We start from the raw sequence: 135,814 nt of genomic DNA on the forward strand, positions 1-135,814 counted from the left end.
TATATAAATAGGCCTAACCCCAACTCTATCCATCTGGGCCCCATTTTATCCAGAATGGGCTGTGCTTTTCAGCCTGTGGGCTACCAGCCTATACCATAGTTTCAGGAAAACCAATCTCGTGGTTGGCCTAGGCTAGGGCTGGCCTTAAGAGTTGAGGCCGGTTCATCCTGGCCCAGCCTCAATTCAGCTTATATACGTACAAAAATGTGTATTTCTGTTTGGTGGACCAAGCCAGCGTCGAGGTTGCATAATGGTATGGGCTTCTCAGCCCAAACTAAGCCCAAGTTACACATTTAACAATTGGTATGTTTGTTCTCATTGTTCTCAATAGTATGGGTAGTTATTCCATTAGCTCATGGGCTAACCTTAACCTGAAAAGCTAGGATGGACAGGTTGAACGTCCTAAGGGCTCTGATGTCTCTAAATATTGGGGAGTGGTTCTCTGTCTGGGAGCGCAATCTATGGCAACGCTCCTTGTGTCTATCTAGGCAGGATCCTATTCTCGTACGAGAACGGCTCACAGGTGGCGTACAGATGAAATCGACTCCATGTGGGTCTCACATAGTGGATTCCATCTATATGAATGTACGATAATGGGATCCCAACTCGTGTCTATCTCACTCCACCCAAAAAAAGGGCATAGCTGTCTTTTGGTAGAGAGCAGATAGGGATAGACACATGGGAGTGTTGGCGTAGGCCATGCTCCCGGGCAAAGTTCTTTTTCTCATATTTTTTGAGTAGGGTATAGCTTCCAAGCTGCGTGGCCAATGAGAGCACACATAAAGGCATCAACAAGGTGGGATTTTCCCATTTCACGGGGGTGAGGTGGTCATTTTGCCTCTTCTTGTCACGCTTCTTGGTATGAATCTTTTTCCTATATTTTTTTAGGAGAGGGTCTCCTAAGGTATTAGTATAAGGGAGCACACAAATGAGAAGCGATGAAACGGTTTGCATACATAGGGGCAGAGAAATCATTTCAAGAGAGAGAGAGTTATCCTCCACGGGAATCTTTTTCCCATATTTTTTGAGGATTGATGATAATTTAGTCTTTTATTTTTTATAATAATATAAGAAAAAATAAGTGGCGATGGATAGGGTACGTTTGGGTAATGAACTAATGACCTTATCATCCAAAAGCGGTTAAACAGGTTCCATTACCAGCCCTATCTTGAAGTCGACGGACATTCATGGAAGGACAGATGGGTTGGAAAGAATTTTCAACATCTCAACCTTACACCAAGCTTGCTTGGTTAATCGTTTATTTTGGTGACATGAAGGACTGATTTGGCTCTTTGACAATTGGACTATATAGACATATAGAAGAACATATAAATTCACACAGGAAATGTTTCTGTAGATAATGATGCTATCCATTCATATGTAAGGGTGTTAAACGGTGTAGTTCTGTTTAATTCAGCATGTTTAGAGGTAGAAATCAAAACCAAATTGTTTCACAAAACATAACTTGAATCGTTTAGAGCCTGTTTGGTAACGTTTCTGTTCTAGAACCGGTATTTTTTACCTTTATCATTTTTTTATGTTTTTGTGCTAGAAACATGTTTCTGGGCTCAAAATGGTGTTTGGTAAACTTGTTTCAGAAATGTTTTTAGAACAGAAAAACAACACAAATCCGTTTGATAAATCTGTTCTGAAACATCTTTTACCAAATTAATGAATTATTATAGAAATGCCATTACTTGACTAAACTTACTTAAAATTAAGATTAAAAAATTCACCATGATCATGTATGACTATCCAAAAAGGATATTGGTGGATTCGAACCACTATCCCCGTAAAACATGCTTGAGACATGCTCATGTTCCAAGTGCTCTACCAATTTGAGCTAAAGACCCAACAAGTAGAGTTTGAAATTTACAAGTAACTCAATTCTTGTTATTCATTGCATTCAACTTACTTCAAATAGAGTTTGAAATTTACAAATAACCCAATTTTGAAGAGAAAAAACAAAATCAATTGTTTCGTCAATGAAATGAATTTGATTAATAATCATTAGAAAACAAGTCACCAATAAAGGGAGTAGGTGTTTGGCATTAAGAGTGTAAATGCCCAGGTTGGATGATAAATAACATGAAAGAGTAAGCACAAAAAAGTGGGGGAGAGGTGTCATGGTCAATTTTATAATCTCTCTTTCAAGAAAGACAAACCTAAGATGCCTCTTCTTTCCTTCTCCAAATGCTCTTCTAAAACCTTCCACTTCCTCAAATCTGGCTAAAAGTGTTGCACGTATTCTGGAGTTTTAGCTTACCAATCAGTAGAGGCTTGTGTATTGTATTTATAACTTGTTTACAAGATAAGTATTAGAGTTCTGTACATTGGGAACTCTTATCCTTAACAGTTAGTGATTACAAAGGTGAGTTGGATAGTCTTATCTTAAGAGTTAGAGATTAATCCAATGAGTGATTCTCTTGAGTCACGTACTTAGTCTTTCATCCCGCTCACAAACTATTGGGCGGTAGCCACAGTAGTTTGGCACAATGTTGCTTGAAGAGTGGTGTTGGAAGGCCTTTTGTGAAGATGTCAGCCAATTGCTCTTGAGAGCGCACAAAGTGAACTTTCAGTTTGTTGTTGATCACTAAGTCCCCCACAAAGTGGTAATCAACTTCAATGTGCTTTGTTCTAGCGTGAAGGATTGGATTTGCAGCCATTTAAGTGGCAGAGAGACTATCACAATAGACTAGTATTGGTGTTTGGACATCCCTATGAAGATCTCGCAAGAGATAAGATAACCACAGTAGTTCAGACACAGTGACCGCCAATGCCTTGTACTCAGCCTCTGCACTTGATCGTGAGACAGTTGGTTGTTTCTTAGAACCCCATGAAAGGAGATTGGTTCCCAAGAATGTGCAAAAACCAGTTGTCGAAAAACGTGTATTGGGACATCCAACCCAATCTGCATCAGTGTAGGCACCCAATAGGTTCAGGGAACTTGATTTGACAGTAATTCCAACCCCCAGTGTTAACTTAAGGTAACGTAAGATATGCTTAATAGCCACTAGATGATCTGATGTCGGTGCATATATTAGCACACTTGGTTGACAGCATATGAGATATCAGGACGGGTCATCGTCAAGTATTGTAGAGCACCAACAATCTGACGATACTCGTGAGGATCTGATAATGGTTCACCTTGGTAAGATGATAGTTTGTTGCCAGTGGCAACAGGACTATTGATCGGCCGGCAAGTTGTCATTCCGGTGCGCTTCAATAGGTCTAGCGCATACTTGGTTTGAGGGAGGAGCATGCCTTGTGAATTGCGCTTGGCCTCTATACCTAAGAAATAATGGAGATCTCCAAGATCAGACATAGCAAAGTTGTTACTCATTGGATTAATCTGTAACTCTTGAGATAAGACTATCCAACTCACCTTTGTAATCACTAACTGTTAAGGATAAGAGTTCCCAATGTACAGAACTCTTATACTTATCTTGTAAACAAGTTATAAATACAATAAACAAGCCTCTACCAATTGGTAAGCTAAAACTCCAGAATACTTGCACCACTTTTATGGTATTCGAGCCTTTGATTTCAAAATGTCAAACACGGCTACCTCCTCCCCTTTCCCCATTACCAACCTATCAAACCCAGTTGCCATCAAACTCGATGGAAACAACTACCTCCTTTGGAAGGAACAGCTCGAGTCCATCTTCATCTCCTGTGACCTTCTGGGTCATGTCGATGGCTCTACACCAGCACCAAATCAACACCTACAACCTACTGATGGATCATCAACCAACAATACACCTTCTACAAATCCAGAATTCCTTGCCTGGGGGAAAATGGATCACTTTGTGCGTGCTTGCATCAACGCCACACTTAGTGAATTCCTATCTTCTCATATACTCGGCCTTCACTCTGCCAAGCAAGTATGGGATGCTCTTGCAGAGCTATTCTATCAGCAATCTACAGCCCGAAAATCTTATCTTCGAAGTGAACTTCACAGCATTAACAAAGGGTCTTCAACAATCACAGAATATCTACACAAAGTGAAGTCTCTTGCTGACTCTTTAGCTGCCATTGATGAAAGAGTCAAAGACTCAGATCTTGTTACTCATACATTGAATGGTCTTGGTCCTGACTACCTCAACTTCGTTATCACTATTGAGAACTTGAATCCACCTATTGCATTCACGGAGCTGCGAGCGAAGTTACTCACTCATGAGCAATGCCTCCATAAGGGCTGCGGTAATCCCACAACCTCACTTCTTGATTCCTAGACTGTACTTTACACCACTGAGCAAAAACAGCCACGAAACCGTGGCAATGGCTTCCCTAAGCGACCACCATCACCCACCACTTATACAACCCGTGGCCATCAACCCACCCACCAAAACTTAAACTCTTATACTCAATCATCATATCCATCACAACAGGCTCCACGACCTCCATCTAACCATAATGTAAATTCTCAATTGAAGTGTCAAATATGTGCTAAGTTTGGACATGCTGCGAGTAAATGCTATTTTCGATACTCAGCCAGTCGTAACAGTGCAGTTCCACCTCCTCTAAACACATATGCTGGTCTCCATATGGCACCACCATTGCAGCCACAAGCACATAATCCACCTCGCCCTCCATTCGGACATGATGAACAGTGGATACAGACTCAGGTGCAACATCACATATGACATTTGATCCATCACTGCTTCAACAGTCGGTTCCCTACAATGGTGAAGATCAGGTTCTAGTTGGTGATGGTAAGAGAATTTCAATCTCTCATACTGGTAGTACAACTTTACCCACCCAATTTACAGCTTTGAAACTTCACAATGTCTTAGTAGTTCCTCATATTACAAAGAATCTACTTTCAATTTCACAACTTACAAAGGATAATAACTGTTCTGTTGAATTCTTTCCATGGGCGTTGTGTGTAAAGGATGTGCTAACAGGAAAACTTCTGCTGAAGGGTCCTCTCAAGGGTAATCTGTACACTTGGCCACTCACTGCAAAAGCATCTATGGCCTACTTCAGTACTCAAGAACCAACTGCAGTGTGGCATCAACGTCTAGGACACCCATCCACCACCATTCTTCACCAAGTACGTGCTGCTGCTCCATTTCTTGCCATTCCCAAGCTGAAGAATAACTATGTTTGTGCTCCTTGTCAAATGGGCAAACATCACAAGCTTCCTTTTTCTTTGTCCAATCGGCAAACATCGACACCATTAGAACTTGTTCATTGTGACATTTGGGGGCCTACTGCCCATTTATCTATTAGTGGATTCAATTCTTATATCATTTTTATTGATGATTTTAGTCTTTCAATGGCAAACCTTACTTCTTCAAATATGGCAAAAAAAAAAAAAAAAAAAGCAACTATTTTGTCCAACATCATTAATTTCAGACAAAAGCAATACTCCTGTTACAGGCTTATGTACAAATAAATATTGTAAGACTTCTGAACATGAAAAACATAGATCAAGCTAGGATAAGTTGAATTGGCAAAACGGAAAAGCAAATGGTGACCCCATATTATGGGATAAACCTCATACAATGAGGCAGTTTTCCAAGTAATTTATCAGCCACTACAAGAGACAGTGAACCAGAAACTGAGAAATCACTGCTGCAACTTCTTGAATCCAAGCAAACAGAGATATAAACCTCCAAATAGGATAACCCATCTCTGGTAACAAAATCCTAACTACAGAAATATAATTTTATTGGATCTTTGGATAGTACGTACGATTGGTTTCAGAGAATTATAGAAACATGGCAGGTTAGTCAACTTAGTGATGAATAAACTGGTAATCAAGATAACATTCTAATAGAAAATAGTAACAGAAGCCTATATATCAAGTCTCAGGACAAACTCCGAGCTGATAGCAAAGATATGACCTGAGCAAGAAATCTAAAACAGGTGAAAAAATAACAGAATATCAGCCTTGAGTAGAAAGAAGGAGAAATAAGAACAAAGAAAAGGAATAGAAGAGGGGGGAGGGAAAGATCCACCTCTGATTAGATGCTGAAAACTGAATCAAACCAAAAGGGAGAGAGAAATCAATCAAACCAGTAACACCAGTACTCATAGAAAGACTTTTTAACTCAAAACTGAATTGATGGGGGGGCGTTATTACATATTTTTCTTTCTCCCCAGCATCATATATCAGTCTTTATAAGTACTTTAATTCTCATAAACATTCACTCCAACTACAGACTTCACCTCTCAATATACTGCACTTCTCTTTCTGTCACCAATTACTATGACATTCCCTTCTCTTCCTTCTGTCCTTCTACAATGTCCATGGTCCCATGACTAGGTTGTCTATAACAATCTTCCTCTCCTTCTGCAACTGCCCATGAGTAGATTGTCTATAACAACAAAAGTACAGTACAATACCTACCATGCAAGTATTACAAAGGGTCAACTAATGGAGACCTTATGTAGCCATTGGATTTTATCTTTACATTGAGGGAAGGGAATGGAACGATCTTCCTAACCAACACTAGGAACTAAATTTGAACTAATAGGGGAAGCAAAGCACCATAGAAATAAAAATGTAGTAATTTAAAGGCTCATCAAAAAAGAAAAAGGAAAAATATATGTGGTTTCAAATCTGTATGTGAAAGAGCTGAACAATATAAGCAAAACAAAAGAATTCCTCGCCTTTTCTCTGCAACGCAAAACAAAGATGGACAAATTTAAAAAAAAAAATCGGTATGGAAGATGAGAAACTACCCTAGGGTTTACAAAATTGGTATGGAAGATGAGAAACTACCCTAGGGTTTTCAGTTTAAAAAAATCAACAAGAAGAGGGAGGAGGACCTTAGATTTTCGAAATTAGTTAGGCACACAGAGAGAAGAGAGAGAGAAGATGAGGAAACCTAGATGGATTTGCGCACAGAGAGTCAGAGAGAGAAAAAGCTCAGATTATTTCATTACCTGTTCCCGAACTCAGTCTGCACACAGAGCTTCAATGGCATCTGTCTTCACCTCTGGCGACAAGATTTCTTCAGGTTCACCAACGTCCTCTGTCGAGCCTAGAAGATGAGATCAGGTGCATTTCATTGGAGCAAAAGGTGAAGCGAGAGGCGCAGACCGTTCGAACAAGGTGAAGCGAGATGCAGAAGACCTCAGGAGTTCCTCTCTTCTTCCTCATTTTTCCACTGAGTGAAGCTTACTTCTCTCTTTTCTCATTGATCGCCTAGCAGAGGAAACAGAAGTAGCATCAATGGAGGTTCAATGGACCTTGGAGATGGCTTCACTGGGTTTCGTTGGGAAGACGATGGCTGTGAGCTTTTGGAGAGGAGCAAATTATCGGGCACAAGTTTTGGATTTGTCCCTCTTTTGTTTCAATGCAAATGTTTTAAAAATGAAGAAAAAAGATTTTTGTTATGCCCACTTGATAACCTTACGTGTGTTTCTATTCTGGTTATGTGCTGAGAAACAGCAGAACAGTTTTTTCATTTTCTGTGCTGAGAAACCGTTTTTGACCTGCTTGGTAAGCCTGTTCTGAAAACGTTTCCAGAAGACAATTGGAACACCATTGGTGCTTGATAAAATCTATTTCTGGGAACATGTAATGTGACCAATTTTAATAATATTTGTCTTTATGGGCTGAATCTGAATAATAGATCAACCTACAGTTACAGATGGTTGGTTTGCTTTATCTCAAAAAAAGGGTTGCATATGAACTTCTAATAGAGCCACAACAGCAGGTTTTTGGAAAGCAACTGGAAGAATGAATATTTGCAATATTTGAATACAATGCTGAGTATTGAAAAGTTCTAAAAATGAATTTCGAACAAAAAAACCTCCAGTATTTACATCATCCTCTTTACTAAAGTCATACTATATGTTGCACTTCGACTTAAAGATTGTTCTTTTTAGTCTAGTAACTCACAAAATGTGTCAACATATCTTAAATTAAGTAACTTACAGAAAATATAATAGGATCACAAGAAGAAAGAAAAAGCTGGATTGCTCATGTGGCTTGTACATTGTTGTACCATCGAGAACTTGGCCAAAAAAAAAAAAGACTACAGAACATAAGAAGATGACATGATAAGGAAAATGAAAATGCCAATTACAGAAGTAGCTTCCATCATATTCCAGTCATTAGGGATTCACCAACTCATGCCAAGAATACTTGGCAAAAAAATTAGTTCGTCACAACTAAATCAAGAGAAATAAACTTCTGATGGTATATCATACAAAACATAAGAAGATGAAGCTAAGAGGAATCAGACATTCTATGATAAATAACATCAAACAAATTTCACCCAAAAGTCTACATCAAATGAGACTTTTACCCAAACATTAAATCAAATGAGACAAGCAAACATGGTTTAGATGTATTTGGTTGAAATATTGTTATTTTTTTAAAGAAGGAAAAAAAAAAAAAAAGACCTGTCATAATGCCTAAGTACTACTATATATCCAAATAACTAAATAAGTTGGCATGAGAATTGCTTCCTACCTGCATACTTGCAACACTTTTTGATGGACTATATAACCTAAGCTAAAAACTTCTCTGAAGCTGATGCAGAAAACTAAGGGCTATAACTCTTTATCATGGGAAATCATTACCAAATTTAGTTTTCATCATTATCTAGGAGATGCTCATCCAGAACAAATCTCTCTAACCTTCTCAAGTTTCAATGCACAAAACTGATAAAAAATAAATATAAAAACTAACCAAAAGATATGCCAACACAAAGCTATGAAATGTCAAAGTCAGAATCTCTTTCAAGTAAAGGTTACTTACTGCATCTGTAGAAAAAGGGGTAGGTTTGCTTCGGATTCTACAACATCGATCACTATGCGTAGGAGTGAGCACACACCTAATGAGGGTGTCCAAACCTTTTGACTGACTAGTACCCACTACCTTGTGCATATGCATATGCCCCTATACATGCGCACGAGGTCATCACTAGATCTAATGAGAACCTTAGAAGCAATAGGGCTGGTGGTACCAAGGGGGTAAGGGGAATTGAGCTAAGGACGCATGTAGCTTACTGGGAAAAAAAAAACTAAAGATGCATGTTGATTTAGGCATGCTACCTTACATCCTTGGGGTTATCAAGGGAGTCAATATCTCTAACCTAGGCCAAATATGTCTGGGGATGGGTCAAATCTTTGAAGCTCGCAAAGTCTATTGAACCATAGATCCTCCATAATAGAAAAACTTACCAAGTGCATCGACAAAGGCCAGAAATTTTTTGAGACATATTCTCTGCCAAAAAATGATGCCCATTTTTATCAGAGAAAATAATAAAATTCAGGCTTAGAAAACCTAGCTGCTTGAAAGTTAAAAATTTTATTTTTAGAAGGAATAATAAGTAATGTATCTAACAAGATTAGATAATGATCTGAACCAATACATGGTAAAACATTAATGAAAGATGAAGAGCAATAGAGCAAAGACACTTTAATTAGATTTTGAGTACTTTTCTTATTTAATTAAGTAAACAATGGTCATGGTGAAGGAATTTTAGAGAAACAAAGGTTTTCAAGTAAAAAACTCAAATTAAAAACAGAAGTAGGAAGAACTACTTTGTAACCCTCAAAATTTTCAAAGTCAAAGAGGATTTTATTTAAATTATTAATAAAAGTGACACCAAAGTCCAATTAAAATAAAAACAATGATCATGAATATTTAATAGAATAAACCTATCATAAGCATAGTTCAATATCTCACGATATATGGGTATCTCAGGCCTACCGAGATATCCGAAATATTCGAAATATGGCGAAATTTTGCCGAAATATTGCATTTTTTTTAATAATATTTCGGGAGTCCATCTCGGTGGATATTTGGCCATATCTAGGCCTGATACTTTATGGACACCCTTATTTAAGATAAATAAACACATTTAAACCATAAACTTGCAAAAAAAATGAACTCAAAGTGGTGTTTTGGGCTTGCACCCTTGATTGATAGTATACGGTCATCGACCCTAATGTATAAATAGTTAAATACACATTGATTAGGCAGTTAAAGACAAAAGAAATTTAAACAAACTAATTAAAATTTTAAAAGTTAAAACTCATAAGACATAATACATAAATCATATTCTCATAAACTCCATAATAGTCAATGACTCGATAGTCAATAATTCAATACTCAATAGCTCAATAGTCAATTAATAGGCAATACACAAAGTGTCAAAGTCACAAACTCACAACTCACAAGTTCACAAATCAGTGAAATCACAACTTACAATTTACAAGTTACAAGTGCTAATAGTTGATGTGCCTTCCTGGATCAACCCCACTCATGGTCCGCTAGAGTCGATGTCCATTGTTCTTTATTTGAAGGACATATGTGGACCACGGTATAGTTTCGGAGAAGAAACGAGTGTAGTCATCAACAAGTGTCATGTAAATGGAGTCATCAACATACTGTAAGTAACCTATCCTAGGATATGGGCTAGGGTTACCAATCGATCCAGTCTGTGAAGAAGATCATCCAGCATGATATGATGTCGGCGAAAGCGGCGTTGGCACTGGCTGCATGTATGGCTGGTGAGGTTGGTAGCTAGGGTATGCAAAGATGTCATCTACAAAAGATGATCCAGTATGTCCTTGGACTCCCTGGGACTGGGACTGGTAGTAATAGTCCCCTACCCCACTAAACTGTTCATATGATCCATATCCATATCCACCGTGAGGTTGTGATGCACTATAATCCGATAACAATGGAGTGGTATGTGCGTCAAAAGATGGGGCACGCTAATGCCTAGTCGGTCCTCCCTCCCTATCACCCATACTCAAAACGCTAACAGAGCTAGATAAGTCATCAATGTCCATATAATCAGCTTGTAACTGTGTTTGTCGACCCCTACGCTTCCTGTTGTATGGTTGTATGGGGGGTCTTGAGGGTGGGGGTGCAGGGTCACGTGCACCGTGGTCCATATCCTGTGTGGCATGATCAAATTGTGTCTCTCCAGTGAATCAGACTGGCTCTACAGGCGCCGTATCCTCGCCTACCACATAACGCTCTCACATTCCATCAAAATCTTCACCACCACCACCACCATCACCATCACCACCATCATCATCATCTGAGGACCTAGACCAGTCATCATCATCAGCAACATTGCCACTAGTGGGCTAGAATGGTATGGGTGAGGCTTCCCGTGCATGTATCTGACCCTCGTCAGCCATATAATCATCCACATCAGCACCAATCTAGGAAGCTATCACGGGGTCGGGCCTCCTCCCTCCTGATCCAACACTGGCTCACCTCTATCCCTCACCCAATCCACAATAGGGTCCTCATTGTCTGAGTCAACTTGAAAGATGTCGGTGAGGTCAATAGTGCCCCTCTGTCCCTCATGTCCCATGCATATGTGTTGTAGTTTCAGCCTCAAGTTGTAATGCACATACACCATGTCAGATAGACGTTCAGACCCCAATCTATTGCGCCTCTTGGAGTGGATGAGCGCAAAGGTACTTCAGTTCCGCTCACAGTCAGATGCGAAACATGTTTGGGCAAGGACTTTGATTACTATTCTTCTTAAATTCTAGCCGATTCCCCATGCAATACCCACCATTCAGTTGCATTACAAGTTTACAACAAAAAAAGACATGTGTGAAAAGTGGTTTCAACTTTTAACTTTCAACTTTCAAATTTCAATATATAAGTAATTTGAAACTTAAAAGAATTACCAGCATCACCACGTGCTCTGCCTTGTATTTCAGTATCAGTTCCAAAACTTTCCAATGCATCCCTAAATATCTTCATCTACACCTATGTGGAAAATTAATAAGTACTTATTAGTAATTAGTAATTACTACTTGCTAATTATATTCCAAATGAATTCAAAGACTCACCTCATTGTTGCAAATAGCTTGTAGTTAACCATCTGGCTCCAACTTCTTCTACTTATTTCACAGCATCAATAATTGAGTTTCCAACCCAAGCCTATTATTATATTGATACTTGGGGTTTAAGTAGTATGCTGAAATTTGACATATAGAAATGAGATATTGTCAAATGCATAGGTAATTAGTAAATACTAATATTATGAATTAGTTACATAAAACAAATTTACTCACCAGCCATATGCAGTAGATGCATAAGTTGATTCTCCCAGCGAGCATTGATGATATCTAAGAAGTGTTTGCTACTGCGAGGAGCCACATTGTAGACACTATCTTTCATCAAGTCCATTGCAGCATATAGGACTGGCATGGTTGGGCCCTTGAGAGCAGAGTCAACAATATATAGAACTTTAACTACTGGCTCTAAACTTTCACCACTTTGCTTAGTTTTGTCCAGAAGTCCTCAGATGACATGGTTGTTTGTGCTTCCCTCCTACTTGCAGTATTGGAACCCTTCCATCCAAACCATTCCTCAGAAGCAAACATATTTCTCAGCCCGGCCTTCTTTGTCTTAATGCTTTTTAAGGTAATATAGTTAGTGGCAAATCTTGTGATGCCCGGCCTAACCAAGTCACCCCCACATTTTTCCCTCAATAGATTGAGTGCAAAGGAGTGGTTGTATACAAAGTTGGTGACTTATCTTGCACTTTCAACCACAGTCTTCACCAACTTTAACTTTCCCATATCCTTTAGCATTAAATCAATGCAATAGGCTGCACAAGGAGTCCAGAAGAGCTGGTACTTAGTGTTGTTCATCATCTTCTCACCGGCCAGCTTGAAGTTGCTTCCATTGTCCGTTATAATCTGGACAACATTCTCAATTCCCATATATTTTTCAACTACTTCCTTTAACAATCTGTAAATATATTTCGCATCCTTTATCTCTTTGGATGCATCCATAGATTTGAGAAAAACTGTCCTTCCATCACAATAAATTATAAAATTGATGATGGACTTTCTTGTAGGCCCAGTCAATCCATCTACCATTACAGTCACCCCATATGTCTCCGACATACTCCTCATCTCCCTAATGTACTCATCAATCTCAGACTTTTGTTGAGATAGATAAACATTCATTACCTCATATGGGGTGGGGCCCTTGAACCCTGGGCCAGCCACTACAATTGTATCTATCATGGTATCATAATGAAAGCCTTGTGCAATGTTTGCTGGGATGGTATGGTATGGCATCCACTTAACTATTGACTCTTTAACTATCCCCTTCATCCCCCTCCATGTTCCTTTGATTCTTGGTTGACTGCTTCCTTTCTTCCTATGCAATTTAGGATCTGATGTTGATGGTGGTACTGGTACTGATAGAGGTGTTGGGGTTGTCCTCACACTTTGTGATCTTTTAAAAGGATTGAAAGATCTAGAACCTCCAGATGTGTCAGCTCCTCCACTACCCCCTATTCTCTGTCTCTGCTGATCATCTTGAAAACTAATTCTACTCCTTGAAACAATCCGTCGAAAGTCCCTAGCCTCCTTTGCTGTTTGTATATCATCAGGTACTACAATGTCCTCATCATCATCATCATCAGAGGAGTCATCATCATCATGGTATTGTCATCCTCCTCTCATTGAACTCCTCACTGTATCCTCAAGTTGTTCTCTTATTCTCTGCTTGTCAGCCTTCCTCTTCTTCTCTCCCCTCAAACTCTCACCAATCTTCCTAGCTACTTGCACAGGTACCATATAACAACCTACAACATCTTTAGATCCTCCAGTCAGATGTTGTTTAAAAGTCTACTAGACCCACCTCCCAAAAACTGCATGTGACAATAGTTACATTGAGATTTTCTCTTATCTCCATCAATTGGAGTGCCATATAACCATGCAATGTCACCCCTATGCTGGCTGGCTGGCCTCTGTTCTCTTTGTTCTCTCCGTTCTCTTTGCTCCCTCTGCCCCCTCTGTTGACTACTTTCCCCTACCTTTTGCTTGCCCTTCGTACGTTGTCTTTCACGATCCGTCATAATAATACTTGTTTACTGCAATGTTAGTAAAACAAATAATTAAAAACTTAACGTAGAAGCCCTTTAATTGAGACTTTTATAATACTAAAACAATTGTATAGCTATTTAATATTTTTCTCCTAACCCTTATATTTTTCTCATAATTAAAAATAATTTTTTATATATAATTTTAATGGAAAAAAATTCTCTGTCCGGAAGTATGGCCTACGCCAGCACCCCCATGAGTCTATCTCTCTCATCTTCATGTGAAAAGACACCTCTATCCCCTTGACTTAAGGAGGAGAGAGATAGACACATGGGAGTGCTGGCGTAGGCCACACTCCCGTACAGAAAACTGCTTCCCAATTTTAATATAAATATTGACCTAACACAACAAAACCAAAAATTATTAAACATAATATATATCTAATGCATTTCAAAACATGTAGAAATTACTTTCATATTTTTTCATTATTTCAAACCTAAAACTCATATTTTTCTTATTTATTTATTTTTTTTTTAAATATTTTTCTTAATTTTTAAAAATTAAAATAATTACTTATTAGCAGAAAAATAAGTTCGACACCGTGAAGCCGTAGGTCGGCCATTGGTGTCTAACATATATTTAATTCATCCCCATCTAAGTTATATTATCCCTAATTTTTTCCTATTTTAGTTGTAGGAAATTCAATTTTTAAAACCAAAAAATTAAAAAAAAAATACATATGGAAAAAAAATTTCAACACCGTGAGATTGTAGATCGGCCTCCGGTGTCTAACATATATTAATATCATCACCATACAACATGTATTGAACATACTATTTTCAAAAAAAATTAGTTTTAGAGAAAAAAGAATTACCTTAAATAATGAAAAATGCTTGGAGAATGTGCTTGGATGAGGCTCCGACGTGTTTCCGGCGATAATGCGTCGAAAACTATGAAGAACAATGCTTGGAGAGTGGAAGAAAACCAAAGAGAAGAGAAGAAATGAGGAAAGAAGAAGAAGAAATAAGAGCTTTGGAGGTCTCGGTCGATATAAGAAATATGGTATATATGCCCAGGGTCACTTGACCTTTAAGTGGGAAAACTAGTTTTTTGCAATATTTCGCCAATATATCGGCTTATGACCGAAATATGCCGATATATCCGAAATTTGGTAATTTTTCATTTCGGATGTGCATTTCATCTCGGCCTTGGCGAAAATTTCAAAATATGGCAAACGCGATGTATCGCAAAATTTAGTTCCATAAGTGAGTAGTATGCTTGCAGAAACAGACTTAGATGGAGCAAATAGAGAACAACGAATTGTCCCGGTGTAGCAACTACAAAAATAGGTTTATAGTACTTGAATTTATGAATAAGAAGATGAAACTTTACAAATAGCACGTCTAGAATCACATAGGAAGATGACATCAAGATTATAGGAAAATTGATACATGATAGTAGTAATTAACAACAACAGTAAAGATATTTAAGCTGAACTCTCTTGATTCATTAAGATCACTCTCTCTTACAAAGCTGCCAAAACCTATGGAGATGACCCCATGTCCATTTAATCTTCATCTGTTCCGTCCATGCCCACACCCATGTCCTTAGCACTCATTTGGGCATGCCAATCACAGTAGTTGGAATCCGGTATGACAGGCTGGACATCATAATAGAAGTTAGAACCCTGCATAATCAGCCTAGAGCATTTCTCATTAAGTAACTTATCATTGAGTTTCAGATGGAAGCAACCTCTAACATCAAACGATTTGAGTTTCTGGCAGCCAGAGACGATGTCAAGAAACCCTTTGGTTGTGATGGCCATGTAAGCTATATTTAGGTGCTTGAGCTCAGGCATTGTGGTTGCAATGGCATGGGCTTCATCATCTCGGTAGACACTAAATGCTGAGTGAATATTCCTTCTCAAGCCTGTAAGCAATTTACAATTACGGCTAAATGCTTCCAGAGCACAGACACCAATGCCATAACAATAGCTTAGGTCTAAGAATGTGATGGTACACATTCTCCCTGCAACCTCTTCCACTATTGAATCACTTATTTTGCTTCTCTATATTTGCAAGGTCTGAAGGGAAGCCGCACTAGCAAAACAAACATGTTTAGTTTGCACCATGACTTACAATTAAAGATACAAAAAAGACTGAAATTGAGTAAATAGGTTCAAACTAAACCTGTTAAGAATGAAAAAGTAGCTATTAAGGTCATTTCTACTTACTGGTTTGCAATGAAGGAGAATATGGCATCGTTGGGTACACCAACGACACAGAGCTTACGAGGAGAACCAGAGATTCTGATCAGCATTTGAAGCATTCGATCCAGCAGCTCCTGCTGGCGAATGCGGCGGCAGCTCCATACCTCAATGTCGATCTCTTGCCAACTGTAAGGCCCCCATCACTGCTTTTCTCCATGATTTGCAAATCCTTGGAATCGCAGTCAATTTCTCCTTGAGAGATAATTTGCTGAAGATTAACCCAAGCGCATCTGGGACTAGTTCCTCCTAACCTCCTCCCTCCATCTAATCTTTCTTCAAACCTTGCAACAGATGCAGAATAGGAAAAAAATGAAAACCAAAATGAAAGAAACTGAAGGTGTCTGCCTTTGTTCAAAATTCTAAGTGCCCGCTTGATAACCTTACGGGTGTTTCTGTTCTGGTTATGTGCTGAGAAATAGCAAAACAGTTTTTTCATTTTCTATGCTGAGAAATCATTTTTGACCCGCTTGGTAAACCTGTTCTGAAAACGTTTCCAGAAGACAATTGGAACACCATTGGTGCTTGATAAAATCTATTTCTGGGAACATGTAATGTGACTAATTTTAATAATATTTGTCTTGAATAATGTACTTTAGATAATAAAAGCTAAAATAAACATTGTATGCAGGTTACATCCTTTATAACTAACACACAAGTGCAGCCACATTCTCATTGAATCTTTATATGAAAAGGAAATTGACAAGTAATGAGATTCATTAAAACAAAAAAACATAATCCAAAGCACAAGTAGCCTATTAAAGGCCATATATTTACAAAAGAGATTTTTAAGTAGCAACACAATCAGATCTCAGAATGGACCCAAACTTGGGTCGAGTTCTTCTCCTGGGTTACTCTCCTAAACCCCAAAAGATGGACTGAATTTTTAATATAATAGGATCATAGCAAGAAAGAAAAAGTTGGATTCCTCATGTGGCTCATACATTGTTGTACCATCGAGAACTTAGCCAAAAAAAAAAAAAAAAAGACTACAAAACATAAGAAGATGGCATGATAAGAAAAATGAAAATGCCAATTACAGAAGTAGCTTCCATCATATTCTAGTCATTATGGATTCACCATCTCATGCTTCCATACTAAAAATCTAATTCATGATATATTTTTTTGCTAGGAAGTGGGGCTATTATTTCATGGAGGAGTGCAAAGCAATCACTGATTGCAACCTCCACTATGCCAGCTATGATGCCATGACATAGACTATTTTAACACATCAATAGTCACATAAGCCCAAAGGTCGATAAATATATAAGGATGAATGATCAGCATGTTGGCCAAACAACGGTCCAGGGATCAAACCATGGTTCCCTAGGGAGACCAAGATATTTATCCTTAGGATTTTGCACGCCCTGGGTTAGCCCATGGTGTCCCATGGGTGCCCCATTTTAATTTTTAGGGCTTCCCATGGTTGCCCATGGGAACCCTGGTGCATCCCTGTTAGGGTTTCTCCTTCCCTCATGTGTCCCATAAAATTTATTATCACAGTAGGGACGAAGAAACTCATCCCTAGTCCATCACATGGCAAGGGGGATCCATCCCTAACTCGAATGCGCAACGGAAAAGGTTGATTCGAGTTTCTTTCGCATCCCATAAATATTAATAATCAATGAACAGAAGGAATTAATAAAGAACCGCTAACCTGGTGAGCCTCAAGTGTTGCTCCTCCAATAGACAGTGGTTCTTCCTCGCGAGCGCTCCAAGCAAACAGATCTCGAACCTCCAATGGTGCTACCAAGGTTCTACACGCCTGATCCCGATGCCCTCAAACTCCTTAGACAGATCTAGGGTTTCACAAACCCTAACTCTCAAACACAGCTGAGAGAAGCAAGAAGAAGAAGAGAGATCACAAGAGGGAGAGAGAGTGTCTGCTCCAAAAACGTGGAGAGCTTCCTCTTCTACGTTTTTTGGTCCCCTATTTAAAATAATAGGGTTTAATTAAATCCTAGATAGATTTAATAGAGCCCTAGTGAGAGTCTGACTCTCTCTCTCTCTCTCAGTCTGGCAGTTCTGTTTAAACTCAAAGTGCTACACAGGTGAAGAAGCAGAATCTAATAGGGAAAGTATTAATTAGATTCTTTATTTAATTATTAATGGATAATTACAATTAGCACCAAATCCATTAATTAAAAAAAGAGCCAATTAAATTAGCAAATTCCAAATAACTCCCTATATGATAATAATTTATCATATACAACCCCCCCGCTAATCAACACCATCATTATGGAATCTAGGGCATGTACACATGTACTGTCAAACCCCAATCCATAGTACATGTCCATATAAGAGCGTATGTGCATCTGATCGGGTCCCGTAAAACTCGATAAAACACTTTATTTGAAATAACTATAAATAATGTATCATTTTATGTAAAATAAATTTTGCAAAACCATTTCCAAAACAGTACTGGATCCAGATTCTGATCCGACCATGCACAGACAGTCTCTATCTTGGTGTTCCCCAATCGGGCAGTGGTGACCGTGTTGGATAACTCCTTCACTCACAAAGTGTTCACGCATTCCCAGAACACCGACTTTGACTCGCTTGAGTCTCAGTCATTGATGAACCAAAGAATGCGATCACACTTTGCAGTGACAGGGTTCCCTCAGGTACAGAGTGTCGGTGACACATGTCTATCCCTTCCTACATCTGGCAGTAATACATGAGGGAATCGACAAAGTAGATTCTTTGCCAATGCACACATCAAACATGTGAGCACTCGCATTCATACCCTGACATCACATGTCTAGGCATACCCAATGCGACGACCATATGATAAGGGTGCCCAGCCCAAACCCTAGTCGTGACTACCATTTTAAGTATAACTTACGGACACATAATGCTCAAAAAGTTTATATCGCATGTGACAATATTAAACTAAAATGTATAAATGTTCAATACAAAGGTGAACCAGGTTGAACCGGACTGAACCGGGTTTGATGGATACACACTTGTCCAACACAGCAGTAGTTCCAACATTAATCACTTCAACTCGGATCAGATATAGAATCTCAATTGAATAAACAGTTAACTCCTTGGATAGGGCTACAATTTTGCTTGGAGACTGTAGGTCAATAAAATACCCAAACCCCACAATCTAATAATGGTCCAACAGCAAGATGAGAAATCAGAAACAAAAAACCAGAATCCGAAAACATAAACCCAGTTTTTGGGAGAATTTTAATCACAACAAATTAGAGGCTAAGATTAGCCTCAAACCTAGGTTGAAGGACCTGACTAGAGGGCCTTCAGTGCCCCACAATATCAGGAAAATCTAATGGACAAATCTTCAGTAATTGCAGATTTGATTCTGCCCAGAAAACCCAAAAAATTGGTTACCGCCAGTTTGTGTGATCAACATTAATCTGCAGAAAAAAATCAAACCTATTCAAGAGGAAACACCAAGGACATACTGTTGCAAGTAATAGTCTTGATGTGGTTGGTTAATTTGATTTAGATCCATCTTCCATGGTGATCCATAGAATAGATATGGCAGCATATAGCACAGAAAGCTAGAAAACAAAAAAAAAAAAAAAAGATCAAATGAATGAAAGAAGCGTTTTACCTGAATCGTGGTCTGCTGAACCCGACTCTCTCCAACGGCGATCGCATTGGCGGCAGCATTTATAGTCTCCATACTATTTTTTTTTTTGATAAGTTCCATACTGTTATTTACACCTCTCATCGCTCCTTCTCTTGATCGAATAGACCTAATTCTCAAAAATTATTTCTTTCTTCAATCTCCACGGCCATCTCCATTCAAAAACTCATCAAAAAAATGTGAGAAATACAAGTCAGAACGAAAGAGAGGCAAGAAAGACCAGAGGAGAAGAAAGTAAGAAATTGGTGACATATAAAAGGTCCAAAAAATCTAAACACCGGCTTTCTCTTTCTCTCTCACAGTTATTTTGTAATGATCGACCCCGAGGTCAACTCACCTCTTTTGTTTGATTAAGAGCGAGAGAGAAAGACAGAGAGCGAGCGAGAGAGCAAGACAGAAAACCAGAGACAGCGAGAGAGAAAGTAAGGAGAGATTGAGGGTACCTGAGGTGGTTGGTCGATCGACCAAGCTTGCCGCTGTTAGGGTTTTCTTCTCAGACCATGTGAAGAGGAGTGAAGAGGACGACCTTCTTGTGAGAGCTGCGTAAGTGTGTAGGTTTGGATTTTGAGACTTTTATCGGGAACAAGTTTGCAAATTTGTGCTGAGAAACGACTCCAGAACATGTTGGACATGTTCTGTCAAAAGTCTTCTAGGGAGAGGGTTTTCTTCTCAGACCATGTGAAGAGGAGTGAAGAGGACGACCTTCTTGTGAGAGCTGCGTAAGTGTGTAGGTTTGGATTTTGAGACTTTTATCGGGAACAAGTTTGCAAATTTGTGCTGAGAAATGACTCCAGAACATGTTGGACATGTTCTGTCAAAAGTCTTCTAGGGAGCATAAATTTTGATTTATGTTTCAAAAAACAGTCACAGAAAAGACTTCGTTATCAAGCGATTTTTGGGTGTTTTTCCGTTTCTCAGAATGGAAAAACACCAGAAACTGTTTCTGGTAAGGTTATCAAGCGAGCACGTTGTTTCTCAAAATGATGTTTTAGGTGTTTTTTTTACTTGGTTTGTTTTTATAAAATGGAAAAACAGATCGGTGCATCCAAACGGTAGATACTAGCACAGAAAAACACCCGAAACATGAAACAAAAGTGTTACCAAACAAGCTCTTACTAAAATTGTTTTATTAAGTTTTTTCTTTTTTATTCAAACAACTACTTTGAAATGTATGTAAACTTAACATTGTGTCTCTACCAAAAAACCAAAAACTTAACATTGTGTTATAAAAGTAATGGGCAGAAAGATAAGACTAGTAATATGGACAACAATATATAAGACTAGTAATATGGACAGTAAGATATAAGACTTATCTTATGTAGCAATATTAACCAAAACTTAGAGTAACTTACTTGTATGTTAGATTGACAATCTTGTGCTCTTTGTGTATTGAATATGAGAAGATGAATCTCACTTTGTTGACGTAGAATCTTGTTGATAGTTGGGTTGAGCCATATCAATGTAATATTCTCCTTAAGGTTTTTAATAGCCTCCTAATTGTACATTTCATGTTGACTTGCGATTATACCTCCAAGATGAAAAAAATCCACTAATCACAGAAAATAACACTCCTATTGTTGACGTAGAATCTTGTTGATAGAAGGGGTCCAAAAGTTATATTAAAAAAATCCTTGAACACATATACAAACAGAGAAAACAAAACCAGAACATAAACCAAGAACATGGAAAGAACAGTCTCTAGTTTGAGAGAACAATGCATGGAGCATACTCTGTTATGGGGTAACAAAATACGAGATACGCTAGAGCACTCTCTGTTGTGTTGTAAAATACTAAAAAAAAAAAACAAAATTGTTTAACTTTTGCCGGTTCTATAGTACATATAGATATGTAGGGGTGGGTTTGTATACACGAAGTGATGTGTCTATATGTATGCAATAGTCATTGTTCGTCTACAGGCATCCTTGTATACATATAGGTACATATTTGAATTCACAAGTGCTTTGGTGGATGTACAATACATTGAAGTTTGAATTTGAATTTCAAAATGAAAATTTGAAACTTGGTACCAAACTAATATCAATGTCGGCTTTAACTTCAGCCTTGACTTGTGATTTAAAAGCACTTCTGACCAACCCCCACAAAAGTGTTTAACTTTTGTCGGTTCTATAATACATATAGATATGTAGGGATGGGTTTGTATACACAAAGTGATGTGTCTATATGTATACAACAGTCATTGTTCGTATACAGGGAGGTATATAGACATCCCTATATACGTATAGGTATATACTTGAATTCAGAGGAGCTTTGGTGGATGTATAATACGTTGGAGTTTGAAGTTTGAATTTGAATTTCAAAATGAAAAAAAAAAACTTTTCAACACTTAATAGAAATATTCCAATCCAATGGTTCTCACAGGAAATCTGACTGTACATTTGGGCCTATATTTTAATAGGCCCACAACATTGCGTTGCGGTTCAATCCGAGTCCACTCCTAAAAAATTCCGGGGTTTTCAGTTTTGGCCAAGGGCACACGAGTCACGAGTCGAGTGTCGCGACCGTGCATGTGTGAGCAATTGCTAGTTGCGACAAACGTAAAGAGGCCAAATCACCTTTCGGAAGTTCCATTTTATGTTTCGTCTTGCTCTTCTCCTCTCCCCTTCCACAAGAGGAGAAGAGAAAGGAGGGCTAGGCATAAGGTTTTATGGTTTATTCAATTCACTTGAAGTTTTCAATCCTGCTGAGTTCCTCAAACTCTCCATCTCAAGAATTTTATCGATTAGTTCAGTTTTGGATCTGACTTTCTTAGCTGGCGCATTACAAGTAGGTTTTATATCCCCTGCTTCGATTTTGCATTTTATTTGTTACGCCCGATTCCGGGTTCTTCTTAGTTTCAATTACTATTGTTTGTTGTATTCGGTGCATGCACTTTCCTATTTGCATACTTTAGTCGAAAATTCCTGATTTAGTGGCATTTGCGTGGTTGATTTTGAAAATGTTTATGGATCGGGGTTGGAAGCTTATCTCACATAGCACTATTCCACTGCATTACCTTCTAGGATTTGGATGTTCAATTTTTTGTTAGCTTCACCACAGATCCTCACATTTTGAAGAAGTGAAAGTACCATTAACAGATTATAGGATTTGGTTTCATATGAAATATTTTTCCAAGGAGAAAACTGTTCGAATAGGATAGGAAAGTCCAAAAACATTGTTGGGCAACTTTGAGGTATGTAAAATAAGATTTTGAATATAATTATGACGAGGCTAGGAAGAGAAAATATTGTGGGAGACATCAGAAATTTAGACAGAAATAGGACAAAGAGGGGTGATGCTTGCAAGATAATCTGAGAATAAAATAAAAATAACAGTAAATTATTCTCCCCTCCCCTTGATTATGTTCGAATGACAAATCCTTCTCCTGGGATTGAATAATGACTCTCCCCTCCCCTTCATTAACAAGATTCTATCAACCGTACCCATTCCGTTAAAAATGGCCGTAAAGTTAAATGTTAGAAAAAAACTATATTACCCTCTAACTCTTCTTCTTCTTCCTCTTGCAACTCCGCCACCAATCTGCCGATTCAAACGACGTGCTGCTATAATAGGCGGTGGTGGCCCTCATCTCTCTATACCTTTAACTCTTTAAGGCTTCAAGGGATTAACCCTAACCAGGATGCCATAACTTCTCCAGCGGAAGAGAGGAACCTAAGGGTAAAGTCAGTGCTGAACCACAAACCCTAAATTTGAAACCGTAATTGCTACTTTGAAACTGTAATTGCTACTCACCAGAACAGAGGAGAACAAAATAGCTAAAAGTGATTCTCCTTCCTCCCTTAAAAACCCTAAATCCCAAGAAACCAAATGCAAATTATGAAACAAAGTTACTTTCAAAATGCAAATCCAGAAACATAGCTACTCTCACAACAATCCAACCATGACAAACATATAAAAACCAGAGAGATAGAGAAAATAAAACCCTTAAAAAGGAAAAACATATAATAGCATTTTCCAATGGTGGTGAAACTTACAAAAATTATGATCTGCAAAGCTTAAAATGAAATTCCTCATAACCGAATTATCCCTATAGTCTCAAAATCAAGAACAAAAATACCCATCTTTCACTAAAGTAACAACCGCAATAGTAAACGAACCAAAGTCACTACTTGGGCTAAAACTACGAATCAATACTTCTGTGCAGGTCCACCTCCGCAGCCACCGCCCCTACTTTAACCTATTTGAGGAGCAGTAGCTGGACCGGCTTGCTTGATAACGCCAAGAAGGTCAGCCATACCGAGGGCAGTAAGCATCTGTATGGTTTCCTTGTCGACCTCAATGGCATCGGTCTTAATGGCGGACTCGTCGGGTACGAAGTCACGATTTAGTGATTGGCTGCTCTTCGATTTCAATTTCTGAGAGCATCTGTGCGAATTGCCGAAGGGAAGATTACCATCAAACTCTTTCAACTCCAAAGGAGATTTTGAATCTCCTTAAACCGATTTTGTCCAAAGCCCAGCAGGAGATATCTTAAACCAAGAATTGCAGAAATTGACGGCGACAACAATTGGAATCCAAAAATGAAGAAAGAAGAGGACATGTGGGAAATCCTGAATCGCAGATCCCAAAACCTTTCTTGCTTTTGAAAACCAGAGAAACCGATCTCTCTCTCTCTCTCTCTCTGTTTTTTGGAAGAAAACTGAACGAAGAAGATGGAGGAAGAATCGAGAAATGGGGAAGATAGTGCTGTAAAGCTTGGCGGTAATTATTGGAATATCATATTAAATAAGGGCATTTTGGGGTTTAACTGAGTATATTTAGGGTGATGTCATCATTTAACAGCCATTTTTAACGGAATGGATACGATTGATAGAATCTTATTAATGGAAGGGAGGGGAGAGTCATTACTCAATACTCAGGGGAGGGGTTTGTCATTCGAACATAATCGAGGGGAGGGAGGAGTAATTTACTCTAAAAATTATAAGGAGAGAAAGAGAAGAAAGAGATAAATTTGGGGCTTTACGGACGAAGTTGCCGGACGTCCTGGCGCAATTGAGAGGCTGTTAATCCTCTTCTCAAGATAATTCTTAAAAGATAATTTAGGGGATAATAATTTGATCCTCTTTTTATTCACAATCACTATTAAATAGAGCTGTATAGCCGTTACATAACTTACCACTCATGACTCCTTCCACATCTAAATAACCTACCCACTAATATTAATAGTTATCCTAAATAACTCACACACAAAACAACATAGTAATTAATACATGTAAATAATTGCATAATTATGTATATAACAACTCATTCTTCTTTGAAATTGTCCTTGTCCTCAAGAAAAATAAGGGAGAAATAAAATTAAGGGAAATTTACACATACCACCCCTGAGGTTTGATGAAAAGGATAATTTCACCCCCCAGTTTTGAAAAATTCTGCGTACCGCCCTGAGGTTTGCAAACAATAACAAATAAGCCCATTTCGTCAGTTCATGGCTAAGTGTGTTAAAAATAAGAGGTGAACTGACAAAATTACCCTTGCAAAAAAAGAATAAAAAAAAAAAACCTGCAACTCATCTTCCCCAAATCGATTGGGGAAGATGAGTTGTAGGTTTTAATACCTTTAAGGGTAACATCCCAAATTACAACCATTCTCTTCATTGTCTCCGTTGGTTTGCTGGCGGAAGAAACAAGAACAGAGGAGAAGATTGATCTGCAGGCGCCATTTTGCTTCCTCTCTCTTAGAGGGTGTAACCAGCTGATTGGAAGACTTGTTCGATTCTTTCTCTATATGAACCTCTGCAGGTTCATCGCTAGAGGCCCCTTTTGAGCAAAGGCAGCCCATAGTCCCACCTCACCTTCTTCTCATGTCACACAACTAACTACTGAGCTCCTGCAATTCCCTGCCAAATCTCATTGCCTGTAACCTCTTATGCATAAAGAGCAGAGGTTCACAAGCATTCCTACCCTTCTGAACATCCAATTCTTTTGTCAAACCTAACAATCCCAATCAGCTGATCCTTGCTCTTACAATATCCAAAATCCAAAACCCTTGATCCTAGCCAACCATTGAGCATTCTTGGTTACCATTGGAACTCCCGAATTCCCTTCCAACATCCAAACCTGGCAAGTACAGATTATAGAAAATCGGCTGCTCTCTCTCTCTATTCCAATTCCAAACCCCTAACCCCACCTCAAGAAAGAACATGCAAACCCTGTTCCTCCAAAACCACCAACAAGACTCAATTCTCTCTCCAAAACCCAGACCTAAATTCTTGAGAACTATAAAAAAGAAGGGAAAAAATCAAAAATGAAAAATGGGAGAAAAATCAAAATCTTAAAAGTGGAAGGAGGGGAAAGGAACACACACAGAGGGGGAAGAAGGAAGGGAGGAAACGATCCCAAGTTAGACGAATTCGATTAAAACCCACTTAAATAAATCAAAATTTTAGATTAAGAAACTGAGAAGAAAAAGAGGAAAATGTATAATATTAGAAGGAAAGAAGAAAACCCAACCGAAGAGCGTCACCGAGGCCAGAATCCAGCGTTAAGGAAATGAAAGATATCAAAATTAGAACTCTGAAGCAGGAAATTCTGGCCAAGATGGATTTTTAATGGCGTCCTCCCTTGCGTTGAAGCTCTGGTGATGGATTGTACCCTTTCTTTAGTTATACGAGTTTAAACTAGAATCAAGACCTAACATAACCGATTCAGGGGAGTTTGAAAATCAGATCAAATAGTCATCAATCGCACTGAAAGAATTTTGATTTGGGATTTTTTCCCAATTTGAAACCCTAAATTCCTTAAGGGTTGAAAGGATTTTGAAACTTGCAATTCATCTTCCCCAATCAATTTGGGGAAGATGAGTTGCAATTTTTTATTTTTTTTATTTTTTCTTTTTTTGTAAGGGTAATTTTGTCAGTTTACCTCTTATTTTTAACACTATCAGTCATGAACTGATGAAATGGGCTTATTTGTTACTGTTTGCAAACCTCAGGGGGGTACACAGAATTTTTCAAAACTGGGGGGTAAAATTATCCTTTCGTCAAACCTCAGGGGTGGTATGTGTAAATTTCCCTAAAATTAAAATAATCCACCCGAATCCCAAATCTTGGTAGAGCAATTTCTGAAAATGATCCAACACAATTTGTGGTTTTGGATGCAGAGCCTCTTCTTCATCTTGCACAGTTGGAAGGTCACCTTGTTTTTGCGGTTAAATAAAGGAGGATATTCCTATATAGACCCGGGATGTCCTGGCGCAATTGCGAAGCCGCCAATCCTCTTCTCAAGATAACTCTTAAGAGATAATTTAGGGGATAATAATCTGTTCCTCTTTTCATTCACAATCACTATTAAATAGGGTTGTATAGCCGTTACATAACTTACCAGTCATGACTTCCTTCCACATCTGAATAACTAACCCACTAACACTGATAGTTATCCTAGCTAACTCACGCACCACACAACATAATAATTAATACATATAAATAACCGCATAATTAGGTTTGTAACAAGGTGTATATAAACTCAACCCAACCCCCTCTTGTTTACTGTAGTCTTGATTTGGGACTGCAGTTAGTGGACCATTGTCTATAGGTAAGGTGGGGATGGGCTAGATATTGATTATAAATTGATATTAAGAGGGACTTGAGATCTCATTCCGGCTATCTTGAACAACAACAACAACAACAACAACAAACTCAACCTTATCCCAACTTAATGGGGTTGGCTACATGGATCCAATCAAACAATGTAGGTAAAAACCGCGAAGTGAAAGAGAAGAATGGGAAAATGAGGTGAGAAGTGAAAATGAAAAATGACAAATGAACAAAGGAAATACAAGAAAAGTGAAAGAGGAAAGAGAGGTAGTTCAGCAAGTCAGGAGAATCTCAGCTAAATAGGGCAACATGGATCCTTTCCTTCCAATAGGCTCTATCCAAGGTCATACACGGCACGAGACCTAGACTAAGCATGTCCTTTCTCACAACTTCTCCTATGGCCATTTTAGGTTTACTCCTCGCTCTTTTGCTGATAAGACTGATTGGCATGGAAGGTGGCTTGAGCAAGAAGAGATGTTAAGACATCCATTTTGGATTTGAGATGGACAAGGCACATGATGTAATGGGTGTTACAAAATCTTCTTTGGACTCGGGGTTTATGAGTTTTTTAAGGGAGGGTGAGGTAGAGCAAGTCATATCATATCCATCCTGAATCGTCTTTCTTATGTTTTCCTATCTCTTGTGATGACGTGAATTAGGTCCCTTGAGGGTCCTTGGAGCCTAATGGTTAGTTATCTTTAAAATCCTTTTCAATTACATTAGATGGTCCATATAAAAGGAATATGTTGGGAAAGAAAAAAAAGTTCCTGTAGAAAGTCCTTAGGAAGAAATGCAAAGGGTACCATGAGAAATCAGTCACATAAAAATAACAATTGTGTCTTTTTTTTCTTTCCTTCTAAAGGTCAGGAAAAGAATATACTAGAATAGAGGACGTTCATGATTAACGTCTAGGCATACCTAGATGAAACAAAAAATGAAAAAGAAAAAAAAAAAAGAAATCGACTTGCACCCGCCACCTTCGGCATGGCCATTAGCAGAGCACTAGACAACCGATTTGACCAAAGGATCCACCTTCGACAATGCCATCAGCCGAGAACCTCTAGCCAAATAAGCTAAGAAAGAAGACCAAAATAAATATTAAATAACTGTGACAAGCTACATGGATGCAATAGAATATATCTTCCACATGCTTCATGCTTCCCTACAATGTTTTGCATTGGGGCTCTACCAACTATTTTTTATGCAGATACACTATCTTGGACCGACCCAAACCCAGTTGGGTATCCAGACGAATATGAACCGGGGCTAGTATGAGATTTTGGATCTCCTAGGATTTTTGGAATTTATGTTATTTGGAGAAATAATGTCTTTTAGTTTATTTTATTCTCTTTATTTTAGAAGTTAGCTACATAGGATATTTGGTTTCCCAATTGTTCTTAGTTTCCTAGTTAGAAAGTCAATCTTTATTTTTAGGAGTCTTTTATTTCTCTTTATATATGGTGTAACACCCCATCGTTGAATAGATTTGAAGAATGAATTGAGTTTATGGTTTGAGTAGCCTGAGGGCTGTGTGTGTGCACTCTTCTCCCCCCCCCCCCTCTTCTTATATGATTTCTACTCTCTCCCCCTTCAACTCTGATTTTTAATAGCTTCCTCTCTTCACCTAACTGGCCCTCCACCAATTTGGTATCAAAGCCAAAGGATCCATCTCCTTCCCTGTCCATCTCTCTCATCCCATTCTTCTTCTTCTCTATCCCATTATTCCATTACTGCTCTGTGACCAGCAACCGTGAAAAAAATAAATAAAAAAAGACCTTTGAACCACTGAAACCTTCCTGCAGCAACCCTCTCCTATCCTACCCTTACTGCTTCAACCGTTCCAACAACCTTTAGGGTTGAGTCTCCCTCTCTTCGACTCCCATTCCCACCCCAATCTCTTCAATCCCCAGCTGCACCCCTTCCCACTGCCTCCTTTGTTTTCCTTTTCGCTTAACATCCCTGCCCTAGTCTAACCCAAACCACTTCCTTCTTGGTTCCACCAGAACCGAACAAAAAAAAAAGTGCAGAAGAAGAGAGAAATCGAGAAGCAGAGAAAAGAGAGAGAGAGAGAGAGAGAGAGCACAAAAAAATAAAAAGGTACATACCTGTTTCAGAAGTTTCTCGCGATTAAACTCCTCGCCCAACTCCCTCGCATTGTTGCTGCCCATCAAAGTCGTGAAGCCCCTCCTTTGTCGCAGCGCCTTCCTCCATTATTCCTCTCTGGTTTGACAGAATCAGACTCCAAGTAGGAGACGGTAATCCCCCCTACCCACGATCTCACTTTTTTTTTTTTATTCCTAAACTGCCCCTTAGTTTTTATTAATTAAGTTTTATCCCCTTTTTTTACCCACTTCCCAGTTTGCCCTTTACCCTATATGTGATACTCCATCCCCTTGTGTGTTAGCTGCACTTCCCATAAATACAGTTTTGATATTAGTGTCATAAACTTCATCTATTCACTATTTTGCCATTAACTATTACTTTGCAATTTGCACATTCTCTTATCTGTTTGGACCCATACCAATTCCGAATACAACCCTGGCCATGGATTATTTTGTTTTCAAGTTGAGAGTTCGGTTGCCTGATGGAAAGCTTGCCATGTTGTTTATTGATGAATGACAAAGCAACAATTTCATGTCACGATTTGTGGTAGAGATGTTATCCAAGAACGACCAAATCACTATTCACTTTAAGGATTATGTATTCGTCGAATTCTCCGTTTCTTATTATTGTGATGGAGCTCACTGTGAAGTGTTTGATTCTCCTCGACGTGTTATTAAATTGGGTTGTGAATGGTTGGAAGAACAAAAAGGCATTGTTGATTGTGACAGAAACTTGTGCACTCTACATCCTTTTCAAATTCCCCATAAATTCATTCTTCATGGGTTAGTTGATGATGTTTGTTCCAAGCCAAAAGAGGCAACACCAGTGATATAGCCTCAACCAGAACAACCAATAGTGGCAACAGAAGATGAGCAAATCATGGATCAAGTAACGACGGATTCCAGTGTAGTGAAGGCTATTCCACATCATGAGTTCGTTCATCCCCACGATTTTCCAGCCATGGATGCACCCCCAAAGCTCTTCATATTTTGGATTTTCTTCAAGTTGCAGACATGGAACCTATAACCCCCGCTTGTGAGCTTTTATTTCTACCATTCTACAAAATTTCTCAGCACCGGGGGAATTGATGCAGACACACTACCTTGGACCAATTGGGTTGACCAATCCAAACCCAATTGGTCCAAATGAATATGAACCGGGTCCAGTTTGAGATTTTTGGATTTCCTAGGATTTTAAGAATTTATGTTATTTGGGGAAATAATGGTCTTTTAGTTTATTTTATTCTCTTTATTTTAGAAGTTAGCTATGTAAGATAATTGGTTTCCCAATTGTTCTTAGTTTCTTTATTTGAATTATTTTCCTAGTTAGAAAGTTAGTCTTTATTTTTAGGAGTCTTTTGTTTCTCTTTATACATGGTGCAACTCCCCATCGTTGAATAGATTTGAAGAATGAATTGAGTTTATGGTTCGAGTAGCCTGAGTAATGCGGGACAGAAATCGAGAAGAGGATTGAAGGAGGTAGAAGAAGAAACTAGAGGGGGAGGGGAGAAATCACACAGAAGAAAGGGGAAGAAGAAGAAGGAGCCGTGAGAAGAAGAAGAAGAAAGGGGGGGGGGTGGTGTGTGCACACGCACAAACTCACTTTGTTTTCAATTCATTCTTGCATTCATTAATTCAAATCTCTCCTGTATTACATGCTTATAAAGACGAAAACTTCCTTACATGAAAATAGAAACCCAACTAAAAATGGAAAACTAAATATCCTAGGAAATATATCAAATCTAAAATTACCCAAAAGAGATCCACCCAATCTCCTAAAATAAGATAAAATAAAATAAAAGATATTATCTTGCTAAAAAAAATATATTCCTAAAATACTACTAAATCTTAAAGACCCAAATCTGGTCCAGTTCATCTTGGTCTGGGTTCACAAATAGGTTCGGGTTAATCCATCGAAATTGTCCTGCATCAACTCTCCCGATGTTGAGAAAAACTCGTCCACGAGTTTTAAAAAAGGAGAGGATCAACACCACTCGATCAACAGCTTGGATGGGGTGAACATACGGATGTAATCGTAAAGACAAGGACGACACTCCTCAAAGTACTTCAAGGTGATGATGAATTCCACGTGCCCACCCTTAACGTCGTCGAACGTATCCATAGGGCCATATGTGTCGCATTGTGTTCTTGACCTCCATAGTTTCAATCTTAAGCTCCTTAGGATCCTCTTGGTTGGTCACGCTCATTACAGTTGTTAAAGAGCTAAGTTCCTTGGTCTCGACCTCATTGTCCATTAATGCGACCATATGGCTTTCGACGTCTTCCATATGAGTCTCGGTAGCAGGAACTTCACGGGCTGGGTCTTCCTTGAAGACAAAAATTACTAAAACTTCTTCATTCTCAATAAGCGTTGCTTCAACGTTAGGCTCTTCAGGGACTGTCCTATTAGGAGTTGGGGCAGCCATTTGCATTTCATGGATAGCTGGAAGGTTTTTCAAGACCTCTCCAATCCGTTGAAACAAACGATCCAATCGTTCAAGTCTCGAGAGTTCTTCATCCTGTGTTGATTTGTTCATGAAATCCCATGACCATTTAGTATTGTAGTTCACTTGTAACTCACTTAGACATGAAAATCGAATACCCATCGTACAACATTCATCATAAATATTACGGCCTTGAAGCATAATCCTTGTTGAAACGGCACTTAGGAGTGACTGATACTGGATAAAGGCTTGAGAACGACTAGCAGACCGATGAAATATCTTGATCTTTTCAACAAATCTATGAGGAGAAAACACTTGATGCAATACTTCCACTGTTATAGGATATAGTGGGTGACGGATTGTAACTACGAGAATTCGGTTGGGTTGTGGTTCGGAGAACATTGATAGCACAAGTGTAAATACCAATTTAATGCAGACCGGGTTGGAATAACCCTTATTGGGTTGCTTAAGGGTCCACCCAAGAAAAGGAGCACTCAAAGAACAATGGCAGAATGGTAATTAATGGATAGCAGAATGGTAATTATGAAGATTTAACTAAAACTCTGAATGACACGTGAGGGAATGGGGCGCAAACTTGAAAGAGCAGGAATAAAAGGTTGGAGCAGGGGCAATGTGGGAAATAATGAAAAGAACCCAAAAATAAGACACGGCTTGGTGGAGTGATGGGAAGGGGAATTAAATCGATCGAACAAAGAGAAAGGGGAGGGTTGTAACTGAACACTGAGAGAAGCTGTGCTGTGAGCTGTGCAACGGAGGAAGGGGGAGGAAATCCAGGAGCAACCAGGTCCGTCTTCCACCACTTTTTCTTTTTCTTGGCTTCTTGATTTCTCTCTGCTATTCTTCTTTCTCTGTCTCGCACTCTCTTTCTCTTTTGCACTGTTTTTGTTTTGGCTCTGGCGGAACCCTGGGCGAGAGGAATGATGTTGATCGAAGTTACAGAAAAAGAAAAACCAAGGAGAACAGTGGGAAGAATTAGCACTAGGGAATCAGATAGAGGGGACTTGTGGGGATCGAAGGGATGGGGTTTGCTGCTTTTTTTTATTTATAATTTTTGTCGGTCTCAGATGGGAAAAACAAAGGGAAAGGGTTACGATGAGCTGTTGGGGAGATGAGTTGCTGCACATTACTGCAGCTTTGACGAAACCTCTATTAACCTTTTGTTGCCAGAACAGAAACTGGGAAACATATGAACCGTAATACCAGGGGAGATAATAATGTAACAGGGTAGAATCAAAAACGAAGAAGAAGAGAATAGGGAAAAGAAATCACAAGCGAAGGAAGAAGATGGGATCCTTCGGCTCTGATACCAGATAATGCGGGACAGAAATCGAGAAGAAGATTGAAGGAGGTAGAAGAAGAAACCAGAGGGGGAGGGGAGAAATCACCGAGAAGAAAGGGGAAGAAGAAGAAGGAGCCGTGAGAAGAAGAAGAAAGGGGGGGGGGTTTGCACACGCCCAAAATCGCTTTGTTTTCAATTCATCTTGCATTCATTAATTCAAATCTCTCCTGTATTACATGTTAATAGAGAAGAAAACTTCCTTACATGAAAATAGAAAACCAACTAAAAATGGAAAACTAAATATCCTAGGAAATATATCAAATCTAAAATTACCCAAAAGATATAATACGTTATCCACCCAATCTCCTAAAATAAGATAAAATAAAATAAAAGATATTATCTTGCTAAAAAAAAATATTCCTAAAATACTACTAAATCTTAAAGACCCAAATCTGGTCCAGTTCATCTTGGTCTGGGTTCACAAATAGGTTCGGGTTAATCCATTGAAATTGTCCTGCATCATTGAGGGCTATGCGCGTGTGCACTCTTCTCCCCCCCCCTCTTCTTATGTGTTTTCTCCTCTCTCCCCCTTCAACTCTGATTTTTACCAGCTTCCTCTCTTCTCCTAACTGGCCCTCCACCAATTTTTCACCTACATGTTGGTCTCTCTGTTGGAGTAAGTTGGATAGTTTGGCATTATGTCCTTGACGTTTCTGTTGGTTGGTTTTGGGTTCCTTTTGAGAAAAAGGGGGTGATCTTGTTGGGTCTCTGATGCAGATTTATCACCAAACTGGGCTTCTTTGCTTAGGAATAAGTCTAGGGTTGGGTTGTATATTTTGGGTGTAGAGCAGCAATGGTAGTACGAATTCAAGAGCTATTGCTTAAAGGTGAGTCGGCTGAAGTAATTTGTTGCCTCTCTTTGGGTGGAGGTTGTCCATGGAGACTTACCTATCTTATTGGAGGGGCTCAATGCCTCACATCTTCAAAGTTAACCTCTCCTTCTCTGCGATGCTTTGATTGGTCAATTCAGTTTTATGTTTTGAAGAGCTACATTAAGAACTTTATTAACTATCAGTTTTTTAAACATTTTTGTATTTATGAGTGTATATGTTGAAAAATATATCAGGATCACGCACACAAAGTAGATTTGAAATCATCACCCATAACCTCGTATGTTATTGTTCAACTTGGTCAGCGAATCTCATTCGCTTGTGGAAGCTAGCTTAGCAAAACGTTTGAAGACCATCTAAGCATGTGGATATCTACCTTGCAGAGCTATCTCACTCGCTTTTATTCTTTTTCCTTTTTGGCACATGGTTCCTCCTTGTTCTGTCAGCCTATGGCCTAGTACTTGGAATGTGCCATTCCCCTCTTTCTCTCTCCTTTTCTCCCCCATATGAAATCTGCTTATGTATTATGTAACTGAAATGCAGGCTTTTCTGTGGTGGTATCATCTTCTTTTCTCTTCAGGCAAAAGCCATCGACATGTAGCCCTGAAATTTACCTTTGCCAGGTCAGAATGGCACATTTCAGTATCTTGTGGTCTTTGAAGGTGGAGTTTCTACCTGTTTTATGACTGGCTTTGTTTAGTGTTCCATTGCCTATTCATTGTTTTTTTTTAAAAAAAAAGTATAATTCATGCCTTGTGAGTTTTTTTGTTGTAGAATGACAACCTTATTGGCTTTTGGGAAATGGCAGGATTTTTATGCTAGAATATGGTCGCAGCTGTTCACTTGTCACAGCACATCTAGAATCTACTGCAGGAACTAGAGGTGTCCATTTACCCACTTTATTTTATTCCTCAGTTGCATGTAACTTTTCTCTTTAGCTCTATACAAGATCTGGGTCAATGAGATTCTTGAAGTGCCTGTTCTTGTGTTAAGTTTGCATAGGTGCTTTTGGATAATCTTTTAATGACAAGCTTATTTTTCTTCATTTTGTTTCGTAAAGTAAGTTAATCTGATAATAGGAACAATTATTTGCTATTATCTGATAAACCACCATTAATTTTTGTGATCTTTAGTGATTTAAGATGTTCAGTGTGATACTTCTTGTTATTTGGGTAGTATCTTGATGCAAATATGAATCTATCCCTGAAAAAATAATGATGCATACATGGGGTGAAGGGTTATTCATCTCATCTAGTATGTGGGCTACCCTGTTAATTAGTAATAACCCCTCCTGCGTCAAAAAAAGGTCCTAATTGTTTAATGGGCTGTGTCAACCTTGCTATCCTTCCACTCCTTCCCTTTTCCCTTAAAGTTGCGCTTGTCAAGCTTTGACACTTCAAGTTATTGGTCCATACAGATACATGGTTACTTGTGCTTGAGAGATGGTGGTGCCCATATTGTCAATAGGGGTGTCAAATGTCAATCAATGGATACCCAGTTACGCACTTACACATGGGTATTTGTCCAAATTGGATATCCAATCAATAATTGAGTTGGCTTTGTATCCATGTTTACGATGTCTCATTTAGGTTAAAATCCAACCATTTGGTGCCCATCAGGTAGCAAGTACCAGGTTCCCATTTACTGCTAGGTGAATAATCAATAATGGCTTTAACAAGTTTGTATTAAAGGTGAGAGGAAATCTTTATGTCACAAGACCTAATAACATGACAATAAATATCCCCTACAACCAATATAGAAGCTTTTAAATATAAGGGTAAAGTAGTAACTTGGGAATATCCATTCCCTCTTTTTCTTTCTTTTCGAATTTTCCCCCTTACTCAGCATCCAGACTTGTGCAGTGGCAGGTGCAGGCACAAAGCTACAATCATGGCGGCCTACAATCTCCAACCCTGTCAGCAACATCTCTCATTCCATGGAGGGCTTTTTCCTTTATTTCTAAAGGCGTCTCTCTCCATCTTTACCTCAACTGATTTTCCTCCTGCTCTCTGTCCATGAGATTTTTCTCCCTCTCTATATCTGGTGACCTATGCCATTCTGACATCTTATTTATGGAAGGCTTTTCACAATAGGTTTCAATGGATCCCCAATTTCAGGTTTATATCTCATTGTTTAAGGTTTAGGGTTTCATGCTGTATGATTTTTAAGATTTAAGGTTTTAAAATTTCATGGTTCATGGAGTTTATTGGCATCTGGCGAAGTTCTCCAACCATTTCAGACCATTTCAATGGAGAAAAATAGTAGCACACTTTTGCAAAATGGACTGTCTAGATAGAAAACTGTGAAAGATGGATCGTCGACATCTGATGATCTCAGTATCTCACGAAGTGGTTGCACATTAATAACGTCCCTGAAGGCAAACTATTGTTTTATATCATTGAATAAACTAAATTAAAATCAGAAATTGTAGTATTACAATATTAGAATATAATCCATAGTTACTTTTTAATCATTAATCTTTCTATGGATGCTAAGGAAGAGCAATGAGCTAGCTGATGGGTTGACTAAGCAAGGTGGTCTATCCTAGATTATGTTTTGGTGGGCCTTTATATGAATAGCTTCCTTTCTTTTCCACTTTTTTGTTGTAGTGGGTTTATGCTGGGTTGTTTCCTAGCTGTTGTTGTACTCTTAGCATTCTATATTTTTTTCCTAATAAAACTTGGGGAGAAAGAATGCTACCTGGGCGCATGCGGTATGCTGCCCCTGTAACCAGACACAGGGGCAGGCAAAATGACCACTGCGCCCCCATGGAATGGCGGAATTTCCCGGGGGTGCGGCGGTCATTTTGCCCGCCCGTGTCTGAGCACAGGGGCAGCGTACCGCATGCGCCCAGATAGCGTTCTCTTTCCCTAAAACTTGTTATCCATAAGAAAAAAAAGCAGCCCCTTTATTTGTATGTGAAAAAACCCCATAGTTGTCACGGCATCTAGGCGACCCAAGGCATTGAAGAGGGTCCAATATCAAGGCGACACCAACCAGGAGACCAAGGTGTTCAAGGTGCCTGGACTCCTAGGCAATGCCTTAACAACTATGAAAAACCCGTAGTGGTTAATTATTGTTGCACATGATTCTTTTTTTTTTTGGGGGAGGGGGGGGGAGATACTGAGATAGATTGTTGCACCGGTTTGTTTAATGGGTGTCTTTGTGATGCAGATTCATCACCAAAATAGGATTGTTTTATTAGGAATAAGTCTAGGGTTGGGTTATATACATGTTGGACCTTTGATCCCATGAGTTTTCTATGTAATAGGCCACTTTTATGGGCCTAAAGTATGGGTAATAGGGTTGCATACAGGATTAGTTGTTTTAGTTCCATACTTAGTTCTATTTTGGAAATTTAGTTTATAAATTGAACTGGTTCAACCAATGGTTCAATTTAAGTGATTTTAGGTTCTCTTTTAAGGGAAAATTTCTATCACTCCCTTGAACTTATACCTTATTTACTCAAAGTCCCCTGTCAGAAGTTTTACTTTGACTCCCCCAAAAAATGAACTCTTACTTCTTCTTCTCCCTTGTTATTTTTAAATGACCAAATTACCCTTAATATTAATCGGTTCTCATGGTTGTCATCACCTACGAGCTTCCATCATCCTTTTATTAATTTTTGTTGCTTTCTGATTTTATTATTCTTATTAATATTCTTTTAATTTCTTTGTTTCTTCTTCTTCCTGCTCGTCCTCCCCTGCTGCAACCCTGCGAGTCCGCGACCATCCCCACCCACCCTGCAAATCCCACAACCCTGCCTCCCCTTCCCCTACCCCCCATCTGTGAACTATCCCCTACCTCTCCCGCTATCACTCTCAGCTCCCCTGCCCATCCCTCCCCTGCAACCCCGCCCCACCATGCTCCCTTGGACCCTCTCACCCAAGCCACCCCTGTTACACACTCTGCCTCACCCCTGCTACACATCCCGCCCCTGCAATCTCTCGTCTCTCTCCCCCAAGTCCCCTCTCCTCTTCCTGTGATAGATCTCGCAAATTGGTATGGCAGTGCTGTACGGGTTGCCTGTCGAGACCTTGCATTAAAGATGGCGAAATCACTGCCACCGGCCCACCGCTCTTGAAATCTACATCAGTGGCCCCTTTTTTTTATATTTGCGATCTTCTCTGCTACGAAATTCTTTACCCTTCCATAAACTGCAATATTTTTGCGAAAAATTTCTTCCTTTTCCTTGAAACACAAGCTTGGTTAAGCCTTCAACCATGATCGATTTCTCTCAGTTGAAACTTGAGAGACTAGTTAAGATAAATTCATAAATGATAATCCTTCGCTTCCGATATCTAATCTTATCAAATTTATATATAGGTGATCTGATAAAGAAAAAAATAAGGTAGCAATGGAACCGGGGGAAAAGAAAAACCTAATGCACAACAGGTTTATGGCGGTGGTGCAAAGAAAATATTTTCTTAGACAACAAAACAAATGAATATTTTACCAACCTTTTGTTTTTTAGCAATGTTTAACCATATTAAGATTTATGAATTTTTTAGATTTGAGAAAAATCCCAGCATTAGAAAGTTGAAAATTTCACCTACCCCCGAAAATCCAGTTTTGTTCTTGAACTGGGGAGTTAACTTTTTATCCAAATTTGATTTTGTAACTATTTTTATTGGATTCAAATAGGGGGGTATTTGTTTATTTATGAATAATATATTAAGTAAATGAATCATTTACTTAAATGATATTAGGCATAAGTAAGGCCTTGTTTGTTTGACGGAGAAAAGTGCAAAAGGTAAAAAGGGGGTGGGAAACTTATACTTGTTTCCCACAAACTCTCACAAATGTGATTGTTTGGTTAGATGGGGTGGGAAACTTCTAGACAAGCTCATTAAATGCATTTATTCTTGTTTGGTGAGGTGGCACCCCTCTTTTTCCCAACCATTCACTTTCAAATTCTACCAAATTGGTAGGACTTTGGCACTATTCATGGAAATGTTACTTTTAAGTCTATCTCTCTCCTCTTCCTATTTCCTTTCTTTCCCATAGAATCCCACCCCATGTCCATTTCCTCTCTTTCCCACTAAATCCCACCCCACTACAAAATGTATATTCCATTCCTTTCCTTTCCTTTCCTTGTCAACCCAACCCACAACATGTGGGACCCACCCTCACAAGTTTCTCACCCCTTTTTATCCATCAAACAAACAAGGCCTAAGTATCTGTCCTGGTTTCCTCAAGTTTCAATGGGGATAAGTGACACTTATAGGTGTTTAGGTCGAAATATGGTCGAAACATGTTGAAACAGGTCGAAACTAGTTGAGTTGGGTCAAAACATGGGACTTTTTAAAGTCGATGATCATCTCGTCTCGGTTTCTTGCAAAACCAAGATCTCTCAGTCGAAACTGCAAGTTTCAATCGAGATTTAGTTCCATGGTCTTTATACATAGAGAATTAGACATTCCACTTGCAGTATATATAGTCATACCCCCTGAAGTGTAGTTTCTTGAACTGATTTCCCACCAATTTCATCCTTCCTGAGACTAGATGCATCAGTTTTTCCTGTAGAGCCATTGTGTTCTCCACTATCCCATTTATGCTAGGTCCTGGGTTCCAATACCACACTTAACACTTCTGTTAACAAATTATTGACTTCTAGTCCCACGATTTGGTTTAATAATATCTATGAGTCGTTGTCATTGGTGTCTAATGATCTGCGCCCTGGGTTGTCCTTTCCCCTCCTCCCTGGTACAAAGAGTTTGCAGTGCTCAAGCAGCAATGCCTATTGGAATCCCCCGCCGCCCCTCCCCCCGGGAACACAATTCTTAGAGACTGCCTGGTGCCTTCTTGCAATTAGCTCTGCAATTAAATTAGCTATCACCTGGTGCCTCTGACCCTTACATATCCTATCAAGCCTCCTGAGCCACCCTTTTTAAGTAGTTAAAAAAGAATTAGCCGTACACAAGCTCTCCTTATCTTTAAATTGTCTTTTAAAAAAAAGGACTAGTTTAGTTGTTGTGGACCCTAGGTGATGTCCGTGTTTCAAGACTGTTAGCAAGTATTTGTTGATCAAATTACATGTCTCCATTATTTTAGGGTTGGGTCAAAGTCATCATCCACATAATTATATATTATCGATCACAAATGATTCAAGATGATCTAATCTAGGTCAGTTTTCTAGTTTAGATGTGATACTTGACAAAACCATGGAAGAAAAGCCAATATTCAAGCTAGAAAATGAAAATTTTTAACATACTTCAACCTGTGGCTTTGCTGTTCGATCTCCACTTTGATGAGCTTCAAAGCAAATTTTTGCTTGTTTACTCACTCGTCCTAGGTTGCTTTTGAGTATTGATGGGAAAAATGGGTTTTGGCCAAAAAAAATAAAGTAGGAGGAAGTCTTCTTTCAAAAACTGGGTTTCGGCAGCCTGTTTATTGAGTGTATCTGTACCATATCCGTTCTGTGCATACATTTTTCTTATGTATCAGTTTTGTATCCTATTGACATGGCTAATCGTGATATGTATCAGATTGATACGGATGATATGTATGGATGCTTGATACCATGGCTTCCTCAGCTTAAGACTTCAACCACCTCCTCGCAATCTAAAATGGGAAGGAAGAGCCATCCTCCCATGCAGCATTGCAACAGTGGATGCGAGATTCCATCCTATCAATAAACCAGTGCTCAACAGCCCTTTTTTGAAAAAGCTCATAGTTAATCTTCCAAAAGGGGGATGTCTGAGAAAGATCCCCTTTTTAACTCTTTCTCAGAGATTTTAGTAAAAACGATTGCTGAAATTTTCAATGACTGAGCAACCATCTTTGCAAACGCCTAGCATGACCATGAAAAAGGCAGCAATCGTTTTTTATTGGTGTTGTGTAAATTTCTCAATAACCCAAATGGCAGCAAACTTAGAACCTGCCTATCTGTCAAAATAATATTTACACTTGTGTTTGGATGTAGGGTTTGTAGTTTACCGTTTATAGTTCTTCTTCCCTGTTTCACAACTGCATGTTTTCTATTGTGCAATATGTTTTTGTACTTCAGATGCATTTTAGCATGTGTAGTTTGCCTTTTTATCAAGTCATGCTACAATTTCACTAAATAGTTTCTGAACTAGATTGCTTATATACTTTGGAGCACTGCTCAGTTATGGGATTAAAGATCATGTGCAAACTGATGTAGACTATCAATCCATAGGTTGCCTTGGTCTCGATGGTATGTGCACTTGGAAAGTGGAGAATGGCAGCTATGGTGAGGCTTCTGGAAACTGGAAATTTCTCAGAAATCACAGCAGGTACTCCTAAGATTTATTGTTGCCTTTGATATCCATGGTTTGAGGACTACAGTAAATGTATGTGCATTTTAGAACATCAAATTATCAATGCACCGACTTGCTAGTTCATGAGCTGGAAGCAACTGGGAATGCATTGTAATTACTCATAAGCAAGGTTCTAAGACTCGGGTCTCGGTGGCATCTCGGCCAAGCCAGAAACCGAGTCGAGCCGAGATCTCGGCGAGTTGCTGCATTTTTTTTTTTTTGACTCGGACCCCCAACTCGGTGGGTTTTACACATATTTTGGGTCTGAAACTTGGTATCCAGCCTATTTCAGGCCATTTAAACACAATGGCATGCCCAGATTTGCCAAAAATAAGTCCAAATATGAGTTTTACTTTGGAATCCTACAAATAGGTGATGATTCTTGGATTGTTGGAGTTGAATCTTCACTTTAGCACTTGAATCTCACTTCAAACAATGCAATCCACCCAAGATTTGAAAGAAAGAGGAAGAAATTTGAGGGAGAGAGCTGTTTGAGTGTTTTCCCCTTTGTTTAGAGAGCTATGGACAGAACTATTGACATTTCCGAGTTCTGTCCATTGCCCTCTTTTAATAAAATAGGCACATGGGTCAAATGGGCAATTAAAATGGGTAAAAAACCATGTTCTAACCCGATACCGAGATCTCGAGATCTCGCCGAGATCTTGGCGAGATATTGAACTTTTAAAACTAAAAAAAAAACTGGAAAAAATGTGTACCGAGATCCGAGATCTCGAGATCTCGCCGAGAAAGTGTAATTTTAGAATGCGTATGGCATCTCATCTCGGGATCTCACGAAACCGAGAAACTCGGCGAGATCTCGCGAGTTCTCGAACCATGCTCATAAGCATTTAAATTGATGGTAATAAGTATACGGAATCATTTTAATATCTACAACATATTGTGAAATCACATAAATGTATAATGCATGTGATAATTTATTGGTGTTGTGGATAAGTTTAAGCCAATGCAAATATTAGTCACAATGACTTCTTTACCTGCTTTCTGTATGGGGCTTGCTCCTTTCTTGGATGAAATCTATATGTTACTTGCCAAGAAAAAGGGGAATGGTTTTATTTTTGTTTGGTTGCTGGCATAGTTTTACATTGTACTGAAAGTAAGTGTTCGAATTATGGTTTCTTTCATGGTGAAGGAATACAAAATCATATCGTATTGTTTGCTTAGAAATATTTTAGCCTGACTTAATACCGAATTTGGTGTATTCTCATAATTTTGGTGAAAATAGTGAACTTGGAGTGGAATGTACAATAGAAATTTAGAATTCATGTATCAGCACCAAGTAGTTGGGACTTTAGTCCTAGAACTTTACAAATTACAACATATCAGGGTCTACAATAACGTTCAAGATTTCCTGATTTTGGAGTGAAATTGATCATGAATCACAATTCCTAGAAGAGAGGTCAAAATTCATGAATAATGATTTACAATCTATTGTTCCTCAATAAGAAGGCCATTTCTTTAACTGTAAATGTCTCTGCTCCTAGATAGTGTTTTAGGATGGCAGCAAGACAGCTCAGTGCGTCTAATGTTTTTTCAATGATCAAATGGAGGATGGTGTAATTAGATGGAGCTGGCTAAGGTGGCATCAGTTTCTGGGACTAAAATCAGATCTGAAATTTGTAAAAAAGCAGAGAAGGGGAGAATATATTATATATATAGGGGGACGGTTGTCTGAGCAAGCGGCATAGAGGAGTGCACCAATGAGGTGCAATAAAATGGCATCGTACATGGAGGGCAACAAGGTCATTTCATGTGAAGAGGGGAGAGAAAGACACAGAAGTGCGGCTCAGAGAATATATATCGCTGACCAGGCTGTGTGGCCCCTGCACTAGCGTTGGGGGGGGGGAGGGCCAATGAGAGCGGGGTGGGATTTCTCATTTCACATGGAGCGGGGTGGTCATTTTGCCCGTCCTGTGTCTGGGTGCAGGCGCCACGCAGCCTGGCATGTGTGTGTGTGTGTATGTATATATATATATATATATATATATATATGTATGTATGTATGTATGTATGTTGATGTAGATACACTGCCTTGGATCAACCCAAACCTAGTTGGGTATCCAAATGGAGATAAACTGGGTCCAGTTTGAGTCTTGGGTCCAGTAGGATATTAGGGATTTATTTTATTTAGGTGGATAATATTTTATTCAGTCAATTTTAGAAAGTGGGATACATTTACAAGTGTTAGAGTTGGTTAGGAATCTTAGGAGATTGTTTCCTTGTTAAAGTTTGTTTCCAAGTTTGATAGGTTTCCTTTGTTAGTTGGATTTTCTTCTTTTAAATAGCTTGTATTAGGATGAAATTTCAGATTGAAAAAATGAATTAAGTTTGTGTTTGTGAAGACCCTGCGTGGCTGGTATTGTGTGTTCCTTTCCCCCCTCCCCTTCTTCTTCTTACATGTTCTTCTCTCCCCTGCAACTCTGATTTCTTCCAGGCTTCCCTCTTCTCCTAACTGGCCCTCCACCAATTTGGTATCAGAGCCAAAGGATTCCATCTTCCTCCTTCCCTTGTGATCCTTCTCCCCATTCTATTCTTTTTCCTTCTTCACAGCAGTTGTGATCGAATAGCACCAGCAGCAACCTCCCTTCGTTCCCATACTCCCCCTCCCCCCCCCAAAAAAAAAAAAAAAAAAAAAAAAAAAAAATTGTCTCTGTTGCAAAATAGAGATATCGACTCAAAAAACCCTAACCCATCCCCTTCCCGCAGCAACCCTCTCTCTCCCATCTCCCACTGAAACCCTAGACCACCCATTATATCAATTTCCACTGAAACTCCCTCCACTTCAGCCATACTCCTTTGAAAAATCATCCCATCCACTCGACCTAAAACAAAAAAAAATCACTGTTGATTCCAGTGACAGCCCTCCCCCCCCCTGTGAATCAATTGACCCCTTCCCCTGCTTTCGGTTCCGCCAGCAACAACCAGAACCGAAAAAAAAGAAGAAAAAAAGTAAAGAAAAAAAAAGAGATATAAGAAGAGAAGAGAGAAAGTGAGAGGCAAAGAACAAAAAAATAAGCATACCTGATTCGAAGCCCTCACCGCAAGTCGAACTCCACTGATCTCCCTTTATCAGCATCATCCGCTTCAAAGTCGCATAGATCATTCACACTGCTCTTCTCCAGAACTCACAGTGTCTCTTTCGCTGCTTTCCTCTGGTTCTACTGCGTAACAGATTCCACTTCGAAGTGGAACTCCAACCGCTGGTTGTCCATTGGAAGAAGACAGCCTCAACACGTTTTCCACTCCAAGATTCCAATGATAAGTTCCTCTTTTACAACCCAGTCTTCCCATATTATTCCCCTCTTACGTCATACTTTATTTTAAGTCTTCTTTTCCAGAATTACCCCACCCTTTTCACCTCTCACTTTTACTTTTTAACTTTTATTCTCTATTTTTTCCCATAGTACCCCCGCCCCACTTTATTTCTTTTCAAATTTTATTGTTCTTCCATGTATATCCCCTTCTTATGATTTTGTTTTAAGTGTTATTTTTTTCTTTCCAGAATTGTCCCTCCCTTCTATTCATATTCTACGTTTTTTTTTTACTTTCCAAGTTTACCCCTTCTCACCGATACGTTACATTAGCCTTCTTTTCTTCTATTTAGTTTGCAGTCCAATAAATTACAATTCTGCCATTGTTATCATAAATCCACTACATCATGAAAGTTGATCGGTATTCATATTCTACGTTGTTTTTTTTTACTTTCCAAGTTTACCCCTTCTCACCGATACGTTACATTAGCCTTCTTTTCTTCTATTTAGTTTGCAGTCCAATAAATTACAATTCTGCCATTGTTATCATAAATCCACTACATCATGAAAGTTGATCGGTACGATTTCCTCCTTGCGATTAGCGATGAGTTTCGTAAATTGCAAATAGAACTTTCTAATTTGACGACAGGTTTTCGGGAGCTTGCCAATATTAACAACTTCTTCTATGATAAGATGTCAAGCATGATACAATCGTAAGAATGCGGAGCAGATGTAGAAGAAAATGTGGACAATGAAAGCGACGATCAAACTGAAGTATATGGTCCGATCAAGGTTGCAATTGAATAATTGATCGACGGTTCGATTTCAGTTGTGAAACCCCACGATTAGATTCACATCGAAGAGACGTTGTTTGGTAACGACCATCAGAAGATCGTGATGTCGATCGAATGGTGCTGATTCTCTCATTTTACAAAACTCATGGGCGAGTTTTTTTCAATACCGGGGGAATTGATGCAGATACACTGCCTTGGACCGACCCAAACCCAGTTGGGTATCCAGATGGAGATAAACCAGGTCCAGTTTGAGTCTTCGGTCCAGTAGGATATTTGGAATTTATTTTATTTAGGTAGATAATATTTTATTCAGTCAACTTTAAAAAGTGGGATACATTTACAAGTGTTAGAGTTGGTTAGGAATCTTAGGAGATTGTTTCCTTGTTAAAGTTTGTTTCCAAGTTTGATAGGTTTCCTTTGTTAGTTGGATTTTCTTCTTTTAAATAGCTTGTAATAGGATGAAATTTCAGATTGAAAAGATGAATTAAGTTTGTGTTTATGAAGAGCCTGCACGGCTAGTATTGTGTGTTCCTTTCCCCCCTCGCCGTCTTCTTCTTACACATTCTTCTCTCCCCTGCTACTCTGATTTCTTCCAGGCTTCAGTCTTCTCAGCTTGCGGAAGGATCACAGGTATAGGGATAGAACCAGATTTGAGAGAAAACCAGAAAACTTGATTTAAATAATTTTGATCACCCTGAAATTCCAGTCAATTGAAGAATACAAGCAATAAATCTTGTTTGTAAAATATGATTTCAATCTGATAGACAGATTTGAGGTACTGAGAGATTGCTGCTGAGGCTAGGATTCTTAAAACCCCAAAAACCAGATAATTTGATAGCATAAATTTATGCCCCTTAAACAGCGACAAAACTGATATGCAATTGTGGAAAAAAAAAAAGAAATAAAAGATATGATCATGAATCACCACCTGATCTGCAGGGTTGGAATCACCACCAGTACCCCAACCTTGGAATCATCACTACAGATTCCTGGAATCATTACCAGGGTTCCTGAATCACCACAGTTACAAAGGAAAAAAAGCTAACTTCTATTTATCAAATTTGTGTCCAGGGCTGTAGCCCTTTACAAAATTTTATAGAAGACTCAAAAACAAACTCAAACTCAAAAAAGGAAAGGCCCAAGTCAATCCTGATTCCTGAATTGATAAGGTAACTTAAACTAACTAGGAATCTGAAGTAATAAAGGAAGACTGAAATAAGGCTGGCCTTATGGAGTCCCTAATCGAGCCAACTACTACCACTTAAATAACAATTGTAATAAAAGCGGGCATGAACAGTATCACATGAATTGTAACATAGGCCAGGTTTGAACCAGTGAACTAGTTCTGAATTGAACCAGACCATCCTAAACCGTAAGAAAGTCTTTTCCTTTTTCAACAGTATCACATGAATTGTAACATAGGCCAGGTTTGAACCAGTGAACTAGTTCTGAATTGAACCAGACCAACCTAAACCGTAAGAAAGTCTTTTCCTTTTTCTTCTTTGTAGTTGAATATTTCATTAGATAGTTTTTAGTTTTTCTCTAGAGTTGTGTTGCCTGCATTACCAGTGGTATCAGCAGTGGTTTTTAATGTTTGGAAGCAAATGGTTGACAGGTGTACATGAGAAGTCATTTCCAGAATCTTAAAGTACTGTTTCTTTTGTTACAGAGGGACAGAAAATACTGAAGTGTTGTTTACATGGACAAATAGTGATGCAGATTTATCACCAAACTGGGCTTCTTTGCTTAGGAATAAGTCTAGGGTTGGGTTGTATACATGTTGGGCTGAGATCTCGACGAGTTGGTGTTAATTTTTTTTTTGAACTCGAAGGCTGGTTTTGGTGGGTTTTAGACCTAGTTTGGGCCTGAAACTTGGTACTCAGCCTATTTTAGGCCATTTAAACACAATGACACTATCAGATTTTGCAAAAACAAAGTCCAAATAGTAGTTTCACTTCGGACTGTAGGTTGGTAGGCGATAATGTACTGATAGGCCCTATTCTACACATAATTTAGTAATTGAAAGCAATCAATATAAAACAACTTAAATAAACATTACAAATGTAAAAGTGTGCAATACATCAATATTAACATATTACATATATCTCTATCATAAACCCCCGTCGAAAATCCTCAAAAATCAGGTCCAATGCACACTTCTTTGTTGAGTTCACTTAGACAGTCGAGTTTTGGAGATATCTCGACTGTCTCGGTTGAGATATGTACATTATAAAGGTAAGTTTGGTCCAAATCTCGGTCGAACCGAGATCTTGACTCGAATGAGTTGGGGTAATATTTCATTTCGCCTTAAGTCTCGTCTCGCTTTTTTCAAAAAGGGAGATATTACCGAGATCTCGACGAGTTCTTGAACTATGTCCATGGGTTTCCAATGTAATAGGTCATTTTTATAGACCTAAAGTTTGGGTAATAGGGTTGCATACGGGATTAGCTGTTTTAATTCCTTAGTTTTATTTTTTTGTAAATAGTGGTCATGTGATCACTCACTTAAGTGATAACGTGACTTGGTAAAAGAAGCCCAGCTTTGTGATAAATCTGCATCAAATAGTTTCAGGCCATAGTTTTTTTTTTCCTTCCTGCTAAAAGGATCAATTAAATTAAAAGAGGAAAAAAAGTACAAAGATATAAAACTGGCCAACACCAGATACAAAAAACAAACTAGCCAAGACCCACTGACCCACCTACAGCATAGCCATCAATGGGAGAGAAGGATCTGCTACACAGAGCATTAAAACAGACTACAAAAACCGATATCTCGGTCTACATTGAGCATTGATTAATAATTCATCATGAATAGAGGGGGGAAGAGACACCATCTCCGAGGATACCATCGACTTTGCAGCTGACTTAGCTAGGTAGTCTGCTACAGGGCTCGCAACTCTGTTGCAATGGGAAATTTTCCACTCAATAGAGAGAAGATAAGATTGAAGGGCGAGCCATCTCTCCCGCACAAACCAAGGGATTTTATTTTGAGAGACCAAGACTGCGGCAGCTACTGAATCGCAGTCAATCCACAGATTAGACACACCCAACCTGCTTGCATTTTCCATACCAAAAACAAGAGACCAAAATTCAGCTTCAAAATTGGTTCTTACACCCAAGAACTGACTGAAGGAAAAGATCACAGTGGCGTAACTATCACGAAACACACCACCTGCACCAGCCCGGCCTGGATTTCCGAGGGAACAACCATCTATGTTGAGTTTCAACCAGCTCGAGGGAGGAGAAATCCAAAAAATCTCCAGCATTTTTTGAGGCCTATGGAGTTGATACTGAAGGTTTAATCTTCGAGCCTGAGTGAAATCATTGATCGATGAAATACGGTGATTGAAAGCTGAGGATAAAGCACTAAGCTCCCTTCTTACCATATTCCAAATCTGATGTTGGCTTTTCAAACAATCATCAAAACACCTTCGATTTCTCTCCAGCCATACAAAATAAAGGATGAGAACCAACCCAGCCAGCCAAGCTTCCTTAAGGGAGACAGCAGCTGCTTTTCTTTTCCACCATCATGCAACATCAGGGAAAGAAGTGTGCTGCTGTCAACTCACACCAAAGACGGCAGTGAAAGAGGACCAGATGGAGCGAGCAAAAGCACAGTTCATAAATAGATGATTAAGAGATTCCTCAGATCTAAGACACAGGTCGCACCTAGAAGGAAGATAAACCCCTCTGAATAGGACTTTATTGTCAGTGGGAATCTTGCCATGGAGAAGTTTCCAGGCAAAGATCGATTGCCTGGGCTGAAGGCCTTTAAGCCAAGCCAATGAGTACCAAGCAACTTTTGGATTTCTTTTTCTAATGGCCTCCCACGCTGATTTCACTGAAAACAAATCAGAGGGGGAGAGGAACCAGACACAAGAATCTTCTAGAGAAGGATTAGGGAGCTTTACATCTTAGGCTGAGAAGAAAATATCCTTCAAAAATTGAGACTCCACTTCGGGGAAACACCATGCAGGCTGCTGAATAAAGTCAGACACACGACTATTAGAGACCTGAAAACTTGAAAAGAAGAAGGATCCAAATCTGAAAGCTCAACTATAGAGGATTGGCCAAGCCATCTATCAAACCAAACGTTCATTGGCAGAAATGAACTCCCACATCCTTTTAACCCCCGGCCAAATAGACGAACATTTATAGTGAGATTTAATTGATCCATCCTGATTTACAAATCTGGCTCGAAAGAAACGCCCTAAAGCTGTCTCCCCATGTTTTATTTGCCAAGTGAGTTTGCAAAGCAGAGCCTTATTCATGTCCCTCAGTCTTCGAATCCCCAGCCCCCCTTCATGCTTGGGACAGCAAATTGAGTCCCATTTGACCGTGATCTTCTTAGGGGAGTCCAAGTCACCTGTCCATATAAAATTGCGCATCCAACGTTCCATAGTCTTCACAAGGGATTCAGGCCACCAGTAAATCGAACAATTTTGGACTGGGATGCCAGAGATGACCGATTTAACTAGCTCCACATGACTGGCCATAGGCAATAAATTACCTTTCCAGCCCAACAGTCTTCCCTTAGCCTTGTCCATCAAAGGTAGAAGATGGTTGCGCTTGACACGGCCTTTGAAGATCTCCACTCCCAAGTAATGAGTGGGAAGAGAGCATTTTGAGATACCCAATTTATCTATTTGAGATGCCATGCCTTGTAAGAGGGACGCTGCCAAAGAATAATTTGCTTTTCTCGAGGTTTATGCGCTGGCCCAAGAACTCTTGGTACATTTCTAAGAAATATTTGAGATTTGCAATATACTTGGAGGATGCATTTATGAAAATAAACACATCATCAACAAAAAGAAGATGGTTAGGGACTTTCGCACCTCTTGGACCTGGCAAAGATTTGATCATGTTTTTGGACAAAAGGGAATTTAAACCTCTGCAAAGCACTTCCTCTGCCAGAATGAAGAGCATGGGTGAGAGAGGATCCCTTTGACGAAGACCTCTTTCCACATCAAAGAACCCCACTGGACCACCGTTAAACAAGATCGAGATTCTAAAAGAGCATAGAAGTTCTTGAATCCAACCAATCCACTTCTCAGAGAAGTCAAAGCCACGCAGAACAGCAAAAATCCCAAGACAAGGTATCATAGGCCTTCTGAATATCCAGCTTGATGATCCCTATACCGCTGCCCCGAGTAATGACAAGTCCACTAGAATCATTATTCCTGTAATTAAGAGGTAGATATCTTCGAATCGATACCCATTTCGGTATATGTTCATTTTCAGTTTGAACCAGACCAGGTGGGTCGTTTGGGGTTATTTGGGGGCATTTCTGTACTTTTTTGGGTTTGATATTTTCTAAAAACTGTCCTTATCTCTTATTAGACGTGTGGATGTGATGTTGAGGGTCGTGACCTTCGAATCGATCCTATCCAGCTTGAGTTCTCAGTATGAATCTTCTTAAGAAGACGCTGCCAAAGAATAATTTGCTTTTCTCGAGGTTTATGCGCTGGCCCAAGAACTCTTGGTACATTTCTAAGAAATATTTGAGATTTGCAATATACTTGGAGGATGCATTTATGAAAATAAACACATCATCAACAAAAAGAAGATGGTTAGGGACTTTCGCACCTCTTGGACCTGGCAAAGATTTGATCATGTTTTTGGACAAAAGGGAATTTAAACCTCTGCAAAGCACTTCCTCTGCCAGAATGAAGAGCATGGGTGAGAGAGGATCCCTTTGACGAAGACCTCTTTCCACATCAAAGAACCCCACTGGACCACCGTTAAACAAGATCGAGATTCTAAAAGAGCATAGAAGTTCTTGAATCCAACCAATCCACTTCTCAGAGAAGTCAAAGCCACGCAGAACAGCAAAAATCCCAAGACAAGGTATCATAGGCCTTCTGAATATCCAGCTTGATGATCCCTATACCGCTGCCCCGAGTAACAGAGTGCATAGGGTTTGCTAGTTCCGAAGCAAGACCAATATTCTCCAAAATTATCATGCCCTTCTGAAAAGCTCCCTGCTCTTCTGACACCAGCCTCGGTAGCTTCACCGCTAATCTCATCACCATCACCTTGGAAATAGTCTTATAGAAGAAGTTGCCCATACGGATCGGTCTAAACATGTCCAAAGACTGTGCACCATCCACCTTGGGGATCAGAGTAATGAAGCAGCTGTTAACCCCTCTTGGGAGGATTCCCGAAGAAAAGAAGAATTTTATTGCTCTACAGAAGTCTTCAGAAACAACCTCCCAACAGTTTCTAAACAAAGCCCCTGAAAAACCATCAAGCCCAGGGGAACTATCAGGGTCTAAGTCCCAGACTGCAGCTTTAATCTTAGCATTGGAAGGAAGAGCTTCTAAACCCAAGGTGTCCACATCATCAATCACTCTTGGGATATATTCAAGAATATCATTGTGAGCAATCAATGGAACCGCTTTATGGAAATTGTCATAGAAACTCACCACATGGGAAGCTATCTGGGATTGATCAGTGATAACTAAGCCGTCCTCCTTTTTCAGAGATCTGATTGTATTCTTCTCCCTTTTGATTTTAGTTGATAAATGGAAGAATTTCGAGTTTCTGTCTCCAACTTTCATCCACCTGATGCGTGACTTTTCCGCCCAAAGTTTTTCGTGATTTTCTAATGCCTTCACGTAAGATGTCTTCGCATCCGCCTCTATAGCAAATAATCAATCATCCATACCCTCCCTCTCAATCTGATCATGGATATCTTCTAAGTTCTTTTTTGCTTCCACCAACGCAGGCCATAGTTTGTAACTCAGGCTAAAAAAAAAAATAAGAGTCTTGATGATTGGACATCTGACTCTGAACTGGGTATTGTGCATCTCCCCCCAATTATTTTGTGTCATATTCTCTTCTCTTATCTTTCCTTGATATCAGGAGATGTCCTTTTGGATGAAAGTTCTGTACTCCATGTTGTGTGTTTAATGGATCGGTTCCATTATAAAAAATAGGAAAGGTATGTAATGATTAGGGTCCGGGTAATTCTAAGGCATGTGATATTGTAAGGCATCTGTGTGCTTCATACACTCTATTTTGTGGTTTTTCAAATTTAGCTTTTGGGGAACAGGCCTAGATCAATATATTTTTGGTAATTTTTTTAATTAACTAGTGCTGGGAAAAAGAAGAGAAAGAATAAGGAAAAAAGAAAGAGTAAAATATTCCTCTAGATGAATTGTATTGCTAATGAGTTTTCAAGGATGTATTAGCTGATTATAAGTGTGCTTCAATAACCATGAAACTTTAATATTGGCTTGAGTGTTCTTAATAAAAATAATAAGATCAGCGATTTTTATTGTTATCAGTGATGTATTCTTGATAATATCCTTGCCAAGTAATTTTTATACTTCTTTATTTTCAACATCATAATGATAAGCAGTTAGTTGTTTGTGGGTAAAGATCAGAATCGATGCTGCCTACTGTTCATTGCAGCCAGAGTTTACTGGTAAAGGAAGCTGGTTTCTTTTAATTCATTTATGATATAACACGGTTGTTACCATTGTCATTCACTCATTCTCTATGTGCATGTTAGCTGGCAGCTAAACCAGTCTTTGTAATTGTTTTAGATGAAGTTATTCATTATCTGCTCTAGATAGTAGATTTTGATTATTTACTGCTTCGCTTATTACGTTAGACTCCTTGCCAGAAGAAGCTAGCCGCGAGAAATTAGCTGTTCAGTCCATTCATAGAGAATTACGTGAGGCAGATGAAGCAAATTTGCTTGAAGAGGAAGGTTAGATCATTTTTCTTTCTCCAGATGCTATTCTGTGAGGCTTTCCAATTTCTGACTCATAATCCTGGGATATTAGGTTATATATTTGCTTCAAACTAATCTGGTTCAGTAGATTGCATTTAATTCAATTTCCTTGACTCAATTAAGCAGGGCTTGTAACAAACTTTATTGATATTTTGCTCATCCATTTATGGAGGAATTTGATAATATATTTTGTTAATTTTAGTGTCTTCTTGTATGGAACTGCTATAGCAATAATTCTATCAAACACCAAAAATTAGAATTGGGGAAAGTTAGGCTTGAAGATTCAAGAATTTGAGATTACTAAAGTTTTTTTCTAGTTTGATTATGTAAAGGTAATTGGAATAAGGAATGTAAAATTTATTTTGCTTCTCGGAGAAGATCTATGTTTTTTGGGGGACCTAAGGGTTGAAAAGAGTTTAGTGGGGTTGGGCAATTGGGTTATTTTTTTATTTGGTTTCTTGAAATACATGACTCTAAAGGAGATTGGCTATGGTGTATATATGGGTTTAATTGGTAATACTAATAAACTAGGTTTATGGAACCAAAATTATTCATCAAATAGGCGACTGCAGGAGCTCAATTCTGTGGGAGAGAGATGCGTGTCATCCCTAGTCAATACTACAGGTAAGTAATGTAGGACTGCAATTGAAAGATCAAAACAATTTCAAACGTAATCTTTTCACAGAGAATAGAAATCCAGAATTAAGGAGAAATCAATTTACTCAAAATCAGATGGATGGATTGGACTGAACCTCCAATCGAGTTCAGTAATTAAGGTGCAGAATGGGTGCTGTAAGTTTGAATCAATCCAACAGTTAGATCAGGGAATATGGAGTATTCCTAGTAGCAGAAGGATAGGGGTAAACAGTAATTTCAGAGACTAAATAGAGATCAGAATTTAGGGTTTAAAACAAGGTTTAAAGTATCGGTATCGGGTATCGTATTGGTTGGGTGATTTTAAGGAACGTATCGAATCATATCGTATCGTATCGGAGATATGTATTGAACACTACAGATATGCAATGAAATGGTCAAGATACACATGAAAATACACTTTTGGAACAAAAAGAATATAAATAAGCAATATATAACAAGTATCATGCATAGACACTAAAATGGAGAATAATGTATAACCAAACAAGTGCATTAAATTGAAATTATTATAAATGATGAGGTTTCTTACATGTTGTAATCGTTTATAGCCATGAAGAGTATTGGATGATGCAAACGATGATGTTGTAGCACTCCTTGATTCGTTTTTGAGTCCAAAGTATGAAAAACCGAGATTAAATGCAAGATTTTAGACTCTTGGTTGAGGGTTTTCCTCCATTTTTCAGTTAGAATAGGAGCTGTATCGAGTCTGTGAGTGAAAAGGGTTTTTTATTGAATGTATCGATGGTATCGGTATGTATCAAGCCGTATCGGCCTATATGTATCGGTATGTATCGATACGTGTTAAACCACCCACAAAACCCTTTACCGGACGTATCGATGGTCTCGATATGTATCGGTCGTATCGTATCGGCCGATACATTTCAATACAATCCGAGATAGTTCATTTAAAAAAAAAATTGAAGTATAGGTATGTATCATATCGGTACCAACCGATACCGATATGTATCGGCCGATACGATACGTACCGATACTTTAAACCTTGGTTTAAACTATCGATCAATTCTGGCTATGATTCTGATATCAGTAAACAAAACAGAACAGCAAATCAGAACTGATACCAGTATATCAGGGTATAAACAGTAGGTTAAGAAGAAACATGGGCAGAACTGGAAAACAGGGATAATTCCAGATCAGCAGGTCAGAATCTTGCCAAAAATTGGGATTAGGAGATGCTCTAGCTGCTTATATATAAGTTGATATGGATTCCACTAATAAATAGCTAATAGAAATATATAAAACATTGCAACTTAAACTGAACCAAAAATTGAACCATAACTTAAATCAGACCATGGTTCAATCATTCTGAACCAAAACAAACCAAAACAATTGAACATGAAATAAAACTAAGTAAAAAAACAGCAAAGAACTAGGCCACGAGTTGGCCTTGCTTGGCTTTCTTCTTACATATGTAGTCTTGATCTGCATCAGCTCTCCCTGGCTTGAAAACATTCGTCTTGGATGAATGGTGAAAGACATGTAATACTCATACAATTTGGGATCAAACCTCCTGAAATCATCAGCATGAATCTAAGTATTGTTGTGTCATGGACGGCCTTCCATTTGACAAGAAAAACATGATAACCCATACCACAATGAGTGGTCTTGTAAGTGTCATCCAAAACCTCTTCTATGACATCATCAACAGGCGGCTTGTGTTGGGGCAGCCTCAACATGTGTTCTGTATCACTCTCATCTGAGTGATGTCCCACATAAAGATGTAGATCAGCCACCTTGAAGATGTTGCTTATGTTCATGTCATCAGGCAATTGAAGCACATAAGCATTCGGTCCTACTTGTTTCAGCATCTTGTAGGGATCCATCTTTCTTGGGTGGAGTTTAGTTTCAACACCGGATTGGAACCTCTCAGGACTAACACAAACCATCACCATGCCTCTCAGTTAAAACTCCACATAGCATCGATGACGATCAGCTATCTTTATAAACATCATTGCTTAAAGTGATACATCGTCAGACATCAACATGCACATCAGTGATGTGGCACAAGAATTTATCAGCCTCATGGCTGATTCGAGCTTGGAGCGGAAGTGGAACAAGATTAATAGGATGGTGAGGGCTGAATTCCAAGGCATTGTTATGTGCAAAATTCAGCAATGTCAGGGATGGATGGCCATGTCTTCTCATAATCTCGAACTAGGCACCTCAACAAATTTTCCAAGCTTCAGTTTACTACCACTGTTTGTCCGTCAGTTTGTGGATGGAATGCGGTTGAAAACTGGAGCGCTGTGTTAGTTTTCAGCCACAAGGTCTTCCAAAAATAGCTCAAAACTGGACCTCACAATCAAAGACAATGGTTTTTGGCAGTCCATGTAGTCACACTACTTCTTTGAAAAATAGCTTTGCAATATGAGAAGCGTTGAAAGTCTTGCAACATGGCAGAAAATGGATCATCTTTGAGAAATGATCTACTACCACCATAAGAGAATCATATCGCTCTCGAGTAGGAGGCAGTCCAAGCACGACCATGCTTATATCTAAGTATCTAACCAGGGTGCATGAGGTACAGGTAATGGTGAATATAAACTTGTATTTTGCTTTGATCCTTTGGCAAACTGGTATACTCAGCATCTCTTGAAGGAATATGTTGATCACATGACACTCTAGATGCACCCCTCCACTTCATCCACCCCATTCTAATTCATTGTAAAATTTTCACTTTGCTGTATCTCCCTACCATCAATTTCACTACCTCCCTTTCAGTCCTATTGTTACAAAAGCTACACACCATATACTCTATTTTGTTCTTTTTATCTGAAAAATCTTTTGATTCCAAGGTTGATCTACATAATTGTAACTTTGCATTTGTCCCTGCTTTTGTTTCATCCACCAAAACAATATCCCCAACAAAAAGCATACACCATGGGAACTGATCTTGAATGTCTCTAGTCAGCTTGATGCAGCGCCAAGTGCCCACATCCGTAGGAAGAAGAAAAAGTCCTGAAATTAGGGCTTAGTTTGGGAGCCATAGCTTAGGTTTGCATTCTAGTATTTTTCCATTTCAAACATAGTTTATTTTTCTGTTTTTTAGTTGAACCGGTTCAAATTGGTTGCACCCACCTGGTTCAATTGGTTCAATTGGTTCAATTTAAGTGATTTAGTTAAGTCTTTTATTTTTAAGTTGTTAGGGACAATTAGGTCTTTTTACTTTAAGGTCTTTTAAGTTATCTACACCCGTCCACGATTTATGAAGGAGTGTTTAAGTTGTATTAGGTGTTGGCCTTTGGCCTTCTTATAAATAAAGTTAAATCGTGGAGGCTCCCCAACAGTTGAATATTTGAAAAAACAGAATTGTTGGCTGCCGGTTGTTGCTGCTACTGCTCTTTAGAATGTTTTGCCTTGTGGTTTTATCAAGGAAGAAGTGCAGGTGGATCTCCTGTGACTCCTTGCGCCGTGACAGCCTGGAGAATCCCTATCCGAAGGTGGTTCTATCCTTCAACTCTGTTCAAGCTGCTGCCAGTGGAGTTCTGCTGCAATTTGATCAGTATCTTCTTCTCCTAATCCTCTAATTCCCCCCCATCGATCCCCCTTTTATTTTGTTTGAATCCCATAAACCCTAAACACTCTTAATTCTGTCGTATATCATTCCCTCGCCAAAACCCCACCAGAATTGGGCCATAGCTCCTTCCCCTTGCCACTTACACTCGATCCTAAGCCCTGCCTCTATTCATCTCTCAAACCCTAAAATCCCCCCCAACTCCATTAAACCCAAAACCCTAGAGTTTTCAGATCTGCCACTTCCAGCCCTGACCTAGGCCTCATACCTTGGTCGAATATTGTTCCCTACCCTAGGAGAACTCGACCAGAAACCCTGCCCTAAAATCCCCTTTTAAACCCTAGTTTTGACTGTTTTCTTATTTCCCAAAACCCGAAACCCTAACCCTAATTTTTGAAATTTCAAATCCTTATCTAAACCTAATCAAACCTAGCTTATTAGACTCCCTAAAACCTGCCTATTAAAACCATATAGGAATTACCCCATTCCCCCAAGCCTAAACTTAGAAATTGACCTAAAAACCCTAATTCTGCCCATTCGAACCAGCAGCCTCCTTTGAGATCCTGTTGCTGGGCCTCTAATAGGATCCTTCTCTTATTTAGAGCTACATTACAGCTTGTCTATGAGTAGCGCAAACAAATATGGGCTTAAAGCTGATCCTTGATGTAATCCAATTGTAATTGGGAATTTACTCCCCGCCCCCCATGTGGTTCTTACACTAGTCACTACACCATTGTACATATATTTAACTATGTCCACATATGTACCCAAAACACTTCTTCTCTAATACTTGCCAAATTAACTCTCTAGGGACTCTCTATCTCTATCATAAGCTTTTTCTATCCTAAGCTATTTCTTTATTGTTTTTCTGTGAGTAGTCTAAAACATAACTTAGCTAGCTACAAAATTAAATTTAGACTGTCCGAGTTTAATAATGAAATTCTGCTTGTTATGGGAGTAATTCTCTCTCTAAGTTACCCGATTTCGTTACTTTAACTTGTTTATGCTTTACATTGTTGATTCTATACTGGTATAACTTTTTGGTAATAGGAGATAAATACTTATTCTGATTTTCTGTGCAGATATGCATGTTTTTGATTGCAAACCACTGGCAGACCCTTTGCATTTGGTAATGTCTGAAGAACTGGAATTACTGATACTTATTAGCACTTTTCAGCTCCCTAGGGACAAATCATGTTTGTTTATTTTGATTGTTTCATTATCCAGATTGAGTTTGTTATAGTAAATCTCTAATGGACGAGTTTGATAGTTGTGGATAATCATATACTGTGATATGCCTTGGAAGTTTACCTTTTGTTTAATTCATGTCGTATTAGTTGTATGTATTGTGTGGACTCCGTGCAGATCAATTTACTTGGGTAACAACACAATCATCTGCTGAAGTTTCCTGATTTTGATTTCTTATAGGGATTTGCATGTGTATCTTGTTTTGTTATTTGGGAGAAGATACCATCTCAATTGTAGAATATCTTGCTTGTGGTCTTGGTGACCCAGTTTATAAGGTGACCTTATTAAATTCCTGAATCTTTAGTAAACCTCTTACCTGACTTCAAACTCAAATGCTAATTTTTAACAGAAAGATGATTTTTGGGTGCTCATCCAATGAAAAGAAAACATTTTTACTTAAAAATTCCAATTTAATAAAAGTGTTGTTTCTTTGAGGCTTCAAGTGGTAAGTGACAAAAGTTACACTCAGTAACTTGTTAAGAAAATATCTCGTTGTCATGTATAAGCTCAATTTAAATCTAATATGCGTTATTCAACTGCACATGGTGGCTACCCAAATCTTACTCTGATATTCCATTCTTTCTGTCATGTCTTCCATTACATCATAAGCAGTCAGAATGTCAGATATGTTGGTGGATATTTTCATCACTTCTATGATTCATTGAGCTTCTTGTTCAATGATATATGTTGTTGAGAATTGTCTGTGTTTTCTTCTTCAATTTTCTTTCCCATCATGCACCGTTTCTCTGATTCTTTGTTCTTAATTAACTGTGAAGGTTTGTTGCAATGCTTGTAAGAGACCAATCAAGGCCAGTCAGTATGCTGCTCATGCAGGTTGGGATCTCTCTTTTGTGTTTCAATTGTCAGATTTTTCTCACCAATGCAATGAGGGAAGATGTAATTATGTATTTTATAGCTTGGGTTATTATGAGAGTTGCTTTTTACTGTTGAAATATGTTCAGTTAGAATGGGAGGGGAGCTAGAAGGGGCAGACAAGCCCCCCACACCCTGCCCCCTGGTAGGGAATGAAAAAAGAAACAATGGAATGAAGGAAACTTACACTTGTGTGCATCCATGTGGTTATATTTGTTTCATTCATGTACACAAATGTAAACTGATTATTGACAGGTGCTCGAGGGGAAATATGGTGTCTTCAGGCATTGGTGTATTGTTAGAATATTGTAATTTCAGTCTTGCTGTGCAATCCGGTGATATTTGGTATCATGTGGCATGTGCATATCTACATATAGTGGATGAGATTTTGCCAAGAAGTAGTAGCCATCAAGTGAAAGTAAACTAAATAATGTGTCAGCATCACCCATAGGGATGTAAATGAATAGCCGAAATCCGTTTCCGTATTCGTGTCCGTATTCGTTTAGCACTATCTGAATCCGTCCGAAAGCTAAGTGGATACGAATTCGGATAGGCTATAGCTATCCGAAAAGCTATATTTACATGTAAAAGGATAAAATATCCGATCCGTATCCGTGTCCATTTAGCACTATCCGAATCCGTCCGAAAGCTAATCGGATGCGGATGCGGATATTGCACTATCCAACCCGAATCCGATCCATTTACATACCTATTCACCCATTGAATGGACAAGCACCATCTAATTCGAACCAAGCTTGGTATATATACCACAAAAGGTGATAAAAAGAGGAAATTACTTTAGTCAACTCATAGTCCATAGATAGATTCAGAATACACTATAATGTATTCTATCATGCAACTGTCATTACCTAGAGTTACCTAAGAACCCAAGAAAAGAATCACCTAAATCTATAGTCATCACTTAGAAGCTATATAAAATTAAATTATATCTACTTCAAAATACCCTATATAACTAGTCCTATTTAAACACCTACCGTTAATTTGAAACTACCAAATCTTCACCTGTAGATATCTTCTTCTTTTTGAACTTTTCTTTTGGCAGATACCTTTATGAGTTGATTCTTAGGTGTGTCCGGAGAATATTTTGGGGCATGTCAGACATACTGTAATTCTGTGTTACCGCATAAAATCTGCTGCATCAGATACTTTAGGAGCCATTTATTTTGGTATGCCAATCCCATGGAAATGTGATGTTCCACCGAATGTGAGGTCCTATCTTGCCTCTAGGGTCTTCGAATTTACTCATTTTTTAGGCTTCAAGCGGTTGCTCATGGAGACTGATCATTGTGCTCGATTAGATTGAAGACTGTCAATCCCTCTTTTTGCAATTCTTTTTTCATTAATGTGTATCCTTAATTGATTGCAAAACATGTTCAGATTTCAGACGGAATTATGCAATGAGAAGCATAGAAAGCTTAAGTGGTTTCTCTAGATAAAAAATTTTGTAGACTGGTGCATTATCTTTTTGATTGACTTTTTTTTTGGGTACCTTTTAGACAAAATTTTATTTTTCCAGTACTATAAACTTAAAGTTTTGTCAGGGATGTGGCTTTAAGTGATACAAGTTCATTTAATCTTTTCAGAGCGGTGTAGGTCATTTAATTCCACAGAAGAAACTGGTTTGGAGCTTGATGGTGGCACAGGACATAAGAAACCTCCGAGGAAGGGGAGGAAAAAATTGCAAACAGCTCAGGATAGTATGCTTTCTTCTTTTATACTATTTTTTTAGGGAAAAGGCTGGGCACAGCGCCAGTGTGCCCTAAGCTAGCACCCACAGTGTTCATCTCTCTCTTCCCCCTTTGAAATGACCCCCTTGCCCCTCCTGTATGATACCCCATCCAGCACCTCTATTGGTGCCGCCTGCTAGTTTACCATACACAGGTGGTGTGGCTATCCCTCTCCCTTTTTTTTATTACCTAAGCATGATTAAATTACTTCCACTTGTCATAAATAAAAATTAAGTTTCACAGGTTTCAAATGGTTTTTTTAGAGCATCCCTTGGACATTGTTGAGATTTTTATTTATTTCTTGATGGGTGATTTGGTCTGTTTTCCCTTTCTGGTTATGCACAGTTTGTGGGACCATGAACAATGTTACTAATAATTCCTTGATATCTCCTAGACCAAGCTGCTACAGTTGTGGAGCAAGAGAGGTCTGAGTCTGTGCATGCGGATGATCATGCTGTTTCAGAATCCACTGTTGATAACCAAACTGGAATGAATTATTCCATCTCTAGAGAGGCAAAAAGTAACTACTCTTTACTGGTCTGTTTGATCTGTTCTATAATATGATCATAGTTAACTCACAAGATTATGCATCGAGTATGATGATTGTAGGATTCATATTCGAAAATTATCGAATTATTTGCTAGTCAATATCTCATTTCCATCATTGATGAATGCTTACAAAATGAGATAATCTTTGTCGCTTTTTGCTAGATAGGATTGATCTATCTTCTACATGGGTGATTGTTGTTTATGAGTTTGAATCTGTTGACACTTGGCAGTCTAATAATTCAGAATATATATACAACAACAACAACAACAAGAAGAAGAACATAGCCTTATCCCAACTAAATGGGGTCGGCCTCATGGATCCTTGTCTCCAATCAGCTCTATTCGCAGTCATACACCTATGGTTATTTTAGGCTTGCCCCTGGCTCTTTTAGTTCCGTCAATTTGAATAAAATCTTAGCTTATCATGAATAGGAGCTACTCTTAACTCAGCTCTAATATGGTCATTCCTTACTTTATCCTTCCTAGTTTTGTTACACATCCATCTCAACGTCCTCATCTTTGCTACATCTAGTTTATCTATATGATGTTTATTTACTGCCCAACATTTTGCACCATATTATAGCTGGTCGTATGACAGTCCTATAAAATTTTCCTTTAAGCTTTAAAGGAATACGCTGATCACATGACACTTTGGACGCACCTCTCCACTTCATCCATGCTATTTTAATCCTCTGGGAAACATCATCATCTATATCACCTTCTTTATTTATGATTGAACCCAAATATCTAAAATAATCTCTTTGTGGAATCTCCGTCTCATCAATTTTCACCACCTCATTATCCGTTAGTGTGGTTAAAGTTACACACCATATATTCCATCTTTGTTCTACTTATCTTAAGACCTTTTGATTCCAATGGTGATCTCCATAACTCCAACTGGGCATCAATCCCTACTTTTGTCTCGTCCACCAAAACAATATCATCAACAAAAAGCATACACCAAGGAACCTCATCTTGAATGCCTCTGGTTAAATCACCTATGATAAGCGCAAACAAGTAAGGGCTTAAGATTGATCCTTGATGTAACCCAATTGTAATTGGGAATTCACTACCTTGAGCCCCTACAATTCTTACGCTAGTCACCAGACTCACCACCCCATCATTCGTATCTTTAATTATGTCCACATATTTACATGACAACCTTCTCTTCTTTAGTATATGTCAGATTAACTTTCTAGGGGCTTTGTTGTAGGCTGTTTCTAGGTCAATAAAGACCACATAGAGATCTTTCTTGCCCTCTCTATACCTTTCCATGAGTCTTTTAAGTAAGAAAATAGCTTCCATCGTGGATCTTCCTGGCATTAAACCAAATTGGTTCTCTGAAATGGTAGTTTTGTTTCTCAAGTGGGTTTCAATACCCCTCTCCCATAATTTCATCGTATGAATCATTAGTTTTATCCCTTTATAGTTATTGCAGCGCTGAATATCACCTTTATTTTTGTAAATTGGGACCACACTGCTTCTCCTCCATTCATCTGGTATTTTCTTTGTGCTCATAATCTTGTTAAACAACTTGGTTAGCCAAGATAAAATACAAATTCCTAAGCTCTTCCACACTTCTACTGGGACCACGTCTAGATTTGGTGCCTTGCCTACTTTCATCTTTCTTAAAGATTCTCTTACTTCAAATATCCTAATTTTGCGTATATATCTACGCTATGTAGTGTCAAGATGAGTAATGCAACCTTCCAGGGCTCTATTACTCAAAATGTCTTCATTAAGTAGGCTGTAGAAATAATCTTTCCATATCTTCTTAATATCTTCATTTCTTATTAGTCCTCTGCCATCATCACTTTTTATATATCTAACATGGTCGAAATATCTGCTCTTCCTTGCTCTCATTTTAGCTATCTTATAGATAGCTTTTCCCCCTTCCTTTGTGTTCAGATTATTATAAAGATCTTTATATTTCTTTGCCCTTGCTATCCCCACAATTTTCTTAGCTTCGTTTCTTGAGAATTTATACCTTTGTAGATCTTCTACCTCTTTAGTCTTTTGCCATGTCTTAAAACTAGCTTTCTTAGTCTTAATGGTTGCTTGGACCACATCATCCCACCACCAAGTCTCTGTAGGGGCATGACGTATACCTTTCGATTCCCCTAGAACCTCTTTAACAACCTTCTTAATACAAGCCATCATTTCGTTCCACATCATATTAGTGTCTCCCTCAAAGTCCCACTTTCTTTGTTTGACCACTTTATCAGTAAATGAATTCAAGGAATCTCCTTTTAAGCTCCACCACCTTATCTTAGGGCAGATAGGCTTTCCTATCTTACAATTCTGTGTAATGAGGCACATATTCAGGACCACCAATCTATGTTGAGTGGTAAGGCTCTCCCCAAGTATAACCTTACAGTCCTTACAAAACAATCTGTCAAACCTTCTTGTAGGAGAGGGATGGGCACACCACTATGTGCAGTAAGCTAGCGGGCATCACTAATTTCTGTGATGGGTGCATGGGATGGAGCATAATACAAGAAGGGCAAGGGAGTCATTTCAAAGGTGGGAAGAGAAATTGACATAGAGGACACTAGCTTATAGTACACCGGCGGTGTACCCAATGTTTTCCCTTTATATATAATTTTCATGGAGTTCGGAAAATGGATTGATGATTTTATTTGTCCTTTTCTGTCCGTGTTGTTATGGGGTTATTTCCATCGTTCAAAAACTCGGGTTTGGTCTCGTTTTGGCCTAACCAAGATGACCAAATTTTTTCCAAAACAGTGCATATTTTTCCGTGAGTTTCGGTTGGCCATTTTGGGGATTAAAATATAGTTGGAAAACCAGGTTTTCTGACTCGACTCGTCTTTCAGAAAACCTGGTGACTCGGCCTGGTCAAACCTAGTCAGACTGAGTCACGTTTTTTTATTATAAATATATTAAAGTGGATTATCAATGTTACTTGCACCTACTATTAAGCTTTGTTAAAGCTTCACATTGAGGACAGATATGTCATATTATATGTATTCTACTTGTTTAAGTTTTAGAAAAACCAGTATCTTTGGAATAATGCACCGGTATTATTTTTTGTTTTTTGTGTTTTTTTTAAAGATGCACCGGTATTATTTTTTGTTTTTTTTTTTTAAAGATGCACCGGTATCATCAATCGTTATTACTTACATTGACTTCAACCTCCCACAGGGCCCCACCCACTCATCGTCTTCCCTTCTTATTTTCTCTCTCTTTCTCTCTGACAGACAGCTCGGTAACTCAAAGACCGATCTCTCAATGAAGACTCTCATAACACCAGGCAAGTGGCAACTCAAAGTGATCTATTTCCCCTAATAATAGGTCTTCATCGAGCTATTACGCTTATTGGGCTCCTGAATCTAAACGAATACATCAGGAATTTTTATGCCCAAGTGATTCTATTCTTCACTTCAATCTCCTCTATGTTTTTCCTTTGTGTTTCTAATTTTCTTAGATCTGGTAAGTTTCGTGATATCACAGAATACTTGTTTTCCCATCTCCTCTATTTATTTCCTCTACATCCAACGGTTAACTCAAATCTGGAGTTTTTCTTTCTTTGCATCCCTTAGTTCTTTGCAAGAAAGGTGTTTGATGCAATTCCCCAAAGAGAGTTGAACTCATGGACTGATTAAATATGACATAAATTGTAAAACTATTAATGACCAAACTCGGTGAAAAATACGGAGTCGAGGAGAAATCGGACTGACCAGGACGGAGTCTGATCATTTTTTAAGCCTGGTGAGTCTCCATGACTCTTGACCAGGTTTTATGATTTTTTGACTCGACTCGGGTGACCCGGCTGAGTCAAAACCCGGTTTTCCAACTATGGGTTAAATAGCCGAATTAACTGAAATTTTCACAAAAAAAAAGTGCATTATTGTCTACAATGTAGACATAACCGAAATTTCAACCGAAACAGTTTGAATACTTGAATCCCTGATTTATGTTGCATTTTGCCGCGGCCATGGCAATCACTATAATGTTTGAAATTTCACCGAGTTTTTGAACTATGGTTGTTTCTCGGCAGTTGTAAAAGAATATCTTTTTGGGGTTGAACAGATAACAAAGATAATTTACTTGCAAAAAAGGAAACAAAGTAAAGTATATGAAATGCAACAACATGAACAAGATGCCAAAGGGACACTTAATGGGATAAAGACCTAAGTATAGAAATTCCTTATTGACTGACACCCCTGGCTAATTCATGAGATAGGGAATTAGCAGATTGCATCTTCCAAGCGACATAGAGGTTTCCTTGATAACACAAGTGTTGGCGGCAGAAGCGACCAGATAAAAAATGTCACCGGCATGAATGATCCTCGCGAGTGTTGGAGCATTCGCAACAACAAAACAACAGTGAGGGGTTAGGGATATCTTGAGATTCATGAGGCAAATCCTCCAATGGAATGCAACACTTGTACCTGCCACCGCCCAATGGAAGAAGCTCCTTCAATGGTGAAACCCTAATGGAGAAGAGACTTTCTCTTCCTCTCTCTGTAATCCTCACTCATTCTGAATTCTGAATTCATAAGAGTGACTAGGGTTTTGTTAAAGTGTGTATCGTGGGATAGGTTCCATGGGTGCTCCATGGAACAGTGTATGGTGGGATAATGTTTAGTTGTTGAGTTGTTACTAGCTTGTTATGTATCTTTAGTTAATTCCTATTGTAGTTAGACTTAGGTAGTTATTTCTTTCTATGTAATTAGACTTAAGACTCTTAAAACCTTTTCTTCTTACCTCTATTTATGTTCTTTCTGGTCTTCGCTCGATTTTGTTTAGGGCTTTTAACCTGCCACATTATCCTTTGGTTTTGATATTTTTCTGTATCTTGGCTGAAACTGAACCATCTTGATTATTGGTTATTTCATCTCCTATTGGACCAGCCCAGGAATGCATGAATTCTTACATAAGGTAAGCTGTTTTGTAAAAGTAATATACTGTAATGTCATTCTTTTGGGGCTAGAAGCACTAGAAATTTACATGGATTGAAATGCCAGTTGTGGGAACAGCACAAGAATCAAACAAAACATAGAGATGTGCTAATATTACCGCTGTCATTTGGTCATGACTGGATCTCAAGATCTTTAGTGTGTCCTTGATTTGTTGGGGAAAATAAAACAAGTTGAGGAACATAGGTTTTGTATGTTCTTGGAGGTTGAGAAATAAAATGATTTCAAGTTGCACAAGTACTATACTTAAATACTCATGAGGTGTGTGTGTCATTTTATCGTATGTTAGTCTATTTTGATTAATGTAGTTAATTTAGTTTGATTTCATAATTCTGTATGTGCAAATTTCTTTCTTTGAGTTCTATTAACTTCCTCAATGAAGAATATGTTTTATCTCATACAAGCAAGGTTTAAAGTATCGGTATCGGGTATCGTATTGGTTGGGTGATTTTAAGAGACGTATCGTATCGTATCGTATCGTTTCGAAGATACGTATCGAACAATACAAATACGCATAGAAATGGTCAAGATACACATGGAAATACACTTTTGGAACAAAAAACAATATAAATAAGTAATATATAATAACTGTCATGCATAAAACCTAAAATGGTGAATAATGTATAACCAAACAAGTGCATTAAATTGAAATTGTTATAAAAGATGAAGTTGCTCACATGTTGTAATCGTCTATAGCCATGAAGAGTATTGGATGATGCAAAGGATGATGTTCTAGCACTCCTTCATTCGTTTTTTAGTTTAAAAGTGTGAAAAACCAAGATTAAATGCAAGATTTTAGACTCTTGGTTGAGAGTTTTCCTTCATTTTTTCGTTAGATTAGGAATTGTGTCGAATCTGTGAGTGAAAATGGCTTTTTTATGCAATGTGTCGATGGTATTGGTACGTATCGGTATGTATCGGTGTGTATCGGTATGTATTGGTACGTATCGGTGATGTATCGAGCCGTATCGGCCGATACGTATCGATACATATGGATACGTATTAAACCACCCACTGAACCCTTTACTGGACGTATCTTTGGTATCGATACGTATTGGTCGTATTGTATCGTATCAGCCCGTATCGGTCAATACATTTCGATACAATTCGAGACAGTTCATTTTTTAAAAAAAAGGAGACATATTGGTATGTATCGTATCGGTATCGACCGATACCGATACGTATCGGTCCGTATCGTATCGTATCGGTCGATACTTTAAACCATGCATGCAAGAGCTCTACAGATTATCTGGATAAGAGTTTCTCCTTGAGTTGAAATTCTTGTGTTAACTCTTAACTTGACGAGACTAATCCTTCCCTCTTCTGTACAGGGCACTCAGTTTCTATTGATGGGGCTGCTGTAATTGATGGTTCAGGTCTTAGTCCTAGAAGTACAAACTATTTAGCAGGTGTATTGTCTCCTTCAAAAAGACGTACTAAGTTGTATGTTCACCTCACCTACCTGCATTAGCTTCAATTCCTAGGACTCATTTTTAGTTAACTTTGTGAATTGACATCTAGTCATTTCATCTCATGAGGGTGGCATGGTGGATAAAATAAAAGAAATTTCTTACCTTTTGGCCTTGTATTATATTAGGTATTCACTCATTCTTAATAAGAACATCTTTATGATCTTAGGTTTCAAATGCATTGAGGTTACCTTTGTTTCAAAAAATTAATGCAAGTCTCCTCATTTGTCTTTGTAGGATGGAAGTTGAGGGTTTACAACCATCTGGTGGTTTAGAAACAGCATATGGGGTAACTGCAAATATGGGCAGAAGTTGTCAGGAGGCTCAAACCTGTAAGACCAGCTATAAATTTCCTGCAGCTATCATGTTTTGTCAAATCATTCTTTACTTTCTTGACATTTAGCTTGTAAATTGTCAGCCAAATCTTAAATAAGTTGCACTCATCTTTCAGAGTTACAACATTTTTGCAGCACATGAATGGTAGGCTGTGAGTTATAGTGTTTTGCTTGGTTTTTCCCGTTTAGCTATTGCTGCTGAAAAAATTGGCAATGAAATGTCTTATTATTTTTTATCTGCACATAATATTGCAGTTTCGTGAATTAGTGCAGCATCAAAGTTTCCTAGAATATCTATTGTTCACAATCTAATTCACTTTGTAGTAACTGAGTGGCTTGGACTTGGGTCAAGTTTGGTCAGGCTTTTCTGACCTGGCACAACCTGAAGAGTTGTGATATCAACCCTAGCAATTCAACTCAAGGATGGCCCAAAGTTGCTTACCCCTGGCTAGTTCAGATCAAATTGTGTGTACCATATATATTTCAGTTTAGAGAAGTTTGTGAGAATGGAATACACTATTTTTTTTTCAGCTATGTGCCGTCCTCCTTTACCCACAAGGCCTTGTTTTTTTTTTCCCAAGTGGCTCCACCTTAATCACCCTCATGCAATTGCAACTTTCACCTTTAGCATAATCTTTTTAAGCTCCCGAGTGCATTTTGCTGTACTCCTTATCACATGTGCCTAAGTATTATGTCATTTCTGCCATCTTAAATGCACACCTTGTTACATGGCAATGATGGACATTGCATCACATTTTTCTACTACCCCCAATTTGGAGACCATACTGTCAACTAGTATCTCTTCTCTCTTGTTACTATTTGCCTTATGTTGGGGAAAAAGAAAACTGAACTAGTAACTTAATACCTATTTCCTCTCATACATGATTGCATTGAACCATAGCTGTCGTGCAGATAGGTACTTATACAAACCACATATACACACAATAATGCTAGCATTATTCTTCATGCTTTCTTTCAGGTGGAGAATTTTCCAAGGGATCAATTGCAGGAAGAGGAAAGCCTTACGATTCTGCCGGATATCAAAAGCCTGGGCAGGTGTCTAAACGCAGAATTTCAACCAAAGGTATCCATGGACTTGGAATTTTTATTTATTTATTTTTAAGTTCTTGTGTTGAGAAATCTAGTGAGGAGGACAAAATAATATCATCAAAGAAATGTCCATACCTAAGTTACTTGGAGCTAGTCTGATTCTTTAGCAATTCAGAAAGCAAACCTGAATCTCTTGTCCCATGGGTTGCAACCATAGATTTTAAAACCGGTCTTGGCATCGAACTGAAAAGGGGCCTGGTCCTTTTTACCAATCAAACCGCAGTTTTGAAAATAAATTTAATAGTAATTGAAATTGAAAAAATAAATAAACCATCAAACTGAACTGTGTGGCTCCTGAAATCGGATGGTTTGATTCTGGTTTTAGTCCTAGGCAGTTCTATGACTATACTGAGCCGAAAAAGAGGGCATTTCATATCTAATCCAATTTAACCATCCCATCCTGTGTGGTTTTTAAAACTTTGGTCTCAACTTCACCATATGTCTGAATTTATTGGTCTTCAAACTATCTGACTTAGGTTGATATAATGGTAACAAAATCAGATGCTCCAGTTCCTCTTGCAACCAAAGTTTACAACTTGCAAAGAAATAATCATCTCCGGTCAGCTCTCTGCCATCTTTACTTCGAAGTATCTAAGAACTCCAGTGATTCTCTGAGCCCAAAAGGAGTACAGGGAATTATGGTATTACCATCTCAGGATTCATCACCTAAGGATTCATCGCATGAGAGAATAGATGATCTACTGCAAAAGAAGGTTCGCAGCTCAGCTTATTCCTGTGGCATGTGCCTTGCTGTTGCTTTTTCTGAACCTTGTGATTCACTAGCATTTGGCATCTCATTTTCATCAGCACCTCTCATTAAGTTATAAAGTTAGGCAGGTCAAGTGTATATCTGTTTATACTTTTAGTTTATGCTATCAAAGAACTCTCGCTGTGTTTTGTCTTTTGCTTGAATTGTATAGAAAGGAACAACTTACTCTTGTCCCCTCCCCCATTTCTTTTTTGTGAAACAGGATAATACTTATGCATTGCATGCTGTGCGGAAGCCTGACCAAATACTCGCTCAAAGTTCTGAATTGTGTTTGGGAAACTCTAGTGGACACCCAGCAGTCACAAACTTCACAAACTTCTCGGATCAGTTTCTGGATAATAACTTCTCAAGACCTGGAATCTCTATTGATGCTGCTCCCACGGGGATGATGAGAGGCAGATATTTTCCCGCTCCTTATTCTTTTCCTGGCAACTCTGGTAGTTACTTTCTACTTATCACTCTGGTTCATTTGATGTGCTCTTCCTTCTTGCATTAGGTCAATTTTGCAATACCTATTATCATAAATCACAAAACATAGTGAAATTGATTAAGTGAAAGGGATGTTTGTTGTGCACTTTGCCAGACCCATTCTTTTGGAGCCTAATGATGAGTCCTCCTTAGCCCTGGTCCACCGATAATCTAAATCCCTTGAGCTCCCAGTTCATCTTAAATGCTTTTTCCCTTATGTTGGTGGAAACCCTTGTGCCTTGTAATTTTCATTTAGGATGTATGAATATACAAGTGATCATAATTGTCAGAGTGTCCCCTAGACGGGACTCAAGGTATTTAGGGGGCCCTGGAAGCATAGCACCTAGGCGACCAAGGCGCCTGGACGTGATGTAGATCCAAGCCTCCTCGAGTTGAAGAAGCCACCCTAAGCATAGGGTCATAGTAGGAGCCATAGTATAGTCCTATACTTAGTTTTATTTCAGCTTCGGGTAATTCTATACTTAGTTTTATTTTAATGTGTTTTAATTGAACCGGTTCAAATTGGTTGCATGCAATTGGTTCAATTTAAGTTGGTCTGATTTAAGTGATTTTAATTAAGTGTCTTTTGTTTTAAGTTATTAGGGTTAAATAGGTCTTTTAACCTTTTACAATTTTAAGTTGTTTTAATTAGGTCCCCCCCTCCATGATTTAAGTGAGGGAAGACTTAGATTTGTAATAGGATTGGGTCATTGGCCTCTTATTAATAAATAGAAAACGTGGGAGGCTCCCCCATATTATTCAGAGTTAAAAATTTTCGTTTGTGATTGCTGCCTTTGCTGCTGCTGCCATTGCTCCCCTTGTGTGAGTGCTGCCTTATGGATCTCAAGGTGAAGGGCTGGTGGATTCCAGTGACTCCTTGCATATGTTAATGATCGGGAGGTCTTCTTCAATCAATCTTCTTCAAGCTTCTTCAAGTTGTTGCTACTGCAGATCTGCAAGTCCAGTAAGTTGATTTAAATTCCTGCAATTCCCTTCCTCCTCTAATCCTCCAACCTAGCTTAACCTATCCCAATCGATCCCCATTACCTTCCCCCATTAAAAACCCATCGATCCTCATAAACCCTAATTGTTCTAAATTCTGTCCAGCCTTGTTCCTCCATCCAATCTCAACCAAATTTCGACTACAGCCCCCTCTCATTTCCTCCTCCACTCGACCTAACCTGCGGCCCCATCCAACCACTCAAACCCTATTTTACATTCTCTGTAAAACTCCGAAAACCCTAAATTCCTGTGTAGACCTAACCAGCCATTAGAATTGCATCATACTACAACCGAACATCCCCCCTCATTGCCCCTAGCACTCGACCTTAGCCCCTTGCCCTAATTCCAATTTTAAACCCTAGTTTCAACCTAAATTCTAAAACCCGAAACCCTAACCCTAATTTCTGAAATTTTTAAATTTTGTTTAAACCTTGTTCAAACCTACCCTATTAGCTTCTCCTAGACCTGCCCATTAAAACCATATAAGATTTAACCCCATTCTCATAAACCTAACCCTAGATTTGACCTAAAATATCCCAATCTGCCCAATCAGCCAGCACCTTTGTGAGGGTTTGATCTACCTGGCTCCTAGTAGGTCTCCTGCCTATCTAGTAGTACTACATTAAGTGGTATCAAAGCCATGGATCAACATGGCAATCCAGTGCTAAATACAGTGCTGCCACACCCACCCGATCCTATGGCAGCAATGTTAGAGATGTTTCAGAAGTTTACTGCTGATCAAAAGACCTTAGTGGAAGAGTTTAAAGCTGAACAGAGAGCTGTTACTGAGAGGCTGCAAGTAATTGAACATAGACAACTTGCACCTAATAGGGACAGCAATGATCCTCTATTAGAGGATAGATATCAAGTGAATTCAGAAGTACATGGGACTCTGGGAAGAGGAAGAAATCACTGATATCTCAGAGATCACAGAGTTCACTCCAGAGATCACAGGGAAAGACACAGAGATCACAGAGATGGGCGCAGACATGACAGGTATGACAGAGATGGTCATAGAGAAGAAAGGAACAGAAACAGAGAAGAGCATGGGAGACCAAATTTTGAAGAGTACATGAGGTCCTATTTTACAGATGAAGTTTCCAATCGAAGGTATGACACTCAGAAGGTGAAGCTCGAGTTAAAGGAGTTCGATGGGAATCATGAGCCTCAGGTGTTCTATGACTGGCTTGCTGCCCTTGATGATTATTTTGATTGGTATGATTTGCCTAAAGACAGGAAGATGAGATTGGCACGTACCAAATTGGTTGGCCCTGCCCGAGAATGGTGGAGAACTGCAGAAAGGGACATGGAACTTGATGGCCATGCACCCACTACATGGGCTGATATGAGATATGATTTGAGGGAGAAATATCTGCTCTGACATTATAGAGCACAAGTACAAGATCAATTCAATTCCCTGCACAAAGGAACCATGACTGTATCTGAGTACATGCAGGAGTTTGATGCTCTTTCTTCTTGCACTGGCACGAGAGAGAGTACTACTCAGATGTTATCTCGGTTTCGACTGGGATTGAGGGCTGATATTATTAGAGGTATTGGAGTAGCTGATGTCAGAGATGTGCGGGACTGTTTTGAGAAGGCATTGAAGGCTGAAGAATTATTGGCTGGGGACACCAAAGCATCATATCCAGCCCCCAAGTCTACCACTACTGATTACACACGACCTAGCAACTGTACTGCTGGTCCTACACAATCAGGCTACTCTAATGGCAGTACTTCTCGGCCTACAGCTTCCCCACACGTGGACAACAAGGGCAAAGCCCCTATGGTCAGCAATGATCCCCACAGGTGTTATCACTGCAATGAGTTAGACCACCATGCCAAGGAATAATGTCCACAAAAGCATAAACCTGTCAATGTGGCTGCAAAAGAAGAGGAAACCTCTGATGATGAACAAGGCTTACATGCTTATCCTCCATCCGATGATGATGACTTAGCTAGGTATTATGACGATTTGGGTGGTGATGATTGAGGTGTTCATCTTATTACTCAAGTCTTAATGGATGATGTGGCTGAATGTGAAGAAGTGGTTGAGAATAATCCACAAGAAGACATTCAAGTTGCTGCTCTTGAAGAAGTGGAGTTCGATGAGAAGTTTATCAACATTGAAGACCCTATGGAGGTTGAACACATAGATTTTGTGATGCCTCCTTGGTTCTTTGAAGAGAAGGCTCCATGACTTGAAGACTTCATCCTTCATGTTCCTGCCTCACCTGAATTCTGCCCGGGAAGTGTTAAAAGCTGCTTCCCACATGCTGCTCCCCCCTCATCATCACAAAGTTCGTGGACGGGTTTCTTACAAACAGCATAGCACTTGGGCTCCTACTAATGATGTCAAGAAGCTTAGCTCCAAGTTGCAGGAGTGTTGCATGGATTTCACCCATTCATCGGAGATGAATGTTTCTAAGTCAGGGAGAGTTGATGTAGATCCAAGCCTCCTCGAGTTGAAGAAGCCACCCTAAGCATAGGGTCATAGTAGGAGCCATAGTATAGCCCTATACTTGGTTTTATTTCAGCTTTAGGTAATTCTATGCTTAGTTTTATTTTAATGTGTTTTAATTGAACCGGTTCAAATTGGTTGCATCCAATTGGTTCAATTTAAGTTGGTCTGATTTAAGTGATTTTAATTAAGTGTCTTTTGTTATGTTATTAGGGTTAAATAGGTCTTTTAACCTTTTAAAATTATAAGTTGTTTTAATTAGGTGACTTAGATTTGTAATAGGATTGGGCCATTGGCGTCTTATTATTAAATAGAAAACGTGGGAGGCTCCCCCACATTATTCAAAGTTTAAAAATTTCGTTTGTGATTGCTGCCTTTGCTGCTGCTGCCATTGCTCCCCTTGTGTGAGTGCTGCCTTGTGGATCTCAAGGTGAAGGGCTGGTGGATTCCAGTGACTCCTTGCATATGTTCATGATCTGGAGGTCTTCTTCAATCAATCTTCTTCAAGCTTCTTCAAGTTGCTGCTACTACAGATCTTCAAGTCTAGTAAGTTGATTTAAATTCCTGCAATTCCCTTCCTCCTCTAATCCTCCAACCTAGCTTAACCTATCCCAATCGATTCCGATTACCTTCCCCCATTAAAATCCCTTCGATCCCCATAAACCCTAATTGTTCTAAATTCTGTCCAGCCTTGTTCCTCCATCCAATCTCAACCAAATTTAAACTACAGCCCCCTCTCATCTCCTCCTCCACTCGACCTAACCTGCAGCCCCATCCGACCACTCAAACTCTATTTTACATTGACTCTGTAAAACCCTAAATTCCTGTGTAGACCTAACCAGCCATCAGAATTGCATCATACTACAACCGAACATCCCCCCTCATTGCCCGTAGCACTCGACCTTAGCCCCTTGCCCTAATTCCAAGTTTAAATCCTAGTTTCAACCTAAATTGTAAAACCCAAAACCCGAAATCCTAACCCTAATGTCTGAAAATTTTTAAATTTGGTTTAAACCTTGTTCATACCTACCCTATTAGCTTCTCCTAGACCTGCCCATTAAAACCAACACTAGATTTGACCTAAAATACCCCAATCTGCCAAATCAGCCAGCACCTTTGTGAGGGTTTGATCTACCTGGCTCCTAGTAGGTCTCCTACCTATCTAGGAGACTAGGACTACATTAGGACGCCTTGACAACTATGCAAGTGATACATTCTTTTGATGCAGACCTCTCCTGATGACTCAAAACAAGCTTGTTGGAGTTGACTCGCTGCCCAACCAAGTGAACATGTCACAAAAAAAAAAAAATAAATAAAAAAAAATGAGAAAGGAGACAGAAACAATAAATCAGGAAATCGAGGGTGAATCTACTTGTGATACAACACAATAAACAGACTATATATAAGTCCATATATGTAAGGCCCTCATCCTTCTGTCTAAGCAAGCATCTGCTAGGAAATTGCTAAATTCAATTTTTTTTCTTGCAAGTTCATGGTGGATGTCATGGATCTAATTCTAACAGAAAGGTCAGAGAGGTCCAGGGCTTTGTATTCATTTAAGCTTCCAAGTGTGAGAATCCTTATGGAGAGCATGGGCTCAAAGCAAACAAAATTATGCAGAAGATGAGAATTTTAGATTAAGGTCAGAGAGATCCAGGGCTTTGTAGTCATTTAAGCTTCCAAGTGTGATAATCCTTATGGAGAGCATGGGCTCAAAGCAAACAAAATTATGCAGAAGATGAGAATTTTAGATTAAGTTCAGAGAGATCCAGGGCTTTGTAGTCATTTAAGCTTCCAAGTGTGAGAATCCTTATGGAGAGCATGGGCTGAAAGCAAACAAAATTATGCAGAAGATGAGAATTTTAGATTAAGGATGTTTTAGTCAAGCTTTCCGGTCTGAAGACTGGTTTCCAATATTCATATTTGTATACAGGAAGTGAAGATATCTCATATACGTCAAAGGATTGAATTGTTCTTCTATATACTTGTTCGAAAGATGTCCATTTTTTAGCCTATAGATGCAATAGAAACGGGTAAACCAAAATTTTGTTTTATATTGACTGGTATGAAGAGTAAATTAGTTCCACAAGGTACCAATATGTTATGAAATGAATGAAATAATTGATAACATTAGATTCCCATCTGCTAGGACAGTCAATTTTGAATTAAAGAGTTTGTTCCTCATATTTTTGTTTCCTTGTTTTTTTTCTTTTCTGATATTGTTTCGTACTTGGCTTTGGCAAAGAAAATATTGTTGGAACATAGATGCATGGATTTGTCACAAAGCAATTTTTATCATTTGAGGGCTAATGTTTGCTTTGGCTTCCTGCATTGATTGCTGAGTGATTTATATACCTTGCATTATGTATGCTTTCTGTAGTGAGTTGTGTTTTGAAACAAGTATTAAGTATCATTAGGTTGATCTATCCTTCTTAGTTTTGCATGCATATATTTGAATTTCTGGCATATTCTTATATAATTCATGAAATATATTTTAAAACTGACTTATTGTTATCCTACCAATACCATCACCAGTGACCTTTTAGTATATATATTATGAAAGGCCTCCCCAAGGATACAGTCACCTTAGAGGGGACTTTAAAACATGTTTGGACACTTGTTCACATAATTGAAGTGCCAACTGGGAAGTCTTTTTTTTTTTTTTTTTGGGGGGGGGGGGGGGAGGGAGATGCAGAGGTGAAGCCTAGGTACTCCCCCCACCCTCCTAACATGGAGAAGAACCTGGTGAAGATATCTAACTGCATAGATCACCAAGGTATAACCATAAACTGGCGGAAAATAGGGGCTGAAACTGCTCCAGCGATATATGTTGAAGAAGAAGAAAGATAATGCGTTAACTGGTTCCTGCGATATTACACCCTTAACTCCAAAACCCCACTGACGGAAGACACCAATTACCCCTCCTGATCACTACTAAACAGGGACATAATAGTCCTTGTAGTAAAAATAAGAGACTCAAAAACAAATATATATCACCAAATGCAGTTTATCATCGCCTCTAAAACATATCTCCCACATGCTTTTAGAGGCAGTTCATTATCGCTGCCAATGTTGATAATGATTAAAAAAAAAACAAAATTATTTCTTCTCCACCCGGCCCTGCTCCCCTCCTTGCATCTCCTCACTCTGCCCCTGCTCCCACTGCGGCCGCCAGCCCCATCCCGTCTGCCTTCTCCACTCTCTGTCTGCATTCTCCCCTCCCTGTCAGTAGCTAATGCAAAAGCCGACCTCGAACCAGGAATAAAATTAAATAAGTGAAACTCTTTTTTATTTTTTCCTGTTTAGATATAAAGGAGAACATAGAGGATAAGGAAAAGAAGAATAAAGGGATATAGAAGGGGGGATATGATCAGCTTTCTCAGCTAGGCTCTCTCAGCCCAGCATCCTCTCACCCACGGTCTTTCACCATTGCTGCATCTCACAGCTTCAGCCATGTTTCGAGAACTCGGTTTCGGACCGCAACTCGGTCATCCAAAAAAAGGAGTTGGATCGAGATCTCGCCGACTTGGTGCACTTTTTTTTTTGAACTCGTTTGATGGTTTCGGTGGGTTTTTGACCTAGTTTGGTCATGAAACTTGGTATACAGTCTATTTTGGGCCATTTAAACACAATGCCACTATCATATTTTCCAAAATCAAAGTCCAAATAGGAGTTTGACTTCGGACCCTAGGTTGGTAGGTTACGACGTACTAATAGGCCTTATTCTACACATAATTTAATAATATAAAGCAATCAAAGCATACAATCAATGTAAAACTACTTAAATAAGCATTAGAAATGTAAAAATGTAAAATACATCAATCTTAACAGAGACCTCTATCAACTCCTCTTTCGTTCTCACTTGAATCACTTCTCACTTATACATCAAATACTAATACATCATTCCGAATTTCCAATTCTATCACACAAATGAGTGTCGTGTTGGATCAAAACCTCTTTTCCTCGGTAGACTCTGCCAAAGCAATTTAGCTTTTGTCTATGACACATAGGCTTCCCATGTCATAGTGCTGCTGAAGAATCGCACGTACTCTTCCACGCAATACATAAAAGTGGAGTCATCAACAAACTGAAGGTACCCTAAGAGGTGGTTGCGATGAGATCGATCCACTGCTACTGTCACCAGGCTGTCGAACTACCATTGACATGTATGGCTGGGTTGGAATGTGAATATGTCGTCCACAAAACCTGACCTAGTGCTCTGATTACCACCATTGTCAAACTGAGAGGCAGAGTGTATTGATGATGGATAGCCAAATTGCGACTGTGATTGTGGCTACCCAAACTGACCATAGCCACCATATTGGGAACCGGTGCTTTCCTGGCCATAGTCATTGTCATACTAGGCTAAGATGCATGGCACGACTCATGCTCACTAGTAGTGTCTTCCGTAACTTTCAAACATGGTCTTCATAGTCATGGCCAATTTTTTTTTTCCAGAAAATAAAAAAATATTAACAGAAGAATAAATCAGACTCTATCAAGTCATAGATTGGCCAAAGTTTGGCCAAAGTTGTGTAACATATATTAAATTGACACCCAACCACCAAGATTTGAACATATATTTGGGGGAAAAACGAGATTTAGGGAAAAATGTTAACTTGGAATGTTCAAATCTTCTTCAAAGTTCTTTGGATTTGTTGTAGATCTTGAAAGTTCAATGTTTGCTGAACTATCTCCACCCAATCCGACGATTTTTCCATCGAAAGATGGGATCAAAACCAAGTTTTTTGTGTTTTCTGGAGCCTCTCCACCAAAACCAGTGAGACAATTAAGTTTATTTTATACAAAGGCTTGGTTCAATCTCGGTCGAAATCGACCGAGACAATGCAATCTTTCTATTTCGCCTCTAAGCTCGTCCCGGTTATTGAAAAAAGCAAGATATTACCGAGATCTCGGCGAGTTCTTGTTCCATGGCTTCAACCGTAACTCTTTTCTCTTCAATCTCTGTCCTTCTCTGCTCAGCCTCATACTCTTATTTATATTATTAACCCAATTATAAAGCAACCCAGTCCCAATCTAATTAAGAAACTAATGAGTCCTAAAACGGAAACTACTAATTCATAAAATCCATAAAATAGAAACTTCCTATAAAATCTAGCTGCCATACATCAAAGTAGAAACTTCTATTTTGGAGAACAAAATAAAAATAGTAACAAAATGAAATTAGAAATTTAAGCCTACTTTCTAAATATGAAAATAGAAACTAAACTTTGGCAGCATTAGGGTAAAAGTTTTCTCCACTTGATGGGCCCACATGATCTTCTAAAAAGCATCCCCACACAAGGCAAATATGGGCTGTGACACTGTGCACGTGAACAGTACCATGAACAGTGTTTGGCCTTTTTTTCCCTTCATATTTCGATCTACATCAGTAGCCCCTCTACAACTCCACCACCATCTCACCTGGCCTCTACTCCCATCCCCTCTCCTCCATTTCTACAAGAAAGAAGAAGTATGAAAGAAATCCACGTGACTGTGAAGTAGAGAACACAATTAATGAGCTCGACGATGCTCTTGTTCTTCAAGAACATGGCATTGGAAGCTTTCCCGAGCTTCAACATGCTTCAGCATCCTTCCTGAGCTGGCTTAAGGAAGGATTTGACGTCGTTGATCATCTTGGTGGCAACTGCTTAGGGTATTCGCCGTGGTCGATGAGCTGGAAAAGCCCCCATCTGCAAGGTACCGTCACAAATTATGTCGATGGTTGCAGGGCGCCAGTTGGAGTTGATGCTGGAATGGGTGATGATGGAGATTCCCAAATCTCCAGTGGAGACTCATGATGATGACACAGGGACAGGGGAGGGAGTGGTTGAGCTATAAGAGGGAATGAAGGAAGAATAGGAGAGAAACTGTAGAGAGAGGGGTGATTACGAAGTGACTTTTAGGGATGGTAAGAAGGTACCTTCGCTAAAGTAAGCTTGCATGAGGATTTATTTTAAAGTTGATTTAGGGGTGACAGTATTTTTGAAATTTTCTTTATGGACGGTAAAGTAGTACTAGTCTGTAATGAGGGAGCCCATGCAAGGATTTTTTTTTTTTTTTTTTAAATTTGATTTAGGTGTGCATGTTTTTTTTTTTTTTAATTTGATTTAAACTTTAGGAATACATGTGGATTATTTCTATAATTAGTTAGGGATGGTAACTTAAGAACCATTGCTATTGCCATACCTTTTAGTGGTAGTAAGTAAAAGCCGCTGCTAATGCCATACCTTTTAGAGGTGGTAAGTAACAACAGCCGATAATGCCCTACCTTTCAGATGTGGTAATTAAAAACCACCGCTAAATCCATCTTAAAACTGCCTCTATTGCTTCCTTTTCTTGTAGTGACACCCTGCCAAGTATAAAGAGGAGAGCGAATTTCTGGAGACGTGGCTATCACAAGACTAGGTTGGCTACAAGGTTACCTTGTAGTATTAAAACTCTTTATTCAGGAGATATGTTGAAGTGATGCTGGTGGAGGTCACTTCAGCCACTAGGTGGGGTTCATTTCAGTAACTAAAAGCAACTTTTAACTCAAAAATATCAAACCAGGGGAGAGAGAATTGAAGAAGATATGGATTCCGCAAGTTGTGACTCGTGGGTCCCCAATTTTAGGACTCCAGTGACCCTGTTATGATTCATATCTGAATCTTCCTCTTCATCTCTCTGAATCCCAGATCTAAAGCTTCTCTTTCCCCCCCCCCTCCTGTTCTTCTCACCTATATCATTCTTCCCATCTCCTTTCTTCTGGAGGGGTTGGGGCGTCTTGCAAATTGATTGAATGAAAGAGAGAGAAGCAGTAGGTAAGGGGCAAGAAACAGTGGGTTGGAGACATAATGTATGAGAAGATTAACGAACAGAGGGAGGATAAGGAGGATAAGATACAGGAGAGAGTAGTATTGGTATTAAATTCGTATATTGGTTTTCAGGTTAAGCGGGTTTATTTTGGGTTACACATTACTGCCCCGAACATGGCCTGTTAACTCAGCGTGTCATCATGTTGACCTGAAATAAACCCGATCTAAAAGTACTGAACTCAAACATGGATTTAACATCATGTGTTAATATAGGGTTGGCAGGTCGTGTCAGGTATTGCTACACCTAGGGATTTGATTCGGATTGCATTTTATATTTAAAAAGTTTACAATATATATTATGAAAAGTATTTACGTTGTCGACACCATATTGCATTTTGTGAAGAATTACATTCATAGCCTGGGTCTTGTGCCAAGTATGACCTCAGATAGAGCCTATTGGAGGGCAAAGATCGACGTTGTCGACACCATGTAGCTGAGATTTTCCTGATTTCCTGGGCTATCCTCTTTCCTCTTACTTTCATTTTCCATTTCTCACTTTTCTTATCTCATTTCTTCATTTTTATTCTTCATTCCCCTTACTTTCTTTTTCCTTTGTGAGGACCTCAATTTTACCTACTTTGTTTTGAAAAGGATCCATGTAGGCGACCCCATTTAGTTGGGATATGGCTGAGTTGTTGTTATGAAAATATAAATCTAAGCAAAAAATATGTTACACATAGTGAAGCATCCATACACCATTGCTTGCATTTATATGTGGCATCATGGTAGGCACTGGAACTTTGTGGACATGCCCAGTCGTTACTCTTGTGGCAAGTTCATGTGTATCCTTTCGTGGCAGAAGAAATCAATAATTTTAAATGAGAGTTTCCAGGTTTAATATACAATGAAAAAATCCCATAAGCAGTGGCAAACACATAGCGATTGAGAAACACCATGAAACGACATGTACACAATCCAGTTGGTACACTACCTATCTCGGAGTGGCCTAATCAACCATGCACCTTGCAGAAACAGGCAGTTGAGAACAGGTTTCTCCACCGTCTGGCTTGTAGATTCTCTGAAGAGGATAAGTGTTTTTTTAATGTCTAGAGATTTGGAAAATATTTGATTGGCTTCAAATTAAAATGGATTAGATAGGATATTTTCAGATTAGGCTTGTGCCTCCACTGATATCTTGGATTAGAATCTCCTAGCTTCCTCCATTGCTTTATTCCTTGCCTGGGTGCAGCAGCGTTAATATTATGTCATATATTTTCCATATACTGCTTTGATATCTTAATTTGTATTAATGGTTATGAAGTTCTGTATAATTTTACACAGGTCTATATTGTTCTCTGGTTTTGAAATTGTTAAGTTTATTAACACATGAATTCACTAGATATTCTGCATTGCATGTATTACATGCTAAAAATATGTGAATGCTTGTGGGTAAAGCAAGAAGCATCATCCTTGCATATTAGGTATACTGATACTACTTCTGCCAATGTATTCCTAGTGCCCTTCCGTGCCACTCTTTTGAGTACAGTAGGATATTTAGGAGATAGGGAATTTAGTTAGTCCTCTGTGCATAAAACGGAGTGCTGGTTTTGTAGGGACATCACTTGGTACCATGCAGCAGGCTAATGGAAGTGTTCCAGTTATATAGGACTCTCAAGAAATGCTTTTCGTAGGGTAAAGTTGATCTATCATTTCCCAATTCAAGTTGTAGACCATCCACCATTCATTTTGGCATTTTCATATACCATTGTTACTTCTAACAGTAGATACCTCATTATCAAAGTTCCTTGTCTTAACAGTGATACTATGAAGCATAGTACTGCGCCTTTATTGTTTTTGCATTAAACTTTGGTTGCCAAATTAGTTTATAACTTTATATGAATGAAACTTTTACCTTTTCTTTGCGTACTCTGGATCCTAATAGTTTTTAAGTGTTACATTTTTTTTTTTAATTTTTATCAATCGGGATGAGGATATATAACCATTCAAAACTTGTGAAATTGTAATGAGCTGTCTGGTGTACTTTTGGTTTTCAAATTTTTGGTTATAGTGTATCCTGTGGAAATACTAAGGAATGTTGGACACCGTCTGGACACTTGGATGTTGGATGGCTCCCCTAACCATTCCCCTTTTCCTGTGTTAATCATGGTGCCATTTGAGAAATGAAAAGTACTGAACAAGTTGCCCCTTGTCTCAATACGCTTTCGATTTAAGAAATGGATAAATCACACTTTGGGTCCCTAACATTTAGGAAAACTATTATTGGGGTCCCTCACATTTCGAAATTACAGCTGGGGTATCTAGTATTTGAAATTTTATGATCAGGGGGGATTCAAATTAGTCCAAATCAAGAGATGTGTCCAGGTCATCCTTTTAGGTTTTTTTGAAATGATTTGAACTATAAGAACCCTCCTAAATAGTCAGAGCTTTAGTTATTGTACATGTTTCTACTCAAATTCGTGATTATTATCTCTATTTAAAGGGTCCTCAGGTATTTCTGTGAGAATTATTATAATGTTTTTGTATTTTCTCCCCAAATCCTTGAATTTTTTTCCCCCTCATAAGCACATTGATCATACATAAAAGAAGGAATTTTATGAGAACACAGCAGAATGTGAATCATTGATTATGATGTTGAAATAGTTGAACATTGCAATTAGAAGCTCATGCCATAGCCCATCATCATTTGAGTAGTAGTGGTGGTCCATGCTCCTGAGTTGGGTTCTTATAAGTCATTTTATTGTATATATTCATGCTATCCACGAAGGAATCAATGATATATCCCTTTCATATAATCATTGCCAGTGAACAGAGTAACCTACCACCACAATCTTTTTGGCTCTCTGTCCTCTGAAAAGACCACAAACTACTTTGCAAATGAGAGGGGAATTTGCTTTTATGCTTTGCGAGTGAAAGAACACCAAAAAACTTACAGTAATGCCAGTGACTGCATTTTACAAAGACCATTTTTGTTATATATGAAAAAAGAATAGTAGTTGTACTTATTTAGTGTTGTGTCGTGATTCATGAGCAAGGTTCGAGTAACTGGAATCAGCAATGGGATTAGCATCAGTTAATCTCAATTCTGACTCAGTTGGAATTGGCTGGAATCATTTGGGAATCGATCAGAATATACCTGAACTCTAGAAATCCACTATGGATCGGCCGATTTAGATGATCAGTAGGAATTGGGATCGGACTTAGCTATGTAGATTTTAAAAAAAAAAAAAAAAAATCAATAAAAGAACCTATACATAACAAATTCAATTTCATGATTTTTGAAACACATTGTTGATATATTTTAAAGAAATTTTAAACCATATGAGGAATTGTAATACTGCAGGAGACCTAGGGAACCTCTTGAGTTATAAATTGTAAAGGTCGGGGAAGATGCTTCAAGGAAGTTTGCGAAAGTTAGACTCATAGAGGTGTGTAGGGAGATACTTTACAATAACTTTAGTCTTTCAGGGCTGTCGATGAACCCAATTTGAAATTTAAGACATCCTAGGACGCCAATAAATGTAATCTTAGATCCAACCTTATTTGAAAGAAAAAAAAAAAAAATTTACCAATTGACGAGGCATCATATAGGAGTAGCAAGGGAGTCATTTCAAAGAGAGGAAGAGAGAGAGTGACACAACGGGCGCTAGCTTTCAGTTGCTAGTATGCTCAGCCTTTTCACCCCAGATTATTAGTGTTTATACTTTCTACTAGCGATATAGTCAGAGTTAAATGTGCCCTTTTTTTAGTTTAAATTTTAAAACTTAGCAAACGTTTGATGCATTATTGTACTGTAAAAGCAAAGAATGCAGCAATCTCCATCCTTAGATACTGTAATCTGGAAAAGTGTCGAAAATTGGTCTAGAAAGATCTCTCGATGGTCCACCTAGTTTTGCCATGTGGCAGGTTAATGTGGCAATTCCAACTATTAGATAGAAAAGACATGGATTATATTGATCATATGTCAAATTTTAGAGGCAAAATCAATCGTGTACCTCGCCTAGCTCTCTTGATAGTCTTGAATTTTCAAAGCTTTATTTTCCTACTAGGCAATCTTGAGTCCCGATTGGATTGAAATTTGACATTTATTAGAGATTTTGAATATATCTATCCAGAAAATTTGGATTCCACCCAACATGCCATCCTCTCTTAGTTGGCCAACAAAGGCAGTTGCTTTAGAAAGCTTACCTTGTTACATGCGTCTCTTGCACGTGGTTTAAAATATTGGTATCCGTATTGGTCTTGGTCGATATAGATATCAATACTCATATTGAATTGTTTTGGATGATTTTACCCTCATTTTTAATAAAAAAAAATTTATTTTTGGACAAATTTAACTTTACTAATAACCTTTCAACTGATATGGATCAGTCGATAAGACTGATTCAATACCGATATTTGAAACCATGTTCCTACGTTCAAGCACTACTAATACAAATAAGCTCACCTCCCCTTGTGACTTTCTTATTTTGCTCAAGTAATAACCAAAAAACTTCTAAATTAAATTAAAAAGAAAATAACAAAGAGATAAGCCACCCACCTAATTATATTCAAGACCCACAAATTAAAGTGAGTGAACAAGATGGGAAAGAATTTCACTTTCTCACCCAACTACCCAAGTTCGTCTTTTTTTTTTTTTCAAATTGTCTTTTGTTTAATGGGAAGAAAATTAATAAGTTTGTGGGGCTTGGCCATTTAAGACTTTAAATTCAAGTACATCCTCACCCAGGCATGCACCCTGAACTCCTCCAGAGGGGCTGGTGTGCTGGAGAGGATTTTTTTTTCAAAATTTTGGGGATTAAAAAGAATTTAAAGAAAAAGTTCTCTATTTTTTCTTTGAGTGTGTAAGGGAGGGTATATACTTAAGGTTTTTGTTCACGGTATTGATCACCGTCGATATACCGTATCGATCCAAATCAGCTGAAAATTAAAAAACCCACTACTTTTTATCGATGCCACTGATATGTATAGGTATTGTATCATAATCGGTCCTGGCCAATTTGATACTAATACCTAAATCCATGGATACGGTAGCATTCTCTCTCTCTCTCTCTCTCTCTCTCTCTCATATGAAATGACTTTGTTATGCTTCATTGTATGAAACCATTCTGTTGAATCTCATTAGCGTACTCTCCTATACTGCTTGATCAGAGAAACATCTCCCAAAAATTTATAATTGCATCATAACAAACTTTTTAATTAACCCACTAAAACCCTCTCTTCCCAAAACCCAATAAAAGAAAAAGAAAAAGGAACCATAAAGGAAGAATGTTCTCTGTGCTGCAGTGCAGGTTGTGCCCAGGCACATGGGCCTGCCACTCAGGGGGACAGGGTGGTCATTGCGCCCATCCCCATGTGCCTGGGTGTAGCCTGCACTGCGGCAGAGAGTACAACGCCCCATAAAGGAATTAAAATAATTTACTTTTGCAACCATATACTAATAGTATTCAAACTCAATTATCCCCCATAATCAGGTGGAAACCCATCATCCCAAATCCAAGCCTAACATGGCATCTCTTATTTATTTATTATTATTTTTTTGAACATTTTTTGGATATAATATATTGAGGAGAGATTTATACGCTAATCTTATATATTCGTAATGGGAAAAAGATTTATAATTGGTGGTGTTTTCTACGCTCTCCAATGGGTGAAGCACGCTTGGATATCTACCCAGGGGGCAGAGGCATCATCTCACGTTGCCCTGTGAGAGGACGTAGGAAATACCACCAAGTAGAGATCTCTTGCCCATTGACAATGTATATGTTAAAGAGAGAAAGAGATTATGTGAGAAGTCATGTTTTAGTGCCGGGAGAAAGTTCTCTGTACGGGAGTATGGCCCACACCAGCACTCCCATGAGTTTATCTCTCTCCTCTCTATATGAAAAAATAACTCTGCCCCTTTGTTTTGAGGAGGAGAGAGATAGACTCATGTGAGTGTTAATATACGCCACACTCCTGTCCAGAAAACTAGTTCCCTTTAGTGCCAGTGTGCCAATTTTTTTTCCATTATATTGATTCTATAGGGAATGCTGAGTAGACAACTTTTGGTGGGGTGTCCCCTTCTCTCTCTCCTTTATTTCTTTCCACACTTATTAGAAAGTTGAAAAGGAAATCGGATTCATCACTCCCATCCATTTGCCTAGACTTTAGGTTTTATAGTTGTGCCTTCTTGAAAGGGCCAGAGTTTCCTTTTCCTCATTAATCTTCAATTCTTCATGAGATAACATTGACTCATAGCACTTCCTTCATGCGTCATTTCCCTGTTTTACCTTCTGAGATTGGATATGGATACATCTATATCTAATCTCAATATTTGATTTTTTTATTCTCATTCAAAAAAATATATATATATTTGATTTATGATTTTTGTATGGGTTATATGGATATAGTTGTTTTATCCACTCTATGTTTGATCCATCATGAAACTGATTAATCTTTCCATTCCTATTTTGTTTAGATCTGTGGTGAAATTTTTATTTTGTTGAATTTAGTAATGCTCCATGATTGCTTCTAGGGACTTTAATTGTTTACATATGATTCTATTGACACAAGATTATGTCTGATTAAGGTCAAATATGAGGGAGATTAAAGTTTTTGACTGCAAGTGAGATTTGAAATCAGATGGCTAAAACTATGAAGATAAATAGATAATCATAAGGATTCAGAAAATTGTGAAAAGGCATGAAGTAATAAGATTGATTCTCTAATGGGTAAGGTAATAAGGGGCCAATGGACCGAGGGACAAGGGTAAAGGCAAGGTCTCAAAAAGCGGACTCAGGAATCGAATCAGTCAGTGTCGATTTTGATCTGGAATCAGCTAAAATTAGCAGGAAATGGAGTAGAATTGACTGAAATCAGCTGGATTGTTTACGGTCGATTCAGATCAGTATCATTCGGTTCATCGATTCTTAAAACCATGGTAAAGAAATTTTGAAAAGGAGAAAAGTTCTCTACATGGGATGCAGGGGCCACGCCTAGACACATGGGAGGGTAAAAATGACTGGTGCACCCCCATGAATGATGAGAATCGCCTCCAATGTGCCAGCACACAAACTCTTATTGGCTGTTGCATGCAGCATGGCCCCTACATCCCACGCAGAGAACACTCCCCCTTTTCAAAAAATGAACCAGTGGATCTTATGGTCAAACCAGTGAACTGAAGCTGAACAGATCTCACCTTCAAAACTTAGGACAATCCCTTGTTGACGTTTCTCTTCTCAGTGGCAACATGGTAGTCTCACACTCTCAACCCCACTTTTTTGTGAAGAGGATGTTTTCTTATTTGAATCCGTGACCACTAGATTGCAATAGAACAACTTTACCGTTGGCTGTTGCATTGAGACTCGCCTTCTTGATATGTATTGATCAAATTGAATCGATCAATATGAAATAACAATATTTTTTTAATAAAAAAATATATTGTTTTGATCTGGGATTGATACGACCGATGCGTATTGGTGTTGACATTGGTGAAATAAATCCAATGGTGGTTAACTAGATTCTTATAGGCAAAAGTTTTCCTTCCCTGGTGGAGGTGGAAGAATTTCCTCACCACTAGTGATGTGACCATGCGACAAGACTCTTGCCCTATAACAAACTCTCATCCTATCGTTTGAGGTCGATATCCCTAATTGAAAATACGAATATGGATGTGAAATGAATTCGAAATTTCAACTATCCATTTACATCCTTGATTTGTTTCACCTCGACATTCCTTCCCACAATGGATATGATTTGTTTTCATTTCACGTCTCTTAGTTGTCTTAACTCTTTTTCTCATTTTCTAGAACTTGTCGAATCTTCAAGAACCCTCAAGATCATTAATTATTTAATTTGTAATTCTTTTTAATATTTGTTAATATCTATTCAATTCAAATAATTTTTTTTCCAAATTATTCAATTTGAATATGAATACACTTTAATTGAATGTAAATACCCCTAAACGGATACGGATGCAAAATCAAATTCGGATATGAACCCTTTTCTTGTAAACAATAACTAAACATGCTGCTATGTTTCTTCTATCTCCTCCAACTGACAATTCGCGTTGTGTTTCTGCTTGGTGGAACTTCTTTTGGAAACTGAAGCTTCATCCAAAATTTAAAATTTTCTTCTGGCGTTTGATACATGTAGGACTTCCGGTTAAGGCGACTATTTCAAAATGGTGTCAGGTCGACCCATACTGTGCCTTCTGTGGAAATTGTATTGAATCCTACTGGCATCTATTCCTCTCTTGCGATTGGGTCAAACATATTTGGGTGGTTGGACCTCTTGGTCTACATACTGAATTTCTGGCCTTCGAATCCCTGAGCGATCTTTGCTTTAATTTTCGCTCTTCAATAAAGAAAGATAAGGCTTCCTATTCCTGGTTCTTTGAGATTTTCATTCACTTATTATTTTATCTGGTCTGCCAGGAACAAAGTTCTATTTGGGCTTGAGAAACCAAATGCTCTATGGATTTTAAACCAAATTAATCGTTGGATAGCGGATTTACATATTTATCCCACCCCAATATATCCCAATGATGTACCTATAATAAAAGATAAGTTTTATGATTTCAAGGATTGGTTATCTGTGCCACGGGTTAAATATCCCATTTTAATGTGTGCAGGATCCCAGATTCCAGGAGTAAGACTGGGAGGCTGGTTGTACTTTTTTTGTTGGATGGAAGATTTTTGTGTTTTGCTACAGGGAAAATGGAATCATCAACTACGTGGGAATCTGAATTGTACAGTATCAAGACAGGTTTAGACCACGTAGGACGTTTAGGCTTGCAGATAAAAGAGATCTGGTGTACTAATGAATCCATAGTCAATGCCCTTCCATCTCCTACTATAGTGCCATGGCCTTATAATCATATTAAAGATCTAATGTATACAAGTAATAGAACTCAAAACACTATATTCAGTTTGTACAAGGATGCACTATGTCTAGCTATAGGTCTAAATCTTGTTTCTCCTGTGAAAGATAGAACTATTTCATCTTCCACTATTTCTATCTAATGAACTTTCTTTGTTTTTCATCAAAAAAAGATAAACTTAACTAAAGAGAATAATTGAAGTGGGACTCACCTTCACCAATAATGAGATTGACCTAAGGACCACTGGGGGCTCCGGAAAGAGATAGAGGGGCCCATCATGCGCTAGGTATGAGTAGGACCCACAACAGGTATGTGGGGCTTTCGTTCCCGCATTATACTACAAAAGTCATTCTCCAATGAAACAGTATAGTGGTAAAGGAACGAAGGAAACTTTGTTTCCTTACCACACCAAAAAAAACAGAAGTGAAATTCTTGATTCATTGTCATGATTTTCTTGCTTCCACCATAGTTTTAAAAACAGTATCGGGTCCGGCATATCGGCCGGTCCATATAGGTTTTGGTCGTATCTGATATTGATATTTTTCGGATCTTGTATAGCTGGAATGATTCTATTTGGGGGTAAATCTTTTTAAAATAAATTTTTAATAAAAAAATGAGCGTAAAACCATCCCATTTGGCCTGATACCACATATCGGTAACGATTTTGATTTTTTAAAACCATGATCTCAACTCAGCCTTATCCCAACTAAATGAAGTTTGTTCATCAAATATATATATATATATATATATATATAGTCTCCAATATGAATCGTTATTTTTCAATCAACTCTATTCAAAGCGATACATGATACAAGGTCTACCTAGTTTAAAATTAAAGAGTGAATTTTCTATGGAAAACCCACCAATCAAGGGACATGTAATGATTCTTCTAATAGGGTCATGATACAAATCATACAATAACTCAAACCGTTTACCCAAAAAAACAAAAAAACAATAACCCAAACATGTAATGGGTGGGTGAGTGGAGAAAAACTCTTTTAAAAGAAATGGATTTTATCCTTTACATTTTTCCTTTTTTGACTTTTAGTAGAAACATTTTTTTCTTTCTATTATATGTGTATTCGAAACAAGTGCAAGCCAATGATATCTCTTGAAACTGACCTAACAATAAATATACCAACAAATTATTATAAATTTTTATTTTTATCTTTGTCTAAAATAGTTTTGGTAATAAGATAGAGGGCAACCAAAAGAAAGTTACATGTTCGAAATACACATATAGAGGTGTTATTCAGACAAATCAAAAGAACGAATAAAAAAAAGTAGCTGGTTCTATATGGCCGTGTTACAACTAGAATAAATACATTAATATTTTTCCGAAACAAATGGTTCATCAAACATTGTAAGCACATTCCAAAAAATAATATGGTTAGAATTTTATTGTTTTGAGTAGGACCAGAAAAACATTTGCAAATTGTTAAAAATGTTCATTTAGGTGGTCCAACTTTTGAGCCACGTGGATTTGATTAACTGACGGTTGGATTAGTATTCATCTTATGGATTAGCTACGTACATGTCAAATTTTAAATTCTAATTCAATCAAAATACCCACTCATATATATCCATGCACCATGTGTTTTCCACGTCATCTGTGTATGTACATGTACCTTCTCATAGTCCTTAGAGGCCTAGATTTTAAATTTTTATTTAACATTTGGTAAAATTTATTTGGACTAAATTTGACGTATAGGCAGGTGGACCTTGAGTCTACCTGTCCTAAAATAAATTAAACCTCATTTGATCTTCCATATGGCAAATGTTTGGCTAAGGTGCTTATGAGGATAAGTCATCTTGGATAATTTTGCCCTCGAAAATAGAGATTAGAGAATTAGGTAGATAAAGGTTGTTTTGGAATAGAAATTGTTGAATAGACCAACGAAAATATGAGCGAGGGATTTATCTTGACTAAAATAACTATCAATTTGGATTTACTACAATGTAGTAATGCTTCATGAATAATCACAAACTCGTTTATTGCAACAAAATTTGTTGTTGTTAGGAGAAAACAATGGTGAGTGAATCGTGCCACTGATCATTCTCCTTCAGACTATAGATTGTCCTATGGTTTAATCTGGGTAACACGAATCAACCTCCAAGATAAAATAGTCCTGCAAGTCCTTTCGGTAATTGTTGCATTTACTTACATGATCACATTGGGATACATTCAAGGTGTGCTCAATCAAAAAGAAAATCAAAGCTTAGAATATTTCTCAAAACAGTAAAAAACACAAAGGCAAAACAAGGAGAGTGTACGAGACAGTGTGTTGAGAGAGAGAGAGAGAGAGAGAGAGAGAGAGGATATAACACTTAGAATATCTCTTCTAAAAAGCATTTAGAGCATGACCCGAAAGGTGTGTTTCTCAGAGAGATAGAAACACAAAAAACTAACAGCTGTAGGCGATGCTCATCCGACGTCGATAAAATCCCATTAAAACCTCCAACAGAGCGTGAAATATCGATCACATTCATGAACTTTAACTTAGTAATGAGAGAGCAAATGAGCCTTTCTTTCATAGAACCCTACTTTGTAGTTTTGGTTATATTGTATGAGCATTTTACTATCTTTCATAACCAACGTGAGACTAAATTCAACCTATTTTGCTCTATTAAAAGTAATATCGGAGAATATCTTGGATTCAAAACAAACAAAACCTTTTAAAAAAAAGATATTTCGAAACTCCTTTTGCATTAAATACAACAGAAATAGACCATTGTCATTTAAATTGGAATCCAATTAAGTATCGAAAAGCAAAAAGATTGGAATCCAATTTTATTCACTCAACACCCGACCATTGTCATGTAAATTGGGATCCAATTAAGTACCAAAAAGCAAAAAGATTGGAATCCAATTTTATTCATTCAACACCTAAATTTTTATCTTCTCTTGCTACAGCACGGTGCTGTAACGCATCGTACGATAGATGTAGAGGCCATGTGCACCATGTGGGGTCCGTTATGCCACATGATCTTTGCAGCACTGCACGATGCGTTACAATACCGTGCTGTAACAGGATTGGATAACGATTCCTCAACTCCCACATATAACACAACCATTATTAAGTAACAACAATGCTAAAACCTTGCTTCTATTAGACTTATTATAAAAGAATATTCATATTAAAAAAATAAAGTACTATTAAAACACATGCAAAAATGTGACCACAATTTCCTCTTAAAAGATCATAGTTGGGTCGTTTAAATCTGATGAACAATGGTCCACACAAGAAACAAAATAGCATCTATGAGGTTCTTTTAGGTAGGTCAGTGGGGGGTCTAAACTCTAAACAAATACATAATTAAAGATGAAGTAACCAAGTCATATGGATTATGGAAAAGGCTTATGGCAACCATGTGATCGAGTCTGTGACAAATAAATGAAGCTTAATTTGGTGATTATGATCAATTACAATTTGAATTATGTGAAATCCAATAGATGCCAAACAGAAGCCCATTAAAAGAAACTTTAGTTGGGTAATGGGATTCATTTTGGTTTTGATAAGATCTCCTCTACCTTTTCTCTCTGTTTTTATGCCCTTCCACTTTCCAGAGATTGCTAGCTATTTAGCACTAGCTAGGGAGGGTGGAATTGATGGATGGTGATGGAACTTTAGCCATGTGCTGCATGCACAAGTTCTAGCTCCTAAGCTTGAATACAAATTAAACTTTAATTTATGATGGCCTAGGAACTAGATCCTCAATTCCTCATCAACTTTTGTATAAGGTTATTTTCATAACTTTATTCTTTCCCATGCTCAACCTTTCTATTTTGATGGAGCACCACACCACCATTCATTTTCAAGATTTTGTGGCAAGCGAACGAATGATCTAAAACTAAGGCTGTGTTTGGTATACATTCTTGGAATATATTCTAGGTCGATTTCGCATTCTTGAGGTATTAAAAACATATATTTTTATCATCCAAGAATACGAAATCGACTTAGAATGCATTCCAAGAATGCATACCAAATGCTACCTAAATCAAATCATTTTGGTGGTGTGTGTGTGTGTGTGTGTGGGGGGGGGGGGACCGGATCCTCTGCAGTATCGGCGGGGCGGCGGGGCACATCTGATGGCACAGCAAAGTCCAGGTGGCACACATGGCACACATGGCATATATGGCCTTTGTTGTGCCGTCGAATGTGCACCGCCACCCCAATAGTACTCCAAAGGATTTTAATAGGGGACGGGGTTCAATGAGAGAGTGAGAGAGTAAGGGACTTGCTATTTAAGGAGAGATTATCGGTGTAAATCCCATGACCCATTGAGAGGGAATGTGAAGGAATCCCCCTCTGGGAATCTTTTCCTCCGTTTTTTTGAGTTATCTATTTAAGTGAAAAGGTTTCTTTAGATGACAACATGGTTGGTGTCTTTTACCCTTGCAACTAATAATTCACAAAGTTTAGTGAATATTGTCATGCTCATCTATCTCTTTTGGTACTTAATTAACTTGCACACTTAACAATTGATGGGTAACTAAAGTGAGTTCCTCCAACACTTAGGCTGCATTTGGTATGTATTCTAGGTCGATAATAGCATTCTAAGAAATCATATCAAACAAATCATTAGTCTTCCAACGCATGATCTTAAATATTTGGATCCATTATTTATTTATTTAACGTATATATATCATCTCATTTTCTCAACCTTAACATTTTGTGGATCCCAAGTACCTTATCTCTTGAAGATCTCAATCTTTAAATCATGGTTAACTAGATGAACTATATGGTTATACTATGAAAGCATTTGGAATCATACAATTGAATTTTTTTGAAATTAAGATTGTGTTTGATAGGGTTTTTTGAAATAAATTATCGATCTAGAATGCATTCCAAGAATGCATACTAAATGCAACATTAATTTTCTTACTAAATATTCTTATTTAAGCAAGTAATGAGAAAACTTATACAATTGTATAGAATTTGTTGGGAGATCTCACCAAAAAAAAACATAACAAAACCAGAGCTCTTTATGACAATTTTATTTTAATTATTATTTAAATTCTTAAGGTTGTGGCAATTATAGTCAATAAAGGTCTTGGGAAAGAATCATGCCTTCACCCTTCATCTTAGATGTTGGGTAGGGGGTAGGGGATAGGGGTTTATGTGATAAATTATTTTTTTGAAAAAATGAATTAATATTTAAATAAAAAGGTTAAAGCATCAAATCATGTATATATGTATATATAATTATTGAGTTGTGACCAATACATAAGATGTACTTATATTCAAAGTCCTATAACATACAAAACCTAATATGTTTCTTTTGAAGACTCAAGATTATTCAACTATTATCATAGCCATACAACAAAAACTTAAACTAACTCATAAAGAGCAGAATCCATTTTTTGCCACGTGGATAGTTGACTTCACATCTATAAGTATTACATTGGTAGAGAACTGTCATGTGTCAATTTTGTTATTCTTTGTCAGATTTGCACATATTCTTATATCTCATATAGTCCTATTATTTCAAAAAATAGGCAAGAGATCATTGTTTGGTCATGTAGTTCCTACATCGTTAGTGCGGAATGAGAATGTGCACAAGGTATCAACATGAATGGGTTTTTTTATTTCAAGGGAGGGGATGGCTCCTATGTTTACGTGCAAGAACCATACAATCAAGTAATATTCTTTTTTCCTTAAAATTTTTTTTAGTATTTCCAACAAGGGAGTGGGTTCCCCCATGAGCTAGGGGTATTTTGTATGCCACAACAATGACAACGCGGATAATGAAATCATCCATATGGAACCCACATTATCAAAGTAAGATAGAGAAAATAATATAAAAAAAAACACCATGTGAGAGGAAAATAGTACTCTAGTATAGTGGCAAAGTTTCTCCTTCTCAACATCTATTAAAGGGGCGTTGTTCTCTGCCGCAGCGCAGGCTACACCCAAGCACATGGGGGTGTGGGCGCAATGACCACTCTGCCCCCTGAGTGGCAGGCCCATGTGCCTGAGTGCAGCCTGCGTTGCGGCACAGAGAACATTCTCCCAAAAATTTATCTATTCGTCATTAATGAGATTAATATTTAGAGGAAAAGAACGTTGCCTTGCAGCGACCCCTCCACACTCTCACATGGGGCAGTGAAAATTATCACCCTACCCCTCCCCTTGGATGTTATGTGTGTGATCCCTTTGACGCCCACACTGGCATAGGGGCAACGTAACCTACAACAAATCCAAACTGGTTGAGAGACATTTCCATGAATTTTATCAAGCGAGCTACCCTCTTCCCACACCGGTTTCTGGAAATAACAACCGGGTTGGTGCCTTTGCTCATAATCTATGGGTTCTCCCTCCTTCAGGTTCCTTCAAGATCAACTGTGATACCAGTCTATCTTCAAACTCGAGGAATGGGGATCTGGGATTTATTTGTCGCGATCATCAAGGAATGCCCCACTTTGCGTCTCGATTCCAAGTACCTTCACTACTCCCACAATGGGAGAGGCCATGGCAATTCATAGTGCTTTATTGGAAGCCCTCTCTGAGGATCTCAGACACCTAGTAATTGAAACAGATAATATGGACGTTGTCTCTTATTTGCAACAAGGAATCAAGGGTGCACCGCTTCCAATCACGCCTATTTTGGAAGATATTCTCCATATCCAGTCTTACTTTGAGTATTATAATTTTCAGTTTGTTCCAAGGGAGCTTAACAGCATAGCTGACTCCCTGGCTAGGAGGGCCCTGTCCGTAACGTGTAGGACAGTTTGACCTTTATCTGATCCATGGATCCAAGATCAATGTTTGGCTTCCATGAGCTCCACACGCTCTTCTGAATAAATCAACATTTTACCAAAAAAAAAAACCTACAACAAACCCCTTCCCTAAAATTTATTAGGGCAAGAGTTCTCTGTGGGGGAGCGTGAGGGCCACGTGCGCATGGGGGCCAATGAGAACAGGTATGGAAACATCATGGGTGGGATTTCCACCTTTTAGTGGGGGTAGGGTGGTCATTTCACCCCACTGTATCTGGACGTGGACGGTATACTCCCCCACAACAAACTTTTCTCTTATTTTTTAATTGGAAAAGGTTCTCTTGCTGGCCATGGGGGAAAAGCTAGCACACACACACACTCTCTCTCTCCTCTTTACATGAAATGACCTCTATAAGGGTGTCAAAATCAAACTAAAAACCGTTTACACCGAAACTGTTTAATAAATGGTTCGATTTTAGTTTTGAAATTCAGACCATTTAGTTAAAAGTTTTAAATCGAACCGAACTATTTTAGCCGTTGGTAAACTGTTTAGGAAACCGTTTAAGCATAAACAAATACTAGTTGTATGGAATGACAATAATTAATCATTAGTACCTTTACACTATAGGTTGCTGCTTAATTTAAAAATAAATGAAAATCAAACATGGTTTGGTAGAAGTGTAGATGTAGAATTTGTAATAAAATAATTGGATTGGATTCATTCAAATACATTAATATAACAATTCAAATACATTAGTATAACAATATTCAATATTTATATGAATATTTTAACTTCTCTATGAATTAGAATCATGTCTTTTTCAATGCGGCTTGTTGAATACATCCATCAAGCATTAAATTTGGCGTAAAATAGGTAAACCGTTTAGAAATCAAGTATCTAAAACCATGATTAAAACTATTTAGGATCGATAAATCAAAACCATTTACAAAATGATTTTGATGTCAATAATTATAACCGTTTAATTAACGATTCAATTCTGATTTAAACTAAAATCCTTGCGCTGAACGGAACCGATTACCTCAAAACCGAACCATTTAACACCCTTACCTCCCTATAAGGCTTACACTTAATGTAGAAAACCTTTTCATAGTTTCTCTGGAGAACTCTTTGTTTTCATTAAATTATGGAAAATTGTTCTCAGTAGGTGGAGGTAGGGTGCTCTTGCCATGGTTTTAAAAAACAATTCCATCAATACCAATATCAATACGGATACCAATATCGATGTCAATATTAATATCAATAAGGATCAACAGTATCGGATCGATTTAAACCGTTTCATCCTCAATTTCAATTAAAAAATCATTTTTTTTATAAGGCATGGGTGCATGACCAATAATAATATGGATTAATCGCTGCATGGGATTCAATACCAATTCTTAAAACCATGACGTTAGCATCTCTGTGTCTATCTTTCTGTTTCCACTTAAATGAATTCCCTGTTTTCTAATGTATGATACTGTTTTATACAATCTCATTGGTAAAATCCTCTATTAATTTTTGTGATGTTATTGTTTATTGAAATTGAAAAAATAAAAAGAAAAGGTTTTATTTTTTAATAAAATAATAAAAGCCCATGTGGTTCCAATATAGCCCATGTTCCTTTCTAAAAAGATATATAATTTAGCCCATGTGAGAGAGAAGGGTATTTTTGATATTTCGATGTAAAAGGTAAGTAATCATGGAAAGGCGGGACCGAGTTGCTTTACCGAGGTAAAGATGCAACTGCACTTAGACGAGACCATCAGAGTCAGACCAACGAGAAGAGGAGAGAGAGAGTGGAGGTCTGGAACTCTGGATCTGGGGACAGCCCATCGATTTCATAATTTAGTTTAGCGATGAGTATTACAAATAGGTAAAAGGCAGAGAAGTTGAGAGAGAGAGAGAGAGAGAGAGACGTGTTGTCACTCTGGATGAGGTTGATGACAGTGATGAGGAGGAGGAGCCCATAAAGACAAAGTTCCCTCGTTAATGCAGCTCCTCTCCTCTGAGGCCCTGATCCCTGAAACTGAAAGTGACTGAACTCCCACAGAAAACCCTAATTTCTGTCTATCAATTCAAGACCCCATATGTTTTCTATATGGGTATACCTTGCCTCTCTCTCTCCCCTCTGTAAACAGCACTGAAGGCCTAGGTAGTAGTAGTAGTTCGAACTATAACGGAGAAGTTTTCCAGAATCCAGATAGATAAACACGAGTAGAGAGTGAGAGAGAGAGAGAGAGAGAGAGGGGTTCTGATCTTATCCATTCGGGCTCATAACTGTTTGGGTTTTCGATCTGTTCGGTTATTTTTTGTTATTTAGTGGGAATTTCTTGTTGCTACTCAGGTTTGGTTCTTTTGCGTTCTGGAAGGCTTTTTTGGGTTGTCATTTATAGGTGTTCTGGAAAGAGCTGACTTGTGGATATACTTGATTAACTGCAAAATCTGCCCAAGCTTTGAAGGGACGGATCCATGTTAGCTCTCTAACCGATCGAATCCATGGAATTCGGTTTCTTTTTCTTCTGTGATCTATTCTGTGGTTGTTGAATTGATGGGTCCGTGGTCGATACCTGTTGTCTTCGCCCTTTTGAGATGATTTTTTTTAGAGCTAATGCGCATCAAAGCTAGGTTTTTGCGTCTTACAAGCTTTTGAGACTCTTAATCTGTTGGGATTCGGCTTCTGCATCTGTTAAAGTTACTGGCTTTGTGCGCTAATTGTTGGGTACAGCGTGGAATTGGTAAGGGTTTGGAGATTTGTGGGCATGTGTATACTGCTCTTTGACTTACAGAGGAGGTGGGAGAAGTAGATGTCGCTCAAGAGTATCATCCAAGACATGAAAGGGGATTTCGGTAGCATCTCGAGGAAAGGATTTGAGGTGAAGCTGGGTTATGGCTTGCGATCGAGATCACATCGAGTGGTTCAAGATGTTTTCGTGCCAGTCGATGCTATGAGACAGAGCTGTTGGGCTAACATGCCACCAGAGCTTCTGAGGGACGTGCTTATGAGGTTAGAAGCTTCAGAGAATACATGGCCTCCGCGGAAGCACGTGGTCGCTTGTGCTGGGGTTTGCAGGAGTTGGAGAGATATTACAATGGAGATTGTTACGACCCCAGAAGTGTCCGGCAAGCTTACATTTCCGATTGCCTTGAAGCAGGTTCGTTTTATATATATATTCTCTGATTAATTAGGCCATTTATCTTTGTTGCCATTTCCATTTTCTTTCCTTATCCTTTTAGTTTCTTAGTACGAATGCATCCTTGCTTTTGTTATACTAAATCATAGCTGTGATGCATGCTCATGTGTTTTCAATCTTTGCTCCAAGTTTTGGTTAAATTTATCGTGTACATTAGAATCTGTAAAAGGGTTCAGATGATTTATGAGAGACATAAAATCTTCTCTATTTGCTTAGACCTATACTCTGAAGCTAAGAATTTTCTTTTTGAATAAATGCGCTGCCCTTCTTGAGCAGTCCCATGATGTTTGGATTATTATTATTACCTTTCTGAATGTATGCCATTTTCATGCCGACTTGATATCAGTAAGGCTTGCGGATGCTGATCTGAATCGTCCTGTAAATTATGCACCAAGAAGTAGCTTGATCAAAAGATTCAGCAAAAGTAATGATGGAGTTAATTTCCGTTCTTTTCAAGCATTGATCATCAGTAACAAATCTAGTTTGCTAGGAAATGGCTTTGTTTTTGTTTTATATTGTGAATATTGGTTGTGCTGGTGATGCATATATTCCGCACTTCGCACTGGATTAATTCATTCAGGAAAATCCATTCATTCTAGTATTCTATCATTCACTGTGGAATATAATTCATAAATTATGCTCATTGACCATTTTCTGAATTTAGGAACCTTGTAATCATCTATTTGTTTGCTTGCTTCAAAGTTTTATGTGCTTGTTCTCAGAAAGGCATTGTAATGATTTTGCAGCCAGGCCCTAGAGACTCCCTCCTCCAATGTTTCATAAAACGGAACCGAGCCTCCCAAACATACCATCTTTACCTTGGACTAACTCAAGGTGAGTATTTGTAATCCTGCTTTTATCAAGTAATTCTTTTCTCCATCCTTAAGCCCAGAGCTGTTGTACTTGCAAGGTGCTATCCTTATCTGGTGGATTGTTGGCTGCTCATAGTAGTAAATATCTAAATTCCTTTGTTTTAATTTATTTATATAAAAAGGAACAGTTTGGGATAGGTGAGTTGTGAACTCTTCTTTTTTTCCTTGTCTCCTGAGCAGCACTATCTGATAATGGCAAATTCCTTCTTGCTGCACGCAAGTGTCGACGCCCTACCTGCACTGACTACATCATCTCTCTAGATGCTGATGATATGTCTAAGGGGAGTGGAACTTACATTGGGAAGTTGAGGTGTGTTCCAGGTGGCATGTTATATTATAAAATGTTTTCTTCTTCTATTGGTTGGGTCAAAGTTTCACTTTCTTGCTTTCCTTGGTAGGTCAAACTTTTTGGGGACCAAGTTTACGATCTATGATGCACAGCCTCCTCATGCTGGAGCCACGATTACAAAAAGTCGTTCCACTCGGCTGGTGGGTTCGAAACAGGTCTCTCCCAGAATCCCTGCTGCTAACTACTCAGTAGCGCACATTTCATATGAGTTGAATGTTTTGGGTTCCAGGTAATAGGCTTATGTAGCTATTTCTAGCTTTTCCTGCTGTTTCCTAGTAGTGCCTTTTGTTTTTTATGGGGGGAGGGGGGAGCCTAAGTATTCCTTTGTGTGGAATTGGATGAAATTTGATGCCATAAGTATTGCTCTGGGTATCAAAGTTTGTCTGAATCCCTGCAGAATCAGTCATAACTTTGGGGGATCATCATTTACTTGTTCTATTATTTTCCTATACAATTTCATTGATGCTCATATATCTTCTGGAGCAATCAGGGGTCCAAGGAGGATGCACTGTACAATGGATGCCATCCCTGCCTCTGCAATTGAACCTGGGGGTGAGGCCCCCACACAGACTGAATTCCCCCTTTGCAACCCGGATTCCTTCCCTTCTCTTCCCTTTTTTAGATCGAAATCGACTCGCACAGACAATGTCCTGTCAGGGCCTTTGACTACCCCGAAAGATGGAGTGCTTGTGTTAAAGAATAAGGCTCCTAGGTGGCATGAACAGCTCCAATGCTGGTGCCTGAATTTCCGTGGACGAGTGACGGTTGCTTCAGTGAAGAACTTTCAGCTGGTGGCTTCTCCAGAGGATGGAATAGCAGGTCAGGAGCATGAGAAGGTCATCCTTCAGTTTGGGAAAGTGGGGAAGGACTTGTTCACCATGGATTATCGGTATCCACTCTCAGCATTCCAGGCATTTGCAATCTGCCTCAGCAGCTTTGACACCAAGATTGCTTGTGAGTGACAGTTAGGTGTGTCTACTTTACCCTTTTTTGGGGTGGGGGGACTGGAAATTCTAGTGTTGAATTTTAAGTCTTACATTTTGCTAACATGTCTTCTTTCATATTTTTCTTCCTGGGCATGATCAAAATTCTGCTTCCTCTATTTTTCACTCATTACGCATTGCTTTAGGATGTTCAAATTGTCCATGGGCCATTGAACTGACCAACCAATGTGAAATGTCTTATAGATAAGGGGGAGTGCTTTCCCTTCGCTTGCATAATGGATGCATTTCGGGGTTCTCCGTCATGCAGTGGGTTGCTTGCCAATTCAGGGGTGGGCCCACTGCACTGTGGGGAACTGGGGATCCATGCGTCTATTACGCTCGTGTAGGACTCACTTTTCTTCTTGGACAAGACCATGGTGCTGAAGGCAGACTTATTTAGAGATCTGGAACTTCTGATTCATTGGTAGCTTTGGACAATTGAGGTACATGGGTTGTATCATGTGCTTCAATTATCCAAGGTACACTTATTTAGAGATCTGGACCATCTGATTCTTGTATTATTTGCATAACTGCATTGAGTTGTTTCATGATTGGGTTGTCTGGAGCAATGACGATCGCATGCTAAAAATGGGAAGTTGTAGAATATGCTTTTTTTCATGTTTCTGTAAAGCATGTATTGCCAGTTGGGAAGGGGAGGATGAGTGAGAGTGGTCCAGCTCTCAAGTGGTAATCTCTCCCCAAATTATGGCAATCAGATGATCCTCACATACCGATATTTTATTGGTGCCAACCTACTAGGAACTTGACCAACAATTTACAGTGAATTCATTCAAATCATCATTCTAGTGCCAAATTTTCTGCTAGTAGCCCAAGCATGAATTGACTATTCAATTGAGATTCATTTTGTTGGCCAAGAGTAAAAGAAATTGTCCACAGCTAACTCTGTTATTAATTCATTCCTTTGTAGTGTCATTATATCTGGGAGTTACTAATCATGTGTCTCCTTTGATCTTGGTCTTGTTGGAGCAGCTGTGTTTGCAGCATTTCCTGGTGTTTCGTGAGGGTACAGAGAAAGTGTTGATCGCAATTCAGCAATGCAATTCTAAATGCTGAGGCTGGTGGACTGCAATGGGCTACTATTTTGTCAGCTGAGTCTCCTGTTTCTGCTTTTCTGTATGTATATTTTGTGTGTACATAATAAATATTCTGGAAGATGAGACATTTAGGTAGAGTAATTGGGTTTGTGCTCCTAGATTCTATTGTATCTCTCTCTCTCTCTCTCTCTCCTCTCTCAAACCAAACCAGAGGCTAGATTTTTCGACTTTTGTTTTCAGAGGTGTTAGTTTGGCAAAATGGCCAATTGTGTGGTGAGCTGCTGGAGAGCTACCATCTGGCAATTTTTGTTATTTGAAGTTGCTCTCCTTTTTCCAAAGTTGATATTTGATTTGGAGTTACCAATCTATTTAGTGTGCCTCGGCAACCCTAGTCCTGATTGCTCTCTGGTTATATCCATAGAGTTCTTTAGTGGATGATCCGGTCCAGCCTGGGTTGGATGGGCTGATATGATCTGATACAACTCATCCAACCTAAGGGTGTCAATTTAGAACCGGAACTGAAACCCAAACCGAGCAAACCAAATCGAATCAAACCCAAACAAAAAAAATTCCAGTTTGGTTTTGGTTTTGGTTTTGAAAAGTGAACTTTCATTCACTCTGGTTTCGGTTTTAGATTAAGAACTGTCTATTTTAACCAAACCAAACCAAGTATAGTGTAAACCTTATAAAATTGAATCGAACCTTAACCATATTAAACTAAGCTGATGTTGTGCCCAGCATGAGTCTGTTTCTTTTGTGGTCCAGAAATAGAAATTACTATGCGTTACCTAACGTGTTTTTTATTTGTCAAAAAATTTGGCCCAATAATAGAAGTACAAAAAGTCATTTTTAGAATAGAAACATGTTCAGAAACAGAAGTGTTATCATGCAGGCCCCTTGGGAGGTTTGTTTATGGATAACTAGTAGTGAATAATGTACTTAATGGGAATGAGAAGTTGGAGATGAGGTTTGTTTATGGATAAGTAGTAGTGAATAATGTATTTAATGGGAATGAGAAGTTGGAGAGGATAGACTTTGAAAGACTACAAGGATTACGAGCTTGATCCATTGAGGAGGTTTGACATTACTCAATTTAGTCAAAGACGTTATAAAGCCAATTGATAAAACTGAATTGATTCTTTTCGAACCGATTGACAAGACCAAACCCAGAAAAAATGGCCAATAAACAAGCTATAACTCATTCTATTATCCAGATCAGCAAAATATCAGGAAAGCTCTTATTTTTTGTTTGGATCTACCAGACTACCACGCCCTTGAGCAAACAAATTGATACAGGCAAAGATGTAAGGAAGGACCTCTTTATTTTGACTTTTCAAGCTCTGCAAGTCCAACGTGGTTCATTAGCCTATGCGAGAACTGATCAAGTTCGTATTTAATATATATATTTTTTTGGTACGGGGGAGTTCATATTTAATATTTTAGTTTGGGAGAAAGTTCTGTGATCGGGAGTGTGGTCTATGCCAGCACTCCCATGAGTTTCTCTCTCTCCTCCCCATTTGAAAAGACACTTCTACCTTCTTATTTTAAGGAGGAGAGAGATAAACACATGGGAGCGTTGGCATAGGCCACTCTCCCGGACAGAAAACTACTTCCCTTTTAGTTTACATATGAGCTCGTGCTGGTGGATACACAAGCATGGGCTTTAGTCGAGGCATGGTCCATTTATCATACCCTGTGGTCATGCTGGGTTAGACCAGTCTTGGCCCAATCTAATTCTCATGATCCTAGGACACTACTAGAGGGGTATCTCAGATGGATGTCAATCAAGGAGAGCACACCTACTTGTCCAAAGATCCTTAAAAAAAAAAAAATGTAATTTGTGAAATCAGGTCTTGTACATTGGAACTGATCTAACCGAGATTATCTCTGAATTTTCACTTCAAACTGTGAAATCGAAATGGCCGACAGACACACCACCAAAAGAAAGATAATAGTATTGATTAACCCAATCCGATTCCATTACTAAATCTCTGAGTTTTCACCTTCTCTTGCTTAACTAGAGAACCACGGAAATGACTGAGGAGCTTTGTAATCAATTCTAGAATATCTCTGGCATTAAGAATAGGGAAAAAGGCAACAAGCCAATAGGGAGCCACTTTGGGAAATTTCAGGTAGCATAGACAGGAACTTTACTTGTAAACATAAGAAGTACCTAAACCTACCAGGTAATAATAATCTCTGTTTCTAGGCCTATTTATATTTATATTTACTGTATGCTTGGTTTATGTACACGAACTCGAACCTCGTTTTCTTTATTAAGATGTAACCTGCATCATCTGGAGATCCTTCCTTGAACTCGAACTCAAGGGCAGAGACACACAGGTCTCCTTCTCCTCCTCCATATCAGGATGGTCGTCTGAATGTAATTCCAGTTCTTGGAGGCTTCTGGCGAACTCTGTAAATTTGGGGAAGTGTTCGGGTGAGAAGAAATGAGCTCCCATCCTCTGATACGTGAACGAATCTAACACCACCAGTTCCTCTTCTTCTCCACACAAATTCTTCTTAATCTCTTCCAAACCCTCTGGGGTTCCTGCGCCTGAGTTTTCCCCAGAGACCATAACTCCATGCTTCCTACATGCTGCCTTCATCTGTGCAAGCAACAACTCAGGGCTGGACAGTGATCCACTGGGCTGTTGCTTCTCAGAGAGATCCATGCCAGGAAGAACCATTCTGCACGAATTTTTAGCGAACATCTGGACCACAGCATCGTAGCCATCTCTGTGGACGGTGTTATAGAACCCCGCCGTCACCTCAGAAGGGTGGGATCTTGTCTTGTACCAGGAATGCACCAATGGCACCTTACCTGATACGGTGACTGGAGAATCTGCGAATGTAGTGGAGGCCAGAGAGAGGATGCGATCGCAGTGGGAGATGAGCTGGTTGGAGTACCAGGAGAGGAAGAAATCCCCATATGAAGTCTCCCATGAGCCTCCATGCTCCTTGAAGAAGGTATTGGAGTTTGGTAGCTCATCGTAACTGGGTGCGTCGTGTGGGCCTCCGAGACCCCATTTGGGGTTTCCGGTGGCCTCTGCGTGTTGTCTAAGATGCATTAACATGTGTTCGTCGTAGCACTGGAATTCCCCAATTCCTGGAATTTTAGTTTTGCTGCTTCTCATTGAAGGGTACGAAGGATATCGGAGCTCGCCGTCAGGCCCAAGACTCATTGAGACATCCTGAAGGAACAATTGCAAGCAACAGATCAGATCCAACAAAATAAACCAAAATTTGCTTTAAGGAGTGGTGGTTGTTTGTTAATTACCGTGATTGTGGAACCCAGGAGATGAGAGAAGGAAGACTTGAAGCTCTGGGAAAATTCCTGGTAAACTTGCAATGGAGTCTTTCGGTCAAGGACAGGTAGATCATCAACGGCCAGTGCCAAACAGTCTTTGTACTGGCATTCAGAGCGATCCGTGAAGAAGATGCTGGGCTGAGCTTCACCAATCCGAGATAACCATTTAGGGAGAGGGATTTTTGGTTGTTGAGAAGCGTGGAAACAGAGGGAGACACGGAGCTTGAGACCTGCGTCTCGGACCATTTGAGCAAGACAGAGGTAAGACGACCACTCGTACTTTCCCATGGCATCCTTCTCCACCACACCCCACCAGATGGGGAGTTCCACGCCTTCCACTCCCAACAGCTTCAAGGCCTTCAATCCGGCGGTGATGGCTCTTGCGTGGTTCACTGTATTGCAGTCGGAGACAGCATCTAAGGGAAGCCCCACGAATAACTTCACATTCTCCTGCGTATTTCATGAACTAGACATCAATATGATTCTAAAACTCATTAAAACTCCAATTTAAATGTTTCTTCGTTGTTAGGATAAAGGAACCAAAAGTGTATACGGAATTCATGTAAAAATTGTATTCTAAATTCTAACTTCTAATAGAGAACCTAGATTTGACAGAGAAGTAGAAAGAATTTTTTTTCCAGAAAAGGAAACAGAGTACTTACTGTTGTTGATCATTTGGCTGTAGAGATCTCTGCTGAGATTTTCTCTGACAAAGAGACAGCCGAGTGGGTGGCCTTCACTGTGAGTCGAACTCCAGCACTTCTCCATCTCCTTAAGAGATTGAAAGAAACCTTCCTCTGTCTAGGCAAGACTTGGTTTGAACTACAAAACAACCCTAATTCCCGAAACGCCATCTCCGTCGTCGTTCCCATCTTCGACTGAGACCTTCCAACCACTGAAACCTCCATCTCTTCCCCCTTTTTTTTTTTCTCCTCTTCTCAGAGAACCGAAATTCTACCAGAAGCGAACACGATAGCTATCCGTAAGACACACAGAGAGATGGAGATCCTAAATCGCCAAAACTCTTCAAAGAAAATATCTCTGCACAAATCTAGCAGATCAAACTGCCAAACAAAGACTCCAAATCTAAGAGATTCAAAATTTGAAAGGAAGAAAAGGTTTCACCAAATTCCAACGAATTCGAAGATTGGTTGTTGAGAAAACATGAATTAATCAAAGTAGAAATTAAATTAAACTTAAAAAAATGGATAAAAAGGACTAGAGATGTATAAAAGCGTTGAGTTCGTCGAAACGTGGAGGAATGAATTACAGGGGCAAAAAAAGGAGCCGGAGGAGACGTTTATTTATCCTCGGACACTGAGTATAAGACATGACACGTGTCGTGTTTATAGTGGCTGACATATTTTAAGAACCTTCCCATCATCCCATGTGGATGGGGATGAGTTTTATTGTCAGATTTTGGATAAGGTCCCACTCCCACCACATCCAATCGAACTGTAATGACGTGGTAGTTAGTCATATGTGGGACCCATCCATGGGATTCGGCGTACAATTAACCACGTCACATGGTATCTTTTTCATTTTTTGAGGGTGGGTGGGGGGGGGGTAATAAGACAAGAAAGCCCACGAGAGTGAAGGTGTCCAAAGTCCAGCTCCAGGTGAAGTAAACGGGTATCTGAAAATTTTAATTCGATCGGCATCCGTATTTATTTAGGGTTTTGTCTGAATTTTTATTTGAATCATACAAAAAAAATTATCTGATCGAAATAAATATCCAACTAATGATATAGAGGATTTTTGAAGATGTAACAGGTTCTAAAGAATGAAAAAATGAGAATTATAAGACTAAAATATGGATTGAGAGTGAATCATATCTATTGGGGGGAGAAGGTTTGGGTTAAAGTGTTAAACAAGTTAGAAATGTAAACGAATAGTCGAAAATTCGAATTTGATTCGCATCATATCCGAGCAGGGAATATCTAGATCTGATTACATTCGATCTGTATCTGATCCATTTACATCCTTATTAAAAAAAATCATTAATTTTTGTGTAATTAGTTTTGGGAAGAAAGTTCTTTGCAAAAAGGAGGTGAAATGACCACTCCATTTCTATTAAAGGTCAAAATCTCATCCCTATGATGTCAATGTGTGTGCTCTCAGTGGCCCTTGGATGTGCACAGGAGCCACACTCTCCCACATAGAACAATGACCCTTAATTTTGATATATAACAGAAAATAAAAATTATTAAATATGGCTCAGGTTTCTAGAATTGGATCCAATCAGTTGGTCGTCAATTTCGATTCTAATCAATCTGGAGCAGGCGATCCATATTGAATTTCTAAGGTCCATGCTAATTCTAAATCAGCTACAAGTTATCCTTATCCACATTCAATTTTAAATTAGGAAAAAACTTCCCCACAATACAACAAGGACAGGGACTGAGATCCCATTCACCACAGAGTTGGAGAGGGCAGGAAAGGGTATCGAGAGGGTGTTTTGGAACATACCAAAATCCTATGAGAGGTTTGTGAACCCTAGACGGTGGGTGAACCGTCCTCTATTGATGGAGGGACAGTTAGTCCATACCATAAGGTAATTTCCCTATCATATGATTTTTTTCCACCTATTCTGAATATGTAATTCTAATTTGAATGATATATTTTTCAATAATCATTGATGTGACGTGCAAATTCCTCTTCTCAATGGTAGCGAAGACCCTCTTACTTTAAGTTTTTACATCAACCTGGTGTTAATTGTTAAGTTTCAACTATGAGACACATAGACTATAGTTACACGAGAAAAGTAGAATAAAGCAAGAGAAATATTTTACTTTTGTATATTATTTATTAATTTTTTACATAAAACAGTTCCCTATAATCGTCATTATCGAAGTTGGATTAAGTTTTTTTGAGAGAATCTCTTCATCAATAATGATGTGATGCTATGATTAAGTTCTGGGTTTATCATTAATTTTCAACCTTATCGTTTATCAAGTGTTTCGTAAATAGTCTTCATCAGCCCCCACCCCCTCCTCCCCCTTTAACTTATTATAACATTTTTCACTAACTTAATCCTTTAAGCATGGTTTTAACATATGGTATCAACATTGGTAATAATATTGATATAGATGTTCTAAAAGCATCGCATCTTGACCAATTCAATAATATCACATCGGTCTATTACTGGTATCGGACGTGGCTAATATTAATATCTTATCAATCTATGCATCCCTATCCTCAAGGTTGGAATTGTAATTTTCTTCTCAAATATCCAAATTAAAGGGTGGATTTTGATCCCAAAATCACAATCCTTTTATCAACAAAAATCCATGTAGGCCTATTTAATGATAATGTATTGAATTCACAGGATAAAAGGCTTAATTTCTTGTTTCTAATTTCAAATTGTATTGATCTATTTGTCTACCATTATGGCAGACCGTCTACTGTTTATTCGTGGCCCAGACTTTATTCTCATCTGAAATTTTAAAACATGTGGACAAAGGACGAGAGAGAGAGAAAGGGAATCAAATGTAGGTAAACACGTGTCGTAGTAATAGAGGTTGCCTACACAATCTGAGTTTGCTTGCTGACTCATCCACATGCAACCCTGAAAACAACACCAACCCACTGGGGTTTGGTTTTGTTTGGTTTTGGGGCACCTCGGATTCCTCCACGTAAGACATCTGTCATACGTTAAATTAAATATAATAATAAATCCACAAATTTTTATTTTTATTTTAAAATTTTGAGTTATTATAAGTTATAACCAGGTGGCACAACGACGAATCCACTTTTCCAAGGGGTGAGGAGCCCAGAAGGAGAAGTCGATAATCTATGGGGCGCAAGTGCAACGAAAGGTTCTCGATGCTGTCGGTGTCGGCAACCCGTCAAGGCGTCAATTGAGGCAGACGTCGATTGCGCTGTCAGGGACGGGGTGTGGGGATTGTGACGTAAGTGGGAAATAAGAGGATGTTTATCCATCCATAGGGGAGACGGGAGAGTCGAAAACAGGAATAAGCGGTTCCCTGCCAGGAAGAGTTGTCCGATTCCTCTTATAGGGGGTTGGAAATGACAATCTAACCCCCTACCTGAGTGAGGTTAAGTCATCATTTTTGTCTCTTTACGATAAGAACTGGACAAATGTACTGGGCAGGGAATTGGACAAGATAAAATACATCGAAACAGTGACTTCTCCCTGGCATGGTTCGTAATCTTGGGATCGATCAAGATTGGATCTCGAGATTATTTCATGCTTCCGAGACTTACCAGTGCTCAATTGAGAGAGTGAAGGAAATTAGAAACAATCTCTTTGTGAAAACAGGGGTAAAATTGCATACAGTATGACACATCCTAGATACCATAGTGATGGGAGCCTCGTGCACTAAGTACACTCTTTTCATAGCTTAATCAAATACAATTGTGTGGATTATTAAATCTATCATATTTTTCTAAGTTATTCCTCAAACTTCATATAGATTAATTCTGTTTTCTACAGTTCATTCTGAGTTAAAGAAAAACTTACCAGGGGCTGGGGGGTCACTAGGATATTTAGTGGTTTTTTTTTTAAATAAATTCATACAACATTTTTTATAAAAGTTATTTTTTTTGGGTGAAGAATTCAACAACAATATAAAAAACTAAAGGATAAAATTTTCCTCCATCTATAGAGGACGGTTCACCCACCATCTTAGGATTCACAAACCCCTCCTAGGGTTTTAGTATATTCTAAAATACTTCTCAATACCCATTCATGCCCTCTCCCACCCCCTGGTAAATAGGATCCCATTCACCGTGGGTTGAGGGAAAATCGATTCAATAATAAAAAGCCAAATTGAAAGTGCGGAGTAGATCCCAAAATCTTGTGAGAACCATGGTTCTTGTTGATACGGATCTAATGAATCAACCAAAAAGTGAATATTTTTTTTTGTGCCAGAGAATGCTGCCTGGGTCTCTAGAGCCTACATGTGCACGTTGATCAATGATAGCGCATGCAAAAGCATTGACCAGGGGGATTTTCGCCTTTCCATAGGGGCAAGACGGTTTTGTGTCTAAGCACAAGAGCCACGTTGACCATGCGACCAAGTAGCATTCTTTTTCCCTTTTTTTTAAAAAAATTTCGTATGCTGATATCCTAAAGCTAATCAACATATATTTCAATGTAGACATATTTAATCATAGTTTGTTTTAATTGCGAAAATGGAAAGAGAAGGAGATGATGGGTTGTGCAAAATATTAGAAATGGGTGGATGAGAGAAAAAGAGTAGCGGGAGTTTTGTTCTTTGTTGACGTGGCAAGTAAAATATAGGGAAAAAGAAGGAAAATAATCCTCTCCAATTCCTTAAAAGTGTGCAGTGCCGCAGTGCTAGGTGGAGATGTCGACACCTAGCAGTTCGGACATCCAATGGTCCGAGCTCATTGACTTATGTTGTACTCGGGCAGTTGGATATCCGAGCTGTCAGGTGTCGACATCTCCACCAAGCACTGCCGCAGTGCACACTTTTAGGAATCAGAGAGGATTAAAATCTGAAAAGGAGGCTACCATGCTGCGTGGCACTTGCCCCCATACACAGGAAGGGTGAAATGGCCACCTTGCTCCTTGTGAATTGAAAAATCTCACCCTATTGGACCCAAGGTGCAAAAACTCGGGTCTCGGTGGTAACTCGGACCCTTGAAAAATTGAGTTGAGTCCAGATCTCGCCGAGTTGGTGCACTTTTTTTTTTCTCGACTCGAAGCCTCATCTCGGTGGGCTTTAGACATAGTTTGGGTCTGAAACTTAGTATTCAACCTATTTTAGGCCATTTAAACACAATGACACTATTAGATTTTACAAAAACAGAGTCCAAATAGGAGTTTCACTTAGTGGGAAAGCAGGGCAGACACTTACTTATGCTAGAAACCAGGACAGACACAAGACAAACACACTTATTTATGTCTAATATCATTTAAGTAAATGAAATTGTATTTCATTTACTTAAGATATTATTCATAAATAAGCAAATACCCCTATTTGAATCCAATAAAAATAGTTAAAAAATCAAATTTCAAAAGGAAAAATAGTCTACCCCCCAGTTCAAGAACAAAAACAGGATTTTCTATGGTAGGTACAATTTTCAACTTTAAAATGTTGGGGTTTTTCTCAAATCTAAAAATTCCATAAATCTTAATATGGTAAAACATTGCTAAAAACCAAAAGTGCGGTAAAATATTCATTTGTTTTGATGTCAAAAAATATATTTTCATTCGAAACGTTTTTTACAGCATTTGCGCACACCGAATTAAGTTTGACCGGTACATAACTCCTTCAATACTTATGAATAATATCTTAAGTAAATGAAATACAAAATCATTTACTTAAATAATATTCGGCATAAATAAGTGTCTGTCTTGGTTCCTGGCATAGATAGGTGTCTGTATACCAAGATTTTCCAGCAAGATCTCGAGATCTGGCGCTCATATAAAGGACCTAGATGGGCATTTTCCTATGTCAAACCGAGATCTCAGTGAGATATTGTACTTTTGTGACTCGACCCCCATCTCGTCTCGAGATTTCAAAAAATCGAGAAACTCGGTGAGATCTCGGCCCGTGCTGATGCAAAGACCATATAGCAAGGGCAAATTGAATGCTCCGTCTCTTCTCAAATGAAAAATCCAACCCTTGATGGATACCCTTACCCATGCTATCATTGCCCCCCGTGTTGGTGAAGGGGCCACACATCCTACCAACAATCCCCCTTCCTTGTTATTATTATTATTATTATGGGAAAAGGTTCCCTGAAAGACAGTATGACCTTGCACCAATGTGAGGACCAATGGAACCATGTGTAGAAGCATCAATAAGTGTGAGATTTCCGTCATTTTGGTGTAGGGCCATGCTACCTTTTAGGGTTCTTTTTCCCTATTATTATTTTGAGGGAGCATTCTTTGTTGAAGGTGTGACCCCTGTGCGCACACGAGGGAGGTGGGGAATGAGAGTGCGAGCAAAAGAATCATGGAGGTGGGATTTTCCGCCTGTTATAGGGGGTGGGGCGATCATCCCCCCCCCCCCCCCCCTCACTATGTCTAACCTTGGGCGATACACTCCCCCCCATAGAGAAGTTTTCTCCTATTGTTTTTTTGAGAATGGAGCATGGAGGCCAATGGGATCACACGTGGAAGCATCAATAGAGGCAAATTTTCTACTTTTCATTGAGGGTAAGGAGGTCATTTTGTACCTATCTTGTGTTTTGTAATTTCTGAACCCCTTTTATCCTTGTAGGGAGAGGGTTCCGGCCTACACTGCCTAAGTGCAATTTCAGATGAACGAGGGACTCCTCTTTGAAATTTGATAATAGAAAGAGGTGCATTTAGGTCTCCCCCTCACATGAACATGATGTATGAGAGGATGTGCAATTTTGTTTTTAAGGTACCTGTGGCGTTGTGTACAACTCTTTCCCATCCTAATAATAGAGATAAGGAAGGAGAAAATGTGGAATTTTGGGGGTGGAGATTGGAAACAGGAGAGTGGAGGGTGTCGATCATGATCAACTTCAATCATGTTGGTGTGGTTCCAAAATTGAAATTTCTGGGAATCACATAAAATAAGGTGGGCTCCACTCATCATCAGACGACTGACTAGCAGGTGCCACGTAAGGGTGGGGACTCTCCCTTTGATTTTCTCATATTTTGGTACCAAATAACCAAACAGCAGAAGGACCTGGTGACCGCTGTGGTCTCGTTCTCTACTTCCAAACAAATGGCTCACTCTCATCAAAAGAAGAAAAAACAATTGTCTCAAAACCGTTTTCGATTCTTAAACTAATCAAGTAGAGTCGTTTGTTTGGTCGACAGGAAAAATTATACAAAATTCTTTAGAAATAAAAAAGATAAGTTACGTGTAGAGGTATTGGCTAGGCCTGAAAGAAAGTTGGAGCTTTCCTGATCATCTACGAAGAAAGTTTACTATACCATTTTGTCTCCTATATTTGGTGGGATTGGTGGCTTAATAATAATTGATACTAATGCAGACAAAAGGAAATTAATGCAGTAATAATCCAAAACTCATCACAACCCCATAATTTCTTTTTATAACAGTGGAAGGTGATGAGAAGCAATACCATTGGATTAAGGGTTGTAAATTTGGGATTGGAATCGGAATCGGAATCGGATTAAGATTGACCAGCTAAAACTTAGAACCGATAGATCATGAATATGAAACTAGTTGGAATGGGAACCGCTAGGACCTGATTAAGATGCATATTTACTTAATTAGGGTTATCAAACACTTAATAGTAATGACTTATATAAGTTTATGTTGTAATAACAAAGAAAAAAACCTGAGGGTTATCTGTAAATAAAACTAGTGGTGTCAACTGGTCGGTCCGAGCTGGTTTCAGTCGGGTCTAATCCCCCCGCCTTACTAGCTTTAGGATCGTACATTGTAACCGACATGTTTAACTAATCGATCATCATAGGTAAGGATTGCTCTCGTTTATAAATGGTCGGTCATGTATTGGTCTTTAATCCGACTACCACTAATCGGGCGACGGGCATTAGACAAGCCTTAATTGGCTGCTAAGCCATTTATCTCTAAGGGTAAAGGAATGCTAACCGTTGTTATGTGTGCAAGTGTGTACTTGCACTCAGACACAGTCCGCCGCACCCCTAGACCTTTCCACCTTTCAGGGGGTGTGGCGACCTTTTCGCGCCAGGCTGTGTCTGGGGCCTTTGGGCACAAGTACACGCCCACACACAGCACCAGTAAGTGTTCTTTCTTCCTATCTCTAAATATGCCTTAAACAGCCTATTAATTAAAGGAAATTTATCCTCTCAAGTGCGGTGCATTGTCCACTGCACCACACTTAAGAATCCTATTGTCCACCAACACTTAAGATGATAAAAAGACATCATTGCCCATGTTTTTACAGTTGGATTCTTAAGTGTGATGTACTGGATAGTACACCGCACTTGAGAGGATAAAAATCCTAATTAAATGCTTCAATATTCAAAGGCATGTATTACCATAATTAAATTATAGTCGTAAGTATAGAGCTTAATGGTGTACAAATTGAACACTTGACTAATGCAAAAAGGGCTCGTTGATGATAAATATTTAGATTGATTTCATGTCACCACATTGTTGATATTGGTGGCTACTTCTTACACCCACAAATTCATCACATATATCTACAACCATTGCAAGTCAGCAACAGTCGGGCTTAATTGAGCTCTAAGGGATGGGCTTAATTGAGCTATCAATGGTGATGAGATTAATTGGGCTCTAAGGGGTGTTGAGCTTAATCGGGCTCTTTGGCGGTTGGTACCAGTCGGGTGCCCGTCGGACGTCGGCAGGACCCTAGCAGTCTAGCACTGGGAACAATTGAATAGTAATTCAGTCCGAGCTTGAGCCCGAAACGTTTAACAAACAGTCAGGGATTGTTTCGGGTTTTCTTGGTCAGGCTCAGTCGGGTAACTGGTGTGTGCCTAGAATTGACCTCCCCAAAACAAATACTTATATTTTAGTGTTTGAAGCATTGAAGGCCTTAGAATAACCTCCCTCCTGTTGTGACAATTGGTAGTACGGTTCAAGGGAGTTAGATGCTCCTGCATCAAAGCATGCTAACGCAGCAAGAAAACCAAAACTCTAACATAGTGTGCTAACACGTCAAAGTATGCTAGCATGTTGTGAGCTGATTTACGAGCTCCCTCGCTTCTTTGGTCGCTAAGAAACTAAAACCGGGTTATGTTCTAATTTCAAGGAAACTATTTTTTAAAAAACTTTTGGGACTTTGAGTGCTTAAAACTGTTAAGAAACCGAAATTGAACCATTCCTGGGTCGGATCCTAGTTTTGGAACTGTTTAACATGCAGGACAGTTTTGGGATTGACCCTCTTAAAATCTAAACCGATAAGGAACCGTTCCGAATCCTGATTACTAGAACCATTCCGGTTATGTAGCGTTTGTTCTGATATATATTGGGCTATATAAGCTTGAGCCCAGTCCATCTGGACCCAAATGTTTTGGGCCTAATCGAACTATATATGCTTATTAGTCACGTGAAAGCCACATGAACCCCGTGTTTGGACTCTAGAGCCCTAATGCAGTGTGGGATTAAGCCTTAGCCAGCTTCGAGGAAGGTTCACCTGAGTCTCTCTGACCCTTGAACTCGGCTACTCAGAAAAACTGCCTAACCCGGATAAATCGGGTCAGAGATTAATAAATAAAACTCTTATATCTATTTCTGATTAATTTCAGTATTTCATGTCGGCGGCAGTGTTTCATTATTGACAATTTGGGATTTGGGTTAACCAGCGATGGGTGAACCAGACCAAATGGTTCATTTGAGAGGCAAGGTTACCTTTGTATTGAGAATTTAATCCGATCTCGGATGGAATCAGTCAGGATCGGTGAGAAATTGGTCAGAATCAGCCCATAGTTGCCCTAATTTTTTTTTTAAATTTTTTTGTTTTCAAAATCGGCAAGAATTGAAATCGATTCTGAATTTTTGAAACCCGGATTATTACAAATAGTAAAGCTCAGAAATTAAAAACAACAACAACAACTCAGCCTTATACCAACTAAATGGAGTCGGCCTCAGTATTAAAAGAACGTCACTCATTATTTTAGTACTTCCATAAATAAAAAAAAAACCATACATGTTAATGTTGTACATAGTCTCCATAGTCATATAGTTAACCTTCAAAAACGAGGAGGGCCGGGTGGACCGCCACCCGGTGGTCCACCAAAAAATGGACCACAGCAATCTTGGAAGATGCAGCAACAACACAGCACGTAAAAACTGCCACCAAAATAACACAAAAACACATCCATCCGATCATTAGTTACTTATAGTCATTCTTCTTCTTCTTCTTCTTCTTCATTTTTATTTAAAAAAAAAAAAATCAGTTAATGTGAAAGAAAACCCAGCAAGAAAAGAAAACATAGGGAGCAGATGATGAATAAAGCATATATAAAATGTGATTTAAGAGAAAGAGAAGGAATGCATGAGCAATACAAGTACCATGAAGATATAAGTCGGCATATTCCAGCACACAGAAACCCAAAACACCCACAGGGAGGAGGAGGTCCTCCCGGTCCTGGTGGCGGCGGTCCCCATCCCGGCGGCATCTCTCTCTGTCTCTTTTTCTATCTCTCTAATCAAACTAGCTAGCTATCTGAGATCTCAAATCAACTGTTCATGAAATGGGTATGAAGGAGACACCTACAAGAGCCTTGTGAAGCAATGTTGCTAACTTTATATATAGCCAGAAAGAGAGAGAGAGAGAGAGAGAGAGAGAGAGAGGGAGAGTGTGTGTGTGTGTGTGTGTCTAAAATTTCAAAGCCAGAGAAAGTACTGTGTAGAGACTGGTAAGTAGAGGAGGATAAGGGGGAAGTAGCAATTCACATCTACCATTCAAACTTAAAATTTCATTTAATACGGGAAGTACTCCTTTGCCTTCACTGCAAAGCAAACACCTTCATTCACCTCCACTAGCTTTGTCGGTGTTATAAGTCATTTTTTTTTTTTTTTTTGCCTGTAGATGTCGGTGTTATAAGTTGGTTTTAATTCATATTGGTCTTTTCTTTAATTTTTCTTGGTTTCTTCCTATTTTGATTTTGGAGATCATAAGATCTAAGGGTGTCGAAGATCAGCTCAAACCGGTCAGACCAATTGACCGACCAACCAAAAGAATGACGATGATAGAGAGCTTAGAATGATGACGTTAGAGACCTTAAAAACGTCCATGATTCACTCTAAGAATTCAAATTGATGAGTCAAACAAAGTGAAAATTGAATGATTGAGTATAATAGTTATAGGTTCGGAGAGAGGATGGTAGGCTTGGTGAGTGAACAAAATTAATATAATCTAACGTTTTTTAACGTATATTAGGATTAAGCAATAGTATTTCAATTCGATTAGGGACTTTTATTATGGAAGCCATTAGTGAGATTCCTAGTTCATGACTAATCTGGAAGTTTTAAGTACGTAGTCATATTTGGAATTCTTAAAAAGTGATTAAGGAGAAGTAGTAGTCATACGTGAATTAAATTAAATGTTGTTATTTTAAGTCTTATCTACTTAAGAACATTAATAGATTAAGACAAGGAGTTTTAATCGGATTTTGTAATAACTGTTTTGATCTAGTAGAGTTAAGAATTTGTCAATATTAAAAATATGTTTTCAGAAGCTAATGGAATTCCCATTAAAACAATAATTCCATTAGCTTTTGAAAACCCAGATTTTAATAGTGATTACAAACTCCGATTAAAACTCCTTGTCTTATTCTATTAATGTTCTTAAGTAGATAAGAATTAAAATAACAACATTTAATTTAATTCACGTATGACTACTACTTCTCCTACCGGACTTTAATCACTTTTTAAGAATTCCAAATATGACTATGTACTTAAAACTTCCAGATTAGTCATGAACTAGGAATCTCACTATTGGCTTCTATCATAAGAGTCCCTAATTGAATTGAAATACTATTGTTTAATCCTAATATATGTAAAAAACGTTAGATTAAATTGATTTTGTTCACCCACCAACCCTAACATCCCCCTCTCCGAGCCTGTAACTATTACTACTCAATTGCTCAATCACTTTGTTCCCTCACCAATTTGAGTTTTTGGAGTTAATCATGTAGGTTTCTAAGCCCTGTATCGTCATCTTTTCCTTCTTGGTACTACACATCTTGCATCAATTGAAACCAATTCTCAAGCTTCAGGGTAGAGAGGTCATTTCCAAGGTTATAAGTCCAATAGTTACACATTACCTGATTGAAATGGAACTAAAATCTCCCCCCCCCCTTTCAATTCCTAGCCATAAAACTCCACCATCTACATCAAAATCCAAATATGAGAAAAGAATTGATTGGAACATATCGTGGGACTATAGAAAATTGTTCATTTACTTCTTACATGGCCAACTTTGTCAATAGCAAAATTCTCTGAATCTCATCTTGGATCTACATGGAAGCCTCCCCTCTGAACATGTGTCGATTTTTTTGCATTCTATCTCCATTGCAAAGAGAACCATGTTAAGCTTCTAGTTTCATATTTTCACCATTGAAACTAAGAGCCCTAAAGCTCCAAAGTTAAAACCTTGACCATTTGTTAGAGCTCATCTATTAAGGGATCCCTTTTTCTTTTTCTTTTTTTTATGTAAAATATTGAGGGATCTATTAATGCACACTAAGTTTTGTTGAATGGAGATAAAATGGAATTGAAGTTTTGAAAATAAGTATACCCCAAAGTAGTTTATTAAGTTTCAGCCCTAACAAAGTTGGCCAAGGAGCAAAAATTTTAAAAATCCAAGATTATCTAGAGGTGTGCATGCTAGTACTTTGACTCCAAAGAGTGTGTAGCCATACATAGGAGAGTATATGATTGAAATTGAGTTTAAAGGTTGACAAATAAAAAATTCAAATCGTTTCTTAGATTCAAACAGTTGGAATTGTCATATCACTCTTTCATATGGCAAAATGTGTTAACCGTCAATCAATTTATTTTTCTTAACGATTGTCTCCCAAACCTCTTAGATTACAAAAATCTTCATGAAATTTCACATGTACTTTCCCTTTAATATATATATATTTTAAATATTTATATAGCGTTATATTTTATTCATGGTTTCCAATTATAGGGTTTCTTGAGTTACATGACAGTCTCAGCCATTCACAAAATATTATGAACATGTAATTCTTTTTTTTGGTTAATTATGAACATGTAATTCACACCATCTATTTTTTTTTGTTGATGTTTCAATTCAAATCTGACATCACCATATCTGAGGAAAATATTTTGAAATTTATTTAAGAAAATCACTTCTATAGGCAAAAACCCTAGACCATATGATATAAATATGGCACTAATAACATGTGACTCATTGAAAGAACTATCCATTTATCAAACATTAAAAATATCAATTACATTCAACAAGACAAGAAACTAGTCTCATTATAGGAGGGCCCCTATGCAGTAAGATTCTTCCCTCCCCCCCCCCCCCCACCTAGGGATGTCAATTGGTCTAGTTCTTTAATGGTTCTAGCCTTACAGGGCCAGGACAAAAAATGGAACAATAAGCTAATTGGTTCCAAACTTGAGATCTAAGAGCATTAAATAATGGGTGGACCGGTTCCGATTTCTAAACGGTTCTAAGTAGTCCAAAATTTTTTTAAAAAAAATCCCATCATATGCTACATATATTTAATAATAATATAATAAAATACTAATTTCAATCACTTGAGATATCTCTTTCATTTTTTTTTTCTCAAATCACAGAACTAGTCTATATTACCTCTTGTTTTGTATTAATTAATAGAAAATTTTCACGGACATCCCCTGTAAGTATTCAATATGTCACGGACATACCATACTTGGTCAAAATATCACAAACTACCCTTATTTTATGATTATATTTCAACTTAGTCCACTGTGCAGTTAAGTCTTTGTTAACTCTTTTATAATGACAAAATTACCCTTATAATAGGGTGAACTTTCTACAATGCCCTTAAGGACTAAAACCCCAAATTTCCCAAAAAAAAAGAATTGTTTATTATGGCCTACATCTATCCATCACCGGCGGCATCCAACACTGGAAAGCTTCACCGTCGACCAAATTGGGTTTCGGCTCCATCATGTTCATGTCAGAAACAGATTCAGATCTTCTCGAGCTTCTCGGCCTCGAACTTGACATCATCCTCGAGGAGCTTCAGCCAAGAACTTGTAAATGACAAAACTCATTCTCAAATCCTTCTTGCTGTTTATCGATCTCTCGATCTAGGGTTAGGATTTGTTTTTTTTTTTTTTCGACCAGATTTCTATGGAACCTTCGTCTGCAACCAAGGTTGTTTGTATTTGTTCCTTCAATCTTGATCTGTTATGAGTTTAGCTTATTCTCTCTTTCCTTTCCCAATGAGCAACATGCTAATTGTTTGACCGGAAATCATTTAATACCCACACCCATACGCTACATACTGGGCAATTGAAAGAAAACCAGCTCGTAATAAGATTACAAGAGATTACTCTTTTCCTCTCCTCTTTTTTGTTCTTTTCTGAATTAATATAGAGAGACAGAAACAGAGGAACAAAGTAATATCAAAAGCTGGCTATGCAACCCTAATAAAATTTTCTTTTTGTGACAATTATGCCAAGCCTCAGTGATAATTCACAAGCTTTGTGGGATTCCTCTTTTTGGAAAATCTGACATTTATCGATATAACTCATCTTAGTATCATATCAAGACAAAATTTTCCCTTTTATCCTCTTATCAGAAAATGACCCCTTCCAAACACTCCATCGCTGTTCTCCAAACCAAATAAATACACACAATCGCACTCAGAGAAGCAAAATTTCACATCTATCAACACTGACAAAACCAACAAACACCAACCCTATTTTATTCTTACTCTACCACAATTCAGAAGTAAAGGGAAGAAAACTGGAGAAAAAAGAAAGCAGACATACTGTTTAAGAGAGGAGACAGCATCTTCAACTTCGTCTTGAGAAGGAACGGCACCAAAAACATAATAATTATCAAAAATCATGTTTGCTCTGTCTTGGTCGTCGTCTCCATTCACAGATTCCCATTCCCATTCCCATTCATCACTATCAAAGAAATATGAAGAAGCACAAGAAGCCCAGTTGGATACGATAGGAGAAGTTTCCGACACGGGAATGTTGAGTGAAGTAGAAGCAGAAGAAGACGAAGAGGAGGATAGATAGAGGATGTGAGAGGTGGGCTTATTCGTGTTGGTGGAGGAGATAGATTTGGAGAGAGCATCTTGAATTCCTCCAACCCCAGAACGAATTGCAGTCCTAATCATACCCATTCCTCCACTACCAAATGAGCCCTTCATTCTCTTTCTCCTCTTTTATCTGTAATTTTTTCTATCTCCTTTGTTGCACACAATCCTCTGTCCCTCTCAAATCTAAATCCGAACAGTTTGTGTTGAGGTGGGATTTCGTAACAGTCTCAACTTCCCTTCCCCACCATATCTACTAACTTAACTTGTATCTATATTCCTCTGCAGAAGTCTGAATAATAGATTGGATTAGAAAAATGGAAGGCATATGGGTTTGGGATGGAATCAACGTGGCTGAGGAAGGCCGCTTGTAATGGTCGTCGCAGCTGGAGCAGGTGACGGTAAGAATATGGAAGAAGAGGAGATGACAGGTTTTTTTCTTTAAATAATTAAGGGGTAAAATGAATATTTCACCTTTGGGTACTAACTGTGTTTAACATCAAGAGGAAGGTTGCCACTTTGACTAATTTTGGTAACTCCGTGACATAATGAATACTTATAAGGGGTGTCCGTGAAATTTTCCCTAATTAATAAGTAGGATTTACAACTAAATCTTTGGTAAAATAGTATAAAAGACTAGTGGTACCGGCAAAATTAAAACACAAGAAAAGAAAAGAAAAAAAAAAAAAAAAATCTTTTGACCTTAGCTCTCATAACCTTGAGTCTTAAGAATTATATAATATATAAGATTAGGATATTAATTTGTTCTGATTCCTAATTGATAAATTTAGAACCGGACCAATAACTTATTGACAGATTCAGAACCAAACCAATAAACTATTGAGTGGGGTGATTCCAATTCCTAGCGGGACGATTCCGGTCAAATTCCCGATTCTAATCCAAAATTGACACCCTCACCCCCACCCTCCCTCCCCTTCTTACGATTCCCCATTTCTTTTTTATTACTGTTTTTCATTTGAAATTAAACTGGTAAAACAGGTAAGGCCTCCAAACATGCATTTGAGTGAGATACAATTAGATGACCAACAAAGTAAAGCACAGAACGCAATTTTTTGATTGTTTAATTTAGTTCTATTTTTATTCGAAACATAAAAAGAAGAAAAGAAATAGGGTAGAGTAAATCTCCTAACATAGTATCATGTAATGTCTGAGACTCGGGACTCTTGTAGCAAACAAAGACATCCGTAGTGAATAAATGATGCAAATCAGTAAGGACGACCAGGCCCACCAGGCCCTCCTGGTCCTCCACCAAAGCAGTCCCTAAACAAGCAGCAACAGCATAAGAAGTCGAAGCTGCAAAAACACCCAAATAAAACACTATCGGTTAACACATTATTGATAAACAAAACAAAATAGAAAAACCCAATCAAACTGAAGAATATATTCTATGCATTCCAACTCACCAAGAATACATGAAGTTCCCAAAGCCACCGAAGAAGGCACCAGGACCCCAACCCCAACCAGGTCCTGGTCCTCCTCCCCAACCAGGTCCTGGACCTCCACCCCAACCACCTGGACCTCCCGGGCCTCCAGGTCCACCCCAACCTCCACCTGGACCTCCCGGACCTCCAGGTCCACCCCAACCCCCGCCTGGACCTCCTCCTCCTCCACCCCAACCCCCACCTGGACCTCCTCCTCCTCCTCCACCCCAACCCCCACCTGGACCTCCTCCACCGCCTGGACCGCCGCCTCCTCCTCCTGGACCTCCAGGACCCATTCTTATCTCAGCTTACCGGCACTACAATCACTACAGGGAGTACTGGACTAGTAACCACAAAGAACAATAGAAAATAGAGACACTTGAAGTATCCTGAGATCTGAGAAGTCTGAGAACACAGAAAAACAAACAATGGGTAATCTCATTCCTTATATAGCGGGGTTTAACATAGGGGGTACGCGGCATGCCACTTTTCTTAGCCTCTTAAGTACATCTCCATCCATCTTCACTTCCAACAAGTAGTCAATAACATAAACAGTTGGACCAAAGGTTCTTTAATACCCGGCTGTTCCCTTTGTGCACATGCTCTTTTCACCTAACCTTCAAAACCACCTCAACTTCTTCCAAATGGAAACGAATACTTTTGTGAATTACAAAAGACTTGACACTTGGTAAAGGTAGGTGGCACGAAGAGAAGAAAATTTAACAATGCAAGTTCATTCCTACTTTCCTCCAACTGGAAACCTGAGAGATTTTGGATTTCCTAATATACCCATATTTATATAGGAAAAAGAATCATTTATAAAATATTGATAAGGGTAAAATGGAATAGAGAGAAGGAGAGATATATATTACCCGACCTGATAGGCTGATACATCTCACCATCCTGAAAATACCCTTATCAGGTAAGTGCAGATAGGGCTAAAATGGTTAAACAGAACTATTTACATTTACCCCATTGCTATTGAGGTACAAGCCTCCACCTCTACAATCTATCTCTCTCCCCTTCCTTAACCATTGCTCAACCACCAGCATCTCTCTCTCCCATTGCTATAAACGTACAAGCCTCCACCTCTATAGATATATCTCTCCCCCTTCCTTAACCGTTGCTCAACCACCAACATCTCTCTCTCATCTCTCCCCCTTCCTTGATCATTGGTCAATCACCAGCATCTCTCTCCCATTGCTATCGAGGTACAAGCATCCACCTCTACAGATCTATCTCTCCCCCTTCCTTGACCATTGCTCAACCACCAGCATCCCTCGCCCATTGCTATCAAGGTGCAAGCCTCCACCTCTACAGATCTATCTCTCCCCCTTCCTTGACCATTGCTCAACCACCAGCATCTCTCTCTCTCTCTCTCTCTCTCTCTCTAGAGAAGGGATAAGGATGAAGAGTTAGCACAGGACTTATCTAAAGACCTCAACCAAGACAGCCAACCCACCACTGAAGGTGAAAGTGGAACGAAAGTCATAAATTTACCTGAGACTACATGCCTATGTGAGCTTGAGAGTTTATTAATCAATAATCATCCATCAAACGAATAGAAGGAACAAAACATTGAGCTGCTACAATGATCAACCCAGTCCCAACCCCCTGCCCCACACCCAAAAAAAGAGAGAGTCTTGGAAAACCAGGATTCAGACGCTGAAGATCAGCACTGGCAACACAGCCTATAAGTAACAAAGCTTGCCAACCAAAATTAAGTACACTTGAGTGGCTTGCATTAACTCAGTAGACAAGACTAAAAAGCATGACACAATACCATGCTTCCACTCTAAAATCCCTCTTCACAATCACCCACTCTTGTCGACATGAGAATATATCAAATACACCTTTTAAACCCATTAATTTTGTCCTGATGAGGTTTCACCTCCCCAAGACTTAACATGGTGCTGGAAACTTGGATCAATAATATGATAAAATGTTTCATTATGTGTAAAGATTGTTTTTAGGCACAAATCTCAAATCCAACAACGCTCCAACAAGAATATCAGATAGGGAAAACCAAGATTCAGGTAAGCAAGTACCATTTAGTGTATATAATAGCACAAAAAGCATAACAATAACAGTATTTTTCTATCACCAAAGATTAACCATGTTTAGAATAAATAAAAAAGCATCCAGCAAGATTCCTAGCTAAAGAGTGAACCATAGATAAAGAATGAAAATATGCTAACACAAAGATAAACTGATACTTAAAGCCTCAGATTAGCATTTTAGCACATTCTTCCTCACCACCAACAACCCAGGTATGAATATACCTTGGTGCGCATATGTTGTTGAGGCTCATGCCTAATGTTGTCATCCTTGGCATAGAGTATTTACAATCACAAAAGCCATTGTAAATCAAAATGACAGGAATCAAACATAACTGAGTTACTCCATTCTATATTAAGCAGCAATACAAAGCCCTGAGCTCTGTTTTGTTGGCAAACAAGGTGACTGAGAGAAATGAAAGTGGAGAGTTGAGGAAAAGAAATAAAGAGTTCTCTCCTTAGAGCAATATAGTTGAAAAAGAGAGGAATTCATTGGTGAGCAAGTCAAATAGTTGCTGCATATTATACCTCTGGAGATTTTATTACACTTCTAAAAGAACAAAGCTGGACAAAGGAAACTAATTTTTCATGAACCTGAATAAAGTTTACAAGTGAAGCAGAGAAAGAAGTTGGGCATAGAAGGCAAATGAGAGAACCCACGAAGAGCTTCCATTGTTACACATTCAAATAGTTGTACACTAATTAAGGGCAGAGCAAATCTACCCACCCACCACCGCCCTTTCAGAGGGAGCAAAGAAAAAAAGAAATAGGGTATACCAAATCTCTTAACATAGTATCATGTATTGCCTGTGACTCTGTTGTGGCAAACAAAGACATCCATAGTGCATAAATCAAACAAATCAGAAGGGACGACCACCAGGTCCACCAGGCCCTCCAGGCCCTCCAGGCCCTGGTCCTCCACCAAAGCAGTCCCTAAATAGCCAGCAACAGCACAAGAAGTCGAAGCTGCAAAATCACCCAAATAAAACACTATTAATTAACAAATAAATTGATAAACAAAATAGAAATACCCAATCAAACTAAAGAATATTCTATGCATTTAAACTCACCAAGAATACATGAAGTTCCCAAAGCCACCGAAGAAGCCACCAGGACCCCAACCCCAACCAGGTCCTGGTCCTCCACCCCAACCAGGTCCTGGACCTCCACCCCAACCACCTGGACCTCCCGGACCTCCAGGTCCACCCCAACCTCCGCCTGGACCTCCTCCTCCTCCACCCCAACCCCCGCCTGGACCTCCTCCACCTCCTCCTGGACCTCCAGGACCCATTCTTATCTCAGCTTACCGGCAGCACAATTACTACGGGGAGTACTGGACTAGTAACCACAAACAATGGGTAATCTCATTCCGCATAGAGCGGTTTTACATAGGAGTACACGGCATGCCACTTTCCTTAGCCTGGAGGTAGATCTCCATCCATCTTCACTTCCAACAACTGGTCAATAACATAAACAATTGGACCAAAGGTTCTTTAATCCCTGGATCCAGAACTGCTGTTCAATTTGTGCACCTGCTCTTTTCACCTAACCTTCAAAACCACCTTAACTTTCTTCCAAAACCCAAACAGCAATACCCATATTCTCCATATGTGGAAACGAATACTTTTGTGAATTACAAAGACTTTATACTTAGTACAGGCAGGTGGAAAGAAGAGAAGAAAATTTAAAATGGAAGTTCTGCCAATGGATGCAGTTATATGGAGAAATTCAGCAATATATCTATAATATAAAGCAGGGTTCCTACTTTCCTCCTACTGGAAACCTGAGAGATTTTGTGATTTCCTAATATAACCATATTTAAATAGGAAAAAGAATCATTTATAAAATATTCATAAGGGTAATAATAAAATGGAATAGAGAGAGGGAGAGATGTTTTCTTTTCTGTTTATATATATATGGGGAGCATTCTCTGTGGAGTTACGCAGGGGCTGCACGCGCACAGCAGCAATGAGAACATGCGCTGGCATCTTGAGGGCGGGATTTCCTTCTTTCCTGGGGCAGGGCAGTCATTTTGCCCCCAGTGTCTGGGAATGGCCTTCCCCCACCCCCCCCCAAAACAGAGAGGAAAGATAAAGGGAGAGAAGAAGAAATGACTAAACCATGGAGAATAAGAGAGGAAAAGATAAGAATAAAGTAAAGGAGATCTATTACCGTGGAGATGAGAAAGAAACGAGGAGGAATAAGAAAGAAAAGAGACAAAAGAAATAAAGAAGTGAGAGAAAACGCCATACCAAAGAAGGGGAGAGAGAAAACCTTCAGCCATCACTGACGACAAACCAAATCAATTCATTCAATTTCAACCATGGGGGCGGGGGTTGATTATATTCTTTATTTATAGAAGCTGAAGTAAAGTATCCCAGATTGACTCAATTACTAAGACTTTCCTGATTAGACACCCAATTATGAGTTTATGACTCTAATTTTCCTAAACTAACTTAAAGACTAACAGCTTCAGATAACATTGAACCCTACAATATGAGACACACTAATAAAATAAGAATTTTCGTGCACCCACTTAGAACCCCACTTTTGGACCCTATATTTCAGCCCATTACAAATATAAATACTAACACTAAAGCCCAATGCAAACCTATACTAAAACCTGGCCCAAATTGAAACCAAGCCTTAAATCGGCTCTGCATTCATCAGCTATGGCACCACAGCCGATAAGTAACAAAGCTTGCCAATCAAAATTAAGTAGACTTGGGTGGCTTGCATTAACTCAGTAGACAAGACTAAAAAGCATGACACAATACCATGATTCCACTCTGAAACCCCTCTTCTCAATCACTCACTCTTGCCTACATGAGAATATATCAAATACACCTTTTAAAGCCATTAATTTTGTCGTCCTAAGGTTTCACCTCTTCAAGACTTAACATGGTGCCGGAAACTTGGATCGATAATATGATAAAATGTTTCATTATTTAGAAAGATTGTTTGTTTGGCACAAATCTCAAATCCAACAACGCTCCAACAAGAATACCAGAGAGGGAAAACCAAGATTCAGGTAAGCAAGTACCATTTAGTGTATATAATAGCACAAAGAGCATAACAATAACAGCATTTTCCTATCACCAAAGATTAACCATGTTTAGAATAAATAAAAAAGCTTCCAGCAAGATTCCTAGCTAAAGAGTGAACCACAGATAAAGAATGAAAATATGCAAACACAAAGATAAACCGATACTTAAAGCCTCAGATTAGCATTTTGGCACATTCTTCCTCACCACCAACAACCCAGGTATGAATATACCTTGGTGCGCATATGTTGTAGAGGCTCATGCCTAATGTTGTCATCCTTGGCAAAGAATGTTTACTAGCACAAAAGCCATTGTCAATCAAAATGACAGGAATACAAAGCCCTGAGCTCTGTTTTGTAGGCAAACGAGGTGAATGAGAGAAATGAAAGTGGAGAGATGAGGAAAAGAAATAAAGATTGCTTTCATTGGAGCTATATAGTTGAAAAAGAGAGGAATTGATTGGTGAGCAAGTCTCTTATAACCCTATGGTATCTTTACAACCAAGCTTCGGAAAGAAATACATGTTACCCAGTTAGAGATTGGAAGACATAGGCATCAAGAGCAAAGAAGCAACTACATTTTCAATCCACAAACATAACTATGCATACAAATAATTTTCTGATTACCACAAATGGTTAAAAGAATAAAACTATGTTCACCCATACGTAACCTTACTAAGAAACCTGAACACTTGAATGTGTGATCTCTGTTATAAGTAAATGACGAAGCGCATTCGGTCTCAATCTCAGCAAGCTAAAATGGGAAAAGGAAACAATACTACTGAACTAACAATTTATTTACACAAGAAGTTTAAAAACCAAAAAAAAAAACATATACAGCGAATACTTCTCAAAAAGATCGAATATTGGAAATAAAAATGGCAACCGTATAAGTTTAAATAGAAGATCTAAAATTCTGAACATTTGACAATTGGATAATAGTAACTCAGGAGAGAACGAGGGGCTGGATTAAATCAAGTTGAAAATTGAGAAGAAAGATCAACCATTTCTCCTTCCTGAAAATGAAACAAAACTCGGAATAGAAAACGAAAGACAAGAAATTAGAACAAGCTTACAATCTTATGCGGAAGAAAGAGAAAAATAATCTCCTTCCGAACATCATTTATAGGCGATGCATGAGTTAGAACTTCAAATTCACTTCATGTAATAGTGGCACTTCACATTCGATGTCACCTCATTCTTATTGCTTCATCACTGCTTCAAGCTTACATGATTTTCCCATTTTTTTATTTTTTCTGGAGTCGAGCGTTAAAAATTCAGAGCGAGAGCCTGAAGCTAAAACCCTAGTGGCCGAGCCTAATCACTTTAATAAGAGAAGCACAACAAGGAATGTAAGTTGGGCCTTGCAAAGGTAGGCTGTAGGCCCAACCCAACTTGCAACTGATCCTATTGGGCTCAATCCTTCCAACTCTGGTCCAGCCCACTATAATGTTTTGGGCTTCAGTCATATGAGCAATTGAAAGAGCAGCTAACTATCACATTGGAGAGGGTTCCCCACAATGCCAACGGAGGAGGGAACTCTCTCACGTCACACGAATGGCAGCGCGAGATGATATCATGTGTTGGGTTCCTCTTCAATGAGTAATTCGCCCAATGAGTGCTCAATGAGGGATCCGACAACTGCACGCTGACTGGCACACATCCCCCTGGTTCGTAGGGTAGAAGAGCCGGATCTTGGTATCATTCACATGGGCTCACATTGATTAGAGTACGAGAGAAGCAATAAAAAAAAATAAAACCATGTGAAAGGGTGATGTACACTGATATCAATGGAAACTTTTTCACGATAGTTATCCATGTAACAATGGAAGTTTTTATTTTTGAAAATCACATGATAAATTTGAGTTATCCATTTTTCTGTTTTTTTAAATGTAAACCACTTATTCTCACTCAGAGTTAGGAAAAAATGCATAGTAATGTCTACACTACCAGTGCACATGCATAGACATACACAAGATATGTGTGAATACAAAAGGGAGTATTTGATTGAATTACACTGTGAAATTTAACATGTGGCTAATCTAGACCATGTCCTCTCTATCCAACCGTTAAAATAGTCATATCATGTGTCCATATGTTAGAGTGAATGCCTTATAACATTTAAAAAAATAACAGATGTTTGTGACAATAATAATTTATCAAAAAATATATATATATTTTTGTTTATAAAATAAAAAATTATTCATATCAAATTCCTACATTATGCTATGTTAAATTTTTATTGAATTGAATTTCCTCCAATCTTGACTCTAATTTCACATAGTCTAGCTTCAATGAGGTGAGAATTGAGTAACCACTTTGAAGAACAAGTTACCGTTCATATAGAATACAAACAATACAACACACACACAAAAGGAAAAGTGGTGATATGATATCTCCATAATTTTCAAAGGATCGAGTTTCCCTCCACCCACAGTGAATGGGATCTCATTCATCGAGGAGCGGGAGAAGGTGAAAATGGATATCAGGAGGATATTTTGGAACATACCAAAACCCTAGGAGAGGTTTGTGAACCCTAGGATGGTGGATGAACCGTCCTTTATAGATGGAATAAAAATTTGTCCATTTAGAAACATTCTCTCTTTTAAGTCTTATTTTAAATAGATATGTGCAAAACAGACTATTACTATCCCATATCAGACATATGGGGATTAAGCCTACATCAGTTTCACAAGACTTGGTGTGGGGTTATTATAACCTTGGATTCCTTCACCCTATACCCTATTTTTGGGTGAATTCTCTTGAGGTTCGTATTGGTGGTATTATATTAGAGTAGTTGATCTTTAGTCTCATCCCAACCCTCGCAAGAAAGAAACGACTTGGATGTTAGAATGAAGCCGTTAGAAAAAGGCTACTTGCTGCTGCTAGATAGATAACAAAAGGCAGCCACTTAGAAATGATTACTTGATTGGAAGTAAGCCATCCATGGACGTGATCTTTGACTAGGTTAGTGTTCAACATGGTTTTTTGTTTTGTTTTTTTTTTTTTTTTTTTGGTAGACGTGTTCAACTTGGTCACTAGAAAAAGCTAATGGAGTAACAAACATTTTGGCCGACAATGCTGCTCTGCATCTCAATTTGGTTTCATCAGTGATGTCTTCAATGTCAACTTTAATGCATATAGCCACCACAAAAGAGAGAGAGAGAGAGAGAGAGAGAGAGAGAGAGAATGTATTGATTGGGTGGAGATAGCTCCAGAAATTCCACTTGAGGGGTCTAATGCAAAAGTTTAAGTTATTATTAAAAGTTCCAGAAACTCAATGTTTTTGTTTTTTATCTTTTTGTAACAACTATATACTCAATGTGGGACTATACTTCTATAACTCCCAACATCTCAAAGATATCAATGATCGATGTTCCTAAGATGTTAGTCCTGGAAGAGTTTCTCTCTGAAATAGCCTGAATTACATGGACGACAATTTGAGGCTACGCATAATTAGTGGCAGAAATTACTAACGAATCACCCCCTCGGGTTAGCTCAGCTGGTAAAGGATGCAGTGCAATGTCATGAGGTCCCGAACCTCTGCGATCTCCTGTTACATGAGTCTATGGGGGTGGGTTCGTATAACCGTGGTTGCCTGAACCGTAAAATCAACAGGTTAAGGGGCTCCATGTTACAAAATAAAAAATTTAACGAGTCCATATTTTGACCATGGGCACCTTCCTCAAGCCCATCTCATGCCCATTATTAAGAGTCTAAAACTGGCGAGAAGGGCCCATTAAGAAACACTACAGTTAGGCATTTATTCCTTCTTAGAAGTAGTAGAAAAAACTTATCCATTACCACCCAAAAGTCAAAACAGAAAAGGAAAAATCCACATGTGGAATTCCATTTTCTTCATCTTTATCTTCAAATAAAGCTAAAAAACCAAAGTCTTGGTTGCTTTTCCATATTTCCATGATTTGATTTTCCTTTCTTTTCTTCTTCCTGATAAGTTGACCAAAACTTCACATAAACCAAACAAGTAGTATAAGAAGGAAGGCATCACGAAAACTCGAAACCTTATCAGTTTTAGTTTTTCATCACGCAATTACCGATGGGGAAATGAATGAGAAAGCTTCTCAAATTAAAAGTTCCTTTTCCATCAAAATCACTTTTTTAAAATGGAATCTCTTTCCCATACCAACAAGAGAAAGACTTTGCTTTTCCATCTATTGAAAAGTTAAGTAATCAAACAACGTAATAAGCTACCTAATCTAGTAATCTACATGCAATTTGAATAGTCATTTTTATTTCTTTTGATCAATAAGAAAATTGGGCCCAAACCCATTTTTTGTGTGGGACCTCAATTACGGTTAAAACTAGACACTTTCCTTCAACATATTTTTGGCCTGTTTGTGAGGCACTTGTCAATTGAAAAATGGATGTCAATTCAAGAACAATTTTCTCTCTCTCTCTCTCTCTCTCTCTCTCTCTCTCTCTCTCTCTCTCTCATATGTGATATGTCGTGTGATAAACTAAATGCAAGAATTTTTGTCTACATGAACCTATCCTCATTTTCAGATTTTTCCAATCACTTGAAAGTATTTGTGAAACAAATTGGGTGGTTGGGTGTTAGACACATTAAACTCAATAGTTTCCTTATTGTTTTGTAGGGTAAGAGATCTCTACTTGGTCGCATGGTCTCTACACAAGTGTCTGGACCAATGGGTGAGCATACTTGGGTATCTACCAGGGGGCAGAGGCGTCATCTCATGGTGCCTTATGAGAGGGCGTAGGAAACACCATCAAGTAGAGATCTTTTTCCCTACATTCAAATATGGGTGTCAGACGATCGGTTCGATTGGGTTCGATTTCGATCGATTTGAATTGGTTGTTTACATGCATCAGCTTAAACTGAAGTCAAATTGTTAAGATGAGATTTGGTATTAGTCTAGTTCATTTCAAGTTTTAGAGGGTTGACTTAAGGGCTCTTGGTGGTCCATTATTAGATTGTTAATAGTTTGGTAGTTTGGTATTGAATTTTTATATTCATACCAAAAAAAAGTATTGATTTTTTATATATATTAAAAGGATAGTTATTCATGTAACAATGGTAGGTGATGTTCTAAAATTAATAATATAAATACAAGTCATCCATTTTTTTATGATTTTTTTAATCTAAAACGTCTATTTCCACTCAGAGTTGAGAAAGTGCACAGTAATGTCTAGAGTACTGATACACATGTATGAATATACACGAAATATGTACCCATATAAAATACGATATTTGATTGAAATAGACTATGAAATTTGACATGTATCTAATCTAGACCATGTCTTCTCTATCTAACGATTGGAATAAACATCTCATCTATCTATGTGGCAGAATAGATGTCTCGTGACATTTGAAAAAATAACAAACATTTGTAATAATAATAACTCATCATATTAAAAATAGGATCAAATTTTCCTTCACCTAGCTCCTTCACCACAGGGGTCGGTACTTTTGGTAGCATCGGATGACCAAAGGGGAGCGTAGTTTCGACCTCAGCAATGGTTGGGGGGGGGGGGGAGGGGGGAGGGAGTGTAATCAATGACCAAGAGTCCAATCACATGGTCATTTCACCTCTTATTCTCCTCGGGGGGTCAAGGAAAACTTTCAGCTTAAACATAATATACCAAACAAATTATGTTATTTTTTATGGTTTTTCAGTTTCAATTGGTCTTGACGGTTGATCCAGACATTTCGGTTTTGTACCGGTTTCGAAAAACCCAAACCAAACATGAACGATAAAAGAATTGATTCGGTTTCGATTGATCCAACCAATTGGATATTGACACCTGTATTTCACCAATACTTTAAGTGACCGGAGAAGATCTGTGGCCCCTCAAGAGTTGTGTTTGGTTTTCTTTGAAAATGGGGAAAGGAAAATTGACTGAAATTGATTCCAAAATGCACCATTGGACCAATTCAAAAAAGGAATTTGAACCTTTCACTCATCATGGGTTGAGTGTGGATTTGGATTGATTAGGAAGACCTCCACTTCCAATTAAACATGAGTCATGACTCCTGACACTGAGGTGTGTTAGACACTGTACCTGATAAGTGTGTTTGGAACTTTGGATATAATAAAACACTTAATATAGATATATACATAAGAAGCCATTATCAAAAATGTCAATTACTCTTATTCCTTCTAACATTGTTAAAATCAACTGTCTCCTCTTCTTTCTAGTCCACATTGGACAAACCAAATCTAAATTGGTTTTATGGAGAATTGATGTAGAACAGGGTTTATCTTCTTATATCTCAAAGTCAAATTGTATTAATATTGATGGAGGTGCACTATAAGGGCCAATCAGTTGTCTATTTTCTATTTGAATTGTAGGGTAAATTACACGTCACTCCCTGGTTTTCAAACGAAACTCAAATCACCCTCAGGTTTTTTAAAATACCTAAATCACCCCTTGTATTAGATGCTAATATAACAAATTAGACCCTACCGTTAGTTTTATGCTGTTAAGTGATGATGTCAGTCAGTTAAATAAATTTAAATCCCTAAAAACTACCCTTGACATCCAAACATAAATTTTAAAGAGTAGTATTGTAAATGTAATTGTAATGTTCTAGTACAAGGGTAAAATAGTCTTTTCACATCAATAACTAACAGTAGACTAGCACCGTTACTGTAGAGGGGGACGTATAAGTATTTTCAAAAACCAAAAGGTGATTTGAGTTTCGTTTGAAAACCAGGAGAATGACGTGTAATTTACGTACCCTTGATTGTAATAGGAAATAGAAAATGGATAGCGATCTCATGGTGCATGCATGATATTCGGTTTCCAATCTTCAATGTTTAGTATGACTTCAAGATTGCTACTCTTCGAAGACTTGATAACATGTCTAATCGAATTTGGTCAGAGCTTACGAAATGTTCACCTAATTCTATTCCCATATTTTTCTAGAAAGGGTGTTTTATATTACAAAAAAAAAAAAAAAACATAGGGCAATGGTTCTTTGAACTGCCAGGGTTTCCTACACCCTCTTACAAGAAATATTTTATTAATTATTTTTAGGTGTCAGAAAATTTTAATTAAGTTTTTTTAACATTTTCCAAAAAAAAAATTAATGTTTGAATTGTGAGAGTAGGTACTACAAAGATATCTCTCTAACACATGAGGTGTTATGTCAAATACGTCATGGGAAAGATAAATGTGGTTTAATGGCTCTTAAATTAAATATGAGTAAAGTCTATGAAATGGTAGGTTGGTCTTTTCTTGAAA

At 38.5% G+C, this 135,814-nt stretch overlaps 7 protein-coding genes, 1 long non-coding RNA gene and 1 pseudogene across 23 annotated transcripts; 3 read left to right on the forward strand and 6 right to left on the reverse strand.

The window, feature by feature from the left end:
- Positions 1–2,666: 2,666 nt before the first annotated feature.
- On the reverse strand, positions 2,667–3,692 carry LOC122668511 (uncharacterized mitochondrial protein AtMg00810-like). Its single transcript, XM_043865066.1, has 3 exons — positions 3,603–3,692; positions 3,050–3,400; positions 2,667–2,981 (listed from the first exon to the last, which is right to left on the reverse strand). The coding sequence occupies exons 1-3, from the start codon at positions 3,690–3,692 to the stop codon at positions 2,667–2,669; spliced, it is 756 nt and encodes a 251-aa protein (XP_043721001.1).
- A 105-nt stretch (positions 3,693–3,797) lies between these two features.
- LOC122668512 lies at positions 3,798–7,700 on the forward strand. The gene is made up of 4 exons (XM_043865067.1): positions 3,798–4,203; positions 4,495–4,628; positions 4,673–5,107; positions 7,590–7,700. The coding sequence occupies exons 1-4, from the start codon at positions 3,798–3,800 to the stop codon at positions 7,698–7,700; spliced, it is 1,086 nt and encodes a 361-aa protein (XP_043721002.1).
- A 7,652-nt stretch (positions 7,701–15,352) lies between these two features.
- Positions 15,353–19,703, reverse strand: LOC122668513 (annotated as a pseudogene).
- Positions 19,704–22,185: 2,482 nt separating this feature from the next.
- On the forward strand, positions 22,186–82,853 carry LOC122669071. 11 transcript variants are annotated; one of them, XM_043865712.1, is made up of 14 exons: positions 22,369–22,451; positions 34,499–34,617; positions 41,118–41,214; positions 52,920–53,018; positions 58,311–58,357; positions 59,253–59,310; positions 60,954–61,067; positions 61,492–61,617; positions 67,918–68,029; positions 68,293–68,387; positions 69,370–69,474; positions 70,002–70,213; positions 70,472–70,706; positions 82,611–82,853. In XM_043865712.1, the coding sequence occupies exons 2-14, from the start codon at positions 34,585–34,587 to the stop codon at positions 82,661–82,663; spliced, it is 1,386 nt and encodes a 461-aa protein (XP_043721647.1). In that variant the 5' UTR covers positions 22,369–22,451; positions 34,499–34,584; the 3' UTR covers positions 82,664–82,853. The 11 variants fall into 11 exon arrangements, with proteins under 11 accessions (XP_043721642.1, XP_043721643.1, XP_043721644.1 ...); XM_043865714.1 differs by lacking the exon at positions 22,369–22,451 and adding an exon at positions 34,764–34,837 and having other exon boundaries at positions 34,493–34,617; XM_043865715.1 differs by lacking the exon at positions 22,369–22,451 and adding an exon at positions 34,764–34,837 and having other exon boundaries at positions 41,103–41,214.
- Positions 82,854–99,326: 16,473 nt separating this feature from the next.
- On the forward strand, positions 99,327–103,275 carry LOC122669074 (tubby-like F-box protein 3). 5 transcript variants are annotated; one of them, XM_043865721.1, is made up of 7 exons: positions 99,327–99,752; positions 100,538–100,625; positions 100,733–100,741; positions 100,844–100,973; positions 101,062–101,241; positions 101,503–101,981; positions 102,986–103,275. In XM_043865721.1, the coding sequence occupies exons 1-6, from the start codon at positions 99,405–99,407 to the stop codon at positions 101,972–101,974; spliced, it is 1,227 nt and encodes a 408-aa protein (XP_043721656.1). In that variant the 5' UTR covers positions 99,327–99,404; the 3' UTR covers positions 101,975–101,981; positions 102,986–103,275. The 5 variants fall into 5 exon arrangements, with proteins under 5 accessions (XP_043721656.1, XP_043721655.1, XP_043721653.1 ...); XM_043865720.1 differs by having other exon boundaries at positions 101,503–101,976; positions 102,983–103,275; XM_043865718.1 differs by having other exon boundaries at positions 101,503–101,966.
- Positions 103,276–105,252: 1,977 nt separating this feature from the next.
- Positions 105,253–107,303, reverse strand: LOC122669070 (inactive beta-amylase 9). Its single transcript, XM_043865706.1, is given in 3 exon segments — positions 105,253–106,244; positions 106,331–106,810; positions 107,023–107,303. Coding segments are annotated over 3 exon segments (1,644 nt in total). The 5' UTR covers positions 107,269–107,303; the 3' UTR covers positions 105,253–105,326.
- A 9,703-nt stretch (positions 107,304–117,006) lies between these two features.
- Positions 117,007–117,593, reverse strand: LOC122669075. The gene is made up of 2 exons (XR_006333963.1): positions 117,319–117,593; positions 117,007–117,096 (listed from the first exon to the last, which is right to left on the reverse strand). It is a non-coding gene; the product is annotated as an uncharacterized LOC122669075 (long non-coding RNA).
- Positions 117,594–123,254: 5,661 nt separating this feature from the next.
- On the reverse strand, positions 123,255–123,783 carry LOC122668514 (glycine-rich protein 23-like). The gene is made up of 2 exons (XM_043865068.1): positions 123,470–123,783; positions 123,255–123,359 (listed from the first exon to the last, which is right to left on the reverse strand). Exons 1-2 carry the CDS (start codon positions 123,781–123,783, stop codon positions 123,272–123,274), a joined length of 402 nt encoding a protein of 133 aa, XP_043721003.1. The 3' UTR covers positions 123,255–123,271.
- A 2,528-nt stretch (positions 123,784–126,311) lies between these two features.
- LOC122667136 (WW domain-containing protein C660.06-like) lies at positions 126,312–126,888 on the reverse strand. 2 transcript variants are annotated; one of them, XM_043863336.1, is made up of 3 exons: positions 126,761–126,888; positions 126,615–126,697; positions 126,312–126,510 (listed from the first exon to the last, which is right to left on the reverse strand). In XM_043863336.1, exons 1-3 carry the CDS (start codon positions 126,833–126,835, stop codon positions 126,405–126,407), a joined length of 264 nt encoding a protein of 87 aa, XP_043719271.1. In that variant the 5' UTR covers positions 126,836–126,888; the 3' UTR covers positions 126,312–126,404. The 2 variants fall into 2 exon arrangements, with proteins under 2 accessions (XP_043719271.1, XP_043719270.1); XM_043863335.1 differs by having other exon boundaries at positions 126,615–126,678; positions 126,709–126,888.
- Positions 126,889–135,814: the final 8,926 nt, after the last annotated feature.

Source organism: Telopea speciosissima, chromosome 7 (genome assembly GCF_018873765.1).
Source record: "Telopea speciosissima isolate NSW1024214 ecotype Mountain lineage chromosome 7, Tspe_v1, whole genome shotgun sequence".
NCBI lineage: Eukaryota > Viridiplantae > Streptophyta > Magnoliopsida > Proteales > Proteaceae > Telopea > Telopea speciosissima.

Bases quoted from the DNA above. Each gene is read 5' to 3' on its own strand.
- LOC122668512 (XM_043865067.1), top strand. From the start codon at position 3,798: ATGGATCACTTTGTGCGTGCTTGCATCAACGCCACACTTAGTGAATTC. The intron at 4,204-4,494 runs GTAATCCCACAA...TTCGATACTCAG, and splicing joins ATGCCTCCATAAGGGCTGCG to CCAGTCGTAACAGTGCAGTT. The intron at 5,108-7,589 runs GTTTGTGCTCCT...TCTGAATAATAG, and splicing joins CCAAGCTGAAGAATAACTAT to ATCAACCTACAGTTACAGAT.
- LOC122669074 (XM_043865718.1), top strand. From the start codon at position 99,405: ATGTCGCTCAAGAGTATCATCCAAGACATGAAAGGGGATTTCGGTAGC. The intron at 100,974-101,061 runs GTGTGTTCCAGG...TTTCCTTGGTAG, and splicing joins ACTTACATTGGGAAGTTGAG to GTCAAACTTTTTGGGGACCA. The intron at 101,242-101,502 runs GTAATAGGCTTA...TGGAGCAATCAG, and splicing joins TTGAATGTTTTGGGTTCCAG to GGGTCCAAGGAGGATGCACT.
- LOC122668511 (XM_043865066.1), bottom strand. From the start codon at position 3,692: ATGACCCAGAAGGTCACAGGAGATGAAGATGGACTCGAGCTGTTCCTT. The intron at 3,401-3,602 runs GTTTGATAGGTT...TATCCTTAACAG, and splicing joins TCGAGTTTGATGGCAACTGG to TTAGTGATTACAAAGGTGAG. The intron at 2,982-3,049 runs GTGTGCTAATAT...CGTTACCTTAAG, and splicing joins TCTCATATGCTGTCAACCAA to TTAACACTGGGGGTTGGAAT.
- LOC122669071 (XM_043865707.1), top strand. From the start codon at position 22,260: ATGTTTCGTCTTGCTCTTCTCCTCTCCCCTTCCACAAGAGGAGAAGAG. The intron at 53,019-58,310 runs GTTAGATCATTT...TTTTCTGTGCAG, and splicing joins AAATTTGCTTGAAGAGGAAG to ATATGCATGTTTTTGATTGC. The intron at 61,618-67,917 runs GTAACTACTCTT...TCTTCTGTACAG, and splicing joins CATCTCTAGAGAGGCAAAAA to GGCACTCAGTTTCTATTGAT.
- LOC122667136 (XM_043863335.1), bottom strand. From the start codon at position 126,835: ATGGGTCCTGGAGGTCCAGGAGGAGGTGGAGGAGGTCCAGGCGGGGGT. The intron at 126,679-126,708 runs GTCCAGGACCTG...GTGGAGGACCAG, and splicing joins TCCAGGTGGTTGGGGTGGAG to GACCTGGTTGGGGTTGGGGT. The intron at 126,511-126,614 runs GTGAGTTTAAAT...GTGATTTTGCAG, and splicing joins GGGAACTTCATGTATTCTTG to CTTCGACTTCTTGTGCTGTT.
- LOC122668514 (XM_043865068.1), bottom strand. From the start codon at position 123,783: ATGGGTCCTGGAGGTCCAGGAGGAGGAGGCGGCGGTCCAGGCGGTGGA. The intron at 123,360-123,469 runs GTGAGTTGGAAT...GTGTTTTTGCAG, and splicing joins GGGAACTTCATGTATTCTTG to CTTCGACTTCTTATGCTGTT.